Consider the following 144179-nt stretch of genomic DNA (forward strand, 5'->3'; position numbering starts at 1 on the left):
GGCGCACAGATACGACGGCACACATTTGCACTTACGTCGGCGTAACTTGTTATACGTCGGCGTAAGTGCTTTGTGAATCTGGGCCTACAAGTGCAAAGTGCACTTGGAAGTGCAGTCGCTGTAAATCTGAGGGGTAGATCTGAAATGAGGGGAGGCTCTGCTGATTTTATCATCCAATCATGTGCAAGCTAAAATGCTGTTTTTTATTTTCCTTGCATGTCCCCCAAGGATCTACAGCGACTGCACCTTTAAGTGCACTTTGCACTTGTAGTTTGCACTTGTAGTGCAAAGTGGATTTTCCTTTCGTAAATAACCCCCAATGTTTGATAAAAATGAACAATGCCTTGTTATACATGGATATTCAAATTAAAAATGACAAACATTTATAAAATTGAGAGCAACAATCCAGATATATCACCAATATTCATGTAACCCACTTAGGCCCCGTACACACCATAGAATCCATCCGCAGATAAATCCCAGCAAATGGGTTTCAGCGGATAGATCCTATGGTGTGTACACGCCAGCGGATCTGTTTCCGCGGATAAATCTCCTCTGGGATGGATTCCAGCAGATCGGATATTTGCTGACATGCACAACAAATCCATCTGCTGAAGTCCATCCCAACGGATGGATCCGCTCGTCTGTACAGACTTACCGGATCCATCCGTGCAAAGGGATTCCCCGCACGCGTCGTAATGATTTGACGCATGCGTGGAATTCCTTATATGACAGCGTCGCGCCCGTCGCCGCGTCATAATCGCGGCGACGGCGCGACACGTCATCGCCAGAGGATTTCCGCGCGGATTTCAATGCGATGGTGAGTATACTCCATCGCATAGAAATCTGCGGAAATCTTTGAGAGGATTTATCCGTGGAAACGGTCCGCTGGACCGTATCCGCGGATAAATTCTCTCGTGTGTATGGGGCCTAAGGGGGACAATGGATTCCCACGGATGTCATTGTTCTCAACATTTTTTGCGGATTATAACGCTTCATCAAGAGAATATCTGTGGTAAGTAACTTTCACAATAGAAAAAATATATCTATACTACAGAAAAAATATAAGAAAATAAAGTACATGGGGATATGGAGCAGTGTCACTTACACGGAACCCAGGCCTAACCAGCGTTGGGGCACCACCAAAGCTCCCCTATGGAGGATATGGGGGAGGTGCAAGAATGGACGTAATCCATGATGAGTAATAACAATAGTAGTTAAATAAAATTGAACGAAACAGTAGCAAGAAATAAATAAATTTGTGCTTTATTGGCGACCGGTAGGGGACTGCTCTCCCAATCTCTTGTCTTTACCCTGGTGAGCCAATGAGAGATGGTAGGTGGAGATTGGTTCTTCCACATACTGGGGACGCAGACCCTAGCGGCATTCAGTAAGTGCTTTAGTAGAGACTTAGACCTCTTTCACACTGAGGAGTTTTTCAGGCGGTACATCGCTAAAAATAGCGCCTAAATACCGCCTGAAAAAAAACTCCTGCCCAGCCTTCTCAATGTGAAAGCCGGAGGGCTTCCATACTGAGGCGATGCGCTGACAAGCAGCATCTTTGGAGCGGTGAGAAGAGCGGTGTGTATACCGCTCCTTCACTGCTCCTTCCTATTTAAAACAATGGAAAACCGCGGTAATACCACCCGCAATGCGCCTCTGCAGAGGTGCATTGCGGGCGGTATTAACCCTTTATCGGCCGCTAGCGGGGGTTAATACCGCACCGCTAGCGGCCGAATCCCGCGGCAATTCCGATGGTATAGCGCCGCTATTCTATACCGCCATTGCTCCTCCCGCCCCAGTGTGAAAGGGGCCTTATGGTATAGGGCAGGGATCCTCAAACTACGACCCTCCAGCATGAGGCATTGTACACCTCTGACATTCACAGACATGACTAGGCATGATGGGAATTGTAGTTCCTGAACAACTGGGGCGGCGTAGTTTGAAGATTCCTGGTATAGGGAGACATCTGTTAATTTGTAAACAGTCTGTTAGACTTGTTGCCAAAAAGGTTGGATATTTGGGCAGTCCCAAAAGAAATGAAATATTGTACCGACCTTATTTCCGCATCTCCAACAAGAGGAGCTGTGTCCCGGGAAGACAGACGCTAAGAAAGAGGGAGCCCGGTACCACCGTGACAGAATTTTGTATGTGGTCTCTTGGTATTTACTGCACAAGGAGGATTTGTGAGCAAAGGAAAGAATGCATCACTTTTGATCGCTGGTAAATGTAGTATTCAGGTCCTTTTCCCATTTGGATAAATATGGAGGATCCTGCTGAGAAAACAAGTCAAGCAGGATACGATATGAGGAAGAAAGTGATTTTGGAATGGGGCCTTCACCAAGGCAGAGAGCTTCAAATGCAATGAGGTGCTTGTCAATGAGGCGCTGGTTCCGGTAGGGAATGTAAAAATTAAGACAAATTAAGACAACTGCAGTAGTATCCATCTACCCAATGCTGAGCTGGTGAGGGAGTCAAAAAGATCTGAAAGTTGAACCCAGCCCAAAGTGTGTTGGAGTGTAGACACTCGGACAATACTTGAATCCATTTGGGTTCGAAAGACCTTGTCTGCAAAGCCCTGGGAAAAGTCTTAGTGGCCTATAATGGGTGACATTGGTGAAGGAAAACTGGTTATGCCTGCTAAATTAAAGTATCTTTTAAGTTCTTATCTAATAGCGTTGGTTCTATTAAAGGGTGGGATTGATGAAGACTAGGGAGGTGGGTGCCTACCCAGGTGATACAGCTGAGGCCCCGTACACACGACCGAGTTTCTCGGCAGAATTCAGCCAGAAACTCGGTCGGAGCTGTATTCTGCCGAGAAACCCGGCCGTGTGTACACTTTCGGCCGAGGAAACCGACGAGAATCTCGTCGTGCCAAATAGAGAACATGTTCTCTATTTCCTCGTTACTCAATGAGGAAATTTGGCTCGCCGAGATCCTCTGCGGCTTCACAAGAAACTCGACGAGAAAAACGATGTGTTTTGCTTGTCGAGTTTCTCGCCCGTGTGTACGGGGCCTAAGGGAAATGGTACAGAGTCTTGTTCTAAGGAGACCCAAAGTTTATGGGCCTGCATCGGTCAATCACTCTAGTCATATGTACCGCAGTGCAGTATAAGGCAGGATCTGGGAGGCCTACCCCTCCTGTTATCTTTGGTCTCTGTAGAAGGGTCCTCTGTTGATGAGACGACTTCCCATTCCAGACCTATTTCACGAAGGCCAAACGGATCGTCTGAAAAAACTTTTGTGGTATTTTAAAGGGTAAAGCCTGCAGAATGTATAGGAGTCTTGGCATGATGTTCATTTTAAAGGAGTTGTAAAGGAAAAAAAATGTTCACCTTAATGCAATCTATGCATTAAGGTGAAAAAACATTTGTTGATGCGGCCCGGCCCCCCCTACCCCGAGCACCCGTTTTACTTACCTGACCCTCGAAAGTCCCGCGCTTGGTCCAGAGATCCTCTTCGCCGCTCAGCCTGGCCGCTGATTGGCTAGAGCGGATGGATTGAGAGCAGCGCAGCCATTTGCTGACGCTGCTGTCAATCACATCCAGTGACGCGGCGCGCCTAGGGGCGGGGCCGAGTGATACAGTGAGCGGTTATGGCCGCAAGGACTCATCACCATGCGAGCTCTCTCGCATGAATGTGAGGAGTTCTTGCGGGGAGGACCAGAGACAGCCGCCGAGGGACCCAAAAAGTTGTGGATCGTGGCCACTCTGTGCAAAACGAACTGTACAGTGGAGGTAAGTATAACATGTTTGTTATTTTAAAGAAAAAACAAGAGATAGCTAAGGTTTCTATTTCTCTAAATCAGATGGTAGGGTAGAAAATAAAAGCTGGAAATTAAATTGAAAAATATGTTGGGGTTGAAAGTATTTTTAAAATCAGCAATCGGTACCTTAAATGTCTTCAAATTAGCTTCCTTTGCACAGCTGTAAAACGAGTGAGGGGGGAAGCACTACAAGCAAATCCCCTGCACAGCAGCAATGGGGGAAGGAGGTGCACAAACGGAGTCAAGCAGGGCTTTAATCTCCCAAAAATATTTCTGTGTCTTAAGTTAGTGTAAGAAATGATGCCATTCTAATTTTTTAAAAATGCATAAAAGAATTTGCCCATAGCAATTATTTGGTGATATGAATTATTGGGGGCGCTAGTGATTAACCATTGTATCCCACCAATACAAAATAAATATATAAAAACTATATATGCAAAAACTCTATCAAGTGCATAAAGAAATATGAGAAAATATATAAAATTAATAAATATAGCAATAACAATTCATGAATCTTGTGATACAAATCAACGTGTGTAAAAAGACAGAGCTGATTTTGACAGGAGCAGGAGTGATGCTGGCAGGGGGCAAGAAGGAACATTGAAACAGCGCTGCAGGAGCGGAGATGATGCAGAAGCAATGCTGGCTGTAGGAGCGAGAGTGATGCTGGCGTGGGTCAGAAGAACTCCTGCGGTAGCGCCAGGACACTGGGCGGTGAAGAGGAAATCTTGCTGGCTGGTGGATTGGAAGAGGATGGTGGTAAAGGCTGTGGTGGGGGGGTATTGTGAAGGTGCCACAAAAAGCAGCCAATGGGGGCGGCAAAATTAGGTTTTGCCTAGGGTGTCAAAAATGCTTGCACCAGCCCTGCACCTAGGGAACACACCCCTAGTATTATAACCCCTTCCCTGCCAGTGACATTTATACAGTAATCAGTGGCTATTTGTAGCTCTGGTCCCAAAGTAGTGTCAAAAGTGTCCGATCTGTCTGCTGCAATGTCGCAGTCATGATAAAAATCGCAGATCGCCGCCATTACTAGTAAAAAAAAAAAAATATTAAAAATGACATAAATCTATCCCCTATTTTGAAGACACTATAACTTTTGCGCAAACCAATCAATATACTCTTTTTTTTTACAAAAGATATGTAGAAGAATATATATCGGCCTAAACTGATAAAAAAAAATATTTTATTTTTTGGGGATATTTATTATAGCAAAAAGTACAAAAATGTGTGTTTTTTTCAAAATTGTCGCTCTTTTTTTGTTTATAGCGCAAAAAATAAAAACCGCAGTGGTGATCAAATATCACCAAAAGAAAGCTCTATTTGTGGGGAAAAAGGGACATACATTTTGTTTGGATACAACGTCGCACGACTGCGCAAATGTCAGTTAAATCTGCGTATCGCAAAAATGGCCTGGACAGGAAGGGGGCAAATCCTTCCGGGGCTGAAGTGGTTAAAGAATGATAGAATAACTGAAATGCTTTTAAGGGAGAAAATCCTGCACCAATTTCTAGTTAGTGTTGCTTACATACATAGAGGCTTAGATACTTAGTCATGTAATCTCTGTTTAAGGGAATACTGATCAAAGGTCATTTGTTTAGTTTTCTTGGTCAGGGGCCAGTTTAATGTCCTTCAGACTTAGCCGGATTGTGGCCAGTGGGGTGCAAAATGTCCTGGATTCAGTGGGAATACACATGTCCCAGGCATGGTGGTCAGTTGGAATAAATAAATTACACTGTGGTCAGTAGGAGGAGGAATAGTGCCACACCACAGAAATAGTACCCCAGTAATTGGTATTGTAGCACTACCCCCATAGGAGCTGCTAGATTAGATTTAGGCCTTGCAGTTTACCTCAACATTCGTTGTCTAGGAGAAGAAAGTCTGTAAAGAACTCCAATGTCCACACAGGTTGTAAAACCTTTAGCTGCTTTATTTTTCTCATAACTTGCAGAAAAGTAGAAGGATGAAGGAGCAGGGGAAGGTTCGGGCGCAAAGTACAGATCACTGGGGAAAACTTCTAAGTTCCAAAAATACACTCACCACTTCCTCTCGAGTGGGTATTGCTCACCTGGATAGGCTCCTCTCACCTGGCCTAGCAGCCGGAATGAAGCACGAACAATGATCAGTAACAGTCTCTGCCACAGACTGGTTGCAAGTTCAGATGAGGGATTCCGGAATCCTCTGCCACAGGATTTGGTAACCGGAGATCCAGCCTTACAGTTCTAGAGCCTTTAAGCCAACCCGGCACAATGAAAGGTATTGTAGACTATGGTGCATCCTCCAACGAATTTACAAGGCCTCTCCCAAAGTACCAGACTTCAGTTCTGTGCTTTCCGGGACAGGTCCTCCCCTGGTTTCCTCCATTGAGTGGCTTCTTCCCTCAGGACAGACAGCACAGGATCACCTCGCAAGCGTAGGCCCCAGTCAGGACAACTGGGCCTACCTAGCAGAAATGCAGCCTCGGGCCAACGTGGCCCAGAGGCTAAGAATAACACTGCACATACCTCGCATCAGGAGGGCCACGAGGCAAAGAGCCTCTCACAACATGGTGTCTGCCCCTTAAGTATACTTCCCCAGCATGCCCAGCGGAGAGACCACTCCCACTGGGCTGTTGCTGGGTAAAGACACCCAATACACCGTAGCCTGCCTGAGTTCCAACATTAGCCGGTGGTGGTATCGCTGATTTTGTATCAATCATCAAAGTCTGAGCAAATTATCAGCTCAGACACCCACTAAATTTAACATAGTGCCTGGTCATCAGGAGCAGGGCGCAACAGTATCATTGGGAGGAAAAATGCTCCAGCATTGGTATCAATGGGAGGAATAGTGCCCCATCGTTGGTGTCAATGGGAGGAATAGTGCCTCATTGTTGGCGTCAATGGGAGGAAAAGTGCCCCATTGTTGGTGTCAATGGGAGAAAAGGTGCACCATTGTTGGTGTCCATGGGTGAAATAGTGCACCATTGTTGGTGTTAATGGGAGGTTTTATGCTCCACTGTTGGGGTCAGAGGGAAGAATAGTACACCAAGGACTGGATAAAGGCTGAAAAAGGGGCACAGCTTGGAGACCACTGTTCTAGGCCATCAGACATTTGGCCAGCACTAAAAGGAAGGAAAAAAGCGCATAGTTTTCTCCTGTAAAGAAAAATATTTTCTCTAATATAGTTCCCTTTAAGACATTTCTGTTATTATATACAATGGAGTGAATGCCATTCTGTATATGAAGTTTTTGTGATTATAGCTCTGTTTGCTTAGAGATATCTCGAAGAGACATTTGACATCAGTCACCTAAAGATGACTTTACAATATAAACACTATCGCTGTATCACATTCCAGATTTGATATGCAATTTTCATGACAGAAAAGGAAAGTCACTAAAAATACAAATAGCTTTTCCTCAAAGTTATGATTGGTCTCCATTGCTCATTACACATCTGATTTATATACAGTACAGGGAAGTCTTGAAGAAAGTAGGGACAGGGCAGCCGCTTCTTGTTTATGTTCTTAAAGGCCAACAGTAATCGAAACGTTTACAGCTTAGAAAAGGTTGTAACAAAAATAGTTAATTTTTTTAATACATTTGCTGTAACTTTTTCCCTTAATTCTGCTCATGTGTTTCACCAAACTACCCTGCCTTAAATCAGCTTCATTGGAGGACAGATGAGATGTCAGGGGTCTTTTAGACCTTGGTTAAAGAACCATGTGTTGGGGATACCTATGCATGAAAGTGTTAATTGTGCTACGCATGTTACATATCACCATGCATACTGGAGTGAAAGCAATAATTTTAGGCCCAATATTCACAATTAACTTTAACTGCTTCCTTAAACGGAGGGGTGGGAGCTTCGTTGTTTTGAATCGATGTACCAGTACATTGCTCAGAATGGCTATGTTCTTCCGAATTTTGGCGCCATTTCCCAACCATGCCCAATCTTAAAGCGTGACATGTTTGGTATCTATTTACCTGGCGCAACACCATATTTTATATTTGACCAAAAATGTGGGTTTTAATTTGTCTCTGTGTGCACTGAAATTCATTACAATGTATTATGTGTTAGTGTGTAAAATTGTGTTAGAAAAACTGTTGTGCAAATACTGTGTGACATAAAAGTTAGCAAAACCCACCATTTTATTCTCTAGGGCCTCTGCTACAAAAAAGTACTGGAAGAAGGCTTGGTCCTAAAGTGGATAATGTCTGAAGGTGCTCCTTGGATGTTGGGCCTCTGTATGTGATCAGGCTGTGAAAAAGTCTCACACATGTGGTATCACAATACTCAGGAGGAGTAGCAGAATGTATTTTGGACTGTAGTTGCAAGTATGCCAATGCCGTGTGTGATAAATAATTTGTTAATATGAATTTTTTTTATTTAATTTCTTAATTTTTCAAAGAATTGTGGGAAAAAATTACAACTTCAGAAACTCGCAATGCCTCTTACTAAATACCTTGGAATGTCTACTTTCCAAAAAGGGTCATTTAGGGGATATTTGTACTGTCTTGGCATGTTAGAGCCTTAAGAAATAAAATGAGGCCGTCAGGTTCATCAGTATATCAAGTGTGATCAATTTTCAATGATTGGCACTATAGTTGTAGACGCTATAACTTTCACAAAGACCAAATAATATACACTGATTTGGGTTATTTTTTACCAAAGATTTGTAGCAGCAGGGCTTTTTTTCAGGGGGAACTTGGGGGAACTCAGTTCCACCATCTCTGGCTCAGACCCTTTGGTGCCTGCTCACCACAATCACTTGTAAACACAGCAGTCTGGTTTCTGTGTTTACAAGTGACAGCTCTGCCCTCTGTGTGTAACCCACTGAACTCTGCACTCTGTAATGTAATGCAATCCTGGTATTTAATGCCCCTTTAAGACCCTTCTACTGTTTTGTGAAATCTGAACGGGGTCGTGGTTGAGTTCCTGCACCTATTTTCTGAGAAAAAAAGCTCTGTGTAGCAGTATAAATGTTGATCAAAATGTATAAGGAAAAATTACTTATTCGTAAAATTGTATAACAGAAACTAAGAAAAACATTTTTTTTTCATTTTTTTCATTTGTAGCGCAAAAAATAAAAAACCCAGTGGTGATTAAATACCACCAAAAAAAGCTCTATTTGTGTGAAAAAAAAAAACGATAAAAATGTAATTTGGATAAAACGTTGCATGACTAAGTAATTATCATTATCATTCAAAGTGCAACAGCACTGAAAGTTGAAAATTGGCCTGGCAAGAAGAGGGTGAAAGTGCCCAGTATTGAGGTGGTTAAATTGACGACCTGTGGGGGCTTTTTAAAGCTTTTTCGCCTATTGGAAATATAGGATATCAAAGATTGTTGCCATTTACAGGTCCACACAATCTTAAGACTTGAAATTTTGGGTATATATTTACACATCTTTTATGTTTTACAAAAAAATGAATAACTTATTGTGGCTATGTGTCCTAAAATTAACTTTAGTGTACTTTTTACTAAAATTTAGCATTTCAGAAACTTTGGGCAAATATTAGTGTGACCTAATAGTGTGACCTAAAAGATTGGAACTACCATTTATTCTCAAACACAAGGCTGAATCCTCCTTTAGAATCATTTAAAGTGAAGGCTCTTGGGTTAGTCTTTATATAACATTTTGTTGCCCTGAGTAGGAACAAGTGGATTACTTCCAGTGAACTTGATTTCACAACAAGTATAAATGGAACATTTTTGGTAAATGATCTTAGTTTGTTACCAACACCCCTGATGAACAAGGAAAGCGAGGAGTCCCCCGGCGTGGGGCTTTAAAGGCAACAGTAATTAAAGTAAGAATAATATATACAAAGTAATTTTATTAATCAAGTAGAAAAAGACATTAACAGCATAATGATTTAAAAATAAAGGACATCAATAAAAGAAGTTGAAAAATAATCCACAGAGTGAGTACAAGGCCCTACGTGTTTCGGGTTTTCCCTTCTTCAGGGGCCGAGGTCTGTGTGGAGCCGGTATTTGTCACGTAAGTATATAAAAATACATAATTTCAAAACATATATGTTTTGAAATTATGTATTTTTATATACTTACGTGGATACATATATGTTTTGAAATTATGTATTTTTATATACTTACGTGGATACTGTCCCTTTACTTTAGGGGCAGTAAACTTTCACGTCTTGGAAGCTCTGGTCCAGGGTTCTGCTCTTTGAGATACTAGATACCAGTTTTCCACTCCTACATTTCACCATCTTGAGGAATTTCTGCGCCATGTTTGGGATGTCCTTTTGCGTTCTGCAAAGTTGAAAATGCCGTGACCGGTATGACGCTGTTTAACTGCACTTTGATATGCACATTGCCATCCATTTGTTTACTGTAAGGCATTTCTTACAATATGTGTGTTTGTTTTCTTTGTAAATTTATTAGACACATACCGGCTCCACACAGACCTCGGCCCCTGAAGAAGGGAAAACCCGAAACGCGTAGGGCCTTGTACTCACTCTGTGGATTATTTTTCAACTTCTTTTATTGATGTCCTTTGTTTTTAAATCATTATGCTGTTAATGTCTTTTTCTACTTGATTAATACAATTACTTTGTATATATTATTCTTACTTTAATTACTGTTGCCTTTAAAGCCCCACACCGGGGGACTCCTCGCTTTCCTGATTTCACAACAAAATTAATGAATTCACTGTTTGCAAAATGTCACAAAAGCAAAGCTCTTTTTTTTCCTTACTAATTGGCCCACTTCTATTTTGGGGCGATGGTGATATACTGTATTTTGGGTAGATTTTTTTCATCCATGTGTTTGTATGTGTGTGTTTTTTGTGTACTGCCACGCTAAAAATTTAAAATTTAAAAAAATAAGGCTGAGGAGGGGCTATTTTTTAGTACAACAACAGGTCCAAGATAGGTTATTTCGTTTTTGTAAACATCAGAAGCCGTTCTAAGCCCATTTAACCATTAAAAACTACAAAACCACCTTAGCTTTGCCTTCGATATTTGTAAACATCAGAAGCCGTTCTAAGCCCATTTAACCATTAAAAACTACAAAACCACCTTAGCTTTGCCTTCGATATTGACTTTAACGTCTATAGCCAAACTCTCCAAATTTCTGTTAAAACGTTTGGGAAATGTAAAATCTCAGTTTCACTCATTCCTATCCTTAAAAAGCCTTTTTGGATCCAAGCCCCAGAACAGCAAGGGCAGCAAGGGCTGCTTGGCTCCAAATCCCACTCCCTGTCATTCAATTGTCAAATGCCGAAACTCCAGTGGACAGGAATCACAGAGGTTCAAACTAATCCCCAAGAGAGGCCCAGCCTTGCTCTCACCCTAAACAGAAGTTGAAAGGCACAGGGATCTCCATCTCAAATTATGTCATTGTCCAATAAAGAAGTACATGACTACCTTATTAAGGCTCCAATGTGCCACAGAGCCATCTAGTACTTCCTAATCCCATCACCAGTATCCCTGAGAGATGTCAGAGTATGTTAGGTGATTTAACTCACTAAGGGAGTTTACCAAAAACCTAAATGACACCTGAAGGTTGATTTACTAAAGGAAAATAGACTGTTCAATGTACAAGGGAAGTTAGGCCTTGTACACACGACCGAGTTTCTCGGCAAAAACCAGCAAGAAACTTGCTGGTTTTTTTTTTTGCCGAGGAAACCGGTCGTGTGTACACTTTGACGAGGAAACTGTCGAAGATCTCGTCGAGCCAAAAAGAGAGCATGTCTTCTTTTTCCTCCACGGGAATGGGGAAATTTGGCTCGCCAAGATCCTCGACAGCCTAACAAGGTACTCGACAAGCAAAACAATGTGTTTCGCCCGTCGAGTTTCTTGGTCGTGTGTACGTGGCTTTACACTTTTCAGTGAAAGTTTTTCCAGAGCATAGTGAATGAGGTGAAGCTTTGCTGACTTCTATCATCCATTGTATAGTGAGGTGAGGGGCGCTATATCAAAATAGTGGATGCGTGTCACAATGTGCGTTTGAGTAGTACACAGTGTAACTGTGTACCCAAATCTATGTGAAAAACCAAACAGATTATAGTCTAAACTCTATAAGTACAATAGTGCCAAATGCAAAAACAAACCACATATGAACCCCAAACAGAAAATACAGGATTCCAACACAGCGGGTTAAGAAACAGTTCGGTATTCAATCCACAAAAAGGGACTCACCATCATGTGGAAGTCTTCAAAAGTATGGTGCAAGGGAAAATCCAAGATTTGGAAATTAAACGCACCACTCATAGTAACAAATTGGTGATGGAGGGAATTAAAGCATTGGAACAGAATAAAAACATAGTAGTACGCCCAGCAGACAAAGGCGGAGGGGTAGTCATACTCAAGAGGGCGGACTACTATGGAGAGATCGACCGTCTTCTGAGTGCTACTGACACCTATTTACCACTCTCGGGAGATCCGCTGGGTAAACTTAAATTAGAACTTTCACTATGGGTGGAAGAAGGGAAGGTGCAATGCATCCTAACGGAAAAAGAAGCACACTATCTAGTGCCCAAAGTACCTCGCACACCTGTCCTTTACATTGTGCCTAAGATACACAAAAACAAGACCCATCCACCAGGAAGACCCATCATCAGTGGGATAGGATCACTCTATTCCAGAGTGGGAGAATATTTGGATTTCTTTCTCCAACCCCTAGTTGTACAGGGGAAAGCCTATCTCAAGGATAGCAAAGAACTCATAAAATCGTTAGCATCCATCACAGTTTCAGAGGAAACGTGGTTGGTAACTGTAGACGTAGAGTCGCTTTACACCAACATCCGGCAAGCAGACGCAATTCTGGCAGTAAAGGAGGCCTTGGAAGAAAAATCTTCATTACCCCAGGCCCAAATTGGATATTTGGTGAAGGGTCTTAAAATAGCTATGGGAAACAACTACTTCTGGGCCCAGGGAGACTTCTACAAGCAAATCAAAGGAGTCGCAATGGGCGCCAGGTATGCCCCCAGTGTAGCTAATCTGGTACTTAACAGATGGGAGGAAGAGACCATTTTTAAGGACAATGTTACATCGCTTATATATTACCGAAGGTATATAGACGATATTTTACTATTCTGGGAAGGTCCCCAAGCATCATTGGAACAATTTTTATCCAAAATGAATACCAACAACTACGGTCTCAGTTTCACAGCAGAGTCCAGTAAGACTTCCAGCCATTTTTTGGACCTTACGCTAACGAAAAAGGGCAGCCGGGTCCTCACAAAAACGTATTTTAAACCAACGGACCGCAACGGATTCGTGCCTATTTCAAGTTGCCATCACCCAAAATGGCTGGGTGCAATACCAAAAGGGCAATACATGAGGATCCGTCGAAACTGCGATGATGTTGCGGATTTTGAACTACAAGCCGCAATATTAACTGAGAAGTTTATAGAAAAAGGTTATACCAAAAATGCATTGTGGAAAACGCAGCAAGAAGTCTTGGCAATGGATAGGGAGTCCCTCTTGGAAACTAGAGTGAGACCCCCCAGAAAAGAAGATGTACCTTTTATATCAGGTTACCACAGGCAATATAGAAGCGTGGAGAAAATTGTCAAAGAGTTTTGGCCTATACTTTTAAAAGACATGGATTTGGTCAAAATCCTGCCGAAACATCCCACCTTTATCTATAAGAAAGCACCAGGCCTGAGAAATATGGTAGCCACCAATGTCCCAGATCCTCCAGAAAAGCCACACACTTTCCTGGACGGATCCAGCTTCCACTACTGCACCCGCTGCAGATCCTGTAAGAAAACAAAAAGGCAAGGAAAAAAGATCAGTAAGTTCACGTCCAGTGTAACTGGACAAGAATTCACTATCAAACCATTGATAACATGCCATTCCAAATTTGTAACGTACGTCCTAGAATGTCCGTGCACTCTGCAATACGTGGGCCGGACTACCCGCGAACTTAAAGTCAGAATAAACGAACACGTGGCCAATATAATTAAAGGGTACCCAGAACACAGCGTGTCTAAGCATTTTGACTTGTACCACAACAGGGACCCGAGTCTGTTAAAATTCTATGGAATTGATAGGATTACCAAACATTGGCGTGGTACTGACCTTACTAAGGCAGTATCTCAGAACGAGACTCAATGGATACATCGTCTAAGGACTATGCGACCACTAGGGCTCAATATAGAGCTTGACCTTAATTGTTTTTTAACTGATGCGTGAACGGCAGACCTATGGGGTGAGCAAACAAACAGTTTAGTGCATCATTCCATACACACACCCAGAGGACTTTGGGAGATCCCCACTCCAAGGGGCTGGGCAGTTTGCACATCACCCATCGGCCAACCCATCTTGAATTGGGCTCACACAAAACAAAAGGGTAGAGGGAAAACACACATTCCTTGCACCACCTGAGCCTTGGAGTGTAGAATTTTGATTGTTTTACAACTAAAGTTACATACACACTCCTTGTACTACTCGAGTAGGATTGTATAATTTTTATTAATTTTTATTATTGTATAACCTATTTTAACTAATTTACAGGCTACGCAAATGGCACACATATTAAATAATAATATAACTGGGAGAACTAAAAACGCACTGCATCTAGATGGATTTAGAATACTGGTGCTATTTTGCACAATACCACATAACCCCTCTAGATGGCGCACAGAACACTATGGACCCATTGCATAGCATATTAAAAATGCCAGAGTTTTAAACAAATTCAACACGTCCAAATAAGAATCCAAAGATACATTTCAGGTATTTTAAGCAGCGAGCGGATACATGTATGTATTGATTTATGATTGGAGACAGTTTGCACAGCCATAATGTGTTTAATATGTGAGCTTTGGTAACTGGGACAGAGGCTGTCACATGATTCGATTGCCCCTCCCACAGGCTGATAAACAGACCTATATAATAGATGTCTGTTGCGTGTGCTGGATACGCTTCCTGAAGACGGTTTAACTGAAACGTGACGTCGAGGCGGTATCCGAGCGCACACGCATAGCCACGCACTTCCGGTCTCACTGGTTGATGGACAACTAGCGGTGGAACGCACGCTAGTGGACCAGGACGCGGCCATCTCTTATCTTGTCTTACTATCCCCACCACCTACAGCCTCAGTGCCGGGAACGGGCACCAGCAACAGTAAGAGGCCATTTGGCATTGTAATTTTAACTTTTGTATATTAAATGGTTTTACACTATGGTGGTATCTCTTCTCCTTTCTTGGTACACCATTTGCTGCAATCGCTGACATTGGAATCCAATGAGACCCTGCTGATCCTCATTTAAAACAAGCCTGATCGACCATATTTTAAGTAATCTGGTCAACACCGTGTGGTAAGGAGCCATCCATTATTATTCTGGTGACCTATAGGTGAAGGCGGATCACTTCTTTCTCGCACTTTGGCTATTTTGAAGATTCACAAGCACTTTAGCATTTGCACTTTTCCCTGCGATTTGGGATTGGATTATTTGCATTTTGCACCTGGACTTGATACAACACTGGATCCATTTTGCACTTAACTATTTATTTGCTGGACATTCTCACGTTTTTTTTTTTTTTTATATATATTTTATTTATTTTCCACAGCATTTGGCACTATTGTACTTATAGAGTTTAGACTATAATCTGTTTGGTTTTTCACATAGATTTGGGTACACAGTTACACTGTGTACTACTCAAACGCACATTGTGACACGCATCCACTATTTTGATATAGCGCCCCTCACCTCACTATACAATATATGCAAGTCAGTCACCTGATTTTATTTGGGAGCAGCTTCACTCAGTTAGTCACTTGATTTATCAAGTATATAATTTAGTGTAATTCATTTGGCGCGAGATTTCTTTTTCCTGTAGACTTCTATCATCCAATCACGAGCAAACAAAGATGCTGTTTTCTTTTTTTTTCCTTGCACAGGATTGGGTATTCTTTGCAAAGTGAAATTTCACCACATTCACTAAGAACTGGGGATAATTCCACTGGGTGGTGACCCTTGACCATCAACATTAAGCAACTGCACTTACAAATTGGTATGACCTTCCATTTGACTTTACCTAACCAACAGTTACCTTTCAGGGAAGGTTTAAATCGGATTGGTTAGTGTGGGCCCATACAGACATTTCTCTTTAAAGATGCTGTACTAAATAAGCCCTGTTCACAAATCGACAATCTAAATCAGGGTTTCTCAACCAAGATTCCATGATTCTATTGTCTATTGAGGCTTCCATGTCCTCCAAACATTGCTAGGGGTGCCTTGAACAAAGAGACATTTCTGCCTCTCAGATAAGGCCAGTCAGAGATGGAGTGAATTTCTTTCCTGCAACCAGGCAGTGTTTACAGGGGAATCCCTCCTGCCAAGCAATTGTCTTCTCCCGATGGGAGAAACCATCCCTGTATGTAAAATCTGGCAGCCAGCCATGCAGGAACCAGCTGAGATTCAAACCGTCTATGGCCGGCTTTAGTTGCCACTGACACCATTAATCTTTTTAGCTATCTGTAAGGGAATAATTCTTCCAAATAACCACAAGATCACCACACTAATGTATCATGAGTTGTAAATATAGTCATTTTTAGCAGGGGCTCCCTGAGATCAGAAAGTTATTTGAAGGGTTCCTCTGTGTTGAAAAGGTTGAGAAAGGCCACTCTAAACTGTGAGTAATTCTAAAACTTTCATAGGTGTTAGTATTTTGATATACTGTACTCACTTAATTTTTATATTACTAGTTTATATAATAATTTATATTGAGATGTCAAAAAGAATAAATCCACGCCAATTATCTAAAAGTGATTAATTAAATTAAATGATTAAGCTGCTCCTCTAATAGTAAAAAATAGAATTCTTACTACGAAGTGATAAGTGAAAAATGAGGGCGCTAGAAAGTGATTATAAGAAACACTCATACATTTTAAATATACTAAAGTGAGAAAAATACAAATCATAAAATTCTCCCAAGTGGATAAACCAGTGATATACAATTAGTGGTAATAAATCTTTAAAATAAATCACCAAAAAGTATTGCACACATAATTTAAGTCCATAAAGAAAAAGTGTTTGACTCTTTCTAAGGAAAAATATACAAAGCAAAAAAGATAAAAAATTGTCCCAATTGAAAAAAAAAACAAAAAATTTGATTAATTTCCCAAATCCATCCACCAACAAAAAACAAAATCTTGCTGTAAAAGGATTGTAGAAAATGGAGAATAATTAGTTCTCCATTTTACTCTCCCTAATATGTAAATACCATATATATATATATATAAATGTTGAACACTCAAAAATGTAAAATATATTAAAATAACCATCTAAAAAGATGTTAATTTATACCAAACATCATTCATTGGCTAAAAAACAATTTAGATCCATTCACTCCAGTATGTAAGGTTGGTGTGTGGTCTTGAGTCAATACCCACATCTCCCGTTTATGGCCAAGTGTGCAGGCACACTCCTGCTAAGCGCAGAGATACTTTTCTAATAAAAAAGATCCATTGAGTCTGGTAAGCACATTCCCCTTCTGTGCACTTTGGGTGTCTTATCCTTGCGTATGGTGAAGGAACAAGTCTGCACTGTCTGGACAACAATCCTTTTACAGCAAGATTTTGTTTTTTGTCGGTGGATGGATTTTGGAAATTAATCACATTATTTGTTTTTTTTTCAATTGGGATTTTTTTTTTATCTTTTTTGCTTTGTATATTCTTCCTTAGAAAGAGTCAAACACTTTCTTTATGGACTTTTATTATGTGTGCAATACTTTTTGGTGATTTATTTTAAAGATTTATTACCACTAATTGTATATCACTGGTTTATCCACTTGGGAGAATTTTATGATTTGTATTTTTCTCACTTTAGTATATTTAATATTTATGAGTGTTTCTTATAATCACTTTCTAGCGCCCTCCTTTTTCACATATATTGAGATCTCGTAAGAACTCTAAAGCCCCGTACACACCAGGAAAACTGCCAAGAGAGCTTTTGGCTGGGAAAACCGGACGTGTGTATGCTTCCTCGCAGGAAAATAGAGAACCTGCTCTCTATTTTCCCCTTGGGATTCCTGGCATATTTTTTCCCGCCAGATTTACTACTTTCCTATGGGAAACACTGCGAGGCAGTGCCGATGGAGCATACACAGGATTCCCGGCCAAAGCTCCATGGCAGTTTTCCTGCCGGGTTCTTGGCTTTTCCCTCGGTTTTCTCAGCGGACTTTTTACCGCTGAGAAAACCGAGCTTGTGTACAGGGCTTTACTTCTCCTGCAGTTTTCCAGTGAAATAAAATAAAGGGAAAGGCAGGCAACTTCACAATGGCTTTAGTTGGTGGTACTTACCTTAAAACTCACTTTTTGGTGTTCTTGAAATCAGTCTTTGGGCAAACACTGTGCTTTCTATAAATGTATGACAATTTTTTTTAACAACGTATCTGCATCTACAAATTACTTAATGCCCCCTCACCAAAAAAAACACAAAATCTGGTAATTTATATAATATGTACATTTTATTTAAAAATAATCAACAGTTAATGCAGTGTCAGTGCAGCCATTCAGCATGTTCAGTTTTCACCTTCTATTACACTTCCAGACAGAACAGTAAACTACATAATACATCACCAGGGGAACTGCTATCACATTTGGTAAAGTGAACCCATGCCGTGTACATGCAATGCAAAGCAACGCGTCCACTTAACTGTTACCCCTGGAGTTACTTACCTTAATTTTGCCCCTCCCCCCAACGTAACCCTTCAAGCAAAGTGAAATTCATGTTGCTTCCCTTTATGAAAACCATGTTACTCACTCCCCTTCCTTCCATGGAGTGACCACCACTCGACACATGACGGTGGGGAGAAAGTCCTTAATCTTGAGTAAACTCCAACCACAGCAAACTCGCATAGCTTTTCTAATCACTTCAAGGGGCTAAGAGAGCAACAGGTAGGCAAAAAAGTAAAGGTAAGCATATGCAGCTGAAAAGGTGGCAGTTAGGTGAACCTGTTGTTTTGTTGTCAAATGTATTATTTGCAATGAGGAGTAGTAAAATATGTGCTTGTCCTCAACTTTGTGGCCTTTCAGGTAGTACTCTATCCTCCAACTTGGTAGATGGGAAAAATAAGAAAATGTATAGTCTTTTTCCCCAACATCCATAGAAATGTGGATGCTCAACATGGGGTAAAACTCACTAGAGATACCCTGTATGGACAGGTAGTCTTTGCAAGTCATACCATGGCTGGGTACACCACTTGTAACTCTTAGCCCTTGTGTGGTGACCCTTGACCATCAACATCCAATAAGCAGCAAAAATGTAATCTTACACTGTTTACAACATGACCCAGAACACTAACGGACTTAAGGAACAAAAAACGGTGATGCCGTAAACTGCTAGCAAATAAACAAATGTGCGTTATACAAAATACAAAAAGAAGTAACTTTACTAGTCATTTCACAATACTTCCTGATGCCAATGCTTACAAAGTGTAACAGCAATACACAGTATTCACTAAATGTTCAAGTTTTAAGAACAACTCCAGATAACTGGTAATATCAATTGATTAACTGTTTAATATGTACAGGAGCATTGCATATACTGTATACTGATTAAGGGTATTAAGGGATAATGTCTTTTTTTTTTAAATACATTTTCCAGTTTATGCTTGGGCCTAAAAAATTTAGACTCTGGGCTTTGGGCCCCAAATTCGGGGGTTTTGTTCTAAAAGCCACCCCCTAGCAAACGCCACAGCCTTTAGTAAATAACCCCCTTTGTCTACTAGCTCAAAGAAACCTGTATAGATCTTCAGTTAGATAAAGGCAATAAACAAGCTTGCTGACAGTACTGAGCTTTTTATTAGATAGCCCAATATGCCTTGCAACCTAAATGTCATGTATGCCCCCCAGTATTAGGTGTTTTTTTGTATCATAAACAATTTATACAAGCAATAAAAAAAATCATAAAGATCAGTTTCTACACTTGTAAACATTAAAATTAGCCAAAAACCAAACATTAAAAATAGCCAAAAACCATAATAGCTTGCCATTAAACTAGACTTGTTAGGTTGTCAACACTGCTTAAATAATCACATTTATATAAAATACAAGTACCCTGAGGTCCCTGTGCACACCTACAACCATTTTAATACGCCACAAGGAGCCCTAAAACTTACACATTTGTTCTGTCCCATTTATAAGTATTTTTTTCTGTTTAATGCTAGTTAGTTCAGTCCTAGCTAGACCTGCTCCTAACTTCCATGTTCCCTCAGTCAATGTTAGTACTTTGAAGAGACAGGGCTTAGGAAAGTCATTATCTTCTTACACTTCAAAGGACTGGAAATACATCATCTGTACTGCAATTAGCTGAAGTTCAAATGCATTGGATTCAGCGTCTTATTGAAGAGTTAAGCTGTCTGTGGATAGCGCCAAGTCTGCAGAGGACCTGTCCAGGTAGACTGGGTCTAAGGAGGTATGTCTATGTATAAAGCGACATTTGAAACAGAACAACATTCCTGGTGAAGTTAGGTGGGTGGTCGATGAGATTGCCCATCACAGTAATGGAACAGTACGGAGTAGAAGAGGCAGATTTTGATTTCTCCAATAAGTGATGGAAGACATTTTGAAGTTTTTTTTATCTGTATAGCAGGTTTGAGAAACTGTCAGGTTTCGATTTTATCTTTATCTAACAAAGATATTAGTAGGAGTCATGTCATTTTTACTTTTACTCATAAAACCTGCAAATGGCCAACAGTTTTTCTTGGTACCGTACTTATTAGGGAAGCGAAGGTCATGGTTGGGCTCCCTGTTTAGTAGGGTGAGTTATGACATTTAAAAAAATGTTATCCACTTGTTCATGTACAGTGTTCCCTTTTTAATAAAAGCATTTTTTTCCTTTTATATATTGTTACACCCTTTTTATTAATTTTCATTTTACTACTGGAGTTTGTAGTTGTTTAGTGCATTATTTGTACCAGTGCATAGCAAGTAGCGGCATTTTTTAGGTCATTGTGGGTTTAGAAAAAAATCTCCACCCTTGAGTAAACCTGGAGCTCAAAAAGTCTTCTCTGCGGGTCCTGAATGAGCGGTAGATGTTGTTATTATTGTTGAACGCGTGGGTTGGGGACTCAGGTTGGTAGCTTCTCTGGAAGTAGTTTTGTTGGTAGTTGGTTGGCGTTGGGGGAGTTCGAAGAGAGGAGTAGCCATGGAAAGAATTAATGCGCTGCAGAGGGGATGTGACTGGAGATAGCACGGGGGATGTGACTGGAGATAGCACGGGGGATGTCACTGGAAATAGCACGGGGGATGTCACTGAAGATAGCACAGGGGATTGAACTGGAGTGATGGATGTAGGAGATACAGGTGGTTCTGATGTGTGGGAAATACTGGATGACCCACTAAAAGGTTCTGAAGTTGTGTTTTTACTCTCCTGGGTGCTGGTGTCTGACATTGCCCCTTTCTCATTATCCTTTCTCAAGACTGGCGCCATTGGAGCTGGGGACTTCAATCCCATCACTGGTTTGGATGTGGCATATAGATGTCTAAACTCTTCATCAAATAACTCCACCACATGTCCAGAAAACTTGCACAAAAGGTTTCTGTGGACTTGCCCAGAAAGCCACGTGAAGCTGAAAAGACAAGAGGAGTATTGTTAGAAAGTATAACCTTGATTTATAGACTGTCCTAAAACAACAAAACTTTTCAAAACAAGTCCAAGCAAAGTTCATTTGAGAATATTTCAATGATTACAATAGCCAGAATTCCTTTTTGTCATTCTTAGACAGATTTCATTCTCACTGGAAAAGCTGTTTTCTTAAAGTGCTCCTCAGTGTTTCTTCCAAATGAATAGAAGGCCATGAGAAACAGATACGTTTAGCAGGTTACCCAGCCCTCAAGAAAGACACCAATGAGGGGCTACTCAGATAAAACTTCAAAAGAAATACAGCAATATCAAACAACGAAGAATCCAGAAATTCACATGAGGAATTAAGCTGAACATACAATATAAAAAAACAAAACCTCATAAAAAAATAATCAGCAGATCCAGAGAAATAAGTAGGTAAAATTGCTCAGAAATTTTAAATTTTCTTCTGAAGATCATGGTTGACTTTCTACCTCCTAAGTGCCGGTTCACACAGGGGCAACCCAACTTACAGCGCGACTTTGCAAGGCAACTTCAGCGCGACTTGAAGCAGCTTACAACACAACTTAAATTTTCCTCTAGGTCAAGCGACTTTGGCTGTGGCCAATCACAGAATAATCAGCTCTGTGGGAGGGAGGGGTTTGCCTGAGTAAACTATTTTCTCTTCCTGTAAAGTTGCTTCAGTGATCCGACTTGGAGGCAACTTCCATTGAAATCTATGGGTACAAGTTGGCTAGAAGTCGCCTTGAAGTAGTACGGGAACCTTTTCTGAAGTCAGAGCGACTTCAGTAGTGTACACCAAGACGGCTCTCATTCACTTCAATTGAATTTCTCATGTTGCGCGACTTGGGGCGACACAAGTCAGATCCCAAGTTGCGGTATGAACCAGCACTTAGGCTACTGGTTGCTTAGTAAAGCACAAATGTGGAGGCTTGGAAGGCAGGAGAGGGCTAGGCCAAAACTAAAAAGTCAAACTTTGCATGTAAAATTTAGATGCCTGTATCTCTGAAGCTACTGATGTTTTTTATATGTAATTTGCACCAAAATTAACCTGTTTCTTCATATTTTATCAATATTTCAGTTGTATTACTCATGCTTGTTACAGGTTTACTTTAAGGTAATTTTGTTTAGCTGAGTAAATATAAATGTTTGTAATCTTCTATTCAACTTACTTACTACTGTACTTAAAAAAGGGTTTATCAGGTTCAATAGCTCAAAAATGACTTTTGCACAAGTAAATGTGTCAGAGCAGTATATCCCTTATTAGTTTAAAGCGGAGTTCTACCCAAAAATTGAACTTCCGCTTTTTGGAATCATTCACCCCCCCCCCCCCCCCTGTCACATTTGGCACCCTTCAGGGGGGAGGGGGGAACAGATACCTGTCTAATACAGGTATTTTGCTCACATTCCGGGCATAGATACCCGAGCCACCTGCGGGTATCTACTCCAGTTCCGGTGCCTTCTCCGTCCCCCCCGCTGTCTTCTGCGAGACACAGTTTCCAGAGAGGGGTTCCAGGTGCCCCTAATTGATGGGCCGCTACTGCTAGTCAGTAAATATTTTTTTTTCAACAGAAATGACATGAACCAATGCCTAGACTTTGAGCTATGTGGCACCCATTAGTTGTGGCCATGTACACTTCTCTATCCACACTACAAATCCCATAGTCCATTGTCCATCTCAGGAGCGGGCAAGAGAGGGTGGCTACATTCTTACATAAAGTGAAAACATGGAGAAAAAGTGTAGCCACCCTCTAATAGATCACACAGCAAACAAAACAAGAAATTTGGAGGAGGCTGAGAGCAATAGAAGTGACTGTTTTTTTTTGGTTAGGAATGCATACTTGAATATTTTTTTTTAATTCTTTATGTAAAAAAGAATAAGGATACAGGGAACATATTGAACAGTCACAGATATTTTGAGATTAGTTTAAGTTAAAGATTTCCCAATACTAAAAACTGCTTTTGAAAAACAATAAAAAATAAGAATATTCCCAGCATGATCGTGACAGCAGTCCCCCACACTGATGGCGACTCTGCAAACACTGACTACTAACAGCAAGAATGCACTTCAGAAGGCATATGTCCTGACAGCAATCGGTAATTATGAACAAGTAGAGACACAGACAGCTGGAGTTCGGATTATTATATCGACACTTCACTTGGCTTTTTCACCAATTCGCCCTTGAGGGTAAACAACATCATTATTTCATAGTGCATTTATTGACGGCTAATATTTCAGCTATAAAAAGACACAATGAGGCTGGAGCTGCCCATACTAGCACTGGAGAGGGTCCCTTGTCAGCAAAATATTTTTAAAGTGATTCCATTTCGATATTTTTTTGTGTGCAAATAACAAACGTGTTATACTTACCTGCTCTTTGCAATGGTTTTTCACAGAGCAGCCCGGATCCTCCTCTTCTGCTGGCGCTCCTGGCCTTTCCCCCCTGCCAAGTGTCCTTGTGCGTGCTCGCTCCTGTGCTGGCTCTGTGCGTCCATTGATACACAGAGCGCAGCTCATCCCCACCTCCTCTCTCTGCTCACTGGCTGTGATTGACAGCAGCTGGAGCCAATGACTCCCACTGCTGCCCTTCTGTCCAATAAGGAAAGAGAGTGCTGAGAGAGCCGCTGCTCTTGTGCACAGCACTGGCCCGAGATCAGGCTCAGGCAAGTAGAATGCAGTAAGGTAAAAAACCTTCTGCCTTTAGAACCACTTTATTCTATTTTTTTTAATTCCTTATTTAAGGAATGCAACAAGACAATGTAGCTTGACATGACAGACTGTTCTCAATGATAACCGTCAACAGTAATATATTATATGTGTACAAACAAGGGGTTAAAGGCAGCATTAACACAGTAGATCAAGTTCCCCTCACAATATCATACAAAGAATTTATGGCCGTGACATCCATTGCAAATATAACTTGCATTGTAGTTTGAGTCATATAGGAGAATATGAATGGACATGTAGAAACCGAGAAGATGACACAAATCTATTGCCGTCTGGGAGCTGCGGGCGTCTGTCTGGGGGCAGGTTTGACATCACTGGGGGGGCATTGTGATGATGTCAGCAATAGCAATTTGACCACAAACGCTGTTTACTGTGGCACGCTATGCACACCATATAACCACTCTCCTTGGGGCACCCAAAGGTGTTCCAGGCTGCTAAAGTGTTCGGGTTTGGCTTTAAGAAAAGGTGGCAACCCTAATTCCGAGCCTAGACTCCCAGAGTCTGTGTTTTCTAGGGAGACACAAACCCGAATCAGAAACAAGACCACTCCAAGGATGCCCAGGCACACTTCTCCCAAAAAGCAGTAATTCCCCAAAAGCCAGGGCCCATAGTCAGTGGGTAAGAGGTTTGCCCCTAGTCCTCTCCAAAAGCCCCTGTCCTGGTTAGGTATGTCACAGATTGGAGGAAACCTGATGTACTCAGACACAAGTCTGTTTTCTCCTGGCCACCCATAGATCTAACATAGGTCTGCAAAAGGGTTGCAAAATGGAGGGGAAAAATGGACGGCAACAGATTTGTGTGTGACTATCTTGGTTACTTGGGGAGCCACAGCCCGGTCTGAATAATGTGTCCGGGTTTCAGCCTGCCTGTTAAGCCACTTTCACACGGAGGGCTGTTTTGCCGCAGCTAAAATTACATTCGTCCTGTTCTGTTGGGAATCTGCTCATGCCTCCCCTGCTGAACAAACCAATAGACATCGCTGTTAAAAGGGCCTAAAGCTGAATGAACTTTCCCGCCTGGGTTGTGCGTTGAATGCTCCGTGCACCTGTGTGCATACATTAGATGTGGTTTTATGTAAGATTGATAGATAATGATGACAGCTGTGCAGGCGGCACCCAGTTCTGGCACCGAGGCTTCTGCTTTGTTCCAAAATACACATGAGGAACCAGAGCCAATACTAAATTCTTCTATTCTGTGACAGCAACAATGTAAATCAGAACACAGAGGAATAAATCAATGTGAATGAAGTCAGATTAAACGTATACTAAAGATTGAATGATGATGGAAAGAGGAAAACAAAGAGCGTTTTGCAAAACGAGCTAAATTTTTTAATACATTTTGACTTGATATACAAGTGATGTCTTGATATACAAGTAGCGTCATGTCACAACTGAGTATAAAAGAGAAGAGAGGCACCTTATGAATTATGACTTATGAATAAATGGTTGTGGGACTAATCATTTGAGTTTCTATTATTTCTTATTGGGAAATTTGCTTTGATATACAAGTGCTTTGGATTACAAGCATGTTTCCGGAATGATTTAGGCTCGCAATCTAAGGTTTTACTGTATTATCTTTTAGATTAGAATATGAAATAAAGTGTAAGCAGGTTTATGTATGGACGGGAATGAATCAGCAGTACGACATAAAACACCCTGTATTTGCTCTATATCAGTTCTCTAAAGTGCGCAACACTGAACATTACGCAACACCAAAACAAGACAATTAAGGCAATTTCTTGGATAAAACAATTTTCAGGTGGAAATAAAATTATCTGTATGCTATGTTGAGACTTGTCAGTTAAAGGACGGGCTGGAGCCATTCTTGTTATCGTTGTGGAATCCAGTTCATGCATCAAGCTTGACTCCAGATGCCAAGCCTACAAAAATTACATTGTTTTGGAAACTGGAAATCTTCTCAACAGAAAGAACTGTGAAAATCTCAATGGAAGATGAAGTTTGCTGGTCCAGCATGGGAAAGCGCAAAGCTTTTCTGAGAAATGGAAAGGGTTTAACCATGCTGATATATACACTCAAGGCCACTTTATTACAGTAGGTACTCCTGTTCAATTGTTTGGTAACACAAATTGCTAAACAGCCAATCACATGGCAGCAACTCAATGCATTTGGGTAACCATCAGGACACATTAAGAGAAAATTCTTAAAAAAAAAAAAAAAAGCAATAAACAATAAACCAAGAAGCACCCATTTTTCCCAAAGGCAGTGACAACTAAACACTAGGGATGAGCTTCGTATTCGAGTCGAACTCATGTTCAACTCGAACATCGTATGTTCGATCGTTCGTCGAAATACGAACAAAACGGGTCGTTCGCGCCAAATTCGAGTTGCGTTTCACAGACCATAAATCACTGCGCCATCGCTGACTGATGATTGGCCAAGCATGCACGATGACCCGCATGCTTGGCCGATCACAGCTTGCAAAAAACGGAGAGCAATAATTGGCCAAAGCCAGGGTGGCTTTGGCCAATTATGGCACAGGGGATTTAGTACACGCCCCACACTATAAAAGGCCGCCTGCAGGTCTGCCTTGTGTAGTGTGTTGCGGTGGTTAAGAGAGTACAGAGAGAGTGTAATTTTTTGCAGGTAGATAGAGCAAGCAGGCAGGCTAGTCAGTTAATGTTACAGCGTGTAGAGGATATATATACATCCCAGGTGTTGTACATATATTTATACACTGTATAGTTTAGCTAGATCAGTTCTTCCTAATTTACTGGCAGGCAAGTGATTGTGCTAGCTGCAGGAATTCTTATGTTGTTTATTGCCTGTGTCCTCTGTAGTTTGCACCTAAAGCTACTTGGTGTGTACTGGCCGTGTGCTCTGTAGTTTGCACCTAAAGATTCAGGAGCAGTGATTTTAATGATGCTTAAATAAAAAAAAAAAAATAATGAAAAATTCCTTTAAATATTGTACCTGCTGATTTGACAGTTGGGTAGCTGAGAATGATCACTGATGTATGAAGGTTTCCGTATTACATTGTCATTTCATTTAGTCCGGGTGCATCGGGTATAGCGGGTTGTATCTCGCATTGGGGAGGAGGAGGCTTCTATTCAAATATGATTAAAGATATGGTATGACGGGGGGTAGGGAACTGAGTAGGGGGGGGGGTGGAGGGAAGGGGTTAAGTTGTTATGACTGCTATCTATGATGGCAAGGTTCTATGTTAGTAACTGGTCATGTTGACCATTAGGTAAGCTTGGTGTTGTGCCAAGGAATGTATATCTTGTTATGTCCAAAAATTTTCAATAAACAGAAATTTAAAAAAAAAAATATTGTACCTGCTGGGTGTCTATAGTATGCCTGTAAAAACGTCTTTGAGAACCCGGGTCTTGCCCCAGGGAACATGTATCAATGGAAAAAAAGTTTTAAAAACTGTAGTTTTTTCAGGAGTCCTGAAAAAAACTACCGTTTTTAAAACTTTTTTTCCATTGATACATGTTCCCTGGGGCAAGACCTGGGTTCTCAAAGACGTTTTACGACAATAACTTGCATATTAGGCTTTAAAATGAGCACTTTTGAATTCGAAAGTTCGAGTCCCATAGACGTCAATGGGGTTCTAAATGTTCGCGCGAACGTTCGGTCCGTTCGAAGGTTCTGGTGCGAACCGAAAGGGGGGGGTGTTCGGCTCATCCCTACTAAACACATACAAAACAAAACAAAACTTGCTTAAGAAAACATATCTGGGGGCAGATCCTCAAAGAAATTACGCCGGTGTATCACTTGATACGCCGCGTAATTTCAGATTTCGCACGTTGTATCTTTATTTGGATATCCACCAAACAAGATACGACGGCATCTGTGTTAGATCCGACAGGTGTACGCCTTAGTACGCCGTCGGATCTTAGATGCAATTTTCCGGCGGCCGCTAGGTGGCGTTTCCATCGTATTCCGCGTCGAGTATGCAAATTAGCTATTTCCGACGATCCACGAACGTACGAGCGGCCGTCGCATTTTTTTACGTCGTTTCTGTTCGGCTTATTCTGGCGTATAGTTAAAGCTGCATATAGCAGCTTTAACTATACGCCGGAATAAGCCGAACAGAAACCATATAGGTGGCGTACTCAATGTTAAGTATGGCCGTCGTTTCCGCGTCTAATTTTGAAAATTCTACGTCGTTTGCATAAGTCGTCCGTGAATGGGGCTGGACGCCATTTACGTTCACGTCAAAACCAATGACGTCCTTGCGACGTCATTTAGCGCAATGCACGGTGGGAAATTTTAGGGACGGCGCATTGCGCAGTTCGTTTGGCGTGGGGATGCGCTTCATTTAAATGAAACACGCCCCCTACCCGCCGCATTTGAATTCCGCGCCCTTACGCCGCGAGAGATAAACTACGCCGCCGTAACTTACGGCGCAAATTGGTTGAGGATTCAAACTAAGCCAAAGTAAGTTACAGCGGCGTAGCGTATCTGACATCTGCGCCGGGCGCAGCGTAGGTACGTGGATCTACCCCCAGATGTGTAAGACCACACATACGGCAACATACTGTCCTGATAAAGATCAGGTGTAACACAAATGCAAAAGAGAAATCACTATGCCAGCTTTTCGCAACCTTTTTACCTTGGATGAACCCTTGAAATATTTTCAGATCTAAGGGAACACCCAATAAAAAAAAGAATACAGAGAAAAAGTAAAGCAAATGAATATTTGCCAATGTCAAACTGGGATCAAATGAGAACAAAGCCCATGATAAACTGAACAGGCATTTAATATGAGTTAATTTTTAAAAGTCCATAATGTCCTTCAGGTATGAAAAAACAACACTTGTGGCAGCTCCCCAGAGAGTGAAGCAATTGTCTAGAATCAAACAAAGGAACAGCAAGGTGCGCCAAACTAAGTGTAGCAGTAAAGTCGAAGGGGGAGGTTTTCAAAAACAGTCAAATGGTCACTCACATGAAATAGAAGATAAAAGAGCATTATGAACTCTTAGTCACTGTAGGTGCCCCATTATGTATCGCTGTGGGGTAGATGTCTCAACAGGCCAGGTCTCTGGCTCGCGGTGTGTAGAACCAGCGTGGAACGCACTTTGAGCTGAACCGGACGTGACGTCAAGACGTGTTAGGTGACACGCTTCAAAGCATCCTTTTTTTCCTCAGCCCCCCGTCTTGACGTCACGTCCAGTTCAGCTCTGAATGTGTTCCACGTTTGTTATACACACCGCGAGGCAGAGACCTGGCCAGTAGAGATATCTACCAGGTCGTTAAACTAATTGATCATTAAACGAGGAGCCACGTGTAATCAATATTTTGATTGTATTGTGAAAAAAAAGTCTAAAGACAAAAATCCATCTCAATAACATTGTTTTAATTTGCATAAGTACAGAACACAAATGAAAAAAAGTCTGAGTGGTTGTTAAACAGGTAAGTCGTTAAACGAGGAGTATCTTTAAAAAAAAAAAATACAAATGTCTACATCAGTTTGGCCAATATGTATTCTTCTACATATTTTTGGTAAAAAAATAGCAATAAGCGGATATTGATTAGTTTGCGTAAAAGTTATCACGTCTACAAAATAGAGGATAGATTTATGTCATTTGTGTTATTAATTTTTTTTTATGAGTAATGGCGGTGATCTGCGATTTTTAGATGGACTGCGGCATTGCAGCAGACAGATCGAACACTTTTGACACTTTTTTGGGACCAGTGACATGTAAACATTAGGTGGCACTGATGAGGAGGCACTAATATGCCGCAACTTATGGGCATTGATAGGCGACACTGATGGGTGGCACTGGTGGGCACGGATAGGTGGCACTGGTGGGCACTGATTGATGGCACTGGTGGGAACTGATATGCAGCACTGGTGGGCAGTGGCACTGATAGGCGACACAGATAGACAGCACTGATGGGCACTGATGGCCACTGATGGACATTGATGGGTGACACTGATGGGCATTGATGGGCAGCAATGATGGTCATTGATGGGCAGCACTGATAGGCGACATTGACTGGCAACACTAATGGGCACTGATTGGTGACACTTGTGGGCACTGATTGCTGGCACTGGTGTAATCAGGGCACTGACGATCAGTGCCCTGATTACATGTCTCGATGTCCCCTGTGAGGAGATGCCACTGATCGGCTCCCCTTACCACACACTTTCATTGTGAGTCGATTAGAGCCAATTACCGGCATTTCCGTGTTTACATGTGACCGGCTGTGATTGGACACAGCCAATCACAGGGTTAAAGAGCCGTGGCCGCTGCTCTTTACAGAGATCGGGGTCGCGCCGTGTCCTACCCCTTGTGGGCGCGTGAGAGCGGCCGTTCTGGGATGACGTCGTCCCAGAACGAGAGCCGCACCGCCCCTCCGTCATTTGATGGTGGGCGGGCGGCAATCGGCTAAGCCAGATGGCCATGTGTCTGTCAGAAGAGTGGGTGAGGGTTGTCACCCTAGGATAGGAAGTGTGTTATTTGCAGTAATATCAGATGAAAATAAAGGTTTAAAAAAAAGCCAGCCAAAAGCAGCCACCAAACCTAAGGACTGGTAGGTTGCAATATATACTATATTTTATGGGTTAAAGGAGTTGTAAAGGAAAAAAAAAATTTGCCTAAAATTAATGTCTGCAAGGTAGACAGACAGAATAGTGTAATGATTCTGTTAAAAAATGAGTAAATACCTATTAAATTCCTTCATCTATATCACCTCCGGCATTCTAGTTTCTGTTCTCTCATTCACTTCCTGGTTTGCGGCGCTCGTTCATGTAAGAACTACATTTCCCAGTATGCATAGTGGCACGCCCAGTAATTCACACCTCCCTGAAGTCTCTAACACGTAGAGATCGTCCTGTCGCACAGATGTAGTTCCCAGGAGGGGGCGAGCACATCACTGACCACCGCAGTAAAGCCTCCCTTCACGGTGGTCAGTAAAATCAGACAAGCAGGAAGTGAACAGAACAGAGAAGAAATAGAGCAACTTCTGAGCACGGCCGGCGCTAGGCATAGGCAAGTCAGGCGGCTGCCTAGAGCGCCAGGGTAGGGGGAGCGGCAAAATCCAGATCCCCAGCCACTCGCTGGGGATTCGGATCAATAAAATACCTCCTGGACCGAAATGTTTAAAAAACATGCCTTATGGCGCCATCCGCCAGGCTAGGGGGCGGTTTGCGCCTGTGGAGACACCACCTTCACCACGCCAATGCCATCCCCAGCCCGCAGCGCTGTTGCCTGATGCCATGGCTGAGACACAGAGCCGAGCTGGAGCTGAGCACAGTCCGGACAACAGGCAGTACACGGGAGGAGCGCACAGGCGGACAGCGGCCACTGGTAGCAGCAGAGAGCTCCCTGCAAACTTCATGACATGAAAATGATGGCAGGGTGGGTGCGATGGAACTGGAAGCCCTGCATGCAAGCCCGGGCCCCCCATGCGACGTCCGATCTCTCAACCCCCCCCCCCCCCTGGCCGCCCGGGGATCCGCCGCGAGAGGAGCAGACAGACGGGCAGCAGCGCCGCCTCCCCCCAGAAAAGCCGCCACCGCCGCCGGCTCAGGTACACAGTGGAAGCACAGGCGTCCTCGCTCAGTGCTGCAGCCTGTCACAAGAAATAAAAAAAATTACTCTGCTATCAAGTTTACATTGCACTGTGTACAGAGGGGGAACTGGTTTGTGTGTGTGTGTAGGGGGGTACAGAGTGGGAACGTGTGTGTGTGTGTGTGTGTGTGTGTGTGGGGGGGGGTGTACAGAGTGGGACCTGGTGTGTGTGGGGGGGGGGGGGACAGATGTATGTGTGGGGGGGACAGTGTGGGAACTGGTGTGTGGGGGGGGGGCAAATGTGTGTGTGTGTGTGGGGGGGGTACAGAGTGGGAACTGGTGTGTGTGCGTGTGTGTGTGGGGGTGGACAGATGTATGTGTGGGGGGGACAGAGTGGGAACTGGTGTGTGGGGGGGGGGCAAGTGTGTGTGTGGGGGGGGTACAGAGTGTGAACTGGTGTGGGGGGGGGACAGATGTGCAGGGGGGTACAGAGTGGGAACTGGTGTGGGGGGGACAGATGTGCAGGGGGGTACAGAGTGGGAACTTGTGTTGGGGGGGGACAGATGTGCAGGGGGGTACAGAGTGGGAGCTGGTGTGGGGGGGGCAGATGTGCAGGGGGGTACAGAGTGTGAACTGGTGTGGGGGGGGACAGATGTGCAGGGGGGTACAGAGTGGGAACTGGTGTGGGGGGGACAGATGTGCAGGGGGGTACAGAGTGGGAACTGGTGTGGGGGGGGACAGATGTGCAGGGGGTACAGAGTGGGAACTGGTGTGGGGGGGGACAGATGTGCAGGGGGGTACAGAGTGGGAACTGGTGTACGGAGGGGGAACAGATGTGTGTGTGTGTTGGGGGGGTTACAGAGAGGAACTGATTGGGTGGGGGAAGGAACAGATGTGCAGGGGGTACATATAGGAACTGATGTGTGTGTGTGTGGGGGGGGGGGGTTAAGGGGAACAAAGAGGGGAACAGGTGTTCAGGATGATACAGTGATGGGGTGATCTGAGGTGTAAAGGTGGTAGAATTGTGGTGATCTGAGACCTAAAAATACAGGATTTGGGGTAATTTGAGGTGTGAAGGTTCAAATCCAGTTTTGTAAAAAAAATAAAAATAAATGCAGATCCCTTTGCAGGTCAAAAAATGAGCATTTTTTATTGTTTTTACTAGGAACGTAGCATTGTCAGTGTATCTGTCGCTCGTACAGACAGGCAGTTACACAGTTGGCCTCTCTGTATACTGCTTTAGCCTAGAAATAGGTGAAGAGGCGCCGCAAAAATCTCAGTGAGGGTCGGAGCGAATGGTGCGGGGGAGGGGGGGGGGGGCGGCAAAATGAGGCTTTGCCTAGGGTGTCAAAAATCCTTGCACCAGCCCTGCTTCTGAGCAAAAACGAACAATGAGGAAGTGAAAAGAGGAATGTCTACAGGTAAAGGCTGCTTATTATGAAAAAAATGTTTTTCCTTTACAACCCCTTTAAGATACACAATAAATGAGCAGTGTAGAAAAATCCATACTTCAACCAATTAATGGCAAGTATTTTGTCCACATTTTGACATCAAAAGGCCAAAACCAGAATAAAATAAAAATGAAGGAATCCCACATACAAGACTTGAATATAAAGGATTAAAGTGTAACTAAAGACCTCTTTCACACTGAGTCTCCCATAGCGTCGGCGGTAAAAGCTATTTTTACCGTCAACGCTATGGGCGCATTTGCGGCGCATTTCGGCTGCTAGCGGGATGGTTTTACCCCCGCTAGCGGCCGAGAAAGGGTTAAAACCGCCCGCAATGCGCTGCTTCAGCAAAACCTGTACGGTTTAGGAGATATTCCCTATGCATGCAGCCACTGACGTCAGCGGTGCATGCGCTCTGAATGCCCCAGCTTAACCACTTAAGGACCAAGCCTGTTTTTCGGACTCGGTGTTTAAAACTGTTTTTTTTGCTAGAAAATTACTTAGAACCCCCAAACATTATATATTTTTTTTTCTAACACCTCACTTGTGTTGTTTGAACACCACTTTCATATGCGGGCGCTACTCACGTATGCGTTCGCTTCTGTGCGCAAGCTCGTTGGGACGGGGCGCTTTAAAAATGTTTTGTTTGTTTTCTTATTTATTTTACTTGATTTTAATAATTTTTACACTGTTTTAAAGGGAAAAAAAATGGGTCACTTTTATTCCTATTACAAGGAATGTAAACATCCCTTGTAATAGAAAAAAGCATGACAGGTCCTCTTCAATATGAGATCTCGGGTCAAAAGACCTCAGATCTCATATTTAGGCTAAAATGCAATAAAAAAATAAATAAATTGGCATTTGAAAAAATGACAACAAAAAAAGGTGCCTTTAAGGCCGAGTACTCACGACAGGACATGTCCGATGAAAACGGTCTGCAGACCGTTTCCATCGGACATGTCTGGCCGGGGACTGCCCGGGGACTTCTGTTCGATGGCTATACACACCATCGAACAGAAGCCCGCGCGTAAACATTACGCGGGGCGTGTCCGCGGTGTCGCCGCGTCGATGACGCGGTGTCGCCGCGACAATGACGCGGCGACGTGGGCGGGCCGCCTTAAATATGCTTCCACGCATGCGTCGAAGTCATTCGACGCATGCGAGGGATGCGGGCGGCAGGACATGTACGGTAGGTCTGTACAGACGACCGTACATGTCCGGGCGGACAGGTTTCCAGCGGACTGTTTTAAAACAAGTCCGGGAAACAGTTGTCCGCTGGAAACCTGTCCGATCCGTCCCAAAATGGTCCGCTCGGGCCAACACACGGCCAAACATGTCTGCTGAAACTGGTCTGCGGACCAGTTTCAGCAGACATGTTTGGTCGTGAGTACGGGGCCTAAGACGCATTGGGCGGAAGTGAAGTTTTGACGTCGCTCCCGCCCTGCTATGGTATGGAGACGGGTGGGGGCCATCTTGCCCTCACTCGTATGCGTGCCACAGAGGGAGAAGGACACGATCGCCTCCACCGCTACCGACGACTCCTGTAAGCGGCGGAGTGCACGGGAGAGCGGCGGGGGGGCCCTCTCCCGCCGGCCGATAACGGTGATCTTGCGGCGAATCCGCCGCAGAGACCACCATTATCATTTACAGGACTGGCCACGGAAAAGATGGACATACCGGTTGTGGCAGCAGCTGCTGCCGTTACGAGATATCCATCTTTAAAGTGCCGACGTATATGTACTGTACATGAGCCAGTCCTTATAATCCGGCAGCGTTGCCAGACCTTGCCGGGAAGAAAACTCCAGCGCGCAAGGGCGCCAAAGTGACGTCATAGCAGCTCCGGTCACTCAAAGCGCTGGAGTCGCGAACCCGAAAGACATGCCGAGGGCAAGATGTCTGCTCCCTCGGCGTGCACCGGGCTCCGATACGGGGGCTTCGTTCTGAGGTAAGTATTTCATAATAATCTAGTATGCGCTGCATACTAGCTCATTATGCCTTTGCCTTGCAGGGGTTTTTTTTCCCCTGTTTTTTTTTTTTTGTGCGGGTTTACTACCGCTTTAAGAATTTCAATGGTCTCTGACAATTTTTTTTCTACCTCTCTGTCTCTCTTTTCCCATCACTGATATAATCATCCTGCCTTAATATTTTGACAGCTTAATTACGGAGTCAAGCTATAGATAAATGAAGGGAAGGGAATGATTAGAACACCCTTAATGCAATAGTTGCTTGGTATGTCGATCTTCTCCTGCTGTCATTTCTCACTGATCTGAATACATGCACTGACAATAGGTGCAGTTTTCTTGTCTTATTGGTGATTTTCCAGCTGTCAGAGAGCAAACAGCCGGAAGGCATGGGTCCAATCACACTCACACTGCAAGAGCCTTTTCTATCAGACGATGTGAAGACTCTCTCATAGTTACATAGTTAGTCCATCGAGTTCAACCAATAAAAGGGGGAGAAAAATATACAATCCTGCATACATAATTCTATACCCACAGTTGATCCAGAGCAGGGGCCTCCAAACATTCTAAACAAAGGCCCGGTTTATTGTCCTTCAGACTCTAGGAGGTCCGGACTGTGGCCAGCGGGAGTGGACATTTTCCTGGCATCAGTAAGAGTAAACATCAGTTATTAGAGGGAGGAATAGTGCCCCATCGTTGGTATTATAGGGAGGAATAGTGCCCCATCGTTGGTATCATAGGGATGAATAGTGCCCCATCGTTGGTATCATAGGGAGGAATAGTGCCCCATCGTTGGTATCATAGGGAGGAATAGTGCCCCATCGTTGGTATCATAGGGAGGAATAGTGCCCCGTCGTTGGTATCATAGGGAGGAATAGATCCCTATTAGTAATGTCAGTGGGAGAAATGGTGCTCCATTGTCAGAGTTAGATGGTAAAATAGCCTTGTATAAGTGGGCAGAATCAGTGGCGTTGCTATGGGGGGGCAGGGGGGTGAGGCCCGCACCAGGGTTACACCTGCCAGAGGGGTGACACCAGGGGTGCATCATTCATCTCTGTGCAGTGTGTGCAGGGCTGAGCCACACTGCACACAGAGTTGTCTGGAACAGTGTTTTTCAACTCCAGTCCTCAGGGCGCCCCAACAGGTCATGTTTTCAGGATTTCCCTCAGATGAAAAAGCTGTGGTAATTACTAAGGCAGTGAAACTGATCACATCACCTGTGCAAAATAATGGAAAGCCTGAAAACATGACCTGTTGGGGTGCCTTGAGGACTGGAGTTGAGAAACACTGATCTGGAACCAATATGAGCCATAGGTGCTGGCTGCTCGGTGTTATATTAACCCCCCCACACAGCACACAAAGCCGCTCCGGTGGAATAGTGCCCCAAGCAGTGCCGGCCCAAGACATTGTGCTGCCTGGTACCAAGAATGAAATGCCCCCCCCCCCCAAAAAAAATTACACCCACCAAAATGCCCCCACATCCATTATTTTATATCATGATAACTAAAGTGGACCTATCATGGCTCTATACATGTATATAGGAGTATAAAGAGGACCTGTTATGGCTCTATTCATGCAATTAGCCCCACAGTGGAGCAGAGAGCAGAACGGGAGGAGCGGTCGGGTGGCAATTAGCCCCACAGTGGAGTGGAGAGCGGAGCTGGCGGAATGGGATGGCGTGCGGGCGGCAATTTGCCGCCCCCCTAAAAGTGCTGCCTGGTACAATGGTACCATCGGGTCCCATGGTAGGGCCGGCCCTGGCCACAAGGGCCAGATAAAGGTAAGCAAAGGGCCGCATCCGGCCCTCGGGCCACAGTTTGGAGACCATTGATCCAGAGGAAGGCAAAAGAAAAACCCAGCAAATTATGACCCAATTTTCTCCAGCAAGGGAAAAAAATCCTTTCTGGTCCCCCAAGAGGCAATCAGATGTTCCCTGCATCAACTGATGTTCTTTGTATTTTTTAAGTTTTTACTCAACCAAAACTTTTTTTATTTTTTATTTGGATAGAGTAGTTAAAGGTTAGGACCCCCATTGAGTTTGTATTGCTATATAGGGCTTTGTTAAAGTGTATGTCAAGCATGGTGAAGTATTAAAATCCCTGCCAGGTTTCTACTGCTATTTGGAACTCCGCTGAAGAGATTCCCCCCCCCCACTTCCTGCCCTGCTGACACCATTTTAGCAGACAGAAAAGGGAGGGGAACTCTCCAACAGCAACACAGAAAGAAATAAAAATGTTTTTTTTTCTTAGTAGAGTAGGAAAAGGCTAAAACTCTTATCAGATTTTTATTTCTGCAGATAGCAGAACAGGAAGTGAGGATGAAATCTCCTTAAAGCGGAGGTCGGCTTAAAAAAATAAATAAAATAATAATAATAATAATAAATAAATAAAATAAAAGTCAGCAGCTCTAAACACTGTAGCTGCTGACTTTTAATAAGGACACTTACCTGTCCAGGGTGCCCGCGATTTCGGCAGCCGAAGCCGAGCAATCGCTCGGGTCTCGGCTGCCCCACCGCCATCCTCGATGAGGGAATCGGGAAGTGAAGCATTGCGGCTTCACTGCCCGATTCCCTACTGCGCATTCACGAGCCGCACGACGCTATGTGAATGGGCGGATGTCTCCTGGGACACACACAAGGTCCCAGAAGAAACGGCTCCAGGAGGCAGCGCAAGGAGGAGAAAAAAAAAAGACCCACAGTGGACGAGGAAGTGGCAGTTTAGGACGATCTGCCTAGCAACAGCCACTTCTGGTAAGTAAAAAAAAAAAAAAATTGTAGCCTTTTTGGCTATTTTTTTTTTAAGGGCGGACCTCCGCTTTAACCAAGCTCCAAATAGTAGTAGAAACCTGGCAGGAATTCTACTACTTCTACTAACTAGAATTTTTAAAAAATTTTACTTGACATACACTTTAATGATAAATATAAAAATATTGCATCACATTAACCACTTGTATCAAACAGGAATTTAGCATTGGCAAGAACCCTATCCTTCTATAGCTGTGTTGTAACACCCAAAGCTTGATGACTTGATGAGAAGGAACACTTGCAAACTCACTCTTCTAACAGAGATATGATCAACTGACTTGTTGTACAAAGCCTGCCAACAATCATACAGGCAAAGCATGCACAACGTGCTTAAAAAAAATGATACAAAACAACTTAAATAGTGTTATTTCTCTCATTTGAGCTTTTTTTTTTTTTTTAACACAGAAGGAAAAAATGGGGCAGAAACCATACTATTAATCCTATAATTTTTATTTTTATTCAATAAAAAACATTGTTTTTTTGGTGGACTGGTGAAGTTGCAAAAAAGAGCAACATAAAAATGTATATCAAATGAGTTACTTAGTCCCCCAAGTTAGCTGTATCCTGGTCATATCTGAATTAATTTAGACAGTATGCTCACTTTTGCTCGTAAGTACCTGACCGATCACATGCTAATGATTAGCAGTGGATCAGTGGCGGCTGGTGCTCAGTGTGCCCATCAAATGCAGCCACTGTGCCATCAATTGTCACCACTGTGCCATGCCATCAAATGCAGTCACTGTGCCATGCCATCAAACACAGCCACTGTGGCATCAAATGTCACCACTGTGCCATGCCATCAAACGCAGCCACTGTGCCATCAATTGTCACCACTGTGCCATGCCATCAATCGCAGCCACTGTGCCATGCCATCAAACGCAGCCACTGTGCCATCAATTATCACCACTGTGCCATGCCATCAAATGCAGTCACTATGCCATCAATTCGCACCACTGTGCCATGCCATCAAACGCAGTCACTGTGCCATGCCATCAAACGCAGCCACTGTGCCATGCCATCAAACGCAGCCGCTGTGCCATGCCATCAAACGCAGCCACTGTGCCATGCCATCAAACGCAGCCGCTGTGCCATGCCATCAAACGCAGTCACTGTGCCATACCATCAAACGCAGCTGCTGTGCCATGCCATTAAATGCAGTCACTGTGCCATGCCATCAAACGCAGTCGCTGTGCCATGCCATCAAACGCAGTCGCTGTGCCATGCTATCAAACGCAGTCGTTGTGCCATGCCATCATACACAGCCGCTGTGCCATTAATTGTCACCACTGTGCCATGCCATCAAACGCAGCCACTGTGCCCCTCAATTGTTGCCACTGTACCAATTGTCACCACTATGCCCCTTAATTGTCGCCACTGTGCCAATTGTCACCACTGTGCCCTTTAATTGTCGCCACTGTGCCCATTGTTGCCACTTTGCATGTCACTGTGCCCTTTAATTGTTGCCACTGTGCCCATTGTCACTACTGTGCCCATTGATGCCACTGTGCCCTTTGTCGCCACTGTGCCCTTTGTCGCCTCTGTGCCCATTGTCACCGCTGTGCCCTGTAAAATGCACTTACCTTAATCCTTCAAAGTCCCTCGATGTCTTCTTCCGCCTTGGTGACGCTTCAGCCAATCAGGTTACCGATAACCAGAATCGGCGAACCTGATTGGCTGAGACGGCCGTCAGTCTTATCCAAGGAACGCACCACCCCCCCGTATGTCCCGAGGATAAGACATCCGGGAGACGAGGGCTGTACTCGGAGCCACTGGCTCTGATAGGCGCTTCCGCACAGCCAACCAGCTGCCGTTATTCAGGTGGCCGGCGCTCAACATCCGGCCACCTGAATAGACCAGCGACAGCTGGCAACAATAACATACATTCATGCAATGCATGAATGTATGTTATTTTCAGTGGCGGTGTGGAGCCAGAGGGGGCGGCGCTCCAGCACTCTCTATGGACGGACCGCCGCTGCAGTGGATACTATAAAGGCTAAAACTGAATGCGTGTATACATTAGATGAGGTTTTGTTGAAGAGTGATAGAGAATGATGACAGCTGTGCAGGCGGCACCCAGTTCTGGCACCGAAGCTTCTGCTTGTTCCAAAATACATTTTTTTAAGAAGAACCAGAGCCAATATAAATTCTTCTATTCTATTATTCCATGACAGCACTAATTATAATCAAAATGCAGAGGAATAAATCAAATGTAAATGAAGTCAAGTTAAACATTTACTAAAGATAGAAAAACAAATTAAGAGCGGTGACTAAATCTGCGGTACGCCCTGTATTTCCCTAATATCCATTCTCTACCATTATGCACACCGAACATTGCGTGAAACACCAAAACAAGGCCATATAGTACAACTTCTTGGATAAAACAACATTCAACATTCAACATGCATCCTCCAATCTCATTTGCATAAATACTATTATGCAGCCCAATTGGCCCAAATTTCCATGTTCCGTGCGACACACGAGACACCCCGTTGGGTGGCCCTCAAGTCCATAAAATGCAACCCTCTGAAGTTAACATCTTAAATTTCTCCCAGGAATTCATTTCCATTTGGCCTTCAATTAACCACTTCAGTCCCGGAGGATTTGGTAGCCCAATGACCAGGCCATTTTTTGTGATTCGGCACTGCGTCGCTTTAACTGACAATTGCGACGTTGCACCCAAACAAAATTGACGTCCTTTTTTTCCCACAAAAAAAAGCAACATTTTTTACTTTTTGCTATAATAAATATCCCCAAAAATATATATAAAAAAACATTTTCCTCAGTTTAGGCCGATACGTATTCTTCTACATATTTTTGGTATAAAGAATCGCAATAAGTGTATATTTATTGGTTTGTGCAAAAGTTATAGCGTCTACAAAATAGGGGATAGTTTTATGGCATTTTTATTATTATTATTATCATTTTACTAGTAATGGCGGCGATCAGCGATTTTTATAGTGACTGCAATATTGCCGCGGACACTTTTGATGCTATTTTGGGACCATTGTCATTTATACAGCGATCAGTGCTATAAAAATGCACTGAATACTGTGTAAATGACACTGGCAGGGAAGGGGTTAACCAGTAGGGGGGCGATCAATGGGTTAAGTGTGTCCTAGTGAGTAATTCTAACTGTGAGCTGGGCTACCAGTGACATGACATTGATCACTGCTCCCAATTACAGGGAGCAGTAGATCAGTGTCCTGTCACTAGGCAGAACAGGGAAATGCCTTGTTTACAAAGGCATCCCCCCGTTCTGCCTCTCCGTGACACGATCACAGGACACCGGCGGACATCAAGTCCGTGGCGTGCGAGCGCCCGCTAGGCGGCAGATTCAAAGCAACGTACCTGTACATTGCTTTGCCAGCCCGTGCCATTCTCCTGATGTAAATGTACATTAGGCAGTCGGCAAGCGGTTAATGCATCTCCAGGGATCTTGTCCAAATGTACCACCTGATTACCAAGGGTTGTCTACATTAATAAATAATTAATTGCGATTATCATTGTGTGGTAAAAACGGGTGTAGAACACAACCTTCTCCACTCAAATTCCAGGCAACCTTGGTTCTTTTACAGACTATGGGCCGGATTCAGGTAGATCGGCGCATCTTTCTGTCGGCGTAGCGCATCTCATATGCGCTACGCCGACGTAACATAGAGAGGCAAGCAGAGTATTCACAAAGCACTTGCTCCCTGCGTTGCGCCAGCGTAACGTAAATTATGCGGCGTAAGCCCGCCGAATTCAAAGTAGGTGGACGGTGGGCGTGATCCATTTAAATGAACCGTGACCCCATGCAAATGATGGGCCGAACGGCGCATGCGCCGTCCCGTGGACGCTTTCCAGTGCGCATGCCCAGAATCACATCGGAACGAACGCCTAAGATACGTCGAATCACTGAACGTAACCTACGCCCAGCCCTATTCACATAGTACTACGTAAACGACGTAAAATACGACGGCTGTTCCGTCTTCCATACCTTTGCATGGGATGCGCCTCCTATAGGTGGAATAACTTTACGCCGGACGTACGCGTTACGTAAACGGCGTATATTACTGCGACGGGCGCAAGTAGGTTCAGTCATTTGCATATTCAAAGGTGTAAATCAATGGGAGCGCCCCTTGCGGACAGCGTAAATATGCACCCAAGATACGACGGCGTATCTTCATTAGGATGAAGCCTAATTTTAGGCGTATCTAGTTCTATGGGTATGGCGCAGAGATACGACGGCGCACATTTACACTTACGCGGCGTATCTGTAGATATGTCGGCGTAAGTGTTTCAAGAATCCGGGCCTATGTTGCTTTTATTGGATCCCAGCACCAGATGAAAAGTCCAACAGAATATTTACAAAATAGTCCCATTCAGAATACTAATTTATTTTTAGTTTAACTAAGCAAGCATATAAGCACTCCACTCATCCATCATATATGTCCAATCTATACAGTATATTTACTGTATTTATTGGCGTATAACACTCACTTTTTTACCCTAAAAATAGAGGGTAAACTGTGCCTGCGTGTTATACGCAGGGGGCTGTGGAAAGTTTTTTCCCTCTTAAAGTTAGGGTGCGTGTTATACGCCTGTGCGTGTTATATGCCAATAAATACGGTACCTACTGTATGTGCCTTTTATGTATGTGCACGCATTCTCCTGTCCTCCTATCTCCTATCCCATTCCTTCCATCATCCTCTCATTCATAGCAGTTAAAGGGGTTGTAAACCTTCATGTTTTTTCACCTTAATGCATCCTATGCATTAAGGTGAAAAAACATCTGACAGTTACCAGCCCCCTGTTTTACTTACCTGAGCCCTGGAAAGTCCTGTGTCGAGAACGCGCTGGATGTTTGCTCAGGGTTCTCGGCTCTTCATTGGATAGATTGATAGCGGCACAGCCATTGGCTCCCGCGGCTGTCAATCAAATCCAATGACTTGGCGCCGGGGGTGGGGCCGAGTCCTGCACTCAGCGGCTATGGACGATGAATGCAGAACTCGGGAGTGCGCCTGCAAGGTAACCCCCCTGGGAGAGCGCTTCCTAGAGGGGGTTATCCGAAGAGGGGAGGAGCCGAGAGAGCCGCTGAGGGACCCCAGAAAACAGCGTTCGGGGCCACTCTGTGCAAAACGAGTTGCACAATGGAGGTAAGTATGGTATGTTTGTTATTTAAAAAAAAAAACCTGAACCGATAGTATCACTTAAAGTCTCTCCCTTGATATTCAGGTTGATACCAGTGACTGAGGCCAGCCACACATGGTTTGTATATCCGCTGGTTCAGCAGACTGAGATTTGAACCGTCAATGGGCAGGCTAAATGTACCAAGTTGATTGATCGATCAACTTGAGTACAACCAGGCTGACGCATTCTGGATTCTCTTGCAAATATCGCCAATGGCTATAGTCGCTAGCGATAATCACTGTCTTCTCTTGCCAGGGAAAGACTTCCTTAGCCCATCCCTGACCCCATTACGTGCCGGGAGCTGACAATTACTTGGCAGGAGAGATTCTCCTGTCAGCACTGTCTGTGTTGATGGGGGAATCTTACAAATTTCTTTCCTGCCATCACGGGTTGCACCATGTAGCCTGCCCAATACTGGAGTCGTTTTAACTTGCTGCAATCTGATGATTGCTTTGATGTCACATGAATGAAAATAACCAAATATCGACATCGCTTATTATGGAAAACACTAAACAGGTTTCTTTTGAAGAACATTCTCTACAGCGGCTTCTATCGTGTACAGACAGACAGCGTTTCATTGCAAACGTATCACAGGCCCAACTGGTCAGGAAGTTTATCACAATGGAGACCTTATTAGCATATGGCTATAATGTCTTTACAGCTACAGAAATACTTGCCACTATTTGCAGTATATATTTCTATTCTAATTATACCAATACCAGATAACTTACTACAAGAAGGGGGCTAAACCATTTCTGATCCTACTGCAGGAAATAGAACCCTCGACACACGACCGAGTTTCTCGGCAGAATTCAGCCAGAAACTCGATGGCAGACGTATTCTGCCGAGAAAACCCGTCGTGTGTACACTTTTCGCCGAGGAAACCGACGAGGATCTCGTCGGGTCAAAAAGAGAATATGTTCTCTATTTCCTCGTTAGTCAATGGGAAAAGTTGGCTCGGCGAGATCCTCGGCGGCTTCACAAGGAACTCAACGAGCAAAACGATGTGTTTTGCCCGTCGAGTTTCTCGGTCGTGTGTATGGGGCCTCAGGTTGCAAGTGTAGCTCTACTCCCGTGATGGCCGCTCAATTATACCTGTCCTCTTTAACTTTCTTAACCTTGTCAGCAGATCAAGGCAGCTAAAATTTAGTCAACACTATGAGGTTGAACATTTTAAAGCATTTCAGATTAGTAGTTGAAGCAATTATCATGAAGCAATGCACAGTCAATTGATCTTAGGCAATTAGCTGGGTTGAAACAATTAGCAATTAACGACTAGGTAGAGCAGCATAGTCTGTAACAGGGATCTCCAGAATGCAGCTCAGACTATGAACAGAAGATCTGCTGTTAATTCGTAGACATGTGCACACTGAAATATTTTGTTTCGTAATTTTCGTCCGAAAAATTAATTAATTTAGTTACTCCCGAAATTTGTTTTTATTTATTTTGTTTTTTGTAAAAAACATGCATTCGTCCAAAAATACAAATTAAGGTCGAATCTGTCATTGAAGGCTTATGGTGTCTGTCGAATGTTCTAAGAAGAAAAAGAAGAAGAAGAAGAAGAAGAAGAAGAAGAAGAAGAAGAAGAAAAAGAAAAAGTTGACAGAATCTTAAAAAAAAATTAAAAATTTTACTCTTCATGTCTCTCTATGTCGAATCTTCATGTCTCTCTATGTCGAATCTTTTCTCTTTATGTAGAATAATATTGGACTAATAGAGTTAAGGTTAGGCACAATTAAGGTCAAATCTGTCATTGAAGGCTTATGGTGTCTGTCGAATGTTCTAAGAAGAACAAAAAGAAAAGAAGATTCGATAGAATCTTTAAAAAAAATTGACTCTTCATGTCTCTCTATGTCGAATCTTCATGTCTCTCTATGTCGAATCTTTTCTCTCTATGTTGACTCTTCTTCATGTCTCTATAATGTCGAATCTTTTCTCTCTATGTCGAATCTTTTCTCTTTATGTAGAATAATATTGGACTAATAGAGTTACATTAGAGGCAACAAAAACGAAAATAAAGCATTTGTTTATGTTGGATCTTTCGGTTTTCGTTTTCTGTGCTTTCGTTATCGTTTGTTAAAACGATAACGAAAATACCTGAAAATACCTGAAATTCGGACGAAAATGCATTCGGACGAAAACAAATGCACATGTCTATTAATTCGTACACCACACGGCCAAAGAGCTGCACACCTGGAACTTCCAAGCCTTGGCTATATACGGTGCAGTTATGAAACAAGTATTTCTATGCTTAACAAAGCAAAAAATAAAAAAGAGGAAGGCACCCCTGAGTCACTGCTGGATATATGTATTAAGAACGGGGCAGTTCATGGTTGAAGTTGAATCTTTTGTCGCAAAACATTGAGGCCCTTTAACAGTCAAAGTATGTGGGACAATGGTGATTGGTGAACATAAGTATGGTCTGAGTTAAATCTGCTTACAAATGACAGAAATAGAGCAAAGTGAGAAAGGGTAAAGCTGTCTGTTAGTGTCCCTAAGAGAGGGAGAGAGTATAGGTTGGGCAACTGCCCTCTCGCCAATCCCAGCTGAAAATAAGGCTCCGATGTAGAAGAAGGGAATGAGCAGGTTTGGGAGCAGCAATAGGATGATGTGAAGAGTGCATAGTGGCTGCAGGGTAGATGATGGGAGACCACTGATGACAATCGGTATGGATGTCTCTGGGTTTCAGACCACTGAAGAAGACTGTGGCACTGGTTATCTAACATTTGAATGGATGCTGTCACTTAAACTCGAACTGCCTGCGCAGAACCCTTACTGTTGCTCTCTCTTCCCACAGTGGCTGACAGAATGGCAGCATCCAACTGAACTTTCCTGTGTCCCCAAGGCAATAGTCCCAAACCCACCATTAAAGTCAAATTTATAGACTCTCCCAGAATTTACTCTGACTCCCATGGAAGTTGTCGTTTCTGGACAGTGTTAGCTGGGGGATGTCCCAAAGCCCTTTGCTTTCAAGGTCAAGAAAAAAATGGCCTCCCTCTAAAGGCAGGAAAGCAAAGCAATGATCTATTCAAACATTGCAGAGAAAAAAAATCAACCTGTTGTGTACTCTATAATATCCCATCTCCTCCATCACATAGTAGCTTGACACCTGGCTACAAAAGCAATTCCACTATCTGCAAATCAAACTTTCCCTGCAAGTGAATGTACAAAAACCAAAAGGTTCCCTTACCCCATTTAAACAAAGATGCCATTCAGATTCCCATGCATCAGAGATGATCACTCTAATATACAGTATACCATGCCAGTCGCTCCCTCCTTCCAACTTTCCCTCATTTATATAAAAAAATAGTCAGCAGAATTTGGGCTAGAAATGGATGCACAACATTGGTCACTAAATATTAGATATAATCAAATCCTGCTCCCACAATACTGTCAGCGAGAACAATTATAAAGTTCTAACACAGTATTTTGTACTAACCCAAATTGCTCACTATGTACTTGAATAATCACAACTTTGCTTCAGACGGTGTGGAAGGATGGAAACCTTTTCTCCAAATACAATGTAGGTGGACCTGTTGCGTAGTATAGAATTTCCAGGAAGAAATATTCCAGATGATCCCTGAACTAATGGACTCCATGATCTATTTTCCAAATGTACTTTTAAATTTCAAACCCCCAGGCCTTTACTCAAGACTCAAGTTCAAATTACTACATGTTCAAACAGCAGCCAAGCAAACAATTGCCAAAAATACCTATCCTCTCCTTGACTGGAACAAAGTCAAGGATCAATACTGTGCTACGTAAAAAGCTAGAAGCTAAACTGACTGTCAAAAAAGCTATTTGTCCATTTGGCATCCCTGGGTCCCCTAATATCTCCAAGCAGGATCTGACCAAGACCTTTTGGTCCATTGAGAGGGAGTGTGTCCATAGGACTCATCTGTCCTGTCCCCAATCTCCCCTCTCAACTGCCCCTACATCCATAATCTACATGGATATGCGATCCTCCCCTACTCTCCACTTGATCCAATCCACTTGGTAGCTCAAGGCTTAGGCCTACCCAAATTATTATTTTACGATTGTGACTTACAACCCTATTCTTTCACTATATGATATTGAGTTAACTCACTCCAAACTATACTTCTGTATTGTACCCTCCATGCCTAAATTGTAATAACTTTTGTACATCATACTTATTTTTATTATTTCCATCACACCCTGAACCATAGTTACATAGCTGTGCCATATTGTGCTTATTCTTTTAAACGGTAATAAACAAAATTGGTATGAAAACAACATTTTGGTGAAGCACTAAAGCAGGGCTGCCCAACCAGTGGCCCGGTGGCCACATGTGGCCCGCGGAGCCCTCTGATGTGGCCGCGACCTCCTGCTCTGGGATGGAATAGAATAGAATACTGTTATTAATGGTAAGTTTATTACTAAGATCACAGTGTATATATGGGCATATCTGTTCTGCAGTAGTTACTGGGCTGCTTTCAAACTGATCTGCAGGTTCAGAGCAGTTTACCTGCACTGAGCCATAGACTTCTGTTATTACCTGCGATTTTGGTGAGTTTTCTGAAAGTGCACTAAACATGCAGAATATAATAGAAGTCTATTGCAAAGTGCAGAAAAGCCAAAGGTACACTGCGTTAAAACCGTGTTGCGGCTAAACCGCAGCACATCAGTGTGAAAGCAGCCATGGGCCCATTTTTCACGGTCAGTCCGATCCAATTGGACCTCTAAGATGGAATTACCTCTAAGGAGTGGCAGATGTAAACTGACTTGTGTTCTACCACCAATCCGATCCACTAAAAAAAGAATATAGTGGGCTGTGTCCGTGTCCGCTCTGCATATGCAGAGCGGACCTGCCACCCACCCGCTCTGCTCATTGTGGCCCGCGAACAGTTACCAAGTCACTCAAGTGGCCCTCACGCTTCAAAAGGTTGGGCACCCCTGCACTAAAGTTTCAATTCTAAAGCCGGCCATACATGGGTCGAATTTCGAACCAATTTTGTATGTTTTGTGATCCGATGGGTGCCACCATTGATTTCGAGATTCAACCAACTAAGCCTTCAAGTTATGTGTTAAGTGTTATGCCGCGTACACACGATCATTTTTCGGCATGAAAAAAACTACGTTTTTCGGCATGTAGAAAAAACTTTGTTTTTTCCAAGTTCATCATTAAAACGACGTTGCCCACACACTATCATTTAAAAAAAATGCTCTAGCAAAGCGCGGTGACATACAACACGTACGACGGCACTATAAAGGGGAAGTTCCATGTGGATGACGCCACCCTTGGGGCTGCTTTAGCTGATTCCATGTTAGTAAAAGACGATTCGCGCTTTTCTGTCTGTTACAGCGTGATGAATGTGCTTACTCCATTATGAACGGTAGTTTTACCAGAACGAGCGCTTCCGTCTCATAATTTGCTTCTGAGCATGCGCAGGTTTTTAACGTCTTTTTAGATCACACACGATCATTTTTTACAACTCGAAAAACAACATTGCTTAATACTTTGTTAAAAAATGCAGCATGTTCGAAAAAAAATGTTGTCGTTTTTCAGAACACGATCATTTTAAATGACATTTTTTTTAAACGCCATTTTTTTCATGCCGAAAAATTATCGTGTGTACGCGGCATCAGAGTCTTCAACCTTCTACCCTCAAAATGGCCACCCCCTTAGAGCAGTTGGAAGATTTTCTCTTTGCCGGCTCCAGACAAACTTAAAATTGGTTATTCATTCACATTCAAAAAAACCTACAAGTCCCGGCCTGCACCAGGGCACATACACTCATTGGGCCAGATTCATGAAGCACTTACACCGTTTTTTTGGTAGATGCACGGCGTAAGTGCAGATTTGCGCCGGCGGATTGCTGCGCCTTACCCAGAGAACCAGATTATGCCTCCAAATAGACTTCATCGCCTCGGTGTAACCTTTCCACGCCGGCGCGGCGTTGGCGCAGATTTACGCTGGTCGGATCTGGCGCGGCCATGGTTTTTGTGTTTTAAATATGCAAATGAGGTTTTTGGGCCGATTCATCAACTTAAGCTTGACCGGCGCAGGCTACTCCCGGTGAGCGGAGCTGAAATTTCCGGTGCAAAGTTACCCCTCATAAAAGCAGGGGTAACTTTGCACCAAACTTGCAGAGGTCAGCTGGAGAGCAGCTAAAGCAGCAGCGTTACAAACGAACTGAGCAACAACACTTGCTGGACAACACATAGAGGCGGTCCCCATGTTGGGAGAGGCCCTCAATAATTACAGCCCTCTCCTCTGGGCTGAAATTGGTCATCCGCCCACCTGAGGATTCCTCATCAGTCATAACTGCCCCACCACAATGCAAACGACCTAGCTTAGAAAAAAAAAAGCTTCAGTACATTTGCACCTGCAGGGCGGAAGTCTGGGCTGATTCATGGACTGGGCTTTGGTAGTGGGTCGGCGTAGCTCAGGGATCACGCCGGGGCGCAGTTCTGAGCATGGGCGGGGTAAGGCATTTACCCCTGGATGTCACTGAGCATGTGCGGTCTAAGATGCGCCCCGGCGTGACCCCTGCGCCGGGGCGCATCTTCATTAACATAGGGTGACTCCCAGTTGGCCTTACCCCGCCTTACGCCGTCTAAAATCCGCCCCGCTGGGGCATCGTAGACAAAAAAAGTTTCTTGAATCACCTAACTGCCGCTCCGCGCTGGACCGGTGTAGTCTAAAAATGATGCACCACGCCGGTGCAAATCTGCACCATTGTAAATGAATCTGCCCCAATGTCCTGAATGCAACACATTAATAGTCTATGGACACTTCCTGCAGCCCTGTAACCTTCAAAGAGTCTGATGATGGGTGCAATGCTTTCTAGGGTGCTATGTATTGTCTTTAAATGAATATGGGTGCATTTATGATTTTTGTTTAGGAAAGGTGGACTGCAAACCCTTTTCTCTTAAATAAAAGAAATAAAAGAAAATATTTTTTTCCTATTATTGATTGGTAAAAAGAGGAAATTTACAAGTTACAACACATGGCTGCAGAGAGAGGAGTCAAAAAACTCAGTGGGTAGAAATTATGTACAAAACCACAATAGGCCGTCACTTAAGGAAACCAACTCACTTACTTACACACATGCTTTGTATGTGTATCTAACATACTTTGCATGATTTCAACCAGATCTACTGTATGACAAGAAGACAAACTGTCAGCATAAAAAAGATTGTTTGGGTGTAACATTAGACCCTATTGTTTTATTTATGCTTTTTTACAGACATTGGTGCACTGATGATGTGGTAGAAAACCACGAAAAATGCGTCGGGCCAATTTTGATGCACTATTTTCTTTTTTAGATGGTTTTTATTTCATAAACTCCCAAATTACCCAAATTACCAAATTACCCCACATTGTTGCTTTTTAAGGGATTCTTTATGATAGATGTTTTATACCTCAATATGTCATCTCTAAGTTGCTATGATTGTTGTTATGAATATCTGGTTAATAATATGTGATTGCAATGCTTGTTTACCATGCATGTACTAATTTTGCTATGTCATGTTTTTTTTATATATTGAATAAAACATGTCTTCTTAAAGCGGAGCTCCACCCAAAAGTGGAACTTCCACTTTAAGAACTCCTCACCCCCTTACATGCCACATGTAATTTTTTTTTTGGGGGGGGGGGGCTTCAGTAGGAGTGGGACTTCCTGTTCCACTTCCTACTTCCACCTACGGGCCACCTAGGTGACTCCTCCTCTCGCCTTAGGTGGCCCCTCCCTCTAGGCGATCTCCTGGGACACGTGACAGGTCCCAGGAGATCGCCTGTCCACTCCTAGAGGGCAGTGCGTGCCCGGTTGTGAAGCCGAAAGCTGTCACAGCCGGGTGCCAACAGTGTGAATGGAGGCACCGGCGGAGAGGAGCGAGGCTCCGGGCAGCCGCATCGCTGGACCATGGAGCATGTAAGTGTATGTTTATTAAAAGTCAGCAGCTACACTTTATGTAGCTGCTGACTTTTAATAAACATAAAAAGGCTGGAACTCCGCTTTAAGGCCCATACACACGATCTGACTTTTTGACAACAAAAGTCAGACGGACCTGTGTAAGTGGTCAATCCGACCGTGTGTGTGCTCCATCGGACAAACTTTTTCGCTTTTTCATCGGACAAAAGTTTACTGTGAGAACAGACAAACTTTCCGGCAACAAATGTCGATGGTGCAAAATGTAATCGTGTGTACACAAGTCCATCAGACTAAAGTCCAAAGTACAAACATTCATGCTCAGAACCAATGCTAAAGATCAGACAACAATAGCAGAAGTTGCCCAAAGGGTGGCGGTAAAGAGCTGAAAAACCACGTGATTTGGTGAAAGTTGGCACGTGTACTCATACCAAGTTCACGGGCAACGCCCATTCGGAGCAAAATCCAAAGGAGAAGTCAGTTGGAAGTTCGATCGTGTGTTTGAGCCTTTACATTGACTCATCTTTTAGCCATTCTAAACCTACCTCATTGAAAGTCCCAAACCCTCTCTTTCTTGCATATAGATTTAGGGATGGAGATGTGTGATCCCACACACCTCATTTAAAGTCCCAAACCCCTCTTTTTGTTATAAAAAAAAACATCATTGTTGATTGTGAAGGGTCTTTTTATTCAGGTCATGAGAAATCTAGTAGTACTTATTAGTCAGATTTATCTGGAGTGTTCCAAAATGTTGAAGGCACTTCATTACTTATCCAAGCAGACACTTCGGGCCAGATTCACAAAGAGTTACGCCGGCGTATCAGTAGATACACCGACGTAACTCGCAATCTAAGCCCGTCGTATGTTTAAGTGTATGCTCAAACTGAGATACACTTGAACCTACCTAAGATACGACAGCCTGCGCCGTCGTATCTTAGGGTGCAATATTTCCGCTGGCCGCTAGGTGGCGCTTCCATTGAGTTCGGCGTAGAATATGCAAATTAGTAGATACGCCGATTCACAAACGTACGCTTGCCTGTCGCAGTAAAGATACGCCGTTTCCGTAAGAGGTATGCCGGCGTAAAGATAAAGCTGCCCCTTAGGTGGCGTATCCTATGTTAAGTATGGCCCTTGTTCCCGTGTCGAAATGTTGAAATTTTACGTCGTTTGCGTAAGTCGTCCGTGAATGGGGCTGGACGCCATTTACGTCCACGTCAAAACCAATGACGTCCTTGCGACGTCATTTAGAGCAATGCACGCCGGGATATTTTAGGGACGGCGCATGCGCAGTTCGTTCGGCGCGGGGACGCGCTTCATTTAAATGAAACACGCCCCCTACCCACCGAATTTTAATTCCGCCGGGTGATTTATGCTACGCCGCTGCAACTTTACAAGCAAGTGCTTTGTGAATAAAGCACTTGCCTGAAAAACCTGCGGCGGTGTAACGTAAATCAAATACGTTACGCCGCCCAAAAATACGCCCATCTACGTGAATCTGCCCCTTCAGCTCATTGTTGATTGAGTGCTTTCAAGACTGTGAACTAGTCAGCATTTGTTGATATGACCTGAGTCTGACTCTTCAATCTCTAGACTTGGTATACTGTTCCATAAAACAAAGGCAGGTGTGTCTACACAACCCAACATCCTTATTGATCGAACCCAACAGTATTAGTAAGGTGGTTACAAATGAATGGTCACTGACTGATCCATTTCATCGCCTGCACCTACCCTTCACTATCCCAGTTTGAAAATGTAACTGTTATTACATTACATGTCCTCCTATATTACATGTCCTCAGAGCTCCTCGGTGTTCCCAAGGCCAATTTCGGAGGCCATTTGTCTCTGTCAAGAAGCAGTTCTCAGATAACCAGTTTTATAAACTGTAAGCTACAGCCCCGGGTTCCAAGCCAGAGAGAAGAATGCAACTGACAGGATTCCTGTGTAATTCTCAGATTTTGCTGACCCCTCTGTAGCATATAATAAAGAAATGATCACCTAGTTTACGTAACGTCAGTCTCTCAATCTAAAAGATATATCCCTGAAGCTGTGACAGCTGGAGAAGCTCATGTAGTCTTTATCAGGATCAAAGGACTTAAAGCAAAACTTCACCCCAAAATACATTTAACTATCATTCTCTTCCTCTTCCCTATCCTATACATAATTGCAGCATTCTTTTAGTGGGGGCAACAGGGCTCAAGTCCTGCGGGAACGCGTGGGAATGGAGTTCCTGCACTTTTTTCACAGCAGGAACTCAGTTCCCTTTGCAGGACTAGAGCAGCCGAGAGCAGCCGAGCCGCCCGAGCCAATCCTTCACTAAGCGGCGATGCCCAGCTCGAGTCACTGTCAGGGGCAGGCGAACCTTAGTCATCCTTTATGTTACTGGCAGCTTCCTGTATATGGATTCATCGGGTAGTGTGCGGGTATTCCGTCACTTCCTCAATGCCGCAATGTCTCCTGGGAGCTTTTGTCATTGTTCCCAGGAGACATTGCGGAGGTCTGCCGCGAGTTATCATGGGATTTAGAAAGAACTTGCTTCTTTCTAAATCCCGCGATAATGCGCGGCAGACCTCCGCAATGTCTCCTGGGAACAATGACATAAGCTCCCAGGAGACATTGCGGCATCGAGGAAGTGACGGAATACCCGCACACTACCTGGTGAATCCATATACAGGAGGCGGCCAGTAACATAAAGGATTACTAAGGTACAGTGGATCGAAAAAAAACCAAACATGCGGTTTAGTAATTATGCATATAAGCGTATCATTTTTTAATTTTTTTGGTGGGGGAGTGGATCTTGGGTGGGAGTTCCCACACTTTTTTCCCCGGGACTTGACCCCTGGGGGGCAATTACCATTTTTAAGTGGTTCTCGCTCCCAATTAATCATTCTTCATCTAGGCAAGGATGATGCTCCCTCGGGTCCCCTCCCAAATAGCACCTGTAGTCAGGGCCATCTTTAATGTTTAATGTCTCCCCCCCCCCCCCCATGCAATTTTGCTCTCCACCTGCTCTGAGACATACATCAAATATCAGCTAGACTTAATATCAGTTTACTGTATCCAATCAGGCAGTGATTGCGATTGGTTGCCAGAGGTTACAGCCGATCATTACCACTTACTGACTGGTTGCTAGACGTTACAGCACACATTACGGCTCACTGATTAGTTGCTAGAGGTTACAGCACATGATTTCTTCTTGTTGATTGGTTGCTAGAGGTTACTGTACAGTAATACTGCTCACTGATTGGTTGCTAGAGGTTACAGCCGATCATTACCACTTACTGACTGGTTGCTAGACGTTACAGCACACATTACGGCTCACTGATTAGTTGCTAGAGGTTACAGCACATGATTTCTTCTTGTTGATTGGTTGCTAGAGGTTACTGTACAGTAATACTGCTCACTGATTGGTTGCTAGAGGTTACAGAGCATCATCTCTTCACTGCAGAGGGGCATTATATACATATGAATGCCGCCTTTATTTACATATGAATGCTGCCTTTATTTACATATGAATGCTGCCGCCATTTACATATGAATGTTCCAGTTATTTACATATGTAGCGGCCTGCTACTTTTTATCCGGCGCTGCTTTAAATTTAGAGGGTAGTCTGAAAGTTAGTTGACTCAGACTGTATAATTCTTTCCAGTGCTGTGAGTGACCACTATTGTTGTCTGGGGTGCAGTCAGGTCAAAGTGTTTTGGGTGTTCCCCTTCGGCAGCTAATCAGTGGGAGTGGATCGTCCCGCTGTGCATGCTGGGAAGGAGTACTTAAGGGACCCTTCCCTACTCTATCCCTAAGTAAAAAAATGGGGCTACATACAGGCAAAAAAAGTTTACAGTATAGCTTTATAGCCATTAGAAGACTGTGATTGTAAAGAAACAGTATTCAGGAGAAAAAAAAACATGTGGAAGTAGCAGTCTCTCTGCAGCAGTCCAACATGCCCTCCTGTTAGTCACAGGTAGATTGTTGCAATCTCAATGTGAGCTTTTCTGATTGGAGAGCTCTAGCTGTGACTAGCAGAGGGGGCGTGTTGTACCACTGCAGAGGGACCACTGCTTACACACAGTGGCCCTTGACTGCAACCTGTTACATGAAATATGGGCTTAAGTACAGTAAATACATTTTTAATGTAACCTTTGTGCACACTATAGAATGTATCTACCTGCTTTATTTCAACCTCGTTTAGAATTTAAAAGGAGTTGTAAAGGCATTAAGATAAAAATCTTTTGTGTTTAGACTAATTACTTACCTGAGCTCCTTCTCTCCCCAGCGGTGTCTTAGCTGTCACAGAGACTCCTCCTGATTGGCTGAGACACAGAAGCGGTGCCATTGGCTCCCGCGGCTGTCATTCAAAAGGCCAGGGCCAGGTCGGGGCTCCGTGTCTGAAAGGATACACGGAGCTCTGACTCGGCTTGGGAGTCCCCTGTAGCAAGTTGCTAGCTGAGGGTCACTCGATAGGAGAAGGAGCCAGGAACAGCAAAGAGGGACCCAAAAAGAGGGGGGTCGGGGCCACTCTATGCAAAACCAACTGCACAGAGGAGGTAAGTAGGGCCGATCCGCCCTATAGGCTCACTATGCAAGCCGCTTAGGGCCCCGCAAAGCTGCGGAGGGCCCCCCAAATTACTAGAGGCCCCGCCCGGTGAGAAGTCATTTTCGGCCCCTCACCCCGCTTCTCAACTCGCTGGCTGCATGGGAGAAGAGGTAAGAAGTCAGCACCCCCTCGCTTCTCACTTTAATGTAAGATGTCATTTATGACAGCAGAACACCCCCGCTTCTTTAATGTGACATGTCATTTTGCTTAGGGCCCCAGGGAGGTCAGGATCGGCACTGGAGGTAAGTATGACATGTTTGTTATTTTTTTTTTTTTAAACAAGCCTTTACAATCACTTTAAGGCCCTTTTCACACGGACTGCTCAGGTCTGCCTGTCATATTTGTCGGTGGACCTGAATGGCCGCACCATACATCTCTATGGAGCGTCGGATGTCAGCGGTGACATGTCCGCTGACATCCGGCACGATCCGCTAAAATTAAATGGATGGCCATACATCGCCATCCGTCCATGGAGGATCGGATCGGGTGAGATCTGATGAAAATGGACATGCTGTCTGTTTTTATCAGATCTCTCCATAGGAGACAGCGGCGCTGGACAAGCCCCTTCCTACTCAGTGAGCAGAGAGGGACTTGTCATCCGCCGGCTCAGCGGAGATCCACGGAGAGATATCCCGCTGAGCTGGCGGACTCCGCTGAGACGGATCCACCTAGTGTGAAAGGGGTCTTAAGTTCTTTATCCACTTACACTGTTTTACACAGTCATTATACAATCTTTTAGATTGTAAGTTTCATGGGCAAGGCCCACCTAATTCTTCTGTATTGAACTGTATTGTAACTGTACTGTCTCGGTTTACAGTATATTGTAAAGCACTGCGCAAACTGCTCAAAAATATAGGGCCAGATTCATAAAAGAGATACGACGGCGTATCTCCTGATACGCCGTCGTATCTCTGAGATACGATTGTCGTATCTATGCGAATGATTCATAGAATCAGTTACGCATAGATAGCCCTAAGATCCGACAGGTGTAACTGTGTTACACTGCCGGATCTTAGGCTGCAATTCTAGGCCGGCCGCTAGGTGGCGATTCCATTGCGGTCGGCGTAGAATATGCAAATGACTAGTTACGGCGATTCACGAACGTCCGCTTTGCCCGTCGATCTAAATTTACGTAGTTTCCGTAGCGATACGCGTCGTAAAGTTAAGGCTGCCTCCTAGGTGGTCTAACAATGTTAAGTATAGCCGTCGTTCCCGTGTCGAAATTTTAAATATCATGTCGTTTGTGTAAGTCGCCCGTGAATGGCGCTGGACGCCATTTACGTTAACGTCGAAACTAATGACGTCCTTGCGATATCATTTAGCGCAATGCACGTCGGGTAATTTGACGGACGGAGCATGCGCTGTACGCTCGGCGCGGGAACGCGCCTAATTTAAATGGTGCCCGCCCAATTTGAATTAGGCGGGCTTGCGCCAAGCGGATTTACGTTACACCGACGCAAGTTTACAGGTAAGTGCTTTGAGAATCAGGCACTTACGCTGTAAACCTGCGGCGGTGTAACGTAAATGGGATACGTTACGCCGCCGCCGCTGGGCAACGTATATGTTCCTGAATCTGGCCCATAAATCCTGTATTATAATAATAATAATCTCTATATGTCCTCTCTTGTTAGACATTATTATTTGCATTAAATGTCTCACAAACCGACACTAGCTCACTCCAGGCTATTTTCGGCAGAACCTAATTAAGCAACATTAAAGGTGAAATTTTACAGCTTTTCCTAAATTACACCTTAACATGCCAATGTTACACCATCCTGTCATTATATCCATTATGGATCCTTTAATCCATCTCTTTAGGGCAGAGTTGCTTGTGATTATGGAATGCTAAGGTATCATTTTTTCGGGTCAGGAACATATTAAATACTTGACTGAAGGATATAAACTATAAAGAGCTCCACACAAAAAAATAAAAAAGCTCCCTTGTATGAAAACAGTTTATTGTGTAAAAATTCCCATTAGCTTTTAAGCTAAACTCCAGCCTTACCTTGCAGTACAGGCCCCTCTCCTGTACTAGAATGCAGGGCCGGTACAAGGCAGGGGCAGAAGGGACAGGTGCCCTGGGCGATACAATTTGTGGGCAGGAGGGGGGCGCAGGTGAAGTGCCGGCAAGTCCCACCTGCCCTGTGGCAGCTTTGAGCTGCGGCTGCATCGCTCCCCTTTCCCCCTCCTGTGTATATCATGGAGGCGGAGTTGGCTTTGTCTGTGTTCGGTGGGCTCGCTGGAACAAATTCCTGCCCTCCTAGACTGGCTTGTGTGATAGAAGTGTTCCGCCTATCACAAGAGCCGGTCTAGAGGGGCGGTACTTTGTAATGGTGGGCATAGTGAGACATTAATGGTGGGCACAGTGAGGCTGCATTCACAGGCACAGTAAGGCTGCATTCATGGGTAATGGTGAGGCTGTAATGGCAGGCACAGTGAGGCTGCATTCATAGGCACAGTGTGGCTGCATTCATAGGCACAGTGAGGCTGCATTCATAGGCACAGTGAGGCTGCATTCATAGGCACAGTGAGGCTGCATTCATGGGCACAGTGAGGCTGCATTCATGGGCACAGTGAGGCTGCATTCATGGGCACAGTGAGGATGCATTCATGGGCACAGTAAGGCAGCATTCACGGGAACAGTGAGGCTGCATTCATGGGCACAGTAAGGCAATGAACAGTGACAATAATTGGGGGGGGGGGGGCGCAGTTTGCCATCTTTGCCCTGGGCACCAAATGACCTTGTCCCAGCACTGCTAGAATGGCTTACTCTGAATTTCACTGCATACTGTGAGCTTCTTGCAATGTGCATTGCAACCTGCACACATACCAGAAACACACACAAGGTGTCCTTCTTCCCCCCTATGCTGCTACACCCCTGTGTTGACAAACCGCATAGGGCTCTGTTCAGAGGGAAAGCTCTGTTTCTTCCTTCTTCCTGAAAAGCAGCGAGAAGAAAGAAACATATCACACCTCCCAACTTTTTGAGACGGGAATGAGGGACACCTATCAGCAAAAGTATGCAGGCATAGGACACACCCCTTGCCACACCCCCTTAAAGGACAATTGTACAAGAAAAAACAAGATTGGTTAAACCCACAAGTGCTTTTTTTTACCACTACTATTCCTTCATATTGGCTTTTGGAATTCACAAATGCAGCAATTTAGAAATCGGATGACAGGTTTAGCGCTGAAAAAAATTTTTTTTGATAGATAAAAAGTGCATTTTATATACAACTCTATAGATCAGACCAAACTGACAAATGAGGAGGAATGAGGGACAGAGGGACATTGTTCCAACTCAGGGACAGTCCCTCCAAATCAGGGACAGTTGGGAGCTGTGGGATTGGATGAGGTGGAGATTGTGACATCACCAGGGGCTGACTGACTATTCGGTCACTTGGGCACTGCCCGAGGGCCCCATGCCACTAGGGGGCCCCATCAGGGTTGCCAGCCTCAGTAAAACCAGGGACAGTATGTAAACATCTGTGTTTTTTAAAAAAAATCCCAAGATTATAGCTGCCCCGCCTCTCCAGTACCTTTTTAGTGTGTGTATGTGTATTCTGCGTGTATGTATACTGTGTGTATATTGTGTGTCTGTGTGTCTATACTGTGGGCTAGATTCAGAAAGAATTTACACCGGCGTATCTATTGATACGCCACGTAAATTCAAAGCTGTGCCAGCGTATCTTCTTTCTGTATTCAGAAAGCAGGATACGCCGAAATTAAGCTAAGATCCGAATGGCGTAAGTCTCTTACACCGTCGTATCTTAGGGTGCATATTTACGCTGGCCGCTAGGTGGCGCTTCCGTCGATTTCAGCGTAGAATATGTAAATAAGCTGGATACGCCGATTCAGAAACGTACGTGCGCCTGGCGGATTTTTTTACGTCGTTTGCGTAAGGATTTTTTCGGCGTAACGTTACTCCTGCTATATGAGGCATGGCCAATGTTAAGTGTGGACGTCGTTCCCGCGTCGAATTTTGAAAATTTTACGTTGTTTGTGTAAGTGGTTCGCGAATAGGGCTTTGCGCATATTACGTTCACGTCGAAAGCATTGACTATTTGCAACATGATTAGGAGCATGCGCACTGGGATACGTTCACGGACGCCGTTCATTAGAGACGTCATTTACGCGGGGTCATGTTTTATTTACATAAAACACGCACCTCTTCTCAATTTGAATTCGGCGCGCTTACGCCGACAGATTTACGCTACGCCGCCGTAACTTAGGGCGCTGGTTCTTTGTGAATCCAGCCCCAGCTTCACTAAGTTACGGTGGCGTAACGTATCTCAGATACGCTACGCCCGCACAAACTTACGGCGGGCTTTCTGAATCTAGCCCCGTGTATGTATACTGTATGTGTGTATACTGTGTGGCCCCATAATCTACTGCCTGGAGGCCCCATAACTTCCTATTGCCGGGTGTCCCATAATCTCCAATTGCCCGGGGGCCCCATGAGTTGTCAGTCCGCCCCTGGACATCACTGATCCACCTCTCCACTTCATCCAATCAAAGAACACTTTGCATTACTTGAGAAAAATGCAGTTGGGAGCTAAAAATATATTTAGTAAAAAGCAGAACATAATAGACACATTACTCATAGTTAGGCACACAGTTAATCCTTTGATCGCCCCTAGATGTTAACCTCTTCCCAGCCAGTGTCATTAGTAGTGTCAGTGTATAGAAGTATCACTGATCACTGAATTAGTGTCACTGGTGATGTCAGTTACTCAGTTCCTCCCCAGCGTCAGATTGCCTGCTCCCCCCACTATGAGTTGTGATCACTGCCATTGAAAGAAAGACACACACCAATCAATATACAATTACCGGGATTTCTTTTATCAAAGACATGTCGTTTTGGCCTAAATTTATGAAGAAATTTGTTTTTCTTTATTACTATTTTATATTTTTTAAAACAGAAATTAAAAAAAATATATATTTTATTTTTCAAAAGGTTTGGTCTTTTTTAGTTTGTATAATAAATATAATTTGTTTGGGTACAGCATTGCAAGACTGCGCAATTACCAGTTAACCACTTGCCGCCCACCGTCAAATGATGAGAATGCTTTCGTTCTGGGAGGACGTCATATGACTGTGCCCCAGAATGCGTTGGATAGAAGAAGATCCTGAACTGCCGCACTCCTTAAAAATGTCTTTATTGTACAAATAACATCTATAAAACAACCAAAGCGATGCAGTCAAAATGAAGTGAACCACAGGAAAAACGTGGCTGACATGTTTTACATCATGCGATGCTTACTCATAGCTCCCAGAATGGCCGCTCTCACACCGCGGGGGGTGTGCAGCGTGGCGGCTGCACCCTAGGAGCATGGCGCAGGCGCGATAGACCGCATTGCACACCCCCGCGGGCATGCGAGAGTGCCCGTTTTCGGGCACCGATCTTTGTAAAGAGCGGATTGCGGGGCTATTTAACCATGTAATCGGCTGTGTCCAATCACAGCTGATCACATGTAAATGTGAAAGTGCCGGTTGCCGGTGACTTGTCGGTATGGTTCCCCTATCCAGATGGTTCCTGTAAGGACTGCGCAGGCGCAGTCCTTGCCAACGGAAATCTCCGAACCTCGGCCCGCATCCAGGGCGACGTGGAATTTGCTTGCTCGGCATCCTGGCTCTTTTTTTAACATCCTCCAATCCACGGGGATGTTAAGGAATGAGCCTGGATGCCGGCCGAGGTTTGGAGATTTCCGTTGGCAAGGATTGCGCCCAGGGCTGATCCTAGGCAGGGTGTGTGGGGTGCTCCGCACCCAGGCGCCGCAGAGGTGGGGGTGCTGAAGCTCCAAAGTGCTCCCCTCCCTCCTCCTTGTCTGTGTCCAGAGGTGGAGCGCATGTAGCTGGTGCTGCGGCTCCCCATCCCGCTTGCTTTCTCCGCTGGCAACTGACAAGAGCGCATACCTCCCGCTGTCCCCAGAATCCGGGTAGGGTACTGCAGCGGAGCCTAGTACCGGAACACATTCCGGTACTAGGCTCCACTAACGAATTCTGTCGGGTGCGCGTGAAGCAGTCTCCTGTCTGCCCCGCCCCCTCTGCGTGTGTCGGCTCTTCTGCCATTGGCGGTGTGATGAGAGGCTTTTGGGTTGGCCGGAGCTGCTGCCAATCACCCCGTGCACTCCCAGAAATGCTCTCCGAGTGCCACCCTCCTAGTAAGCAAATATGCCAAGTATGCCCTGCCCCCTGTAATGTGCTTCTGCTCCCAGCATGCCCGAGCTACAGGGATCTATTGGACAGGTACTGATCTATGGGGACACCTGATGTGGGGGGCTCTGATGGGGGACACCTGCTGTGGGGGGCTCTGATGGGGGACACCTGCTGGGGGGGGCTCTGATGGGGGACACCTGCTGGGGGGGCTCTGATGGGGGACACCTGCTGGGGGGGCTCTGATGGGGGACACCTGTTGGGGGGGGGCTCTGATGGGGGACACCTGCTGGGGGGGACTCTGATGGGGGGACACTAATGAAGACTTCTTATGGGAGAATCTCTGTGTTTGAGTTGTAGCCATAGAAACATTTGTAAAGGGGAGGAGTTAGTAAGATGACCACGCCCATGTTGGAGTGCCAGCAATATTTCTGCACCCAGGCGCCTGTGACTCTAGGATCGGCCCTGATTGCGCCTGCGCAGTCCTTACAGGAACCATCTCGATAGGGGAACCTTAACGACAAGTCACCGGCTTTCCTCGCCTTACACTGACAGAATGTGTGGCAAGGAGAGCCGATCAGCGGCATCTCCTCACAAGGGAGACCAGGGCAGGCTCAGCTGATCACAGATCGGAGGGTTAAAAGCGAATCACAGCGGCTCGTTACTATGTAATCAGCTGTGTCCAATGACAGCTGATCACGGATGTAAACTCAAGTTATGGGCTTTTCTTTTCTCAATATTTCATTTGGGTACAGTGTTGCATGACTGCGCAATTGTCATTCAAAGTGTGACATCGCTAAAAGCTGAAAATTGGCCTGGGCAGGAGGGGGGTGGGTAAAAGTGCCCAGTAGTGGTTAAATATTTTCATCCTAATTTTAAGTTGAATAACTTGTACACAAATAGCTGGATTCACGTAGGGTGGCGTATTTTTGAGCCGGCGTAGCGTATCGTATTTACGATACGCCGCCGTAAGTCAGAGAGGCAAGTGCTGTATTCACAAAGCACTTGCCTCCTAAGTTACGGCGGCGTAGCGTAAATGGGCCGGCGTAAGCGCGCCTAATTCAAATTGTGAAGAGGTGGGCGTGTTTTATGTAAATAAACCATGACCCGACGTGATTGACGTTTTTAACGAACGGCGCATGCGCCGTCCGTGGACATATCCCAGTGTGCATTGCTCCAAAGTACGCCGCAAGGACGTATTGGTTTCGACGTGAACGTAAATTACGTCCAGCCCCATTCACGGACGACTTACGCAAAAAAATTAAAATTTTCAAAATCCGACGCGGGAACGACGTCAATACTTAACATTGGCTAGGCCAGCTATTTGTTTGACTAAATTTACGCCTGAAAACGCCTTATGTAAACGACGTATCTTTACTGCGACGGGCAAGCGTACGTTCGTGGATAGGCGTATCTCGCTGATTTCCGCATTCTAGGCGTAAATCAGCGTTCACGCCCCTAGCGGACGGCGGAACTAGACAGCTAAGATACGACGGCGCAGGCTGTCGTATCTTAGCTACATTTAAGTGTATCTCAATTTGAGAATACACTTAAATGTACGACGGCGCAGATTCAGAGTTACAACGGCGTATCTACTGATACGCCGGCTTAACTCTTTGTGAATCTAGCTAATAATGTTTTGTCCTCACATATTTTCACCCGTCTACGTTTTTACCATAAACTTTAAAATCATAACTTCCCAGATCAATCTATAATCTTTATCTGATGGAAAATTTAGCGAATTTTGACGAGCTGAAATAACATTTTTCTGCCGACTCTGATTGCTGTTTATGACCAGCACTGGGGCAACAGAAGGTTATACAAACACAGCATGTGGCACAACCCATCCGAATCCCACACCCTGTGCCCGCGGCAGAGTACACCTCCACCTGTCTCATTAATTATACATGATTCCCAGAAAGAAGGAACAGGATAAAAGCTCCTCTATGTGTTTATTAGTTCTACATTATACACGAGCTTTGAAGTCTCTATTCACATTAATGTCCTTTCCCTCATCCAATAAACATTTTTCTTCTATTTACATAGATAAGATGCGAGATAAACACATTATAAAATAAATAATTACAGGTGATATAAATCTAAAAAAAGTACAAAATGTCTCAAACTGGAGCATGGGTGTCCTATATAATATTTCAGGTTTATCACGCCATGACATAGCCATGAAGTGAACCTGTCCTCCAAAAAAAAAAAAAAAAATTAACAATGAAGGAAACCATATTAACCACTTGCTTACTGGGCACATCTACCCCCTTCCTGCCCAGGCGAAATTTCAGCTTTCAGCACTGCGTCGATTTTAATTAAAATTGCGCGGTCGTGTGACGTGCCTCCCAAATAAAATAGAAGTCTTTTTTTCCCTACAAATAGAGCTTTCTTTTGGTGGTATTTGATCACCTCTGCAGTTTTTATTTTTTGCGCTATAAACAAAAAAGAGTGACAATTTTGAAAAAAAAAAACACAATGGGCCATATTCTTAAACAAGTTACGCCGGTGTATCTACTGATACACCGGCGTAATTCGAAATTCCCGCCGGCGTATCATTGTTTTGTATTCACAAAACAATATACGCCGGATTTAGGCTAGGATCCGACTAGTGTAAGACACTTACACTGTCGGATCCTAAATGTAATTACTCCGCCGGCCGCTAGGTGGCGTTTACGTTCAGGTCTCATTTGTTTATGCAAATGAGCCTGATACGCCGATTCACGTACGATATTGCGTTGTGTAACCGTCGCTAACCTTGTTTGCGTAGGCGTAAGGTTACCCCTGCTATATGAGGAGTAACCTTACGCCAGTCCCACGTAGGCCATGTTAAGTATGGCATCGGGTCCGCCTCGTGTTTTCCCGTCGGGTACGTCGTTTTACTAAGTCGTCCGCGAATACGACTTTACGTCAATGACGCACACGTCGGTGTCATTGACGTTTTACACCAAGAACTGGAGCATACGCACTGGGCTATTTTAAGCCCGGCGCATGCGCAGTTCGTTATAATCGGGGGCGCGCTTAATTTAAATACAAGCCGCCCCCTTGGATTTACGCGGCCATACGTCGGGCCATTTACACCACACCGCCCCAAACTACGGAGCAAGTGTTTGGGGAATACAGCACTTGCTCCTGTAGGTTGGGGCGGCGGAGTGTAAATGGATTACGCGACGCCCGCCCAAAAACTACGGAATATGGCCCAAAATTTTTATAGTGATTGGTTTGCGCAAAAGTTAAAGTGGTTACAAAATAGGGAATAGAATTTATTATTTTTTTTTACTAGTAATACGGCGATCTGCAAATTTTGTCAGGACTGCGATATTGCGGCGGACACATCGGACACCTTTGACACATTTTTGGGACCATTCACATTAATACAGCAAACAGTGCTATAAATATGCACTGATTACTGTATAAATGTGACGGGCAGGGAAGGGGTTAACACTAGGGGGCGAGGAAGGGGTTAAATGTGTACCCTGGGAGTGATTCTTATTGTGGGGGGAGGGGACTGACTGGGGGAGGTGACTGATGCTGTGTCCCTATGTACAAGGGACACAGCATCAGTCTCCTCTCTCCCTGACAGGACGTGGAGCTCTGTGTTTACACACAGAGCTCCACGTCCCTGCTCTGTCATTGCCGATCGTGGGTACCTGGCATTTTGGGGACGTGCCGGGTGCGCGCGCCCCCCAGTGGCCGGAGGACGCGAGGACGTCCAAAGATGTCCTCCCGGAATTAAAGAGCCACCTGGAGGCCGTCTTTTTACTACGGCCCGGGTCTAAAGTAGTTAAAGTGGTTGTAAAGGTTTAATTTTATTTAATTTTTTTAAATAACAAAACATGTCATACTTACCTCCACTGTGCAGTTCTTTTTGCAGTGGCCACGGAAGTGCTCTCCCAAGGGGGTTAGCTTGCGGGCGCGCTCCCGTGTGATACACTCGCCGGCCATAGCTACGAGTGTATCACTCAGCCCCACCCCCCGGCGCACCGCGTCATTAATTTGATTGACAGCAGCGGGAGCCAATGGCTGCACTTCTATCAATCCTATCAATCATCCAATGAAGAGCCCACAGGAGCTAGGGGAAAGCAACACGGGATCGTGCCCAAGGAGATTCGTGGCTCAGGAAAGTAAAACGGGGGCTCGGGGGGGGGGGGGCGGAGAGTACAAGCCAAGGTGTTTTTTCACCTTAATGTATGGGATGCATTTAGGTGAAAAAACACGAAGCTTTACAACCCCTTTAAGCCCAGGTTCACGCTGAGTGCGGGGATGAAATTGCGCAAGTTCAGCTGATCTTGCACGATTTCATTCCCGCCTGTCAATCCCAACTTCGGGGGGCGATTTCAGAGACATCTGTGTGGGTTTCTGCACAGACGTCAATGGAAATTGCACCGCAAAATCGCTAGGAGTAGTACAGAAACTACTTTTGAGAATCAGCGCGGCTTCGCATCGATTCAGACGCTGCCATTGCCGCCAATTGCCGCCGATTTGGCATGCAATTTGACATGCCAAGTCGCATCAATGTGAACCAGGGCTTATAGTAAAACTAATGTTGAAACAGAACAGAGTGCCAAAAGTAGCACTATGTACAATAAAGTACATCTTCAATAAAATATGAGTACAGTGTGAGTAACGCATTTTATGAGCGTTTCGCGAAACAAGAAGCTTTTTTTAATCTTGACTCAGTTTGCAAACGTTGTCTCGCATAATGAGCAGGATTCAAGCCGCTGGGGTGTGCAGTACCGCATTTGGCCAGAGGTGCGGGGGGCGCTGGTGATGCTCAAAGACACTTATGCCCTGTACACGCAATAGGAAATTCCTATGGGCTAAAATCTGATGGAATTTCCGTTCAAGCTGTCTTGCATACACACTGTCAGACTAAATTCCGACCGTCCTAAACGCGGTGACGTAAAACACTACGACAAGCTGAGAAAAATTAAGTTCAATGCTTCCGAGCATGAGTGGACTTGATTCTGAGTATGCGTGGGTTTTTTGTCCGTTGGAGTTCCACACAGACGATCGGAATTTCCCATAGGATTTTTTTTCCCATAGGATTTTAAAAAAAATGGTATAACAAAATGAAACACAGTGGCTGCATCGGTTGCGTACGATGCAGCCTCTGGGTTTGAATATCGAGCTTGATCTTAACAGTTTTTTAACCAATGAATAGTTACTCTGATTGTCTGACTTGGTTCCTTTCTGCTATGTATTTTTATTATCTTTATGATATATATTCTTATGATATTTTTATGATAACTTCCATGTTATTTTTAGCTATTTTTTAAGTAATTATTTTCATTTTTAGGATATGCATTTCTAATGTGTTGTTATTACATATTAATTAATTTCTTTGGTTTGGTATACTCGTATGCTTTACCAAATTTAATTATATGATTATCCATTATGTCTGCAAATATGATGGTACTTATACATAATGATTTGTTATTTATTGTAGGCCCTTATAGCTTTATATTTAAGTACTTATACATTTGTATTTGACTACCATTTTTTAGCCTGTTGTTTGTATAATTATTGTATTGTTGCTTGGACCGGGACTGAGGCTGTCACAACTCTCTCTCCTCCCACTTTATTTGATTGAAAGGCCTATATTTTGGGCTTGGTGCGTGACCAGTGATGCTTCCTGACGACGTGGCAATCACGAAACGTACGTCGAGGCGCACTGGTGACGCACAATCTCCATACTTCCGGTCACGCTGGTCCTCTCTTCCTGAGAGGTGGAACGCACGCTGGCTGCACGCTTCCTAGAGCGTGGGACCGTCTCTCTCCACACAATACCCAACGCCGACCAGTCTCAGTGCCGGGTTAAGGCACTTCTCAAGTAAGGGGCCATTTGGCGTTGCTTGTCTTACATATTTATTTTAATAAACGATATTATTCTATGGCGATTTTTTTCTCTTTTCTGATTTACTCCATGTGATGGTGAATATGGGAATCGAGACATCAAGAGCCTTTTCTGGAATCTGTGGTTATTCCAAAAGCGTATTCGACCTCTTTTTAATTAAAGTGGTCAACATTTTGCGGTAAGGTGCCATCCATGAGCACTTGATTGTGGTAATTTTCTTGTATTTTCGGTGGAGGTGTGGACCTTTATTGATTAAGTGAAACCATTTCTCAAAGCACTTGTTGTTTCATTTCACTGGTTGGACTTTTTTCCTGCACATTGTTGGATTAAGACATCTCCCCTTTGGGAGTTTGCATTCATATGGACTTTATCAATATAATTTCTTTGCTGTGATTTTATTCACTTTGTGTTATTTCACCATTTATAACAATTTGTTGCTGTTTATTTATTGATAATTATCTATATTTATACTTAGGTGATTAATCAAATATAATTATTTTAGCGCTCCCTTTCTCTTCACATATTCACATTGTTACATACCACTGTAATTTTGGGGTAGCAACTTATATATATATTTTATCAATTTTTATTTGTTTATTTATATTGGCGCAAGATTTTACCTCCCATTACTGTATTATTACTATTAAAAACACTTGAAAAATTTGCATACCCTATGCTGAAGCATTAATGGGGATAAAGGGAGCTAGTATACCTGACAAATGATTTGGATTTCTGTCCAACACAGCTTTCACAGCTTTGTGACACAGCACGGCCAGGGTGACACCACTTTCTCTTTATAGACTGAAGTGATACAGTGGTGTCCTCTTGCCAAACCCAACCAGCTAAATGAATAGTGGAAGAGCAGCCAGAGTCTGGTGAGGCCATCCTGCTGCTCACTCCTTCTTTCAGCATGTTCCTTATTGGTGCATTTGCATACAGTACACCTACATTAGCTCCCAGTCCTGCACCTTCTTCTCCCTGTCTAAATCCTGCTGTACATAGGATTACAGGAGTCTAAAGCTTACTACACATGTTGGGATCCAATTAAACAAACTTCTTTAGATCTACAGACAACTATGTAAAGCAAGGGCCTTTCTGATTGGATGGATTAGGTAGATCCTCGTATTACATAGTTTTGTTAAATCTAAATTTGATCGTACAAGGATTGTAGGATCAGGTTGGAAGGTGTATGGTGATCCTAATACAAAGTCCTAGAATTCCCAAGTTATGTCCTCTACCCTTGGTACTGTATAGTATAGAACACGCTTTGCAGTATCTATTGCTCATACCAATGTTAGTTTTGCACCCACCTGTATGTTCCTGATAGGACACATCTCCAGTCCGATATGATGAACTTTTCATGGATCTGACCAAAGAATTTCTTGCCGGATTTCGCACAGTAGACATCGCCAGTTACGCTCCTGACGCAAATATTCTGGAAAGGCCAAAATCAGTAAGTTAAAGGGAATGTATAACCTTTTTAATATGTTTTATATATACAAATACATAAAAGTGGCCAGCAACACATCATTTTATCAACGTGCTAGCCCCTTGCCACCCAGGCAAAGCATATGTATGGCACAGACAGGACGGTCTTAATAATGTCATGGACCCCTGGGCAAAGTAATGCACTGGGGCCCCTACCAGCCTGCCCCAATTTACACACCTACTCTCAAAAATACATAGCTGATAGAATTTAACATATACAGTATTTATTGGTACATTCAATAAAATCTATTTTATACACTAAGAAAAGATGGGGGGTGGAGGGGGATCAGGAGGGTACAATACTGGGATCAGAAGGGCACAGTGCAGTTTCTGGGATGCTACCTGGGACACGGCCATGCCAGGACTGCTTAGTAAAAACTGTGACTGTCCAAGCAAATCCAGGACAGTTGGCAAATATGATGTAAAGCAAGATTATCATGGGGCCCCCATGCACTTGGGGCCCCTAAGCAATGCCCAAGGGTGCCCATGCATTAAGATGGCCCTGGGCACAGAAGGTGGGCTTTAAAGCCAACACGCCATACACATCCATCCATGGGCGGCAGAGTTTTCTGTGCTGAGAGCGTGCTTACCCAGCACAGTGACTTTCATTAGAAATGTTATCTTAGAGGAGACTTCTCCAGCATAGATTGAGGGTCTCCTCTGGTCATCGGATCTAGCAGCTTAGAAGGTTTTTATTACTGTCTATGTACCTACTACGGGGACTTTGTCCTCTCTATATGTCCTTGTGACATTGTCCCTGAGACAGGAATTGATGGGAAAAACAACACTTTTGTCACCAGAACAGGAGGTGAGGGGAAATCTTCCCTTATTTCCTTCTGATGTGCCCAGGTGTGTCATCTTCTTTCCGGACAGATCTTGGAGAATGTTGAGTAGCCCCAATTTCTGATGAAGATGTTTCTACACTGTGCTGCAGCATCTCCTTGTGAGATTTGGACTACTCAACATTCCCCTTGATCTTGTGGGAAGGAGGATGACATCGCTCTAGCCTTGTTGCTGTGGGAGACACATGGGGAAAGGTAAGTTTATTATCTATTTCTTTCCCAGAGAAACTTTTATTTAGCACTTTAGGCAGGGGATGGGGGCAACTTGTATTGGTGGACTTTGGTATTGAGGTTTTTGCTTTAACTATCTTCTTTTCTATCTAAAACTAAGTTAAGTGTAAGGCCTCGTACACACGAGCGGATCTGTCCGATGAAAACGGTCCGCGGACCGTTTTCATCGGACATGTCCGCTAGCAGATTTCGGTCTGATGGTTGTACACACCATCAAACCGAAATCCCCGCGGACGGGATACGCGGTGACGTGGCCGCGACGATGAGGCAGCGACGTGCGTGACCCTGGAAGGTCAATGCTTCCACGCATGCGTCGAATCACTTTGACGCATGCAAGGGATTTCGGCTGAGCGGACATGTCCGACGGACAGGCTTCCAGCGGACATGTTTCTTAGCATGCTAAGAAACATTTGTCCGCTGGAAACCTGTCCGATCCGCCGGAAAATTGTCCGGTCGGCCGTACACACGACCGAACATGTGTGCTGAAACTGGTCCGCGGACCAGTTTCAGCAGACATGTTCGGTCGTGTGTACGAGGCCTAAGGCTCGGTTCATACTGCCGTGACTTCTCATGTGACAAGTCGCCCCCCCTAATTAACTGCAATGATCGCAGCGACTAAGGCCCCTTTCACACTGGGGCGGGAGGCGCGGTGGCGGTATAGCGCCGCTAAAAATAGCGCTATACCGTCGTAATTGCCGCGGGTTTCGGCCGCTAGCGGTGCGGTATTAACCCCCGCTAGCGGCCGATAAAGGGTTAATACCGCCCACAATGCGCCTCTGCAGAGGCGCATTACGGGCGGTATTACCGCGGTTTCTCAGGCCGGGTACACACGAGAGGATTTAATCCTCTGGCGGATTTTGATCTCATGGTTATACTAACCATGAGATCAAAATCCCCGCGGAATTCCGTCCGCGGTGACGTGTCGCGCCGTCGCCGCGATGATGACGCGGCGACGTGCGCGACTCTGTCATATAAGGAATTCCACGCATGCGTCGAATCATTACGACGCATGCGGGGGATGGATTCGGACGGATTGATCCGGTGAGTCTGTACAGACCAGCGGATCAATCCGTTGGACTGGATTCCAGCGGATCGATTTCTTAGCATGTCAAGAAATTTTGATCCGCTGGAAATCCATCCCCGGGGACAAAAATCCACGGAAACAGATCCGCTGGATCGTACACACCAGGGGATCTATCCGCTGGAGCCGGTCCGCGGATCAATTCCAGCGGATCGATCCTCTCGTGTGTACGGGGCCTCATTGTTTTAAATGGGAAGGAGCTGTGAAGGAGTGGTATACATGCCGCTCCTCTCACCGCTCCAAAGATGCTGCTGACAGGAGATTTTTTTCTCTCCTGCCAGCGCATCGCCTCAGTGTGAAAGCCCTCGGGCTTTTACATTGAGAAGGCTGGGCAGGAGTTTTTCAAACGGTATTTAGGCGCTATTTTTAGTGCTGTACCGCCTGAAAAACTCCTCCGTGTGAAAGGGGCCTTAGAAAAAGATTCCCGCACTACTTTTGGGCGACTTGCATTGACTCCTGTTAATGAAGTCGCAAGCAAGCCGCAATTAAGTCACGCAAGATTAATGCCTTGTACACACGATCAGAATTTCAGATGGAAAAAGTCAGATTTTTTCATTAGATATTCCGACCGTGTGTGTGCACCATCGGAAATTCTGACGGACTTAGAAAGAGAACATGTCTTTTTTTTCGATTAAAAAAATTACGAAAATTCCATTTGTCTGTATGGAACTCCGATGGAGAAAAAAAAACATATTCTCAAAGTCGAAGCATGCTCGGAAGCATTGAACTTCTTTTTTCTCGGCTCGTCGTAGTGTTTTACGTCACGTTTTGGACGGTCGGAATTTGGTGTGACCGCGTGTATGAAATACAGCTTGAATGGAATCCCATTAGAAAAATCCATCGGAGTTTATCCCGACAGAAATTCCGATCGTGTGTACGGGGCATTAGGCTGTCAAAGTCTTGCGACCCTCAAGCTGCGTAGACGTGAATCGGCAACTCAATGTGCAATGCAGGGATTTTAACACACTTTGTAGGAGATTTCTATTTTGTTCTGAAGACAGAGCTGTTTATTTCACTAGGCTGAGTGTCTTCTGATTCTGAATAGGAGGATCCGGTTCATTATAATCACCCTAAATCCCTTTAGAAGTATTTAACTCCTGGGGAGTATCTCTCAAAACATATATTCCTATTACAAGGGAAGTCTAAAATCTGACATGTAGTGTGGATCAGTGAGTCAATCACCAAGCAGGAAATTACATTTTTGAAGGCGTTCTGTATGCTGTCATTGTACAGAACGCTTCCAGATTGAATTTTACAGAAAATGACAGCACTGTATATTGAAAAGATAAGGTCATTTTAGCCACTTAACCCCCGGACAATATTGACGGTCAAAGACCAGAGCACTTTTTGCGATTCGGCAATGCGTCGCTTTAACTGACAATTGCGTGGTCGTGCGACGTGGCTCCCAAACAAAATTGGCGTCTTTTTTTCCCCACAAATAGAGCTTTATTTTGGTGGTATTTGATCACCTCTGCGGTTTTTAGTTTTTTCGCTATAAACAAAAATAGAGCGACAATTTTGAAAAAAAATTATATTTTTTACCTTTTGCTATAATAAATATCCCCCAAAAATATATAAAAAAAAAAATTTTTTTCCCTCAGTTTAGGCCGATACGTATTCTTCTACATATTTTTCGTAAAAAAAAATCGCAATAAGCGTTTATTGATTGGTTTGCGCAAAAGTTATAGCGTTTACAAAATAGGTTTTTTTTTATGGCATTTTTATTAATATTTTTTTTTTACTAGTAATGGTGGCGATCAGCGATTATTTTTTTCGGTACTGCGACAATATGGCGGACACTTTGGACACATTTTTGGGACCATTGGCATTTTTATAGTGATCTGTGCTATAAAAATGCATTGGATTACTATAAAAATGCCACTGGCAGGGAAGGGGTTAACTCTAGGCGGCGGGGAAGGGGTTAAGTATGTTCCCTGTGTGTATTCTAACTGTAGGGGGGGTGGACTCACTAGGGGAAATGACTGATCACTGTTCATACATTGTATGAACAGAAGATCAGCATTTCTCTCCCTGACAGGACCGGGAGCTGTGTGTTTACACACACAGCTCCCGGTCCCCGCTCTGTAATGAGCGATCGCGTGTGCCCGGCGGCGATCGCACCCGCTGGGCACGCGCACGGGAGTTGGGGGAGAGCAGGGGGCGCGCACGCGCCCCTAGTGGCCTGCGCGAGAGCCGACGTATAGCTACGGGCTCTCGCGCAGGGGAGCCAACCTTCAGCCACGGAAGGATTTACCCACTTGCTGACCAGGCCATTTTTTTGCGATACGGCACTGCATCACTTTAACTGACAATTGCACGGTTGTGCGACATTGCACCCAAACAAAATGTATGTCTCTTTTTCCCACAAATAGAGCTTTCTTTTGGTGGTATTTGATCACCTTTTCGGCTTTTAATTGTTGCGCTTTAAACCAAAAAAGAGCTAAATAAAAAAAAAAAAAACACAAAGGGCTAGATTCTTAGAAATCAGATGAAAGGGTTAGTGCTGGAAAACACTTTTTGAAAGATAAAAAGTGCATTTTATATACAACTATAGAGATCAGACCAAAATGAGGGACATATGAGGGGGACAGAGGAACATTTCTCCAAATCAGGGACAGTCCCTCGAAATCAGGGACAGTTGGGAGCTCTGGCATACCTTGAGATGTATCTCCACAACCTGCAATTTCTCACACATTTCTTTGAAGCTTTGCAGTTTGGTGACATCCAGAAGCAGGTAGACGAAAACGTTCCTTTTATTAGCCGCTTCCAAAATGTCGCAGAAAATCTCCACGTCCGTGAACTCGTCCATCATTATAGCGAGAACCTGAACACAAGAGTATAACATCAGAAGATATACAGTACATAAGAACACAAGGCATCAAAAAGTGTTTAAAATCTATAGCACTAAGGTTAACCACTTTAGCCCTGAAAGATATTACCCCCTTCCTGGTCGCTTTAACTGACAATTGCGCGGTCGTGCGACGCTGTACTCAAACATAATTTGCGTCCTTTCTTTTCCACAAATAGAGCTTTCTTTTGGTGGTATTTGATCACCTCTGTGCTTTTTTTTGTTTTGCGCTATAAACAAAAAAAGAGCGACAATTTTGAAAAAAAACTATGGCCCGGATTCAGAGAGCAGTTACGATGGCGTATCTCCGGATACGCCGTCGTAACTCTGAGTCGCGGGGTCGTATCTATGCGACTGATTCATAGAATCAGTTACGCATAGATTTCCCTAAGATCCGACTGGCGTAAGTGTCTTACACCGTCGTATCTTAGGCTGCATATTTACGCTGGCCGCTAGGTGGCGCTTCCGTAGATTTACGCGAGGAATATGCTAATTAGGTAGATACGCCGATTCAGAAACGTACGTCCGCCCGGCGAATTTTTTTACGTCGTTTACGTTCGGCTTTTTCCAGGCTTAAAGTTACCCCTGCTATATGAGGGGTATCCTATGTTAAGTATGGACGTCGGGCCAGCGTCAAATTTCCCGTAGATTACGTTGTTTGCGTAAGTCGTTCGCGAATAGGGCTGTACGTAAGTTACGTTCACGTCTAAAGCAATGACGATTTGCGGCGTAATTTCGAGCATGCGCATTGGGATTCTTTTACGAACGGCGCATGCGCCGTTCGTAAAAAAACGTCAAATACGTGGGGTCACAATTAATTTAAATAAAACACGCCCACATCATCCACATTTGAATTCCGCGGGCTTACGCCAGATTACATATGTTACGCCGCCTTAACTTAGGGCGCAAGTTCTTTCTGAATACGGAACTTGCGCCCTAATTTACGGCGGCGTAACATATCTGAGATACGTTACGCCCGCCGACAGATACACTATTGTATCTGAATCCGGGCCTATATTTTTTTTTACTTTTTGCTATAATAAATATCCCCCCCCCCCCCAAAAAAAAAAAACACATTTCTTCATCAGTTTAGGCCAATATGTATTCTTCTACATATTTTTGGTAAAAAAAAATCACAATAAGCGTATATTGATTGGTTTGTGCAAAAGTTATAGCTTCTACGAACTATGGGAAAGATTTATGGCATTTTTATTATTATTTTTTTTTTTTACTAGTAATGGCGGTGATCTGCGATTTTTAGCGGTTCTGTGACATTGCAATGGACAGATCGGACACTTTTGACACTTTTTTGGGACCATTGACAATTATACAGCGATTCAGAGCTAAAATAATGCACTGATTACTGTGTAAATGTCACTGGCAGGAAAGGAATTAACACTAGGGGGCGATCAAGGGGTTAAATGTGTGCATCGTGCACGCGTCTCCAGTGGCATGCACGCTCCCTCCGGTGGCCGAAAAGTATAAGGACGTACCCGTACGGGATTTCACCCAGGGGAGCCATTCTGCCGCAGTATATATGCGTGAGCCAGTTGGGAACCGGTTAAAGGAGATTTAAACCCAACAACAAAAAAGTGATATATTACATCTTACTAGTCCTTAGAAGTGGTTACTGCATTTGCAAAATGCCTGTTGATCCTGTCAGATTTCCAGTGTCCTTGTGAATTCCTATGCACTGAGCTGAAATCCTAAACAATGTCCCATCTATCTTCTCTGCACTACAAAATACCTCTTCCTTATGTAATAGATATGAGGAGAGGAGGAAAAGTATGGCAAGTGAGTTTTAGCACCATAGCACAGGAAGTGTATAATTGGCAGGATCAGGGCTTTTTTTCAGGGGGAACTTGGGGTGTATTCTCAAATTGAGATACACTTAAATTGAGCTAAGATACGACTGCCTGCGCCGTCGTATCTTAGCTGTCTAGTTCCGCCGGCCGCTAGGGTCGTGAACGCTGATTTACGCCTAGAATGCGTAAATCAGCGAGATACACCTATTCACGAACATACGCTTGCCCGTCGCAGTAAAGATAAGCCGTTTACGTAATGCGTTTTCAGGCGTAAAGTTAGTCCAACAAAAACCTGGCCTAGCCAATGTTAAGTATGGACGTCGTTTCCGCGTCTAATTTTGAAAATTTTACGTTGTTTGCGTAAGTCGTCCGTGAATGGGTCTGGACGTAATTTACGTTCACGTCGAAACCAATAAGTCCTTGCAGCGTACTTTGGAGCAATGCACACTGGGATATGTGCACGGACGGCGCATGCGCCGTTTGTTAAAAACGTCAATCACGTTGGGTCATGGTTTATTTACATAAAACACGCCCACCTCTTCACAATTTGAATTAGGCGCGCTTACGCCGAACCATTTACGCTACGCCGCCGTAACTTAGGAGGCAAGTGCTTTGTGAATACAACACTTGCCTCTCTGACTTACGGCGGCGTTGCGTAAATACGATACGCTACGCCGGCTGAAACATACGCCGCCCTACGTGAATCCAGCTAATAATATAGATAATATAGTGTCTTTTATGGAACACACATAGAAATAGTAAGACATAACAGATAAGGTGGGGTTATTGAAAGTTCATTCTCTGAAAGTTATAAATCTGTCATCCTTGAAGTTGTGACTAACATAGCTGGGTGCCAGACTGTCTCTACACAGATGTCTCTAATTGGACACAACCAGTTATAAATCACTTTTAATGAACATATAGGAATTCTGGCAATAATTAAAGTGGAGTTCCACCCATAAATATAACATTACATCAGTAGTTTTAAAAAAATGTCATTAGTCCTTTACGAAATTTTTTTTTTTTTTTAGATGCCTTCAAAGTGTTGTTGCTAGGCAGAATAGTTAATCTTCCCACTCCCTGCACCTAGGTGCTTAATGCTTCCTAACCTACACCGCACAGACTCCTGGGAATGTAGTGGGTGTAACTTTCCAGGAGTCTGTGCACTCCCCAGTCTCAAAGAATCATGTGACTTGGACAGCACAGGTGCTGAAACCTGATCTGACACGGCTTGTGCAGCACTGAGCATGTGCGAGATTTGCAAGGCTGAAATCCAGGAAGTCATACAGTCTGGCTTCATGATGCCCACACTTAAGATGGCCCCAGTCAATTTCTATTTTATAAAGTGTCTAAATGCTGTAACAACCTAACAAAACGGACCTTAGTTTACAGACTAACTTTACTAGAATACATTAAGCTTGTGTATTACAGGGGTATTTATATTTAAAAAGTGAAATTGTGGCCGGAACTCCGCTTTAAGTTTGTTTGGTTGTAGGACAGGTGTTACATTGACGTAGATCTTAGCAACCAATCACATCTAGGAGAGATGGCTTAGATTAAGCTTGTAAGGGTATATAAGTGCCAGTTTTACAATTGTTAGTCAGACAAGTCAGATAGACGTCTATCAGGCTGACCATTTGTCCATGCAGCCCTATAGCACGGGTGGCAAGCGGTCAGAACCAGTAGGCAAGTATCTGTCCTTTTGTTGTAACTTGTCTCCTCGTACGAGTCAATAAAGAAAACTTCTTAACTTGTTCCAGAGTGTGGTCTCAGGTGAATTTCTCTCACAAGAATATACCGTAATTCACAGAGTGCAGGGATCAGCAATGGGTACCACACAAGGGACAGATTTGTGTAATATACATAGTGCAGATGTCAGACGTATGTAAAGTACAGAGTACAGGGGTAAGGAGTGGGTAACACACAGTGAAAGGGATAGGTGTGTGCAATGTACAGGAGTGCAGGGGTCAGGAGTGGGTAATGCACAGACTGGAGGGGACAGGTGTCTATAAAGTGCAGAGGTCAGGAGAATGTAACGTACAGAGTACAGGAATCAGGAATGGGTAACGCTAAAGGGACAGGTGTGTGTAATCTACATAGTGATGGGGTCAGGCGAATGCAATGTAAAGAGTGCACGAGTCAGGAGTGGGTAACACACAGAGTGGAGGGGACAGGTGTGTGTAATGTAAATAGTGCAGGTGTCAGGAGTATGTAAAGTACAGAGTGCAGTGGTAAGCAATAGGTAACATTCAGAGTGCAGGGGACAGGTGTGTGTGGTGTACATAGTGCAAAGGTCAGGAATAAACAATGTACATACTGTGTTTCCCCCGAAAATAGGACCGGGTCTTCTATTAATTTTGGCTACAAAAGCACAGTAGGGCTTATTTTCAGGGGATGTCTTATTTATTTACGGTATGTACAATGATGATCTTAAAGTGGTTGTAACCCTAAAATATATATATACATATACCCACACACGCAAGAAAATTATATTCTTATTAAAACAAAGTGTAAGTCCTAACTTTACAGGGATTGTGTTGATATCAGGTATCTTAATGGGCAGAATTTGAAAAAATTTCTAAACATGGTTCAATAACAATAGGAATTAGGGCAGTTCATTAATGCGACTGTCATGTCTTAATTTGAAAGCCGTAAGAGTAATGTAATTAAATGACTAACTGAATGAAAGAATCCTCAGTCTTCATTATGGATGTTTTAAATTTTCACTTCTGTGTGCGGAAAACCACAAATCCGGGTGATTAGTTAGACATCATTGTAGGTAGATGGTGTCACATCCCTGACACAAGGTGAAGCAGCTTCTGGCGTAGGTGAGGCTGCACTGCTCACTTCCTCTAGTTCATATTTTTCCCTACGGCTGTGTTAATTTACCTCTGTGTAATAATTTATGCTGAAGATATGCTTGAAAACTCAAGTGATTTACGAAGTATAATAAACAATAATGAAGTATAAAAAACAATAGTAGGAATGTATGTAAAGTCTCTCATAGTACAGCTAGTAGTAGTCACATTCAGCTAGGCTTGCTCTGTATAATGAAGACGTTTCGTAGCTTATTTAAATTCTTCAGTTCTAATGAGTGATAAGGAAAATACTCATTTAGCATTTATAGCCACACAGGTAGCACAGACACCGTGGGGTAGATTCAAGTAGGGGAGCGCACTACTACGGCGGCGCAGCGTACCGTTTTTACGCTACACCTCCGTAAATTACTTGAGCTATGCTTCATTCACGAAGCATTTGCTCCGTAATTTGCGGGGGCGTTTCGTAAAAGTGGCCGGCGTAAGCGCGCGTTATTTAAATGATCCCGTAGGGGGCGTGGATCATTTAAATTAGGCGCGTTCCCGCGCCGAACGCACTGCGCATGCTCCGTTGGGAAAATTTCCCGACGTGCATTGCGGTAAATGACGTCGCAAGGACGTCATTTGCTTCGACGTGAACGTAAATGGCGTCCAGCGCCATTCACAATTCACTTACGCAAATTACGTAAATTTCGAAAATCGCGACGCGGGAACGACGTGTATACTTACCATTGGATGCACCTCCTAATAGCAGGAGCAGCCTTACGCAGAAAGCGACGAACGCAAACGACGTAAAACTCAAACGCCGGGCGCGCGTACATTTGTGAATCGGCGTGAGTATGCAATTTGCATACTCTACGCTGACCACTACGGGAACGCCACCTAGCGGCCAGCGTAAGAATGCAGCCTAAGATACGACGGCATAAGAGCCTTATGCCAGTCATATCTTAGGCTACAGTCGGCGTATCGAGCTTTCTGAATACAGAAAGTCGATACGCCGGCACTACTTAGCAATTACGCTGCGTATCTATTGATACGCAGGCATTATTGCTTGCTGAATCCACCCCCGTGATTCAGCCATTCTGTGGAACCTCTGGGTTCCTCCGGAGATTACTAATGGCGCATACACACAATCGGAAATTCCGACAAGAAAAGTCAAATGTGAGCTTTTGGTCGGAAATTCCGCCAACAAAAGATTGAGAGCTGGTTCTCTATTTTTCCGACGGAAAAAGTTCCTATCGGAAAATCCGCTCGTCTGTATGCAATTACGACGCCCAAAAAAACACGCATGCTCAGAATCAAGCAGAAGAGCCAAACTGCCTATTGAACTTCATTGATCTCGGCTCGTCTTACGTCTTGTACGTCACCGCGTTCTTGACGGTCGGAATTTCCGACAAGATTTCTGTGACCGTGTGTGTGCAACACAAGTTTGAGCCAACATTCCGTCAGAAAAAAATCCACGGTTTTCTTGTCGGAATTTCCAATCATGTATACGCGGCATAAGAGTTCCTTGAGCTGTGACTAATTGACCTCCTATCTGCTCTGCATTCTTCTCATTGACCACCAATGTGAGGAGCAGTCATCCCACTGACCACCAATGAAAAGGGCATACCTCCCACTGACCACCAATTGAAAGGGTGTTCTTCCAACTGACAACCAAAGTAAGGGACATTCATCCCACTGATCACCAATGTAAGGAGCATTCTTCCCACTGACCACCAATGTAAGGCACATTCATCCCACTGATCACCAGTGTAAGGAGCATTCTTTCCACTAACCATCAATGTAAGGGACATTCATCCAACTGATCACCAATGTAAGGGGTATTCTTCCCACTGACCAGAAATGTAAGAAGCATTCTTCCCACTCACTCCCAATGTAGGGAGCATTCTTCGCACTGACAATCAATGTAAGGAACATTCCTCCCACTGACCACCAATGTAAGGAGCATTCTTCCCACTGAACCACCACTGTAATGGGGGCTATTTACATTGACCACCCAGTCACATTTGCATTAGCCCACCCAGTCACACTTGTCAAGACATCAGCGTAGGGTGGTAAGAAACATAAAACTGTTTATTCAAACACAGGCACAAAGAGATACCATGTTTCCCCGAAAATAAGCCCTACCCCTAAAATAAGACCTAGAATGAGTTTCTGGGATGGCTGCAATATAAGCCCTACCCCAAAAATAAGCCCTAGTTAAAGTCCTTGTAAAATCGTGTAATCCGTTTTGTTAAAAGATTATATATATATTTATATACTGTGTGTATATATATATATATATATATATATATATATATATATATATATAGTGTAGTGTCTCCTTGTGTAATTTTAATAAAATTACACAAGGAGACACGTTACACTATATATAATATTTTTACAAAACAGATTACAGAATTTTACAAGGTATTTAACTAAGGTTTATTTTTAGGATTACAGAATTTCACAATGCTGACTCCTGAGCTGACGGGGAGAAACTTTTTTGTACATACCGTAATAAAATAAGACATTCCCTGAAAATAAGCCCTAGTGTGTTTTTTGTAGCCAAAATTAATATAAGACCCGGTCTTATTTTTGGGGAAACACGGGTATACACTCGGGGGCAATCTCGCCTTTATTGCATAATGACACAAGGTAGGGTAAACTACATTCAGTAACAAGAGACACACAGACAGCCTTTAGGAAGGGCTACAGGAGAAATCCACCCTCCCCTCTAGTAGCTAATCCACATCTACATCCCATAATAGGTTGCTCCCAAGGTAGCAACAGAAACAATAGAACAATGGGATACAGCCACTTAACAATAAACACATAGCAAACCCCACCCCACCTCAATAGATCTGGTAAAAAGTCTACAACAGTCCATGAGACCAAGTTCATACAATATTCCTGCAGTCTGAAAGGTGGAATTCATTTGTCTTCATATATTTCTTGAGGGAGATTGTTCAAAAATATTACTGTCCTAGGTGAAAGAACCCCTTCATTCTTTTAACACAAACCACACATATAGAACCCTGTATAAGTAAAATGAGTCTGTTGTGGTTGTACTGGGAGTCTGGTTAGTGCAGACCCGACTGGGGTTCTCGGTAACTTACTCATAAGAGGGGACGGGGAAGATGAAAAATGGGTTTCCAAAGCTCTCTAAGGTAAGCTGGGTTCCACGAGCCCCCCGCCCAAAGTGACTCCCGTCACATACTATATATTGTACTAATTTACATATAGTTATATATTATAAAGTGGTAATTTTGAATACACGGAGAACAAGCAGCACAGTGACTGATTGTTCCTTCCACATCACCTTCTGTAATTTGTTTTGTGAAATCAACATTATTAAGCATTGAGCTTCAAAAAACAAGACATGGCCAGGAGGCAAAAATGGTCTCATTTATTTTAACGCCAGAAACATGTCCAGCAATTTTCTGCATTCCAGAAAAATATGGAATCTCCGAGATCTTATTATAGTTACCCATAGTACTATTTAAGTGCGTTACGTTAATGTTACAAGATAGCTGTGACTCCCTGCGACAACTCTGTAGAGGAAATTCATTTATCTTCATATATTTCTTGAGGGAGATTGTTCAAAAATATTACTGTCCTAGGTGAAAGAACCCCTTCATTCTTTTAACACAAACCACACATATAGAACCCTGTATAAGTAAAATGAGTCTGTTGTGGTTGTACTGGGAGTCTGGTTAGTGCAGACCCAACTGGGGTTCTCGGCAACTTACTCATAAGAGGGGTCGGGGAAGATGAAAAATGGGTTTCCAAAGCTCTCTAAGGTAAGCTGGGTTCCACGAGCCCCCCGCCCAAAGTGACTCCCGTCACATACTATATATTGTACTAATTTACATATAGTTATATATTATAAAGTGGTAATTTTGAATACACGGAGAACAAGCAGCACAGTGACTGATTGTTCCTTCCACATCACCTTCTGTAATTTGTTTTGTGAAATCAACATTATTAAGCATTGAGCTTCAAAAAACAAGACATGGCCAGGAGGCAAAAATGGTCTCATTTATTTTAACGCCAGAAACATGTCCAGCAATTTTCTGCATTCCAGAAAAATATGGAATCTCCGAGATCTTATTATAGTTACCCATAGTACTATTTAAGTGCGTTACGTTAATGTTACAAGATAGCTGTGACTCCCTGCGACAACTCTGTAGAGGAAATTCATTTATCTTCATATATTTCTTGAGGGAGATTGTTCAAAAATATTACTGTCCTAGGTGAAAGAACGCCTTCATTCTTTTAACACAAACCACACATATAGAACCCTGTATAAGTAAAATGAGTCTGTTGTGGTTGTACTGGGAGTCTGGTTAGTGCAGACCCAACTGGGGTTCTCGGCAACTTACTCATAAGAGGGGTCGGGGAAGATGAAAAATGGGTTTCCAAAGCTCTCTAAGGTAAGCTGGGTTCCACGAGCCCCCCGCCCAAAGTGACTCCCGTCACATACTATATATTGTACTAATTTACATATAGTTATATATTATTAAGTGGTCATTTTGAATGTACTATTATATGCGGAGAACAAGCAGCACAGTGACCTATTGTTTCTTCCACATCACCTTCTGTAATTTGTTTTGTGAAATCAACATTATTAAGCATTGAGCTTCAAAGAACAAGACATGGCCAGGAGGCAAAAATGGTCTCATTTATTTCAACGCCAGAAACATGTCCAGCAATTTTCTGCATTCCAGAAAAATATGGAATCTCCGAGATCTTATTATCAGGGCTCAAAATTTCAAGTCCAGAGCTACTAGGCAGGCCTCAAGGCGTACTCGCCACCAGTTGCCCGGCCCAACCCCTACCATGTCCCGCCCCCAGACACACCCTCATAAATTATCTCATGAAATGACACTTAAATGTTTTATGCTGATTTAAGTTATAAAAATAAATATTAACAACAAGTTATCCGTGCCCAAAAATGCAGCCTGCCCGTGTCTACCAATGCAGCACGTGTCCCCAGTGCAGCCACCTGTCCCCAGTGCAGCCACCTGTCCCCATTGCAGCCACCTGTCCCCATTGCAACCAGTGTCCCCATTGCAGCCAGTGTCCCCATTGCAGCCACCTGTCCCCATTGCAGCCACCTGTCCCCAGTGCAGCCACCTGTCCCCAGTGCATCCACCTGTGCCCAGTGCAGCCACCTGTCCCCAGTGCAGCCAGTGTCCCCAGTGCAGCCAGTGTCCACAGTGCAGCCAGAGTCCCCAGTGCAGCCAGTGTCCCCATTGCAGCCAGTGTCCCCATTGCAGCCAAATGACCCTATAGTAGCCAGTGTCCCCATAGCAGCCAGTGTCCCCATAGCAGCCAGTGTCCCCATAGCAGCCAGTGCAGCCAGTGTCCCCAGTGCAGCCAGTGTCCCCATAGCAGCCAGTGTCCCCATAGCAGCCTACCTGTGCTGAGTGAAAGGAGGAGAGGAGCCAGAGCCAGAGCCGCTGCAGCCTGATTGTTCAGGGAGGAGCCCCAAGGAGAGGAGACGCCGCCGACTGGTTGTTTAAAACGCGGGGAACATGACAGCTTTCAATTCAATAGCTGTGTCTCACACTCGCCAGCCCTCAAAATTTACTTGCAAAATGCGAGCATGCGAGTGCAAATTTTGAGGGCTGTTATTATAGTTACCCATAGTACTATTTAAGAGCGTTACGTTAATGTTACAAGATAGCTGTGACTCCCTGCGACAACTCTGTAGAGGAAATATTAATTTGAAATATTTTTAGCTGTACCAAGATGACAGAACACTTTAGTGAAGACACCTACAATATTTAAACTGGGGTCCACTGTTTTTAAAAGCAGCATTATGGTCACGCTAAGGCCCATTTTCTATCTGCTGACTCATAATCTGCGGTGAATCATGTTGTCAGCAGCAGCTGGCCTGCGGTTAGCAGGTGATTTGCATCCTTCTACAGGCCTGTTCCAAGTGGGATTTGACCATGTCCATTTGATGTCACAACCCCATACCCCTTTATGGGATACAGTGGCAGTTGGTGTTGTCTGCCACTGTAAACATGCCCTATTTTTTTGCCATGCCACAAAGTATAGGGCTGTCCATGGCCTGATTTTGACAGGTAATTTAGGAAATGTGATAAAATTGGTGCCAACAAATAAAAATAGTGATTGATGAACGAGTATCCTTGTGTCGAACATCCTGCGAAATGCATTAAGGCTTTTGGTGGGGGACTCTGGTCATTTCCGGGTTTTGGATCGTACGCCAGCTCCATACGAGTGGCGGTGCTGGTGTACTACCACTGTCTGTGTTGATGCTCACTTTAGCACCCTTTTATCTATCTATTTATCCACTTTAAATACAATAATAATAGTAGTGTACTACTACACTACACACTGTCTTCTCTGAATTCATGGTTTATTCTATTGATTGAGAGAGCTGTATTTGGAGTGTCTGAGTCCTTTAGATCCATCAATCTTCTACCTGGGGGCTACCTTAAGAGCAACCTGATTATTATTATTATTATTATTATTATTATTATTATTATACAGGATTCATATAGCACCAACGGTTTGCACAGTGCTTTATAATGTAGAAGTGTGACAGTACAATTACAATTGAATTCAATACAGAAGGAATAGGAGAGCCCTGCTTGTGAAGCTTACAATCTAATGGGAGGGGGAGGTGGTACAAAAGGTAATAGCTGCAGGGGTGATCTGATGAAGGGGGTTTGGGTACAGTTCTTAGGTGGAGGTGGGGTAGGCTTCCCTGAATAAAGACAGACGGAGTTCCAGAGGATGGGCGAGGCTCTGGAGAAGTCCTGGAGGTGAGCATAGTAGGAGGTAACAAGGGAGCAAGAGACCAAGGGGTCTTGGGAGGAGCAGAGAGGATTATTTGGCCAATTTCTGCAGATGATGTTGGTGATGTAGCTGGGGGCGATGTTGTAGATGGCCTTGAATATTGTGGTTAGTATTTAGACTTTTATATGATGGGGTAGGGGAAGACAGTGAAGGGATTGGGCCAAGAGGAGCAGCAGTCACAGATCGGTTAGTAAGGTGTATTAGTCGAGCAGCAGCATTCATAATAGGAGTGAATAAGTTGTTTTGTGGTGTCGTTAGTCAGGAAGGGGCGAATAGATGTGGGAGCAGAAGGAGAAGTCAGAGTCTAGGATTACACCCAGCACCCTGGCATGTGTGGAGGGACCAATGGTTGTGCCATTCTTCATGGTAAAGTCTTGGGGAAGGGAACGGGGAGGATGAAATATTACCAGCTCAGTTTTAGAAAGATTGAGTTTGAGGAGGTGACAACCATACTGATATGTCACTGATGAGTTTTATTGGAGTATTATGAAAAACGATTGAGGCCTTTAATAGTCATTTGGTGAAGCACTTAAACAGGAAGAGAAGTACATTTTTAATCACACTGTGCCAGTTATTGGAAGTTCCTTGAAAGACTCATAATTTTATAGTTTATATGTTTTTTCGAGTTTTTATATTTTTGGGGTATTTTTACATAGCTCCCAACTGTCCCTAATTGCTAGGGACTGTCAATGATTTGGAACAAAGTCCCGCTTTGCTCCTCATTTGTCCCTCATTTTGGTCTGATCTATATATTGTATATAAAACACACTTTTTATCTTTCAAAAACTGTTTCCCAATGCTAAACCTTTCATCCAATTTCTAAATTGGTACATTTGTAAATTTCAAAAGCCAGTATAAAGGAATAGTATTGGTATAATTCTCATTTAAGGGGCGTGTCAAGGAGTATGTCCTATGCCTACATATTTTTGCTAATAGGTGTCCCACGTTTCCATTAAAAAAAATTGGTATTGAGTATGTTTTTATGAGTATTGGAGCTGTATCATTATTCACTTTGTTTCACTTAATGGTAGCGCAAAACCTCATTTATGTTTTTGACTTTGACAGGTGGATAAAGCGAGTTAAAAACATGCCTCAACCATCTGATATTGCCACGTACCCAACCCAATGGGAAAGTGACCTAAGGCCATACTAGCGCTTTATATCTGGGTCCTTAGGTCCTCGTTGTTTTGACCATCTCGCCAACCAATAGAAATTGATTTTGTTATTTATATACTGTATTAAAGTTGCGGAGTAAACTCTACAAGGTCTGTGGCCATACTTGCTAGTATACATTTTTGGCTTAGATTCAAAAGCTACATTACAGCATTTATAATTACCTCTTTTTTCCCCCGAATACTTATGTATGAACGAGGGAATACTTATGTAAAAGACAGGTCATTGTATAATATGTATGATGGATTTTTTTCAAAGACATATTATTGGCTGTAGAGGCAAATCCATTAGTCATACATCTCTTCTCTTGATGGCTGGTATAGAGAGAATAAGGGGAGGTAGTATCCATTCTTCGTCTGTGATAGTCTCACTGATTCAGATTTTGTTAAAATTTAGGACAGATAAAATGGGTAACCAAAACTAAGAACCAGGGGCAACCGTCGGCTGTGTTGTAGGTAGGTCAGGGGGGCTAAGGCTCCCTTTAGTTATGGATAGTGTTGGGGGGTAAAGTTGAGCTTGGTATAGGGAGGATTGGGGGATTGGTTAGGAAAATGATTTTAGTACAGGTGTGTATTCAGGGTATCTGAGAGAAGGGGCTAAAAGGCCTCGGGGGAAAATAGGGGTAGCACTTTAAATTATTGGCAAACATGGATTATGAACAGGGAGGGCCCGTGGAACCCAGAAGCTCTTACAAAGTATGAGCCAGAAAATAATAGACAGTCAGAATATATCTTAGACTACCTGAGATGGGACTATTATGTAATTATTATCCACAATATACTCCAGGATATCTGTGAGAACTGGTTGCTGTTTGTTGATTCTGAACTCAACAGGTTAATTGAAAAAGTGACTCATTCATAATGTGGGGACACATACTGTTAGGTGTTAATGTCATCAACTCAAGCCATCTGTCTGTCTCGTGTGATGTAAATGAATCTAGGATGGCTTGTGCTAATTTACCCTGTATTGTGTGAAGGTCTATTGATGATAAATGTGTATTGTGAGTTAGCAGACAGCCTGAAGGTCAGGTGTCTGAATTATCAGTTTTAGTTAATTAGCTCATGTAAATTATGTCAGAGCCGGAGTCCGAAAAGTCTGACTAAAAGATGTGTATTGGAGCTCCTTGTGTAATGTTGTGGGTGGAGTTGGGTCATTGTTTATTTTGGTTACTAACTGTATATAAGAGCCAGATTTTCTCAATAAAGGGTCTATACATGTGGAACCTCAAACAGAGCTGTGTGTCTCGTTATTGGGGTTCATTTACCTGACTGTGGAGTGTTGATAGCTGTCTTGGGTTCGGGAATGGAATATCTTAAACCCCTGTCCCATTTGGGGTTCCGTTACAACTAGATAGTAAACTTTTCTGGGGCGAGAACTGACATGAATGGCTGTACGCCCTCCTGAATTTGCTATATAAATATGTGAAATAAATTGCCATATGGTGAAAGACTAAATACGGCATTAGGGTGTTTTTAATTATCCTTTATGTCTACTCATTGGTGTCATGTAAGGACTTTGTTTAAACTAACAGTACTGTATTCAGCGCTGAATACACAAACAATTACAATAATCCTCATGATGCGGTCAGCACACACACACACATTGTACTGCTCTGAATGTTCGATGATAAAAAAGATTATAGGCGCCAGGTGCGTGAAAACGTTGCACAACATCATACAAGGCAGAATACTACATCTGCGCGTGTCAACTATTGCACAAGAGGGTACAGTAAGGTCCTATCCACAGTAAGAACATCTAATTATACACTATTTTGCAAAAGCATTACACTAGATACTTTAAATATTCAATTTTCATTGACTACAAAGCACATCAATCTGATGCAGCAGACGAACAGATGTATCTGGAGCATTAAAGGGAATCCACAGAGCTTTTGAAGTTTTAGCTTTTAAAGCATATTCCGTCAATTGCAGAAATTTTATAAATGCACTCACATTGATTTTAAAAAATGTGGATCGTGGGCACAATGTACAGGCTACTGTAGACTCCTCCAGTTAAGGGGCTAGAAGAAGTATCCTTGGACCTCAATGACGTCACAAAGCTTGTGCTCCATTGAGATCTGTCATAGTGGCAGACAGGAATTGTAGTCTCTCCATCACAGATCTTGAATTCACGAAGCAGCTGTGCGGGCAAAGCCACGGACAGCCATGCTGAATAAAAATTACAGCAGTCTACAGGGATAGGATCTCCGAGAATCAGTAAGAGGGGGGAAGGTTTGGGGAGAAGGGATCTGTGGACTCTGACCATGGTTCATGTGGGTGTAACCCATCTGACCCTATCGCCTCCATTTTTCTACCCTTCCCTATACTATCCCCAGCCAACACCTGATGGATGAGGTGCAAACTACTCTCAAATTGATGCCCTGTTAATTCCCTGCAGTGCTGCCAGTTGATTCTTTAGATCCAGATATATGGACTTTAAAGTCCATCAAATTTTGGATGGAGTGGGAAGAAGTTGGAACTAGAGATGATCTTGATTGTCCATCGAACTCATCTCTATCGAAACTCCCACTTTGCGCCATTTATTTATCATTTTGAAAAGAGTGGGAATGGGTTAGAACTAGAAATGATCTTGATTGTCCATCAAACTCATCTCTATCGAAACTCCCACTTTGCGCTATTTATTTATCATTTTGGAAAGAGTGGGAATGGGTTGGAACTAAAGATGTTCTTAATTGTCCATCAAACTCATCTCTGTTCAAACTTCCACTTTGTGCCTTTTTTTTATCATTTTGGACAGAGTGGGAAGGGGTTGGAACTAGAAATGTTCTTGACTGTCCATTAAACTCATCTCTATTCAAACTTCCACTTTGTGCCTTTTGTTTATAATTTTGGACAGAGTGGGAAGGGGTTGGAACTACAGATGATCTTGATTGTCCATCAAACTCATCTCTATTCAAATTTCCACTTTGTGCCTTTTGTTTATAATTTTGGACAGAGTGGGAATGGGTTGGAACTAGAAATGTTCTTGATTGTCAGGCTAACTCATCTCTATTCAAACTTCCACTTTGTGCCTTTTGTTTATAATTTTGGACAGAGTGGGAATGGGTTGGAACTAGAAATGTTCTTGATTGTCCATCAAACTCATCTCTATTCAAACTTCCACTTTGTGCCTTTTGTTTATAATTTTGGACAGAGTGGGAAGGGGTTGGAACTAGGGATGATCTTAATTGTCAGGCGAACTCATCTCTATTCAAACTTCCACTTCGTGCCTTTTGTTTATAATTTTGGACAGAGTGGGAAGGGGTTGGAACTAGAGATGATCTTGATTGTCCATCAAACTCATCTCTATTCAAATTTCCACTTTGTGCCTTTTGTTTATAATTTTGGACAGAGTGGGAATGGGTTGGAACTACAGATGATCTTGATTGTCCATCGAACTCATCTCTATTCAAACTTCCACTTTGTGCCTTTTGTTTATAATTTTGGACAGAGTGGGAATGGGTTGGAACTAGAGATGATCTTAATTGTCAGGCGAACTCATCTCTGTTCAAACTTCCACTTTGTGCCTTTTGTTGATAATTTTGGACAGAGTGGGAAGGGGTTGGAACTAGAAATGTTCTTGATTGTCCATCGAACTCATCTCTATTCAAAACTTCCACTTTGAGCCTTTCGTTTATAATTTTTGGATGCAACAAGTAGGGGTTTGAACTAGATATAATCTTGACTGGCCATCAAACTCATTTCTATCCAAACTTTCACTTTGCACCATTTGTTTATAATTTTGGATGCGGTGAGAAGGAGTTTAGACATTCTTGAGTGTCCTCCGTACTTATTTGTATTAACTTCTACTTTGCACCATTTTATTTTTTATCATTTTGGATCGAGAGGGAAGGAGTTGGAACTGGGGATGTTCTTGAGTGTCCTTTGAACTCATCTCTCTCCAAACTTTCACTTTGCACTATTTTTTAATGCAATCATATGTGGGCTGTGTCATTCCCTGCCAACCAGCACATATAAACAAAGGGGTGGGATGCTGGTATTTATAGTACCTTTATAGGGACACATACCCATATTTAGTCAATGACATTGGGATATGGCGATGAGGGAAGAGAGATGGTTCCATCAGTCTGCTGCTTCTCCTTTCCTGCCCAATCACAGGCTTGAACACAGAGGTGACTAGGTGGGTGCATTGCTAACTGCAGTAGACAAAAGTGTGGTCACCAACATGGTTGTGCTGTCCAGCAGAGCTGTGTAAATCTCAGAACTGAACATAAATAACAAATCTCGTGGCCAGTAAAATACTGTATTTATTGGTGTATAACACTCACTTTTTCATCCTTCAAATCGGTTGCAAATAGTGTGTGTGTGTTATACACCAATACTGCAATTTGGGCTACCTTCGGAGAGAGTGGGGAGGGGGGCGAGATGAGCGCCGTCAGCTAATATACAGCGATATACAGCGAGAATCTCCTATTTACTCAGCGGCCTCTGTAATAGGAAGTCCCGTCTCCTGGGCCGGCATTGGACCAGTGTTTTGTCTATCATAGAAGCCGGTCCAGGAGGCGGGACTTTGTATTAAAGAGGCCGCCGAGTAAACAGGCTGCAGATGGGCATTAATCAAGCTGCATTGATGGGCAATTGTTAGGCTACAGATGGGCATTGATCAATCTGCATTGATAGGCAATGGTGAAGCTGCAGATGGGCATTGATCAATCTGCATTGATGGGCAATTTTGAGGCTGCAGATGGGCATTGATCAGGCTGCATTGATTGGCAATTTTAAAGGGTTGCAGATGGGCATTGATTAGGCTGCATTGATTGGCAATTTTGAGGCTGCAGATGGGCATTGATCAGGCTGCATTGATGGGCATTGACCCTTATTTTGCTTCAAAGTTCTTTATTGAAATTGTTTCCTGAAACGTTCCTCTTAAAATGAAGGTGCGTGTTATACGCCTGTGCGTGTTATATGACTTTGTATTAAAGAGACCGCTGAGTAAACAGGCTGGAGACGGGCATTAATCAAGCTGCATTGATGGGCAATCGTTAGGCTACAGATGGGCATTGATTAAGCTGCATTGATGGGCAATGGTGAAGCTGCAGATGGGCATTGATCAATCTGCATTGATGGGCAATTTTGAGGCTGCAGATGGGCATTGATCAGGCTGCACTGATTGGCAATTTTAAAGGGTTGCAGATGGGCATTGATTAGGCTGCATTGATTGGCAATTTTAAAGGGTTGCAGATGGGCATTGATTAGGCTGCATTGATTGGCAATTTTGAGGCTGCAGATGGGCATTGATCAGGCTGCATTGATGGGCATTGACCCTTATTTTGCTTCAAAGTTCTTTATTGAAATTTTTTCCTGAAACGTTCCTCTTAAAATGAAGGTGCGTGTTATACGCCTGTGCGTGTTATATGACTTTGTATTAAAGAGACCACTGAGTAAACAGGCTGCAGACGGGCATTAATCAAGCTGCATTGATGGGCAATCGTTGGGCTACAGATGGGCATTGATTAAGCTGCATTGATGGGCAATGGTGAAGCTGCAGATGGGCATTGATCAATCTGCATTGATGGGCAATTTTGAGGCTGCAGATGGGCATTGATCAGGCTGCATTGATTGGCAATTTTAAAGGGTTGCAGATGGGCATTGATTAGGCTGCATTGATTGGCAATTTTAAAGGGTTGCAGATGGGCATTGATTAGGCTGCATTGATTGGCAATTTTGAGGCTGCAGATGGGCATTGATCAGGCTGCATTGATTGGCAATTTTAAAGGGTTGCAGATGGGCATTGATTAGGCTGCATTGATTGGCAATTTTGAGGCTGCAGATGGGCATTGATCAGGCTGCATTGATGGGCATTGACCCTTATTTTGCTTCAAAGTTCTTTATTGAAATTGTTTCCTGAAACGTTCCTCTTAAAATGAAGGCGCGTGTTATACGCCTGTGCGTGTTATATGACTTTGTATTAAAGAGACCGCTGAGTAAACAGGCTGGAGACGGGCATTAATCAAGCTGCATTGATGGGCAATCGTTAGGCTACAGATGGGCATTGATTAAGCTGCATTGATGGGCAATGGTGAAGCTGCAGATGGGCATTGATCAATCTGCATTGATGGGCAATTTTGAGGCTGCAGATGGGCATTGATCAGGCTGCATTGATTGGCAATTTTAAAGGGTTGCAGATGGGCATTGATTAGGCTGCATTGATTGGCAATTTTAAAGGGTTGCAGATGGGCATTGATTAGGCTGCATTGATTGGCAATTTTGAGGCTGCAGATGGGCATTGATCAGGCTGCATTGATGGGCATTGACCCTTATTTTGCTTCAAAGTTCTTTATTTAATTTTTTTCCTGAAACGTTCCTCTTAAAATGAAGGTGCGTGTTATACGCCCGTGCGTGTTATATGCCTGGAGTTCAGCTTTAATACAGTTAAAGAATGTGCTTTTAGGGGTCAGAAGTTCATTACTTTGCATCCCAAAACAAACGGTAGCCAGAAGAGATAAGAAGCGCCATGGACATCTTGCTGTAACTTGTCTGAAAGGCTCATCTGTTGTCCCTTAGGGTATAATATTGACCTCTATATTTTAGTGACCTGATAACAATCAGTATAGGTTATGTTTCTGCTGGCTCTCAGTGTAGAGTGATCTTTCTCTGTCATGTGTGATGAATGAATGGATAATTGGTGCCAGGGGCTGGAAAATGTTGTACAATATCGTACATCTTGCAATATTTCTACTGGTGTCAAAGATGAAACAGTAAAACCTTTGCCACAGTAAGGGCAGATAATTACACATTATTCTGCAAAATGTTATATTAACTTCACAGATTAATCACCATAACCATAGAAAATATCAATCATATGCAGCAGATGAGAAGCAATTGTATCTGGAACATTAAGGCCGCATGTACACTAAGAACTAAGCCCATGTGCATCCAAGAGAAACAGGTGCAGCTCCCAGCCCTGCTGCCTGGTAAAGTCAATAAAAGGCTGAAATACCACCGCACGAACATTTACATCGGCACAACGGCATGGCAGAGCTAAGGGACGTACCTGTATGTCCCTTTGAATTTGCCGCCGTGCGGGCACGTGCACGGGCGCCCCTCCCGTGAGCTCCGTGACCGTGCCCGCGGGACCCATGGACTCGATATCCGCCGGTGTCCAGCGAACATGTCACAGAGCTGCAGAACAGGGAGATGCCTGTGTAAACAAGGCATTTCCCTGTTCTGCCTAGTGACAGGAAACTGATCGTCCGCTCCCTTTCATTGGGAGCAGTGATCAATGTCATGTCCCTAGTAGCCCAGTCCCCACACAGTTAGAATCACTTCCTAGGACACGCTTAGCCCCTTCCTCGCCCCCTAGTGGTTAACCCCTTCCCTTCCCGTGTCATTTACACAGTAATCAGTGCATTTTTATAGCACTGATAGCAGTATAAATGACAATTTTCCCAAAATAGCATCAAAAGTGTCCGATTTGTCCACCATAATGTCACAGTCACGACAAAAATCGCAGATTGCCACCATTACTAGTAAAAAAATAATAATAATAATAATAATAAAAATGCCATAAATCTATCCCCTGCTTTGTAGACGCTATAACTTTTGTGCAAACCAATCAATATACTATTATTGAGATTTTTTTTTTTTACAAAAATATGTAGAAGAATACATATCGGCCTAAACTGAGAAAGAAATTAGTTTTTTTATATATTTGTTGGGGATATTTATTATAGCAAAATGTCTTGTAGGTTTTTTTTTTTTTTTAGGTGGTTTACGCTTTAACAAAAGGTCTGAATGAAATGAATGAATGCTAATGAATTTTGGTTATCATTTATTTCAGATTCGTTGAGATTTGTTACTATTGTGATTCGGCAATTTGGATGCATTTCCGAATAACAAGAAGTTCGTCCAAATTTCGATTCGTAATTGAATACATCATACATGACTATTAGGCACAGTTAAGCCTCGTACACACGATCAGTCCATCCGATGAGAACGGTCTGAAGGACCGTTGTCTTAGGTTAACCGATGAAGCTGACTGATGGTCCGTCGTGCGTACACACCATCAGTTAAAAAAAACGATCGTGTCAGAACGTGGTGACGTAAAACACAACAACGTGCTGAAAAAAACAAAGTTCAATGCTTCCAAGCATGCGTCGACTTGATTCTGAGCATGCACGGGTTTTTAACCGATGCTTTTGCATACTAACAATCGGTTTTGACCTATCGGTTCCCAATCCATAGGTTAAATTTTAAAGCAAGTTCTCATTTTTTTAACCTAAGGTTAAATAACCTATGGGGCCCACACACGATCGGTTTGGACTGATGAAAACGGTCCATCAGACCGTTTTCATAGGTTTAAACTAGGGTTGTCCCGATACCGATACCAGTATTCGTACTCCCGCAAATACCCCCGATACTGAAATAGTACTTGTTCCCCCCCGCCGCCGCCGCAAACCCATCACCGCAAACCCGTCGCCGCAAACCGCAAAGCCGCCGCCGTTAATCAGCGTGCGGGGAACATTACAGCTTTCGTTTGAATAGCTGTATCCCCGCCGCGTATAGACACCCCCCCTTGCGCGGGATTGGACGGATGATCTGTCCAATCCCGAGCAAGGGGGAGTGTCTATACGCGGCGGGGATACAGCTATTCAAACGAAAGCTGTAATGTTCCCCGCACGCTGATTAACGGCGGCACGTGCGGCATCATCAAGGTATGTAGGACATGGCTGCATTATGTGGGGGACATGGCTGCATTATGTGGGGGACATGGCTGGAATATGTGGGGGACATGGCTGGAATATGTGGGGGACATGGCTGCATTATGTGGGGGACATGGCTGCATTATGTGGGGGACATGGCTGCAATATGTGGGGGACATGGCTGGAATATGTGGCGGACATGGCTGGAATATGTGGGGGACATGGCTGGAATATGTGGGGGACATGGCTGGAATATGTGGGGGACATGGCTGGAATATGTGGGGGACATGGCTGCATATGGGGGGGACATGGCTGCATTTGGGGACACATTTTAAAAAAGTATCGTTATTCGGTATCGGCGAGTACATAAAAAAAAGTATCGGTACTTGTACTCAGTCCTAAAAAAGTGGTATCGGGACAACCCTAGTTTAAACTATCGTGTGCACGGGGCTTTAGCATGCAGCTAGAGGCAAAAGAGATATACAAAGGTAAAGTTATCCACCATATATATTTTTTCGTCATCAGTAGAAATAGTTATAACAGCCTATCTACACATTTGTTACTCAATATAGCAGACCAACATTCTTTGTTTGGCCTCCATTCACATCGAAGCAATTTGAAGTGTTTTTGAAAAAGTGCCACAACACTCAGATTTCTATACTATTCCATTATGTCGGTTCACATTTGAATGGCGTGTTTTCGCTTGACGCTCATAGAAAAGTACAGGAGCTTGTTTGGGGCATCATCTCTCCTCTTTGGCTCCAATAGACTTTAATGGGAGCACCTAGGGTTGGCACCTCATCCCTTTGAAACCAAACACATTAAATAAACAGGGCCAGATTCACAAAAGAGATACGACGGCGTATCTCCTGATACGCTGTCGTATCTCTGTTTCTATCTATGCGACTGATTCATAGAATCAGTTACGCATAGATATCCATAAGATCCGACAGGTGTAATTGTTTTACACTGTCGGATCTTAGGATGCAGTACCGCAGGCGCCGCTGGGGGGAGTTTGCGTCGTAAACCAGTGTCGGGTATGCAAATTAGGAGTTACGGCGATCCATGACGGATTTTCGCGTTCGCTATGTCGCCGCTAGTCTAGTTTCCCGTCGCAAAGTTAGTCGTCGTTTTTGGTGCCTTAACTTTACACAGCAATCGTATTGCTGTATAAAGTATGGCCGTCGTTCCAGCGTCGAAATTTAAAAATGAACGTCGTTTGCGTAAGCCGTCCGGGAATACGGAATTACGCTACGCGCGTCGCCGTTCGAAGAAATTTCATCACTGCGCGCAAAGCACGATGGGAATTGCGAAACGGAGCATGCGCAGTAGGTCCGGCGTGGGAGCGCGCCTAATTTAAATGGCACACGCCCATTTGAATTGGCCCGCCTTGCGCCGGAGGCCGCCGGCGTAGGTTTTCATCGCAAGTGCTTGGTGAATCAGGCACTTGCGATGAAAAATTGCGTCGGTGTAACGTATCTACGATACGTTACGCTGCCGCTCATCTACGATACGTTACGCTGCCGCTCATCTACGTGAATCTGGCCCTTAGTGCCTTATCTGCATTAAATTATCCACAGAACTTGTGCAATTAAAGCCAAAAATGGTTATAATACAGGCATTTTGCTCCCACTTCAGGGCATAGATAGCCGAGCCACCTGCAGCTATCTACGCCACGTCCGGCACCCCCCCCCCCCCACTGTCTTCTGAGAGACACACATGTCCCAGAAGACAGCAGGGACCAGTGGGATCGCGCAGCGCGAGTAGTCGCGCATGCGCAGTAGGGAACCAGACTGTGAAGCTTCACTTCCTGGTTCCCTAACCGAAGATGGCAGTGACAGCACCCGAGAGCTGAGGGACAGATCGGCTTCGGGGGCCAACATCGAGGGCGCCCTGGACAGGTAAGTGTCCTTTTTTTAAAAGTCAACAACTGCAGTATTTGTAGCTGCTGACATTAAAAAAAAAAAAAAAATCAGCGCAACTCCACTCCGGATAAAGGTGTGCTGCTTCCTTTGGTGCAGTTGAGGAATGTGGTTTCAAGCCATAAAGGTATGACCTGAGTCAGCAGTTCATTACTTCCAAAAACAATCACACAAAGATAATATGAGGAGTTTCTTGGATTGGACATGTTGCTGGAACTTGTCAAGCAGGTTTATCTGTTGTCACCTTGGGCCATAATATTGACCTCTGTATTTAAGTGACTTGGCTTTAATCAGTAAAAGTCATTTTTCTCCCAACTCTCAGTGCAGAATGACCTTCTCTGTCACAGGGCTGACAGGGAAAGGTTACAAAATACTATAAAAATTACAGAGGTTCTTGGGAACTGTAATTGTGTAATGACTTTATCCATAGGTGTGCGCAACCTATTGCATTAGGATGTGCGCCCCAAAGCTTAAACTCACATGCGTGTGTGCATATACTTTATATATAGGGCAGTAGGGAAATGGACAGTGTCAGTAGAGCAGTGGACGGTGTCAGTAGGGCAGAGGTTGGTGTCGGTAGGGCAGAGGTTGGTGTCAGTAGGGCAGAGGTTGGTGTCAGTAGGGCAGAGGTTGGTGTCGGTAGGGAAGAGGTTGGTGTCAGTAGGGCAAAGGTTGGTGTTGGTAGGGCAGAGGTTGGTGTCGGTAGGGAAGAGGTTGGTGTCAGTAGGGAAGAGGTTGGTGTCAGTAGGGCAGAGGTTGGTGTCAGTAGGGAAGAGGTTGGTGTCGGTAGGGCAGAGGTTGGTGTTGGTAGGGCAGAGGTTGGTGTTGGTAGGGCATAGGTTGGTGTCAGTAGGGAAGAGGTTGGTGTCGGTAGGGAAGAGGTTGGTGTCGGTAGGGAAGAGGTTGGTGTCGGTAGGGAAGAGGTTGGTGTCAGTAGGGAAGAGGTTGGTGTCGGTAGGGCAGAGGTTGGTGTCGGTAGGGAAGAGGTTGGTGTCGGTAGGGAAGAGGTTGGTGTCGGTAGGGCAGAGGTTGGTGTCAGTAGGGAAGAGGTTGGTGTCAGTAGGGCAGAGGTTGGTGTCGGTAGGGCAGAGGTTGGTGTCGGTAGAGCAGTTGACGGTGTCAGAAGGGCAAAGATTGGTGTCAGTAGTTTATTTTTAATTATTACTTTTTACAATTCTATTATTTAAAAAAAAAAAAATTACAATATTGTTTTATTATTTTATTTTTTACAATCTTTTTTAGTAGCCCCATTGGGGGGCTTTGGTGAAATATCATGGGTCTAAACAGACTCCTGTAGCTGGATTCAGGATGGCGGGCGCATAGTTGCGGCGGCGTAGCGTATGGCATTTACACTACGCCGCCTTAAGTTAGCGAGGCAAGTACATGATTCCCAAAGTACTTGCCTGCTAAGTTACGGCGGCGTAGCGTAAATCGGGCGGGCGTAAGCGCGCATAATTCAAATTCGGCTGAGGGGCCATGTTTTATGCTAATGCCTCCTAGCGGTCAGCATAAAAAGTACACTTTAGGATACGACGGTTTAAGACACTTACGCCGCTCGTATCTGAGCCTAATTTAAGCGTATCTGGTTACCAGAATACGCTTAAATTAGCGCCGGCGCACATTCAGACTTAGGCTGGCGTATCTACTGATACGCCAGCCTAAGTCTTTCTGAATCCACCTACTGATGTCTCACTTTTGAGACAGAGAAAGGGACTAAGGACAGAGATTTCCTAGTCCCTTTCTCTACAGCCAAGCAGCAGGGGAAATCTGCCCAGCACAGGGTGATTAGGGTGTGCCCAGGCACTCCTGGCACACCCTGTGCACACGCCTATGACTTTATCCTTTGTGACATCTTTGTTCACAATTTTATATTACAACTTTGTTACTTTACAGTGTATATGAATATATGTGGGAGGTGTTGATCTAGTGCTGTGTCTATACATGCATGCGTTGGGGTGAACTTCCAAAACACAAATAAACTGTGCACTGTTGCACTCATTTTCCCCAGAGCTTAGTAAATGTGGTGAAGCTCTGCTGATTTCCATCATCCAATCATGTGCAAGCCAAATGCTGTTTTTTTTTTTTGTCCTTGCAGGTGATTGGGTATTTTTTCCAAAGTAAAGCTTTTCCACATTTACTAGGTAAAATTAGTGCAACTGCACTTGCAATGTGCACAGTCTATTTGCTATTAGTAAACCCACCCTATTGGATTACAGCAGCAAGGATCAGTGGATTCTTGCAGCTGGGATGACAGGTGTATACAAACAGCATGTACAAAGTAATGACAGATTGAGATGTCCAAAACCGACATGCTTTTGATGTGAAAATCCAGAGATTTTAGCTGCCCTGCCTATGCATTGCCTCCTGGCGTGGTGGCCATCTGTAAGCCCGGGGGCCCCATAATCTTCTATTGCCCGGGGGCCCCATGAGTTGTCAGTCCGCCCCTGCCCTAACCCCTGGTTACTTTGTACAGGTTGCCACTATTCTAACACATCTGTCAACCCAGCCACAAGAATCAGTCTTCCCTGGAACCTGGTGTATGCATGTAATCACCTGTTTGAATAAGGCCTTAGGCTGGCCAATACGTTATACAAATTCCTTGTGCAAACTTCCTTTAGATTTATCATACTGTATAATATGTGTTCAAACCTAAACACTTTTCAATTTGTATTCAATCAGGAAGGCCCTTGCACTACATAAATCTAAAGGAAATTGATTAAGAAAATTGTATAATGTATAGCCAGCTTAATGGTCTTTTCACTTGGACGATCTGATTGGATCCACATGTCAGTTCAGATGGATGTAACGAGTAGCTCAATGTTAGTCTATGGGCAGGCAGATGTAAATAGACGCGCATACGCTTACGTTTTATACCTAAATGTGATGGACCAGAGTAAAAAGATATCAACAGATGCATGTAGTTTACATTGCCTGCCCTCCATGGGTCTGCTAAGCTCTGCTTTCAGGCTGGAGGAAAAACTGAAAGATTTGAAAAAAAAGTGACATGCATTCCATTTTTCTCACTTAGTAGAAGATATGTTCATAGACCCCTTTATGATCGGTATACAGGGCTGGTGCAAGGTTTTTAACACCCTACGCGAAACCTCATTTTGCCGCCTCCCCCCTCTGGCTCCACTCCTGACTCCACCCCCTTTTCCCTGCCCATGTATACCCCACCTTTTTAATGCAGCGCCTATCAATGCAGCCTCACCAGCGCCTAACAATGCAGCCTCACCAGCGCCCAACAATGCAGCCTCACCAACACCCAACAATGCAGCCTACCAGTTCCCATCAATGAATGTTTGCTTGCTTCCATTCATTTGGGAGTCAGGACACAGGCCCGTCGGAACCCGACAGGCAAAGCAAGCATTTGCCTCGGGCCCCGAGCTGGCCAGGGGCCCCAGCAGGGAAGGCGCCTGCCTGCTGATGCTGAGATTTAGTTGCTTGCTGCAGAGAGAAGAGAGTAGGAACACCAGTGGCCAGGCGCCCTAGGCAAGAATGTGCCCAAGTCAGTGCATAGTTTGCCGAGTGGTAGCACCGGCCCTGTCAGTATAGATGCTGCCTGTGTGAAAGGGACCTAACTGTTTTGTTTTATGTTTGTAGCTTCAAACATAGCAGATGCATTAATGTGATAAATTGAGTTTTCTCTTCAGAAGAGAACAGAGGTATTATTAATTCAGTTAAAGGGGTTGTAAAGGTAAAAAAAAAAATCCCTAAATAGCTTCCTTTACCTTAGTGCAGTCCTCCTTCACTTACCTCATCCTTCCATTTTGCTTTTAAATGTCCTTATTTCTTCTGAGAAATCCTCACTTCCTGTTCTTCTGTCTGTAACTCCACACAGTAATGCAAGGCTTTCTCCCAGGTGTGGAGTGTCTTGCTCGCCTCCTCCCTTGGACTACAGGAGAGTCAGGACACCCACTAACACACAGCTCCTTTCTCAATCTGCAACATAGAGAGCATCCTGACTCTCCAGTAGTCCAAGAGAGGGGGAGAGCACGACACTCCACACCAGGGAGAAAGCCTCGCATTACTGTGTGGAGTTACAGACAGAAGAACAGGAAGTGAGGATTTCTCAGAAGAAATAAGGACATTTAAAAGCAAAATGGAAGGATGAGGTAAGTGAAGGAGGACTGCACTAAGGTAAAGGAAGCTATTTAGGAAAAAAATTGTACCTTTACAACCCCTTTAAGTCTGACATAAGGTGACAGCGGTTGAACGGTCTCCATAAAGTTTCCTGTGTTGTCACCTTGCCGCATGCACCCCTGGTGACTAAACAAGGATCAATTGATTTATCCTTCTAATGAAAGCTGCAGAATTACAAATATTATAAACAATTTATAACAGCTTTTTTTAGATTTTAGTGTTCAGATTTATATATACGTTAATATTGTATGAACACTCAATACATAATCTCTAAGTAGGGCTCATTTATTCTGCAGTAAAACACAAGCATTTTACTGCATGAGGATACATTTCAAGTAGGATTCCCATTCATTCCTATGTGGCTCGTTCACAGTTATGATATATAATAGAATATTTGTGTGTTTTGCATGTTAATTGCTTGTGGACCAGCCGCCGCAGTTACACTGCAGCAGGTTGACTCTATTGGGCGAACCATCGTAGCTGTACTTCAGTCACTCTAAGTGGGCTAGCAGGTGCGCGCTCGCTGCATCGCGGGAGTGCCGACGCTCGTGACCGGCGGTCGCGATGACCGCCGCCCGCGAGCGATCCCCAGGCATGAGAGGCAGAACAGAACACATCCCCGTTCTGTGAACTGAGGAAATGCAGATCGTGACTTCCCAATAGCTAGGAACCACGATCTGTAATTTTCTCTAGTCAGTCCCATCTCCCTTCAGTTAGAACACACATGAAGGAACACAATTAACCCCTTGATCGCCCCCTAGTGTTAACCCCTTCCCTGCCAGTGACATTTTTACAATAATCAGTGCATTTTTAAAGCACTGATCGCTGTATAAATGCCAATGGTCCTAAAAATGTGTCAAAGGTGTGCGATGTGTGTCCGCCATAATGTCGCAGTCCCCGTCATTAGTAGTAAAAAAAAATAATAATAATAAAAATGCTATAAATCTATCCCCTATTTTTTAGATTCTATAACTTTTGCGCAAACCAATCAATTTTTTTTTTGCCCGCCCCGCTGAGGAAGTTGAACAATGCAACGCGTCCGGGGGTTCAGGAGCCTGTTTACTACGTCGCTCATCTGCCGTCCAATACACTGAGAGGATTGTACTTCTGTCATGCCGTTTTTTGTCTGGCCAAATGTGAGTAGCCTGACTTTTTAAGCCTGCTAATAAACTTATTTAGTTTAACAGAGAGCACTTAGTTGTGTGATTATCTTTTCCATGTTCCCGTCCATGAGTTTTGGTGGCCTTATGGGGATCTGATTCATCAGCCTGGTTTCCTGGTTATTGTGATACCTGCTTAATTGACCATTTGTTAATTCAGTGGTCCATCTCTAGTGGTGGAGGGATCACTTTTAAGTTTTGGTGTTTTTATTAAGTGGTGAAGATTCGCTTACATCTGGCACTTTTGGACTCTGCTCTTTTGGACTTTATTAATAATATTAATTTTTATTAATGTTATATTATAATACTAGTGTATTATTCGTTTAAGTATATTTATATATTTAAGTATATTTCATATATTTTCCGTATCTCCTTGGGTTTTGTGATTATCCTGTTGTGTTCAGCTGGCATTACTGGTGATCTGAACCCTGGGGGTCTTTTTCACTTGAAATTATTTATATATTTATATTTTACTTAATATTGATCTACATATATTTGCGCTGATTGCACCTTTGTTTTTTGTAATTTTTTTTTTTTTTACCAAAAACATGTAGAAGAATACATATCGGCCTAAACTGAGAAAACAATTGCTTTAAAAAATAAAATGGGGATATTTATTATAGCAAAAAAATGTGTTGTTTTTTTCTCAAAATGGATGCTCTTTTTTTGTCCATAGCGCAAACACACCCCAAAAGAAAGATCTATTTGTGGTGAGAAAAGGACATCAATTTTGTTTGGGTACAACGTCACACAACCGCGCAATTGTCAGTTAAAGCGACGCAGGGCCGAATCACCAAAAAATGGCCTGGTCCTTGGGGCTGAAGTGGTTAAGCAGCCTCATTGAAGTGAATAGTTAATACATAAAATCACAGGTATCATGAAGTTTTGTGTGTTTTTGTAACACTTCTGCATCATGCAAATCTCTTTAATTAGTTTCTTTCCTATTTGGCATAATATACAAACCTGTGTGCATGGGATGAACACACACATTCATGTATTAATCTCTTGCAAATGATTTGTGTTAAAGGATCTATGAAATAAGATAGCACTGTCATTTTGGCTCTACACCTGTAGAATTGTGTGCGAACGTTCCCACAAAAAATAATCAAACACTTGTCAGACCATTCGATGGGCCTTCATGGACTAATTTTGAACAACTTTTCTTTTGAGTACTACGCCGCTATAACTTACTTTTGGCTGGTTAGAATCCTGGAAGAATTCGCGCCGTAGGTTACGGCGGCGTAGTGTATCTCTGGCGGCGGAATTCAAATCGGCGATTCGGGGGCGTGTTTCATTTAAATTAAGCGCGTCCCCGCGCCGAATGAACTGCGCATGCTCCGTTTCTAAATTTCCCGCCGTGCATTGCGCGAAATGACGTCGCAAGGACGTAATTTTTTAAACTTAGACGTGACTTACGTCCATCCCGATTCACGGACGACTTACGGGAAAAAAAAAGAAAACATTCAAATTTCGACGCGGGAACGACGGCCATACTTAACATGGCAAATCTAACTATACGCCGCAAAAAAAGCAGCTTTAACTATACGCCGGAAAAAGCCGACTAGAGACGACGTAAGAGAATGCGTTCGTGGATCGTCGGAAATAGCTAATTTGCATACCCGACGCGGAAAATGACGCAAACTCCACCCAGCGGACGCCGAAGTATTGCATCTTAGATCCGAAGGCGTACGAGGACGTATACCTGTCGGATCTAACCCAGATGCCGTTGTATCTTGGTTTGAGGATTCAAACCAAAGATACGACGCGGGTAATTTGAAAGTACGCCTGCGTATCAGTAGATACGCCGGCGTACTCTGTCTGTGGATCTGGCCCTATGATTTTTGTAGAACGAATGTTCTATTCCTAGATTAACTTTGACAGTACATGGACATAAGACTAGTGGTTATATGATTGTTCTTGGCTGGGAGCGAGTTCAACAATTAGAAATTTGTTTGTTCCCATTAGATTTGACAACATTGTTATTGTCATTTTTACTTTTTTGCTCACTCCAAATCAAATATCAAATCCTCCCCTTTAACTGATTGGAAGATCGTTTTGGACAATGACACATTTCTACCAAAATTCTACAGGTGTAAACCCAGCTACCCTAGGTGTGCATTAGGGCGTGCACCCCAAAGCTCAAACACACATGCGTGTGTGTAAATATATATAGGGCAGTGGACAGTGTCAGTGGGGCAGAGGTTGTGTCTGTGGAGCAGTGGATGGTGTCAGCATTTTTTACAATATTTTCTTTCAATATTTTTTTATAATTTGTTTTCTACAATTTTTTTGGAGCTGCATTGGGGGGCTTTGGTGAAATATCAGGGGTTTAGACCCCTGATGTCTCACTTTAGAGACAAAGAAGGGGACTGAAGACAGAGATTCCCCAGTCCCTTTCTCTGCAGCCAAGCGGCAGTGGGAATCTGCGCAGCACATGGTGATTAGGGTGTGCCCAGGCACATCTGGCACACCCTGTGCGCACACCTATCAGTGTTGCCAACCTGCCAGATGGAAATTTACTGGCACGACACCCAAAATTTACTGGCGCAGCCACGTTTTACTGGCATTTCACAAAAGTTACTAAATAAAATTTTTAGGTGCAAATTTTAGAATTTAGGCTACGAACAAATACGCCAGGCAAATAGTAATGTGATTTAAGGTATATATTAAGGTAAAAAAACATATTATTTTATTTTTTTTCGATATAATTAGGGCAAATTATTTAGTCACATCACCCCCTGCCTCCATCCCCCTCTGCCACCAACACCCCCTGCCTTCACCCCCCTCTGCGGTGCCACAATCTCCCCCTGCCTCCAATGTCCCTCTGCCTCCAATCTCCCTCTGCCTCCAATCTCCCCCAGGCCCCCTGCCTCCATCATCCATTGCCTCCATCCCTCTCGGCGGTGCCACCAACAACCCCTGTCTCAATCCCCCACCCTCTGCGGTGCCACAATCAACCCCTACCTCCAATTACCCCCTGTCACTAACACCCCCTGCCTCCAATCTCCCCCTGCCTCCATCCCCCTCTGCGGTGCCACAGCAGCCACCATCAATCCCTGCCTCCAATCACCCCCTGCCTCCAATCTCCATGCGCAGTTCCAAGTCGAACCAATCTCGGCTATTTTTACTGGCACATTCCCGCAACCACGGACATTTACGAACGGGGGAAAAAAGTGCCAGTTTTTACAAACTGTCCATAAAAATACGGACGGTTAGCAACACTGACGCCTATGCCAGCTACTAACATCCCAAATCTCAACATATCAGTATTATTTCTTAAAGCGGAGGTTCACCCTGAAAAAAAAATTCTAACATTACATTGAGCTGACTTCTGACACTGACAGTATGCTGATCTTTTTTTTTTTTTCGTACATACCGTTTTATCGCTATTTTTCACCCCGGCTTCCGGGTAGTGAATCCCGCGGGAGTGGGCGTTCCTATTCACAGGCTAAGTGATTGACGTGATAACAAAAGCTTCCCACCGGCGCATACGGCCGCGTCACAAGTTGCCGAAAGAAGCCGAACGTCGGTGCGCAGGCGCCGTATAGCGCCGCATAGAGCCGACTCACAGTCTGGCTTCTTTCGGCAACTCGTGACCCGCTGTATGCGCCGGTGGGAAGCTTTTGTCATCACGTCAATCACTTAGCCTGTTAATAGGAACGCCCACTCCCGCGGGATTCACTACCTGGAAGCCGGGGTAGAAAATAGCAATAAAACGTTATGTACGAAAAAAAAAAAAGATCAGCATACTGTCAGTGTGATGCCGCGTACAGACAGTCGTTTTTTGTGATAGAAAAAAACGACGTTTTATGTGATGTAAAAAAACGACGTTTTTCAAACTTCATTTTCAAAAACGATGTAGCATACACACCATCGTTTTTTCCAAAAGCTATAGCAAAGCGCGGTTACGTTCAGCACGCACGACGGCACTCTGTTCCATTCAAACTCTCGTCCTAACTTGCTTCTGAGCATGCGCGGGTTTAAAAACATTGTTTTAAACGTCGTTTTAGCCTACACACGGTAATTTTTTATGACACAAAAAACGACGTTTTGAAAAACGACACAAAAAATTGAAACATGCTTCAATTTTTTTTTGTTGTTTTTCACAAGACATAAAACGACGTTTTCCCCCCACACGGTCATTTTGATTAACGTTTTTAAAAACGTCGTTTTTTTCATCACATAAAGTGATGGTGTGTACGCGGCATCAGAAGTCAGCTCAATGTAATGTTAGAATTTTTTTTTAGGGTGAACCCCCGCTTTAAGCATTGTCAGTTTTTTTTACAAATCTGAAGCTTTCATTGATACAAAACCTCCTAGTCATCCTATCATTAAGGTTCTTCTTCAGGTATTTTCAATGTTATAGAGTGATAAAACTCAGTCCCATTGCCCCAACTGTGCTCCTGTGTTATCATCCTGTTACACCAGCTTTCAATAGAAGAAGCTGTTTAAATACTGTACACATAGCATAGGCATTGTCTACAATTGTTGGAAAATTGCTAACAAAGAAACACAGCCATCACTGGAGAGCATGTAGACATACTGCGACTGTAAAGAGGTTACAGATAATCAGCAGCACAGGGATGCAACAAAAGTTGATCAAAAAGTTTTTATTTTTTATTTTATTTGATAGGAATTAAAAAAAAAAAAATTAAATTGTTTATGATGCAAAGCACTTTAGCAAGCTGAATGGCCATCAGTTTGGGTTTACCTGTACTGTTTTCCTGTACTTTAATTAACAGTACAAATATATTGCTATAGGGTTATATAGCCAGATTCAGTAAGACCTGCCTAACGTTAGGCAGGCGTAGCGTATCTCATATACGCTACGCCGCCGTAAGTTAGAGAGGCAAGTGCTGTATTCACAAAGCACTTGCGTCCTAAGTTACGGCGGCGTAGCGTAAATGGGCCGTTGTAAGCGCGCCTAATTCAAATTGTGTTGAGGTGGGCGTGTTTTATGTAAATAAACCATGACCCCACGTAAACTACGTTTTGAACGAACGGCGCATGGGCCATCCGTGGACGTATCCCAGTGCGCATGCTCCAAATTACGCCGCAGGGACTTATTGGTTTAGACGTGAACGTAAATTACGTCCAGCCCCATTCACGGACGACTTACGCAAACAACGTAAAAATTTCAAAATTCCACGCGGGAACGACGTCCATACTTAACATTGGCTAGGCCAGCTTTTTGTTGGACTAACTTTACGCCTGAAAATGTCTTACGTAAACGGCGTATCTTTACTGCGACGGGCAAGCGTACGTTCGTGAATAGGCGTATCTCGCTGATTTACGCATTCTAGGCGTAAATCAGCATACACGCCCCTAGCGGCCGGCGTAAACAGTCAGCTAAGATACAACGGTGCCCGCTGTCGTATCTTAGCTACATTTAAGTGTATCTGAATTTGAGAATACACTTAAATGTACGACGGCGCAGATTCAGAGTTACGACGGCGTATCTACTGATACGCCGGCGTAAAGCTCTCTGAATCTGGCCAATATGACTTTAGGTATGATAGCGCTATATACAAAGGACAATTTGGGGTTCCCCAGCTGTATGACTACAAGTCCCAGTACACACTGCTAGCCATCATGACATGAATGGACTCTACCAAAATGGCATGGGGGGTTATTTACGAAAGGCAAATCTGCTTTGCACTACAAGTGCAAAGTGCACTTGAAATTGCAATGAAAGTTCACGTGGAAGTGCAGTCGCTGTAAATCTGAAGGGGATATGCAAGAAAAATAAAAAACAGCATTTTAGCTCGCACATGATTGGATGATAAAATCAGCAGAGCTCCCCCTCATTTTAGATCTACCCCCCAGATTTACAGCGACTGCACTTCCAAGTGTACTTTCAGTGCAATTTCGAAGTGCACTCTTCAGGCCTCGTACACACGACCGAGTTTCTCGGCAAAAACCAGCAAGCTTCTTGCTTTTTTTTTTTGGTCGTGTGTACACTTTTCAACGAGGAAACCGTTGAGGATCTCGTCGGCCCAAAAATAAAGCATGTCTTCTTTTTCCTCGACGGGAATGAGAAAATTTGGCTCGCCGAGATCCTTGGCGGCTTCACAAGGAACTCGACGAGCAAAACGATGTGTTTCGCCCGTCGAGTTCCTCGGACGTGTGTACGAGGCTTTACTTGTGGTTTGCACTTGTAGTGCAAAGTGGATTTGCCTTTCATAAATAGCCCCCACTGTCCTTTCATTATTTATTTTTTGCCCACTCTGGTCAGAGGATTGTCTTTTACCCCCAATAACCAATAAACATTTACCCCAGCTATCATTAATATGTATATATGGTAATACCTGGCTTGTTCGATGTATGCTCCTCCTAATGGTCTCCCTGATGTTGGCCTTGTCGGATTGGAAGTAGACAGTGGCGCTGGACTTATCCTTAAGATACGGCTTGTCCTCTGAGCTCCAGTTGTGCAGCGGCGTTGTGGGATCGCTGTCGCCAGAATTAATGGGGTAGAAGCTTTCAGATTTCTGCTCATGGTTCCCATTTTGCACCAATCCATTTTCACTTTCATTGTGATTTTCATTGGCATAGTAAGGCTCTTTAACATTGTCCACGATGAACTGGACCTCCGTATTAGAGAAAAAATCCACTTCGCCTTCATCCTTTAGAACTTTTTGGTAGCAATCCTTCCCTTCGTCCAGAAGAGCGTCAGTGGCCAAGCGCGCGCTCTCATTGTAGCTATAGTCCGCCTTGCCCAATCTGGCCCACCGGTTTTTGGCCTCCTCAATTCTTTTCTTGATCTTCCCAAGTGCTTTAGACCGGTTCATGTTGAAATACAATAGCTTTTCAAACAGTTAGATGAATGATGAACCTGTTTGGTGGTCATCAACTTGTGAATGTATTTTTTTTCTTCTCCTTTGTGTAAGGCAGTGAGTTGTCCTTCCAGGATATCAGATACAAAGGTAGAGCTTTGCAGCTACATGCCCACTAGATTGTTCAGTTAACCTGAAAAGCAGCGTAAAAATGCTTCATGAAAATGCAGCAAGACTGGAATCAGATGGGAAGTGAAAGCTGTATAACTGAGCTTATCTAAGAAGAGACACGCCTTACCTGTAAGCCATACCTGCGGTTCGGCAACTCCCCGATGGACCTGTCATTGGGTGTCATGTCCCTCACACTTCACACAGTAATCTGACATGTCAGAGCAGCAGATAATTGTACCGGTGAGAGTAGATGAACTAGCTGGCTAATGTCAAAGGCAATTTAAAAATAGATTTGGCTTACTTTGTTGTACTGGTTAAGACTTTTCCAATAATTATTGCATGTGGGCTTATTATTAAACAAGGTAAAGAGTGATGTACAAAGTTCAGGAACCAACACAGACCAATCAGAGGGCATCTTTCATTGTACTGAGAGCACTAAAAGAACTGATGAAATCAGTTTTTTATACATTAATAACTTAAAGGGTTTGTAAAGGAATTTTTTTTTTATCTTAATAGCTTCCTTTACCTTAATGCAGTGCTGTTTTCATGTCCTCATTGTTCGTTATTGCTCTCAAGTTGCTGTAATTCTTCTCTGATCTCCACACTTCCTGGTTGTCTGTTTCCTGATAACCACAGTACTGGGAGCTTTCTCTCTGTGGTCACTAACTTTAAGGAGGTGTGATTACTGTGTGTCTAAAACCCCACAGCACCAATCAGTTTCGTTTTCCAAACCATCACTGCCCTGTATTGGCTCTGTGGCTCTGTACAGCAGAGGCAGGAAACAACATGCAAAAACGAACAACATGCAACTAGAAAAACTACAGGTACATTATATGATTGATTTTTATCTATTTTTAATCGTTTCTAAAAGGAATCAGTTAACTATTATGGGGCAGATCCACAGAACGAGTACGCCGGCGTATCTACTGATACGCCGGTGTACTTTCAAATTTCCCGCGTCGTATCGTTGTTTTGAATCCTCAAAACAAGATACGACGGCTTCTGGGTTAGATCCGACAGGCATACGTCTTCGTACGCCTTCGGATCTAAGATGCAATTCTTCGGTATCCGCTGGGTGGCAATCGTGTCGTTTTCCGCGTCGAGTATGCAAATTAGCTATTTCTGACGATCCACGAACGTACGAGCGGCCGGCGCATTCCTTTACGTCGTCTCTAGTCGGCTTTTTTCGGCGTATAGTTAAAGCTGCTATTTCGTCGCGTATAGTTAGACTTGCCATGTTAAGTATGGCTGTCGTTCCCGCGTTTAATTTTAATTTTTTTTTGTTTTGCGTAAGTCGTCCGTGAATTCGGGATGGACGTAATTTACGTCCACGTCAAAACAATGACGTCCTTGCGACGTCATTTATCGCAATGCACGGCGGGAAATTTAGGGATGGCGCATGCGCAGTTCGTTTCGGCGCGGGGACACGCTTCATTTAAATGAAACACGTCCCCCTACTCGCCGATTTGAATTAGGCGCCGTTATGCCGCGAGAGATACACTACGCCGCCGTAACTTACGGCGCAAATTCTTTGTGAATTCAAAGCATCACAAAGTAAGTTACAGCGGCGTAGCGTATCTCCCATACGCTGCGCCCATGCAAATATTCGTGGATCTGCCCCTATGTCTCTATACCCTGTAAACAGTCATTTCAGCAAAAAACATTTTTTTTATTTACAACTTCTTTAAGGACCGAGCCTCTTTCTGAGATTTGTTGTTTACAAGTTAAAAACAAGTTTTTTTTTTACTAAAAAATTACTTAGAACCCCCAAACATTATGCATTTTTTTTCAACACCCTAGAGAATAAAATGGGGGTCCTTGCAATACTTTATGCCACACAGTATTTGCGCACTATTTTTGGAAAAAATACACTTTTGAATAAAAAAATAAGACAACAGTAAAGTTAGCCCAATTTTTTTTTATATTGTGAAAGATAATGTTACACTGAGTAAATTGATACCCAACATGTCAAGCTTCAAAATTGCGCCCGCTCGTGGAATGGCGACAAACTTTTACTCTTAAAAATCTTCATAGGCGACGTTTAAAAAATTCTACAGGTTGCATGTTTTGAGTTACAGAGGAGGTTTAGGGCTAGAATTATTGCTCTCGATCTCTGCGATACCTCACATATGATGGCACTGCTCACGTATGCGTTCACTTCTGCACGCAAGCTCGGCGGGAGGGGGCGTGTTTAAAAAAAGTTATTTTTACCTTTAATTTTTATTTTTTACACTGTTCTTTTTTTTTTTTTAAATGTGTCACTTTTATTCCTATTACAAGGAATGTAAACATCCCTTGTAATAGAAAAAAGCATGACAGGTCCTCTTAAATATGAGATTTGGGGTAAAAAAGACCTCAGATCTCATATTGACACTAAAAGGCAATAAATTGTTCCTTTAGGGCAGGGATATGCAATTAGCGGACCTCCAGCTGTTGCAGACTTACAAGTCCCATGAGGCATAGCAAGACTGACAGCCACAAGCATGACACCCAAAGGCAGAGGCATGATGGAACTTGTCGTTTTGCAACAGCTGGAGGTCCGCTAATTGCATATCCCTGCTTTAGGGCCTCGTACACACCACCGGATCGTACACACCACCGGATATTTATCCGCGGATATTTTTCGGGCCGATGGATTTCCAGCGGTTATAAATTTCTTAGCATGCTAAGAAATCTATCCGCTGGAATCCTGTCCAGCGGATTGATCCGGTGGTCTGTACAGACTCACCGGATCAATCCGTCCGCTCCTCTCCCTCGCATGCGTCGTAATGATTCGACGCATGCGTGGAAGTCTTTATCTTCCAGCGTCGCGCACATCGCCGCGTCATCATCGCGGCGACGGTGCGACACGTCACCGCGGATGGATTCCGCGTGGATTTCGATCTGATGGTTAGTACAACCATCAGATCAAAATCCGCCAGAGGATTTATCCACGGATAATCCTCTCGTGTGTACAGGGCCTAAGAGCTATGAGCGGAAGTGACGTTTTGACGTCGCTTCCGCCCTGCTATGATATGGAGTTGGGTTGGGGCCATCTTCCCTTCACTCGTCTCCATAACCAGCCATAGGAAGAACCTGATCACCTCCGCCACTTCCGACAGCTCCGGTAAGCGGCAGAGGGCACGGGAGTGCGGCGGGAGCTACAGAGACCACCATTATCGGAAACCGGACCGCCAGGTGAAGACAAGGATACCTGGGTTATGGCAGCCAGCTGCTGCCAAAACAGAGATATCCCTCTTCAAAGTGCCGATGTATAAAGTCGTACGGCAGTCCGGAAGTGGTTAATGTTACTATAATTATTACATAGACTGAAAAACTACAAATGTTCATTTAACACCAACCCCTTGTCTACCAAGATACATTCACTAATGTTCTAATGGTTAAAAAGTTTCACTAAATAATATTCTTATTCTCCAAAAATAAAATCCTTAGTTCTGTATTTATTTACCGGTACTTATTTTTTTAAGAATCATACTTACCTAGGTGGATGCAGTATTGATCCAATGCTGCATCTGTCCCACGCCAGCTCTAAAGCAGGCCATACACGGTCGAATTTCGAACAAATTTTCTTTTCAAAATGAGAAAGTTTTTTTTTTTTGTGATCCGATGATGCCACCATTGATTTTCGAAATTCGGCCGACCAAACCTTCATTGTTGCCGGTAATATTCTTTTCTCTCCTGGAATATTCTTTACTTGCACATGCACATTTTTTTTTTCTATTACATTTCTCGCAGGATTCTCCCATTATTAATCAGAAAATCGTTCGGATTCCTCAAATTTGATTGCCGCACGAAAATCGGCTGTTGCTGCAGCCCACTAACTGTGCGAAATTCGTACGAAAAGTCTTTGATATGATTTTCGAAAGAAAATTCTTTCGAAATTTGAACCGTGTATGGCCGCCTTAAGACTGAGAACTTTTTTTTTTTTTTTGAAAAGCCAGTGGCGTGTGAAACACACCCAAAAACTCCACCCGGTGCCAAAAAAAATGCACACACATAGAGAGTGACACAAAATGCTAGGAAGGACCTTACCCTGATCCCCTGGGGCGTTAGGCTCCAGACGGGGACTGAGGTACTTCACTTGGTCCATCTGGAAGAAACCAAATGGACCCCTTTCTCTGGAGGGTCTGCCGAAACAGACCCACCCAAGTACTTGGTAGGGCTCCCCTGAAGGGAGACCCCATGAAAGAGGGCGAACTAAGCCAGAAGGCCATGTCCACCCCCTCCCAAGACATTCAGGGCAGGCCCGAGGACCTACACCCTACTAATCACACTGTGACAAAATGTGTAACAACCAACAAAAAAATACTTAAAGTGGTTGTAAACCCACTTTTTGACTTTTACCTACAGGTAAGCCTATAATAAGGCTTACCTGTAGGTATAAAGAATATTCCCCTCGCAATGCGCCACTGATTGCCGATTTTAAATCTCCCACGCGCACGAGTGACGTCATCGCCGCTCCAGCCAATCACAGCGCTGGAGCGGCGATACCCGGAAGACACGCCGGAGCAAGATGACATCTCGCTCGGTGTGGACCAGGTAAGTGTTCTTCACCTCGTTCCGAGGTAAGTATTTCATAATCGGCTAGTATGCGGTGCATACTAGCTGATTATGCCTTTTGCCTTGCAGGTTTGAAAAAAAAAAATTGTTTATGCAGTTTACAACCGCTTTAAAAGTGACACACACAGGGATAAATAAAAAGAAAGTGGGGAGAAGGAAGGTGGGAGAAGTGAAAGTGGCCATTGTGCAATACAATGGCCGGCCCTTTGGCCTGGAATCTAAAATTCCTCTGGTCCTAGCCAAAAGGCTCGGCCCCAGAGGCAGGTGTGAAAAAGTGTGTATGATGAAGTCACCAAGGTGCCAAAACTTGAAGTGCCCCTCTGCACTGGTGCGAGTAGTCAACCCCTGGACTGCCACTCCAGGTGTACATTCACCACAGGCTTTTCTCTCAACCCTGACCAACATCCCAGATGGTGCGGTCTGCACTCCAGGCAGGAAGGCCTGGAGCTCTGAGAGCTTAGGGAGAGCCTGTGTAACTCGACTCAACCATCGCTCCCATTACTCCTACCTAATTACATTCGGGAAATACTAGCCGCTCCCCCGGTGGGAAAGGGGAGCCAGTGTTCCCTCCCGAAAAACTGACCGGAGTAAGTTCTACATCAATCTAGGCCAGAAGGCCAGCAACCCGACCCTTCAGCCAGACCCAATAGTTCTCCATCCTCATCAGGAGGCTACTGCCATTATGCCAAGAAGGTTTTGCATAGCCACCGCTATCCCTTTCCACCTCGCCGTGTACTAGGGATGGTTAGCAGGACTCCATCTCTTGGCAACTGATAAGTGTTAAAGGTAATACCGCCACCCAGGTGTACTTCAGGTAAATGCAGGATAAATTTCAGTAACCCCCGGAATTCCGTGAGAAATCACAATGAGACACAAGAAAGCATTTAAGTGTTCATTAGATCTCTAAAGTTTATTCTCTCAGAGGGACTTATATACAGAAGAAAGATAGGAGGGGCTGTGTGTTAATGCATATGTCTCTAAAGATTTTACAAACTCAGTATTTTCTTATCAAGATTTAAACCAGCTGAATTTAGTTTTAACAATGGCTAAAAGATGACTTTGCTTATACAATCAGGCTGTTCCATGAATTTAACCACAATGACTCAGCAGAAGCAGGTTGTGACTCTATGCAAACTGTTAGCTAATGTAAGTATGTCAAAACACATATAGAAAAGTTAATTTCTACTTAAAAATAAAGTCAGTTATTTATACATTCTATTTCAATAAGAACAGATACTACACTTGATCTTAGCCAAAAGGCAGAGAAGCTCTAAGACTGGGAACTGCTGTCTGCTCTGACTCCCCCCACCGCACTCACTGAAGCACTGTCCTGTGGACGGAGTGGGAGCGGCTGGCTCAGCATCTCAGCAGCTCACTGAGAGGCTGAGCCAGGTGCCAGTCCTGGCTTGTGGGAGGTTTCCGACCATATTGTGACGATCTTGCCCCAGCCTGGACCGGCTCTGTGACGTCAGCCGATAGCGGGCTTCAGCCAGGTACACTCAGCCCATGGAATGACCTGCACCACTGTGATCCACCGGAGAAGTACAGCCAACTGATGCTGAGCCGCCCGATCACTTTTACAGTACAGTGAATGCCCTGTGAATAGAAGGGGGAAGGAGAGGGGCAGATTAACAACACAACCTCCCATTGTCCATTTACAGAATGCTCTGTATACTGTGACTACATGAATGGACAAGGTGGGGATCTACTGTTATCATCACTTTACTAATGCTGGAACTGTAAGTTTCAGCACTGGAAGTTTGGTCATTTTATTACTCCCCGGGTTGGACATAGCAAATGTTCAATTTTTTTAGTGTACCTTTAAAACCACTTGCTGATAAAGCCTCTTCTGGAGCTTTTTGTTTACAAGTTTAAATTTGTATTTTTTGCTTAGAACACACAAACAATATTTATATATAGATATATAGATGTATATATATATAGATGTATATATATAGTTCTATAGATCTATATATATATAGATATATATCTATATCTATATATATATATTTTTTTTAGCAGAGACCCTAGAGAATAAAATGGCGATTGTTGCAATATTTTATGTCGCACTGTATTCGCGCAGAGGTCTTTCAAACGCAAATGTCATGCTTTAAAATTGCTCATGCTCGTGGAATGGCAACCAACTACAATACTTAAAAATCTCCATAGACGACACCTTAATTTTTTTTACAGGTTACCTGTTTAGAGTTACAGAGGAGGTCACTATATTTATTGCTGTCGCTCTAACGATCTCGGCGATCCCTCACATGTGTGGTTTTAACACCGTTTACATATGCAGGCGTGACTTACGTATGTGTTTGCTTCTGCGTGCGAGCACGGAGGCATGGAGAACTTTAAAAAAAACGTATTTATTTTACTTTTTATTTTTACACTGTCCCTTTATTTATTTCTTTTTTGATCATTTGTATTCCTTTTACAGGGAATAAAAACATCCCTTGTAATATAAATAATCACAACAGGTCCTCTTTATTGAGAGATCTGGGGTCAAAAGACCCCAGATCTCTCAATTACTTTTAAAAGCAAAAGAAAAAAATTGACATTATGACTTAAAAAAAAAAAAGGAAAAAGAGGGCGGCACTTCCAGGAATAACAACAGCTTCTTTATTGTATATCCATTAATAATGGAGCATGACATACACATAATCCGCATAAATGATCAGTAAATGTGTTTTACACTCCTGTAGCAATGAATAAGCACAGCAGTGTGAAACGCGTTTACTGATCATTCGTGGATTGTGTGTATGTCATGCTTCATTATTAATGCATATATACAAAAAAAAAGAAGCTAATTTCCTGGATGTGCCACCCCCTTTTTTTCACAACATTTTGATAAAGTCCGATTCCAGCTTGACTGTACCCCTGCAGACGAAGCAATGGATTGATGGGTTTGGCGGAGAATGCAACACCTGCACCTCAGCCCTATTGAACACTTTTGGCATGAAATGCTATAGGGGCAAACTCCTTATATTAACCATTTGCCAACTGCCTAACGTACATTTACGTCAGCAGAATGGCACGGGCAGGCAAAGCAACATACAGGTAAGTTGCTTTGAAACAAGGCATTTCCCTGTTCTGCATCGCATACTAGCTCATTATGAAATACTTACCTTAGAACGAGGCGTCGGTAACTCACCTGGTCCACACCGAGGTAGCCGACATGTTGAGTGGCTGGAGCTGCGATGTCGTCACTCCTGCGCATGCGTGCGGGAGACTTCTTTCCGGCAAGGTCCGTCGTCTGCCAGGCCTTCAGCCGAGAATCCCCTGTGCGCATGCGCCGCTGCAGTCAGTGGCTCATTGCAAGGGGGATATCTCCTAAACCGTAAAGGTTTAGGAGATATTTTTTTTTATCTACAGGTAAACCTTACCTGTAGGTAAAAGTTCCAAAAATTACTATACAACCGCTTTAATTTAAATCCACAAGTGCTTTTTTTACCACTACTATTCCTTTATATTGGCCTTTAAAAGTTACAAATGCAGCAATTTAGAAATCAGATGAAAGGTTTAGCACTGGGGAACAACTTTTGAAAGATAGAAACGTGCATTTTATATACAACTATATAGATCAGACCAAAAAGAGGGACAAATGAGGGGGGTAGAGGGACATTGCTAAAAATCAGGGACAGTCCCTCGAAATCAGGGACAGTTGGGAGGTATGCACTGGTAGCCCAGCCCCCACACAGTTAGAATCACTCCCTAGGACACAATTAACCCCTTCCTCGCCCCCTAGTGGTTAACCCCTTTCCTGCCAGTGTCATTTACACAGTAATCAGTGCATTTTTATAGCACTGATCGCTGTATAAATGACAATGCTCCCAAAATAGTGTCAAAAGTGTCGGATGTGTCTGCCACAATATCGCAGTCACAATAAAAATCGCTGATCGCCACCATTACTAATAAAATAATGCCATAAAACTATCCCCTATTTTGTAGATGCTATGGGCCAGATCCACAAAAACGGGCGTATATTTAGGCGGGCGTAGCGCATCTCATATGCGCTACGCCGCCGTAAATCAGAGTGGCTCCTAGGGTATCCACAAAGAACTTGCTCAAATATGCGGGCCGGCGTAAGCCCGCGTAATTCAAAGTAGGCTTGGAGTGGGCGTGTTGTATGGTAATCTGGTATGACCCCACGTAATTGATGCTTTTTACGAACGGCGCATGCGCCGTCCGTGGACGTATCCCAGTGCGCATGCGCGAAATCACGTCGCAAATAGTCATTGCTTTCGACGTGAACGTAACTTACGCAAAGCCCTATTCGCGAACGATTTACACAAACGACGGAAAATTCAACGCTGTCCCGACGTCCATACCTAACATTGCGTACACCTCATAGAGGCAGGGGTAGCTTTACGCTGAAAAAAGCCTTACGTAAACGACGTAAAAAAATGCGCCAGGTGGACGTACGTTTGAGAATCGGCGTATCTAGCTAATTTACATACTCTACGCGGAAATCAACAGAAGCGCCACCTAGCGGCCAGCGTAAATATGCACCTAAGATCCAAAGGCGTACTAAGACATACATCAGTCGGATCGAGCCCACATTCAGGCGTATCCTGTTTTGTGGATACAAAACAAAGATACGACTGCGTATCGTAGAACTTACGCGGCGTATCAATAGATACGCCGCCGTAAGTTCTTTGTGGATCTGGCCCTATGACTTTTTGCAAACCAATCAATATACGCTTATTGCGATTATTTTTACCAAAAATATGTAGAAGAATATGTATTTTTAGGGGGATATTTATTATAGCAAAAAGTAAAAAATATTGCTTTTTTTTTTTAAATTGTCGCATTTTTTTGTTTATAGCGCAAAAAATAAAAACCGCAGAGGTGATCAAATACCACCAAAAGAAAGCTCTATTTGTGGGGAAAAAAAGGACATAAATTTTGTTTGGGTGCAATTGTCAGTTAAAGCGACGCAGTGTCAAATCGCAAAAAATGGCATTGGGCAGCCAATACATATACAGTGAGGAAAATAAGTATTTGAACACCCTGCTATTTGGCAAGTTCTCCCACTTGGAAATCATGGAGGGGTCTGAAATTGTTATCGTAGGTGCATGTCCACTGTGAGAGACATAATCAAAAAAAAAAATCCAGAAATCACAATGTATGATTTTTTTTAACTATTTATTTGTATGATACAGCTGCAAATAAGTATTTGAACACCTGAGAAAATCAATGTTAATATTTGGCACAGTAGCCTTTGTTTGCAATTACAGAGGTCAAACGTTTCTTGTAGTTTTTCACCAGGTTTGCACACACTGGAGGAGGGATTTTGGCCCACTCCTCCACACAGATCTTCTCTAGATCAGTCAGGTTTCTGGGCTGTCGCTGAGAAACACAGAGTTTGAGCTCCCTCCAAAGATTCTCTATTGGGTTTAGGTCTGGAGACTGGCTAGGCCACGCCAGAACCTTGATATGCTTCTTACAGAGCCACTCCTTGGTTATCCTGGCTGTGTGCTTCGGGTCATTGTCATGTTGGAAGACCCAGCCTCGACCCATCTTCAAAGCTCTAACTGAGGGAAGGAGGTTGTTGCCCAAAATCTCGCAATACATGGCCCCAGTCATCCTCTCCTTAATACAGTGCAGTCGCCCTGTCCCATGTGCAGAAAAACACCCCCAAAGCATGATGCTACCACCCCCATGCTTCACAGTAGGGATGGTGTTCTTGGGATGGTACTCATCATTCTTCTTCCTCCAAACACGGTTAGTGGAATTATGACCAAAAAGTTCTATTTTGGTCTCATCTGACCACATGACTTTCTCCCATGACTCCTCTGGATCATCCAAATGGTCATTGGCAAACTTAAGACGGGCCTTGACATGTGCTGGTTTAAGCAGGGGAACCTTCCGTGCCATGCATGATTTCAAACCATGATGTCTTAGTGTATTACCAACAGTAACCTTGGAAACGGTGGTCCCAGCTCTTTTCAGGTCATTGACCAGCTCCTCCCGTGTAGTCCTGGGCTGATTTCTCACCTTTCTTAGGATCATTGAGACCCCACGAGGTGAGATTTTGCATGGAGCCCCAGTCCGAGGGAGATTGACAGTCATGTTTAGCTTCTTCCATTTTCTAATGATTGCTCCAACAGTGGACCCTTTTTCACCAAGCTGCTTGGCAATTTCCCCGTAGCCCTTTCCAGCCTTGTGGAGGTGTACAATTTTGTCTCTAGTGTCTTTGGACAGCTCTTTGGTCTTGGCCATGTTAGTAGTTGGATTCTTACTGATTGTATGGGGTGGACAGGTGTCTTTATGCAGCTAATGACCTCAAACAGGTGCATCTAATTTAGGATAATAAATGTGGAGGTGGACATTTTAAAGGCAGACTAACAGGTCTTTGAGGGTCAGAATTCTAGCTGATAGACAGGTGTTCAAATACTTATTTGCAGCTGTATCATACAAATAAATAGTTAAAAAATCATAAATTGTGATTTCTGGAATTTTTTTTTTGATTATGTCTCTCACAGTGGACATGCACCTACGATGACAATTTCAGACCCCTCCATGATTTCCAAGTGGGAGAACTTGCAAAATAGCAGGGTGTTCAAATACTTATTTTCCTCACTGTACCACCCTGGCCTGCCCAATGGTATTGGAATTGGATGCCCAACAAACTCATATGCTGTAGATGTGAAGGTGTCCACATCATTTTGCTCATGTAGTGTTTCTATCCACTTCCTTTCAATATTCATGGCACTGGGTTACAAGTACATCTAAATACCCATTTAGACCATAGGAACCCTATAACTGTAGACAGAAGCTGGAGCCTGAGAGTCTGGTGCTAACTACTCCAGCCTTAAGTGCCATTCCACCAATGGTGGTAAATAGGTTAGTTACATAGTTAATAAGGTTATATAAAATCATCAGTCCATCCAGTTCAACCTGTGAGGGTGTGTGTATGCATTTATGTCTCTACCACTACCCATATCCCTGTATACAGTGTTCTCTAATACGCCCATCTAATAGTGTTTGGATGTGTTTATAGTGTCTTCCAGGTGTAGTCCTGATTATGCAGCAGGTACACTTTCCTAGAAATGAAAGTATGTGATTGATTAAACATTCAGGGCAAAATGTACAGAATTTCACAAGGCAATTCTCATACAAAGGTCATAAACATTAGTTTCAGAAAACCTGATGAGATTTTCAGTCTTTCCCCGAAATTCAGCTGTTCACAGTGTCAGCAGAAAAACCGGTCATCTCAAACTTCGGAAATGTCACAAAATGACATAACAATATTACAAGGAATTTATTCTTTGAATATTTTTTAAATATATATACATACATACTATGGCCCGAATTCACATACATCGGCGCGTATTTATTCCGGCGTAGCGTATCTCTTTTACGCTACTCCGGCGCAGCGCACAGAGGCAAGCACTGGATTCACAAAGCACTCGCTCTTAAAGATACGCTGGGTTTCCTCGGCGTAAGCCGGCGTAGGTGGAAGTGGGCGTGAGCCATGCTAATGAGGCGTGACCCCATGCTAATGATGGGCCAAGCGCCATAGAAGTACTTAAAACGAACGGCGCATGCGCCGTCCCGTGGCCGCATCCCAGTGCGCATGCGCTAGGCATGTGCAAAAGGGAAAATTTTGTTTAGTTTTGTTTCGTTTTAATTCGTTATTTAATTAAGTTTGTTAAGTTAGGTTCGTTACATTCGTTTTCGGAACTTGTTCGTTTTCGACCGAATTTCGAAAAATCCGGTCGAATTCGAAAATATTTCGACCGTTTTCGGAATTCGTTCGTTTTCGACCGAATTTCGAAAAATCCGGTCGAATTCGAAAGTATTTCGACTGGATTCGACAACAAATAGTCTCTTTTTGAATATAATTTCGAAATTCGATCGGAATTCGAATAAAATAAAAAAAAAAATAAAAAAAATTCGAAAACCCGCGGACGAAATTCGATCGGAATTCAAAAAAAAAAAAAAAAAAAAAAATTAGAATTCCGATCGAATTTCGTCCGCGGGTTTTCGATTCGGAATCGAAAACGTTCGTTCGGATTCGGTAAATTCATTAATATTGCAATTCGGGAATTCGTATGCATCCGAATGTCCAAATAATGAAAAATTAGTCCGAATTTCGATTCGAAACGAAATGCACATGCCTAGCATGCGCAGAATCACGTCGAAACAACTGCCTAAGATACGTCAAATCACTGCCTACGACGTGAACGTAACCTACGCCTAGCCATATTCACGTACTACGTAAACTACGTAAAATACGACGGCTGTGTTCCCTGGTCCATACCTTTGCATGAGTTGCGCCTCCTATGTGGGGAATAACTTTACGCTGGACCTACGACTTACGCAAACCGCGTATATTATGCGCCGGGCGCAACTACGTTCGTGAATCGGCGTATCTCCCTCATTTGCATATGCACATAGAAAATGTATGGGAGCGGCAAATGCGCCCAGCGTAAATATGCGCCTACGATACGCCGGCGTAGAAAAGTTACGTCGGTCGGATGAAGCCTATTTTCAGGCGTATCTAGTTTTGTGGGCACGGTGCACAGATACGACGGCGCATATTTACACTTACGCGGCGTATCTCGAGATACGCCGGCGTAAGTGCTTTGTGAATCCGGGCCATACTGTGTGTGTATATATATATATATATATATATATATGAAAATAATACACTTAATAATGTTATTTTTCAATTACTGCACCCTCCCCCTCATAAACATGCTAGTGAAATGTTTAAATTCAACCTCTTCATTTTTATTATATATATCTTATTTTTGGCCCCAGATATCATTATTGGATCTCTGTACAGCCGTGGCAAAAAGAAGTTGGGTGCACGTGCTCAGCGTCATATACAGAGGTCATCTTTGGGAAATAGATGTATGAGTGCTGACAGCATTGCTGCAGAGGTTGAAGGGGTGAGGGGTCAGCCTGTCAATGCTCAGACCATACGCTGCACACTGCATCAAATTGGTCTGCATGACTGTCGTCCCAGAAGGAAGCCTCTTCTAAAGATGATGCACAAGAAAGCCTGAAAACAGTTTGCTGAAGATAAGCAGACTAAGGACATGTATTACTGGAACCCTGTCCTGTGGTGTGATGAGACCAAGATAAATGTATTCAGTTCAGATGGTGTGAAGTGTGTGTGGCGGCAACCAGGTGAGGAGTACAAAGACAGCCTACAGTCAAGTATGGTGGTGGGAGTGTCATGGTCTGGGGCTGCATGAGTGCACTGGGGAGCTACAGATCATTGAGGGAACCATGAATGCCAACATGTACTGTGACATACTGAAGCAGAGCATGATCTCCTCCCTTCAGAGACTGGGCCGCAGGGAAGTATTGCAACATGATAACGACCCCAAACACACCTCCAAGATGACCACTGCCTTGCTAAAGAAGCTGAGGGTAAAGGAGATGGACTGACCAAGCATGTCTCCAAACCTAAACCCTATTGATCATCTGTGGGGCTCCTCAAACGGAAGGAGGAGGAGCGCAAGGTCTCTAACATCCACCAGCTCCGTGATGTCATCATGGAGGAGTGGAAGAGGACTCCAGTGGCAACCTGTGAAGCTCTGGTGAACTCCATGCCCAAGAGGGTTAAGGCAGTGCTGGAAAATAATGGTGGCCACACAAAATATTGACACTTTGGACCCAATTTGGACATTTTTACTTAGGGGTGTACTCACTTTTGTTGCCAGCAGTTTAAACATTAATGGCTGTGTGTTGAGTTATTTTGAGGGGACAGCAAATGTACACGTTTATACAAGCTGTACACTCACTACTTTACATTGTACCAAAGTGTCATTTCTTCAGTGTTGTCACATGAAAAGATGCAATAAAATATTTACAAAAATGTGAGGGGTGTACTCACTTTTGTGAGATACTGTATGCATAGGCGTGCGCACAGGGTGTGCCAGATGTGCCTGGGCACACTCTAATTATCCCATGTGCCACACATTTCCCTTATTTAAAAAAAAAATTAAATTAAAAAATTAAACAAATAAAATTGTAAAAAATAATACAAAACAAAATAATAAAAATTAAAACTACTGACACCATCCACTAACCTACTGACACAAATTTCTACCCTACTGACACCGTCCACTGCTCTAATGACACCGTCAGTATATATTAGACATGTGCGATTCCGTTCGTAACAAATGGATTTTTGTACGAATTTGTTAGTATTCATACATTCGGATCAATTCGAACATCCGAATAGCTGAAAGTACTAAAATACGAAAATTACGGAATTACGAATAAGCAAAATAACAAACAAACGAAAATACGAACGTACGATTGGACAAACTTACTAAGATACGAAACACAACGAAACAGCAAAAGATGAAAATTACATCTATAACGAAATATTTGCATTCCGTATCTTAAATCCTTTGGGGCAGATCCACAAAGAAATTACGCTGGCGTATCTATTGATACGCCGGCGTAATTTCAAAATTCCCACGTCGTATCATGTTTTGAATCCTCAAAACAAGATACGACGGCATCTCGGCTAGATCCGACAGGCGTATGTCTTAGTACGCCGTCGGATCTAAGATGCAATTTTTCGGCGGCCACTAGGTGGCGTTTCCGTCTAAATCTGCGTCGAGTATGCAAATTAGCTATTTACGGCGATCCATGAACGTATGTCCGGCCACGCGTTTTTTTCCGACGTTTGCGTTCGGCTTTTTCCGGTGTATAGTTAAAGCTGCTATACTGAGGCGTACTCAATGTTAAGTATGGCCGTCCTTCCCGCGTACAATTTTGAATTGTTTGCGTCGTTTGCGTAAGTCGTTCGCAAATAGGAATTTGCGTTGAATGATGTCACCGTCGTAAGCATTGTCGGTTTCCGGTTTAATTTCGAGCATGCGCACTGGGATACCCCCAGGGACGACGCATGCGCAGATCAAAAAAACGTTGTTTACGTTGTGTCACAATGTATTAACATAAAACACGCCCCCATCACACCCATTTGAATTCCGCGCCCTTACGCCGCGAGAGATACACTACGCCGCCGTAACTTACGGCGCAAATTCTTTCAGGATTCAAAATAAAAAAGATAAGTTACGGCGGCGTAGTGTATCTTAGATACGCTGCGCCCGGCGCAGATGTCTGTGGATCTGCCCCTCTGTCTGTTCGTATCATTCGTATGTTCGTATTTTCATTTGTGTGTTTTGTAAATCCGTTTCTGTTCGTAAATTTGTGTACTCGAATCGTTCTTTCGATTGGGCACTGGGCAGTGTAGTTAGTGAGTGATGTATCTTACTTAATATCTTAGCCAATCAGCTTATCTCTTTTGTGCTGAGTCACATTGGACAGTGTAAAGCCTCGTACACACGATCGGACTTCAAACAAACTTTGCCGTGGATTTTTGTCCGAAGGGAGTTGGCCGGACTTTTGTTGCCGAAAAGTTTGTCCGTTTGCAGAGCAAACTTTTGTCCGATGAAAACCCGAAAAAGTTTGTCCGATGGAGCGTACACACGGTAGGATTTTTTTGAAAACGTGGCAATTTTTAAGTTTGTTGGCAAAAAGTCCGACCGTGTGTACGAGGCTTTAACCACTTCCCGACCTCCTCATGTACATTTACGTTGGCAGAATGGCACGGACAGGCACAATCACGTACCTGTACGTCCTCTGCTACACGTGGGTGGGGGGTCCGATCAGGACCCCCCCCCCCGGTACATGCGGAGGTCGGGCCCGCTCGGGGAGCGATCCGGGACGACGGAGCTGAAGAACGGGGAGACCCTTTATAGGGGAGACTCGATCGATGACGTCAGTCCTACAGCCACACCCCCCTACACTAGTAAACACATACAAAGTGATCCCTAAACGTTACAGCGCCCCCTGTGTTTAACTCCCAAACTGCAACTGTCATTTTCACAATAAAGAATGCAATTTAAATGCATTTTTTGCTGTGAAAATGACAATGGTCCCAAAAATGTGTCAAAATTGTCCGAAGTGTCCGCCATAATGTCGCAGTCACAAAAAAATCGCTGATCGCTACCATTACTAGTAAAAAAAAAAAAAAAAAAAAAAAAAAAAAACTTTCCCCTATTTTGTAAACGCTGTAAATTTTGCGCAAACCAACCGATAAACGATTATTGCGATTTTTTTTACCAAAAATAGGTAGAAGAATACGTATCGGCCTAAACTGAGGAAACATTTTTTTTTTAGATATGTTTTTGGGGGATATTTATTACAGCAAAAAGTAAAAAATATTGCATTTTTTTCAAAATTGTCGCTCTATTTTTGTTTATAGCGCAAAAAATTAAAACCGCAGAGGTGATCAAATACCACCAAAAGAAAGCTCTATTTATGGGGAAAAAAGGACGCCAATTTTGTTTGGGAGCCACGTCGCACGACCGCGCAATTGTCTGTTAAAGCGACGCAGTCCCGAACTGTAAAAACCCCTTGGGTCTTTAGCCAGCATATTGGTCCGGGGCTTAAGTGGTTAATATGGATTGGCCGCGTGTTGAAAATGAAACAAAAATACGAGATTGCGAATGACCGCGCCGCAATGTATTTACGAAAGTACCAAATTACGAATCCATAAAACGAAAATTATTATCTAACAAAATTACGAATTTCGAATCAACGAAAATAAATTAGACAGAATTACGAATCATTCAATGTAAACGAAAATAAAACTGTTACAAAAAATACGAACGGGTCCGAATAGGAAAACTTGCGTCTTACAAAATACGAACGGGTCCGAATAGGAAAACTTGCGTCTTACGAAATACGAACGGGTCCGAATAGGAAAACTTGCGTCTTACGAAATACGAACGGGTCCGAATAGGAAAACTTGCGTCTTACGAAATACAAACGGGTCCGAATTGGAAAACGTGCGTCTTACGAAATTACGAATCTTTACAAATCTACGGAACGAGACTAAAAAGAAACAAAAAAAAACGAAATGTTATGTTGTGCACATGTCTAGTATATACACACATACACACAAACATGTGTTTGAGCTTTGGGGTGCACACCCTAATGCAATGGGCTGCGCACACCTATGACACTCAGCCAACTGTCAAAACCGGTTTTCTTTGAATACATACATGTAAATTACAAAATGCATATCACACAATCTTTCATTCACTCTGTTTTATGTAGTAAACATGATGAAAAAATAGCAGATTTATATGCAGCATGGTGTTGTCGGGAGGTGCAGATGGAAGCTGACAACACGTCGGAAGACACAGTGTGCCGTGTTCTCTCTGCGGAGCAGGGTGTGCAGGTTGAGGTCACATACAAGTCACAGCAGTTCTGAAGGATACAGAGATCCTGCAGATATCTTACATAAAATAAACAGTCATCTTATAGTGTATCTAAACACATGAACAAAAATGTAATATATTGTAGTTTACTAGTCCTTACATGTGGTGGCTGTATTCGTTTTTTTTTCCCTTTTATTTTCACCTAGAGATCCTGCCACCTGCTAGTAACATAGGGCCAGATCCACGAAGCGTGGCGCTTCTATCCGTCGGGCATAGTGTATCTCTGATACACTACGCCGCCGTAACTAAGGCCCCTTGCACACTGGGGCGTTTTTCATGCGGTACAGCGCTAAATATAGCGCTGCTATACCGCATGAAAAATCATGCCCTGTAGTGTTCAATGTGAAAGCGCGAAGGCTTTCACATTGAAGCGGTGCGCTAGCCGGAGCGCACCAAAAGTCCTGCTAGCCGCATCTTTACCGCGGTATAGGAGCGGGGTGTTCACCGCTCCTATACCGCGCCTTCCCATTGAAATCAATGGGAAAGCGCGGTAACACCGCGGTAATACCGCCCGCAACGTGGGCGGTATTAACCCTTTTTCGGCCGCTAGCGGGGGTTAAAACCTCACCGCTAGCGCCCGAATATCGTGGTAAATACGACGGTATAGCCGCGCTACAAATAGCGCGGCTATACCGTCACCGCGGCTGCACGCCTCAGTGTGAAAGCAGCCTTACAGCTTTTTTTTTGTATCCTGAAAGAATTTCCGCCGTAAGTTACGGCAGCGTAGTGTAACTTTTGCGGCGTAAGGGCGCGCAATTCAAATGTATGTGATGGGGGCGTGTTTTATGTTAATACGTCTTGACCCAACGTAAATGACGTTTTTTTTTTACCTGCGCATGCGCCGTCCGTGGGGGTATCCCAGTGCGCATGCTCGAAATTAACCCGCAACAAGCCGATGCTTACGACGTGAACGTCATTCTATGCAAAGCCGTATTTCGCGAACGACTTACGCAAACGACGTAAAAAATTCAAAATTCGACACGGGAACGACGGCCATACTTAACATTGAGTATGCCTCATATAGCAGGGGTAACGTTACGCCGAAAAAAACCTAACGGAAACGACGTAAAAAAATGCACCGGCCGGACGTACGTTCGTGGATCGCCGTATCTAGCTAATTTGCATACTCAACGCGGAATTCAACGGAAACGCCACGTAGCGGCCAGCGTAAATATGCACCTACGATCCGACGGGTACTAGGACGTACGCCAGTCGGATCGAGCCCAGATTCAGTCGTATCTTGTTTTGTGGATACAAAACAAAGATACGACGGGGCATTTTAAAAATTACGCGGCGTATCCATAGGTTTGTGGATCTGGCCCATACTGTATATCCTGTCTAGGGTGACTACACTCACTCATATTACTGTATCTTTTTATACTGATAACTTACCCTTGCTCTAGGTGTGTAAGCAGTAGTCTCTCTGCAGGGGTCCAACACGCCCCCTGCTGCTACAGACCTATAACTATGCAATCAGCAAAACTCACAATCCCTGCTGTTTGGAGAACCGCAATCTAAGCACTTCCCGATTTAGATCAAGGGCCCGTCTTTGTAGCATTCTGCAGGGGACAGGCTTTTCTACTTAGGTTGGGGATGACTCCAAACCCCCATTATGCATATACATGTACATATTGTACATACAGTATACAAAAAATTTAATGAGATTAGAAAAAGGGAAGGCTACCATACAGAGGTATGAGAATCACAAGAAAAAAGTAGGGACACTCCATGGCACATGGTGGAATTCTTGTGCAGCGGTTGGGTAGTAAAGCCCACTTTCCCTACTGCTGCGTACTGTATATGTGGTACACGGTAATGGTCTAGACAGATTTTTTTATTTGGCCAGACATAAAAAAGGGTTCCATTTACTTCCATTTTTTTTTTATACTTTTTTTTAATACTTCCAGCAATGAGATCATCTCTTACAATTGGGCCATGAAAGACCATACTCTGCTCAGTTCCGGGAAGTATTTCCATTTTGGTATAGCCAAAGCACAGGGATGAGGGAGATCTACACGTGCCATGGGACTTTAACAACGAGGCAGAAGAGTCATCCCCACTCTCGTCTCGCCAGAATTTCAATATCAGCTTGGGTGGAGTTTCAAAGATAGGCATCATTTGACCTTATTATGGGAATAAACAGTTCAAAATATCAATGGCATGATAAAACTGGAGCAGTTATTTAGGGCACATCACTAATTTATCACACCCTAAAAATGTGTTTGTCTCTTGAAAACCTAATACAAAGTAAAAACTCTGGGGCAGATCCACATACATCTGCGTGGGCGCAGCGTATGTGAGATACGCTACGCCGCTGTAACTTACTTTTCTTTTCTTTGAATCCTAAAGAATTCGCACCGTAAGTTACGGCGGCGTAGTGTATCTCTCGCGGGCGCGGAATTCAAATTGGGCGGGTAGGGGGCGTGTTTCATTTTAATGAAGCGCGTCCCCGTGCCGAACGAACTGCGCATGCCCCATCCGTCAAAACTCCCAGGGTGCATTGCTCCAAATGACGTCGCAAGGACGTCATTGTTTTCGACGTGAACGTAAATGGCGTCCAGCCCCATTCACAGGACGACTTACGCAAACGACGTAAAATTTTCAAAATTATACACGGGAACGATGGCCATACTTAACATTGCGTACGCCACCAAATAGCAGCTTTAACTATACGCCGGAAAAAGCCGAACGGAAACGACGTAAAACAATGCGATGGCCGCTCGTACGTTCGTAAATCGACGGAAATAGCTAATTTGCATACTCAACGCGGATTACGACGGGAACGCCACCTAGCGGACGTCGAAAAATTGCATTACAGGCCTTGTACTCACGGCAGGACATGTCCGATGAAAACGGTCTGCAGACCGTTTCCATCGGACATGTCTGGCCGGGGACTGCCCGGGGACTTCTGTTCGATGGCTATACACACCATCGAACAGAGGTCCGCGCGTAAACAATACGCGGGGCGTGTCCGCGGTGTCGCCGCGTCGATGACGCGGTGTCGCCGCGACAATGCCGCGGCGACGTGGGCGGCCCGCCTTTAAAATGCTTCCACGCATGCGTCGAAGTCATTCGACGCATGCAAGGGATGGCGGGCGGCAGGACATGTACGGTAGGTCTGTACAGACGACCGTACATGTCCGGGCGGACAGGTTTCCAGCGGACTGTTTTAAAGCAAGTCCTGGAAACAGTTGTCCGCTGGAAACCTGTCCGATCCGCCCGAAAATGGTCCGCTCGGGCCAACACACGGCCAAACATGTCTGCTGACATAGGGACCCAAGTACTTTGACATGTGCTCCTTGCCACCAGGAGGCAACTTCCTCCCCTAAATATCACCATTCAGAACCCGACTAGGTGTTCACCGTACACTCCTGTCATGGACCTTGGAGTAATGGAGTGGTTACTGAGCTATATTGAGACATTTCCATTATGTGATAAGCCTGTTTAAAGCCTTTGTGATTATCAGGTGTGGGTGTCTTCTGTCGGAGACAGCCCGTCTGAAGATGTATGTGTTTATGCTAAGGGACTTTGTATTGTTCTAAAGGTCAGAAGCCTGTCAGCTGTATTGAATTAGCATTCTATTGTCTAAAGCAATGTAACCTCTCAGAGGTAGTAATTAAGTAGACCGGGTTATTGTGTACATTGATTACCCCCTGGGGCTTCTGTCTCAATACACAAGTCTTTCTATCCAAGCTATTGGACCAATCCCTGTTGACAATTTCAAGTCCTCATTTGCATGGTCAAGGAGGACTTGAGTGAAGACTGCATATACTTTACAATTGACCAATAGGAAAGCGGTTGTTGGGAGTGGGATGTTCCAAAATTCTGTATAAAAGTGTGCTGTGTACTTGAAAATAAAGAGTCCTGTTTGAACTTACATACAGCCTGCCTTGTGTTTGTTCTTAATGGGTCTGAACGGCACATAGCTGTAGTTCGGACCCCGGAACCTTGGATGACTGGACCATCAGACGCTGCAATCTGCAAGCTGACTCACTGGTAGCAGAGGAGTGTCGGGAGAGCAGAACCGGGCGAGAAAGGATCTCGTCACAACTCCCATACAGGAACTTGCACACTTTATTGTGTACCCTACAGGAGATGCACCTGTCCAGCGCTGTCGCCTAACTGTGTGGTGTTCAACTTTACATGTTTATACAGGTGTAAGTAGGTGGGTAGAGTACAGTATGTCTCCTTCAAGATGCCTCCTCCCCCTGGGAGAAGGCTGGGAGCCTAGCCAGGATCAGGGAGGAAGGGAGCAAGAGGAAGGAGTAACATTGAGCTGCTTTACTTCTTCTGTCCCCTTTCTGGGGAGGTCAGGGTGTCCCGGAGTTCCCCTTCTTAGACCCAACGAGGGGAAGAGAGCTACAGTGGTACATTCCGGGCTCAGAAGAAGCCACAAGCTGTCAGGAATTGGTAAAACCAGACTGTGCGGACTGCACAGAGAGAATCAAAACGCATGTAAGTGAATATAACGTTTATTAAGATTAGTGGTATACAATACAAAAACACCTCCAAAACCAAACAGTGACAATAAACCCAAACAGTGACCCACAAATAACAATACACAGTAGATAGGGGAAACTGTAAAAACCATAACCAAACCATAAACGTAAGCCAGACCAGGGTCATACACAGTAGATCAACAGATGGACAAAGGGATACTGCGATCCAAGAGACCGACAGCGCCACCAACGGGTGAACCCTTTCCTGACACAAGCAGTCTCTGGCAGGGCCCACATGAAATGTTCCTGACATGTCGCTTTTGGGTCTGAGACCCGGGAGGGCTTTATCATTATTCAAGGTTATACAGTAAGGAACTTAAATTACATTCCACATCAGTGTGACATTGTTCGGTCACTACTGGAGAGAGTGTGAGGCCTTGTACACACGACCGAACATGTCTGCTGGAACTGGTCCGCAGACCAGTTTCAGCGGACAGATCCGACCGTGTGTACAGCCTAGCAGACAGGTTTCCAGCAGACAAAAGTTTTAAAGCATGCTTTAAAACTTGTCGGCTGGAAACCCGTCCGTCCGACATGTCCGCTGGTTAGTACACCTAGCGGACATGTCCCAGCGGACATGTCCGATGAAAACGGTTCGCAGACCGTTTTCATCGGACATGTTGTATCGTATGTACAGGGCCTCAGAGTTGACTGATGTCAACCTGAGAGAGGTGAGGCCAGCATCTGGAGCCCCTGTGAGTGAGAATGTGAAGCCACGCAGCCAGAAGGGTGGAAAGGGGGTTCGGTCTCTGACTGCCACCCACACATCGGGGAGAGCCTGGGGCAAGAGCTTCATATTGCCAGGAAGGTCAGTCTACATTGGGGGTCAGCTCGGTTGCTTGCTAGGGCCATGTGCAAGGCAGCACGCTACCAACAGAGGTGTTAGACATCCTCTTGAATCACCGCAGACAAAAAATGTCTTTATTGGAAACCACTTGAAATCAGAGTAACATCTTTCAGATGAGAACATGGTAACTTTGCTCTAAACAACAGGGTGGGCCATTTATATGGATACACCAAAAACAAAAGTTGGATTCAAAATGGCCGACTTCAAAATGGCCGCCATGGTCACCACCCATCTTGAAAAGTTTCCCCCCTTACATATACTAATGTGCCACAAACAGGAAGTTAATATCACCAACCATTCCCATTTTATTAAGGTGTATCCATATAAATGGCCCACCCGGGTGGATCCATATAAATGGCCCACCCTGTACTTCCGTTTCAATGGTGTGTAAGAAGTCCTTGTCCAGGTTGTCTCATAATCAGAGGTGTATTTCAGCCAAAAGCCAGCACCAGGAAAACCCACCCTGGGGGAAAAACAGCTAGACCTTAGCCTTACATCTCCACATTCCGGTTCCTTATATGCACACTAAACTCCACCCTACACATTTTATAAGGTCCTCACAAGAAGGAAGTGAGCTAACCTCACTTCCTGGTACATTTGAAGAAGAACTCTACCTTACAAGGGTATGAAATTAGCCCATGCATACATACAGGGCTGACAACATTGCTTAGGATTTAGGAGCAACAAATGCACCATGTTGTCAGCCCAAACAGGAAGTTAGGAGCACATTGAACTTCTGGCAGATCAACAAGTATTTTTTTGAAATTGTAGCTTTTCCAAAGGAACAAACATAGTGTTGTGGGCTGTGAAGAAATAATATGTTCTATATTATTGGCAGAGATGTTAAAATTTCGCTAAGGCCTCAAAAACAGATGAATTGAACTAATGATCTTTTGAAAACCTTTCAGAGAAAAGCAGATGAGCTCAGATATAAGAAGTCTTTAATATATCAACTATTGAGGGTTTTTACAACCAGATGTTGGGACAGAGATTTGCCTGGACAATAGGGTCTATTGTTGCAGAAACCAGAAAAACATTTATCTGCACTTGTCGAATGAACAAGGAAAGCGGCACAAATATATGACTAATGCCGCGTACACACGACCGTTTTTCATGACGAGAAAAATTGCATTTTTTAAATTGGTCATTAAAAACGATCGTGGGCATTAAAAATTTAGAACATGCTCTATTTTTTCTCAACGTTATTCACGTCGTGAAAAATGGTCGTGTGTAGGCTTTAACGACGGGGGGAAAAAAATGATAATAAATACTGAGTGGGAAAACTATCCTTAAAAAGCACAACAATAGGAAAACTATCGTTTGTTGCAGAAGTGTACTGAATATGGTAATTTTTGCCGTGACACACTGCTTAAAGACCTTGTGCTTATGTTTCTATATTTGTTGTGTTATGTAGGGTTTCTTCCTGATCAGTTTACATTTTTAAGCAGTGAACTGTGTGAAGTTGATAAACCAGTTTTTTTTTTTTCTAATTAGATAAATAGAACATTTCTCTTTAATGCTTCATGCTAGAATGTTGCTCATTGCGTTGCCTGGAGCTTAAAGACCTGTCGTGGAAAAGGAACAGATGTGGAGATGTCAAGAGATTACACATGTTCTCCTTTTTCCTGGAATCTAAGCTTTAATCTGTATTATACTAACTAAAACACAGGCATGAGCTGTTCTTTGTTAATTACGAGGTCTCCTCTTTTCAGAATTAATTTTTTTCTATTGTATGTAATCAGGGGTGTAACTACAGATCATGGGGCCTCACATCAACATTTTGATGGGACCTACAGGCATCCTCCCTACTTTCATTGATCTTGACATAAAGAATGTCTATACTGGGGACAGGTAACAGATTGCTGTTAGCATAGCCGGGACAGTTCTTGGCTCCAGTGCTGTGGATTAAAGCTGTCAGTGACAGAGGGGTATCATTTCATAGGGGTCATTTGTGTTAGTAAAGTGACACAAAAAGTTATACTTAAAGGGGTTGTAAAGCTTATTTTTTTAAATAACATACTTACCTCCGCTGTGCAGTTCGTTTTGCACAGAGTGGCCCGGATCCTGGTCTTCTGGGGTTCCTCGGTGGTGGCTGTCTCAGCTCCTCCCCACAAGAGCTAACCCTCTTCATGGGAAGCTCTCTCCCAAAGGGGTTAGCTTGCGGGCGCGCTCCCGTGATACCGCCAGCGGCCATGCCTGCCGACTGTATCACTCGGCCCCGCCCCCCGTGTCAGTGATTAGATTGACAGCAGCAGGAGCCAATGGCTGCATTGCTATCAATCTCCAATGAAGAGCCAAGAACAGCCGAGAAGACTGGGGCCACTAGCCAGGGCGTTCATGGCGCAGGATTTTCGAGGGCTCAGGTAAGTAAATGGGGGGGCTGGGGGGCTTGTAAGCATCGGATGTTTTTTCACCCTAATGCATAGAATGCATTAAGGTGAAAAAACACGAAGCTTTACAACCCCTTAAAGTTTATGTTCTTCCAGAAAATTCCCTTCTATTGCTCTCAGCCTCCTACAAATACCTTTTATTTATTGTTGTGATCTGACTTCCTGTTAGAGGGTGGCTATGTTTATTCTCCATGGTCCCACTGTCAGAACGTAGCTTGCTTTTGAGATTGACAGGGGGCTATAAATGATGGGATTTTTAGCGTGCATAGAGCAATGCACATGGCCATAACTAACGTGCACTGCCCGTTCCAAACAAACAGAAGTGAGGGGGGAAAAAAGGAGAGGTTTGGGAACTTGAGTCGGATGTGTTACATGGAAGCAGAAAAACATGTTAGTCTAGTAAATTAATTTGTTTGTAGCTTGTTCCTGTCTGCAGTGTGTTACGTTTACCTTCCTGTGTACCGACCTTGGCTCGTCTCTGACTGCTCCTGTTTGCCTGTTTCCCTGACCCTTGGCCAGTTCCTTCATTACCCTTGTCTGCCTGTTGCCCCGACCTCGGCTTACCCATCACTATCGCTTGTCCTGGTTGCTGCTTCCCCTCTCTCCCTGCAGAGCGTGACCTTGGGGACCCCAGGGGTCGCGACCTGGATCCAGCTGTGGCGAAGGCCATCCTCACCACCAGAGGCTCTGGTGAACACAAAGCTGGGTCTTAGACTCCGCGCCCTGGGGAATCTTGGGCTCACGCTTCCTCTCTGATAGCAGCAGTCGGCCATAGGGTTCACTACCCTGTGGTGCATCCCTGACCCCAACGGGGTGCACTTGTCACCTGGCCACAGGTGATCTGACAGCTTGAACAGCAAAGCAGACTAGCAGTGCAGTGGTTAATATAGGCTTCCTGGGATGGCCTGGGGTGGAGCCATACAGGAAGGAAGGTGATAAAAGACAACCAGAAAGAGGGTCAGGCCTCTAATGAACACATGAGACAGGTAAGCTGCCAGACTTTATTGCATATCCATGACAGAACCCTCTACGCAGTTTAATGGGGTTGTAAAGTTTTTTTTTAAATAACAAACGTTACACTTACCTCCACTGTGCAGCTCGTTTTGCACTGAGTGGCCCCGAACCTGGTCTTCTGGGGTCCCTTGGCAGCTGTCTCGGCTCCCCCCCCCCACAAGGACTCAACACCTTAATGCGAGCAAGCTCACATGGTGTTGAGTTCCTGCGGGCGTGCTCCTGTGATACAGCCGGCGGCTATTGCCGCTCACTGTATCTCTCGGGCCCCGCTCCTGGCGCGCAGCGTCATTGGATGCATTAAGGTGAAAAAACATTTACCTTTACAAACCCTTTAAGGTTAAACCTCTTTTCTTCTCATTGTAATGAGTGGCCACGCGTCTTATAAAACTCCCTTTCGCAGGAAAAGTTGTATCTCTATTGTGGGGTCACCTGTACGGTATTTGCAAATTGAAATCATATCCCCTCTCAGGCGTCTCTTCTCCAGAGAGAATAAGTTCAGTGCTCGCAACCTTTCCTCATAACTAATATCCTCCAGACCCTTTATTAGCTTTGTTGTCCTTCTCTGGACCCTCTCCAGTTCCTTCCTGAGTACTGGTGCCCAGAACTGGACAGCATACTCCATGTGCGGCTGGACCAGAGTCTTGTAGAGTGGGAGAATTATCACTTTATCTCTGGAGTTAATCCCCTTTTTAATGCATGCCAATATTCTGTTTGCTGAGCCTATCATCTACTAGGACCCCCAGGTCTTTTTCCATCCTAGATCCCCCTAGAGGTTCTCCCCCTAGTAAGTAAATTGCATTAATATTTTTGCCACCCATATGCATTATATAAAAATTTTCCACATTAAAACTAATTTGCCATATAGTTGCCCACCCCATTAATTTGTTCAGATCTTCTTGCAAGGTTTCCAAAATCCTGCGGAGAAGTTATTGCCCTGCTTAGCTTAGTATCATCAGCAAATACAGAGATTGCACTGCTTACCCCATCCTCCAGGTCATTTATGAACAAATTAAATAGGATTGGTCCCAGCACAGAACCCCGGGCCCCGCTACCCACCCCTGACCCTCTCTGGGGTCCAGCTCTCCATAGTCCACCCGGACCCGTGTATATCCCTCCCCTCCATATACAGAGCATTGGACACCTTCCTGACCGGTTCTCTGCGGAGGAGTCTGGAGAGGAGTGAAGAGCGGGATCCTCGCCGGGACGGGGTGGGCTGTGGAGAGCTGGACCCTGGAGAGGAGCAACTGACGGGCGTGCACGGTGCACCGGAGGGGAGTTTTTTCGGAGCAGTTCCGTTGTGCCCTCTTTTCCTAAGGGCCCTTTATCACCACCCCTACTATCCATTAGATTCAGGGTGGACATCTTGGGAGATTCGGTTCTGTACACTGTTCCAGGATACCGTTCATCTAAGGTCCTCCTTTGAAGATCTCTGGTTTCCAAGCTTCCAGTTCTTTGTTCCAGCTGCATAGTCTTCAGTCAAGCCGAGCTGATTTGCCCCGATATTTCTCATGTCTACACGATCTGCTGTCGCTGACAGGTAGATCCATTGGTTCCGGTAAGCGCATTCACATCTATATTTAGTTGGAAGGAATGAACTGTTTGCCTATGAGGATCTACGTGGTCACACGTTTGTTTTCTTCATTATTTATCCACAAGTCATATTGATGGACTCATTTTTTGTTTTTCTTTTTTGTGGATTTATGTACACATTTATTTACTTAATATTGGTTATTGTTATCACTATCACTGGTTTATTACAGTGATTACACACTTATCTAGTGAGACATCACTGTCTCTCTTTACTATTAGCTAGGGTTGTCCCGATACCACTTTTTGAGGACCGAGTACAAGTACTGATACTTTATTTCAAGTAATCGCCGATACCGATTACCGATACTTTTTTTAAATGTCATGTGACAGTATTTTATTTTATTTTTTACAGTGATTTTTTTTTACATTTTTTTTTTTTTTACAGTGATTTTTTTTTTTTTTTTTTTTAGGGGGGGTGGATTGTCAGTGGGGGAAAGATAGCACGGGGGGAGAAGACTTGCAACTCCCCTGCCTGCTCAGGTATCGGCTGAGGCATCGGAGCATTTCCCCCAAGTACAAGTACTCGGGGAAATGCTTGGTATCGGTCCCGATACCGATACTAGTATCGGTATCGGGACATCCCTACTATTAGCGCTACATTTTTTCTCACATAACTTTATATAATCTTTGTCACATTGTTGTGTAGCAGCTGTCTTTTTAGTTTATTTGTTTATTTCCAGATAAGCGCAATATTTTCCCTTTTTTCCACAACTGCAAACCTACCAAGACATGGCCGTCCACCTAAACTGACAGGCCGGGCAAGGAGAGCATTCATCAGAGAAGCAGCCAAGAGGCCCATGGTAACTCTGGAGGAGCTGCAGAGATCCACAGCTCAGGTGGGAGAATCTGTCCACAGGACAAATATTAGACGTGCTCTCCACAAATCTGCCCTTTATGGAAGAGTGGCAAGAAAAGGCCATTTTTGAAAGAAAGACATAAGAAGTCCCGTTTGCAGTTTGCGAGAAGCCATGTGAGGGACACATGTGGAAGAAGGTGCTCTGGTCAGATGAGACCAAAATATAACTTTTTTGGCCTAAAAGCAAAATGATATGTGTGGCAGAAAACTAACACTGCACATCACCCTAAACACACCATCCCCACCGTGAAACATGGTGGTGGCAGCATTATGTTGTGGGGATTTTTTTCTTCAGCAGGGACAGGGAAGCTGGTCGGAGTTGATGGGAAGATGGATGGAGCAAAATACAGGGCAATCTTAGAAGAAAACCTATTAGAGTCTGCCAAAGACTTGAGACTGGGGCGGAGGTTCACCTTCCAGCAGGACAACGACCCTAAACATACAGCCAGAGCTACAATGGAATGGTTTAGATCAAAGCATATTCATTTTTCTAAAATACACATACCAATTAATAAATTATTATGTCAAATGTGACCTCTTTAAATATGACTGGAATTTCACTTTATTAATCTGCAGATCGTAACAGAATATTCATGAACTCCCAGGCAGTTAATACCCAGATTCAGGACAAGGATTAGACGTATGGGTGTGTTTCATTTTATTCCAAAGCCTCATACTTACCACTAAATACAGAATAGCTTCAGTTTCTGTTTATTAGGAGCTGCAAAAGCATGTGCAGCTCATAATGTGTTCAAAGTTAGTCCCCAACAGGTTCAACTTCCAGCATAACATGGATGGGAGGGCAGCACAGCACTGCACCATGTGCACTCAAATATCGGATGTATATGGCCATATTATTATTTTTTTCCTATTGCAAAAAACTACAATGAAGATTACAGTTAGAATCACATTAACTTGATCCAGCAACCTGTACCCTCTGCTTCATAGAAAGCCAATATTAGCAGTAAGGAGAATTTCATAGCAAAGCAGTATGTAATAGTAGTTGATAACTGGCAATCAGGGCCGTCTTTAAGGCAGGGCAAAAGGGGAAGCTGCCCTGGGCCTTGTCATTGTTGGGGGGCCCAAAGCAGCTGCTTCATACTTGCCAACTATCCCAGTTTAAATTCCCTTGTCCTTTGAAGTTGTAGTCCTTTGGTGTGTCCTGATATCTCAGTGTGAAGTGCTGCTACTAATGCTGCCCAGCTCTGCCCTATTGTTGTGTACAGATGACTCACCTGCAGACCCTGTGTTTACATGTAAATAACCGTCATTCATATGTACATAACGGGAGCATTCATATGTAAATAGTGGAGGGGTTCATATGTAAATAGCTGAGGCCGGCGGCATTCATTTGTAAATAAAGGCAGCATTCATATAAGGCGGGATTAATATGTATGTCATGCCCCTCTGCAGTGAAGAGATGATGTGCTGTACCTTCTAGCAACCAATCAGTGAGCAGTATTACTGTACAGTAACCTCTAGCAACCAATCAACAAGAAGAAATCATGTGCTGTAACCTCTAGCAACTAATCAGTGAGCCGTAAAGTGTGATCTGATACAGTAAACTGATTTTAAGTCTATTACCAAAAGTATTGGGACACCTGAACGGCCCATAAAGACACGGATGAGTTGAGTTTGGGGTGGAGGAACTTGACTGGCCTGAACAGAGTCCTGACCTCAACCCAATAGAACACCTTTGGGATAAATTAAAGCAGAGACTGCGAGCCAGGCCTTCTCGTCCAACATCAGTGCCTGACCTCACAAATGCGCTTCTGGAAGAATGGTCAAACATTCCCATAGACACTCCTAAACCTTGTGGACGGCCTTCCCAGAAGAGGTGAAGCTTTTATAGCTGCAAAAAGTGGGTCAACTCAATATTGAACACTACGGACTAAGACTGAGATGCCATTAAAGTTTATGTGCGTGTAAAGGCAGGCGTCCCAATACATTTGGTAATATAGTGCATATGCAAGCTAGATGTGTGCAAAAATAAATAAATAAAATATAAACAAACGTGAGAGCGCCATAGACCATTAGAGGTTAAGGCCCAGATTCACGTAGATCAGCGCATCTTTATGCCGGTGTAACTTAGAGAGGCAAGCTCCGTGTTCTCAAAGCAAATGCGTCCAATTTTGTGCCGGCGTAACGTAAAATCGTTGGCGTAAGCTGGCGTAATTCAAACATGAACCGTGACCCCATGCAAATGAAGGGCCGAAAGAACGGCGCATGCGCAGTGACGCGATCGTTTGTCCCACGCCCCCCTCTGCGCATGCTCACAACTACGCCCGGCGTAAATCCTGAGTTACGCCGGCCCACCGTTTACACCCAGGGCATAAATACGCCCAGACATGCGCCCGTCGAGTGCAAAAGTACACCCGTTTGGTTTCTTGAGATGTAGGTACTTTTGCGCTCTTCCTCCTTGACATGTCTGCTCGGCGTACTGGGAATAGAAAGAAGAACTTCTCCCCAGAGGAGAAGGCCATCATCCTAACGGCCATGGAGAGGTATGACGCTCGCCTCCATGGGGCACGGAGCAAGGAGACGAGCAAGGGCAGAAGGGATGAGATCCTGATGAGGATCACCAACCAGGTGAATGCCGTAGGGAATGAGGTGAGGAGGCCCCAGGACATCTCAAAAAAGATGAAGCTGGCCATGATGAGAAAGCATGCCAGCGGCACTGGTGGTGGACCAGCCTCTCGTCTTAGGCTGACTCCTGATGAGCAGGTGGTTGCCCGCTGCCTTGAGAGAGAGCAAGTGGAGGGAGTTGAGGGCTACGACTCAGTTGAGCCGCCCTTGAGGACAGGTACGTGTGTTTTTTCTCCTATCTGGTGTGTAGCATGTGAGGGGGTGGAAGGGAATATGTGACAAGTGTGTGGGTCCACCAACATGTGAATGTTTTGTGTCATCCGCAGATGTCCAGGAGGGAGCTGGGCCATCTGGTGCCTCTGCCCGTCCCACGCCATCATCCTCTTATGATCCTGCCCCTGACTCCCTGGGAAGCCAAGAGGCATTGGTGGAGGGGAGTGGTGCCCAGACCTCCACCCAGATGCAGAACATCTGGGTGAGGAGGTATCCCTATATCTGGAGGAGTCCTCCGTATCGGCTGGTCCATCCCGGACATCAAGCCTCCAGTCATCCAGCCCCTCTGGATCCCTCCCCAACCCACCCACTCCCTCAAGTCCCTCCCCCTATGCCAGGCCTCAAGCCTCTCCTGGCCCCAGGAAGGCAACCAGGAAGACCAGGGGGGTTCCGGACTTCCTGCCTGCGAATCTGAGCAGTGCCCAGGACGCTCAGACCCTCCATATGGGTGAGAGGGCCCAGGACATGAGGCGAGTGGCCGACAGCCTGGCCTCCACGGGCCACATCAATGATGGGCTGCATGATGTGGCTGGCAACACAGCAGCGGTGATCACCTGCCTGGGTGAGCTGCAGGCCACAACGGCTACCCTCGTGGCAGAGGTGCGGTCCCTGACTGCGGCCGTCCAGGGACACACAGCTGCCATTGAGGCGGAGGGGAGACTGTCGCGGCAGGTGCAGTCAGATACAAACACCATCCTGACCCGCATTGCCGTGGCGTTAGAGGGCAGGCCTCCAGCCATGGATGCTCCTCCACCTGATGCCCCCCACCTGAGCCTGCAACCAGGCAATTACGGAGCCGTGGCTGTGGCCGAGGCAGCAGCCAGGGCAAATGAATTTTTTTACTTTGCCTTTTTTTTCTGCTCTGGTTAAGAGCGTTTTTTTTTTGTTATGTGCTCTGGTTAAGAGTGTTATTATTTTGTTATGTGCTCTGGTTAAGAGCGTTATTATTTTGTATGACATACTGCACACGGTGAGGCGTGCAGATTACAGTGTGAATGGTGTGTGAATGTGGTATGAATGGTCAGCAACATAATTGGAGCCTTGCCGTGGCGTTGCTGCTCCCAAGTCCTGCATTGTGGGTTTGGGCTAATCCAATGGGATGAGGATGTGGGGCGTGTGTGCTAGGGACCACAGTGGTATGCATGCGTGCATTCTCCTTGTGCCATGATGAATGTGTGTGTTTAATGTGCAAAGATACGTTCCACGAGACAACTTCTAACTGCTGTTCCCTCAGCAGATGGAGTAGCTCGGGCAGGGGGGGAATGTCTGGTTCGGGGGGTCAGGTCATCACGTATGTCAATTTCCAGGCCCTTTCTCTCGGCAAAGTTGTGCAGAATGCTTTATGAGGGGCAAGTTTAGGCCGGACGTACAGCTTACGTGCACCGCGCGTAGCCTGCGTCGGACAAGCGTACGTTCGGGAATCGGCGTATCTCCCTCATTTGCATAGGAAATCAATGGGTGCGCCAGATGCGTCCAGCGTAAATATGCGCCCACGCTACGCCGGTGTAGAAAAGTTACGCCGGTCGGAAGAAGCCTATTTTCAGGCGTATCTGGTTCTGTGGTTACGGCGCATAGATACGCCGGCGTATATATACACTTACGCCGCGCATCTCGAGATACGCCGGCGTAACTTCTTTGAGAATCTGGGCCTATGAGTATGCATACTGTGCAATCAATGAACAAGCACAGGCAGGAGAGGCTTATCAAGACCCATGTACAGGAAGGGGTAAATCATAGAAGCCGGGCAAGAATTCATATGTAATTATTAGGATTGAAAATATAGTAAAACATCAAACAGATTTCTAGAAACTGAGCAGCTGTCAAGTACATATTGGGCTAGATTCAGGTACAATTGCGCTTTTTTTACGGAGGCGCAGGGCAACGTTTTTGCCCTGCGCCCCTGCAAATTTACTGCACTGCCCTTGATTCACGGAGCAGTAGCTCCGTAAATTGCGTGGGCGCGCCGGCAAAATGCCCGGCGTAAGCGTGCGCAATTTAAATGACCCCGTAGGGGGCGGGAATCATTTAAATTAGGCGCGATCCCGCGCCGATCGTAGAGCGCATGCTCCGTCGGGAAACTTTCCCGATGTGCATTGCGGCAAATGACGTCGCAAGGACGTCATTTGCTTCAAAGTGAACGTGAATGGTGTCCAGCGCCATTCACGAATCACTTACGCAAACTACGTAAATTTGAAATTTCGCGACGTGGGAACAACGGGTATACGTAACATTGGCTGCCCCTGCTAATAGCAGGGGGAAAGTCTTAAGCGAAAAACGCCGTACGGAAACGACGTAAACTGCGTACGCAGGGCTCGCGTAATGTTGTGAATCGGCGTTAGTATGCAATTTGCATACTATACCCTGAGCACAATGGGAACGCCACCTAGCGGCCATCGCAAGAATGCAGCCTAAGATATGCGGGCATAAGAGCCTTATGCCGCGCATATCTTAGGCTGCAGTCGGCGTAACAAGGTTCCTGAATCAGGAGCATTCGTTACGCCGGGGCAAGTAAGCAATTGCGCTGTGTAACTATGGTTACACAGGCGCAATTGCTTCTTGAATCCAGGCCATTATGTTTTAATCCGTTTCTAAGAACCTGACACAAATACAAATCAATGAGAACATCTGACTAATTATTAAATAAAATAAATAAACAATTCTAAGTACCTCTGCGTTATATATTGGCAGTGACCTGAAAAACTATGTTGTTGCGACTATGTTGTTGTTAGAAGTTTTACACATTTATAAACAGATTATTTATTATTGGTATAAATATTTGTAGTGCCCTCTAGTGTGCTATAAGAACAGTACAAGTTTTGTGAGAGTAGGTAAAATTTCCTGGCTTGGATGGCAGCCAAGCCTGGGTGTGTTTTGATCTGGGCATTGAGTGGTTCAGGGTATTTCTGGGTGACTCACAGGTAACATTACCAGGACCTCTTACTACTTTCCAGAATGTTTTGGTGTTTTCTGGAAAG

General features: G+C 44.1%; 1 protein-coding gene and 1 pseudogene across 1 annotated transcript; both read right to left on the reverse strand.

The window, feature by feature from the left end:
* Nucleotides 1–18164: 18164 nt before the first annotated feature.
* On the reverse strand, nucleotides 18165–109421 carry FAM83A (family with sequence similarity 83 member A). Its single transcript, XM_040354918.1, has 4 exons — nucleotides 108689–109421; nucleotides 73692–73859; nucleotides 68704–68828; nucleotides 18165–21291 (listed from the first exon to the last, which is right to left on the reverse strand). The coding sequence occupies exons 1-4, from the start codon at nucleotides 109166–109168 to the stop codon at nucleotides 20664–20666; spliced, it is 1401 nt and encodes a 466-aa protein (XP_040210852.1). The 5' UTR covers nucleotides 109169–109421; the 3' UTR covers nucleotides 18165–20663.
* Nucleotides 109422–115054: 5633 nt separating this feature from the next.
* On the reverse strand, nucleotides 115055–115156 carry LOC120942193 (annotated as a pseudogene).
* Nucleotides 115157–144179: the final 29023 nt, after the last annotated feature.

Source organism: Rana temporaria, chromosome 5 (assembly GCF_905171775.1).
Source record: "Rana temporaria chromosome 5, aRanTem1.1, whole genome shotgun sequence".
NCBI lineage: Eukaryota > Metazoa > Chordata > Amphibia > Anura > Ranidae > Rana > Rana temporaria.

Bases quoted from the DNA above. Each gene is read 5' to 3' on its own strand.
- FAM83A (XM_040354918.1), bottom strand. From the start codon at position 109,168: ATGAACCGGTCTAAAGCACTTGGGAAGATCAAGAAAAGAATTGAGGAG. The intron at 73,860-108,688 runs GTATTACCATAT...TCTTGTGTTCAG, and splicing joins GCATACATCGAACAAGCCAG to GTTCTCGCTATAATGATGGA. The intron at 21,292-68,703 runs GTGGGTGCAAAA...TTGTCTTTTCAG, and splicing joins GTCCTATCAGGAACATACAG to CTTCACGTGGCTTTCTGGGC.